This window comes from Anomaloglossus baeobatrachus, chromosome 2, assembly GCF_048569485.1.
Source record: "Anomaloglossus baeobatrachus isolate aAnoBae1 chromosome 2, aAnoBae1.hap1, whole genome shotgun sequence".
NCBI lineage: Eukaryota > Metazoa > Chordata > Amphibia > Anura > Aromobatidae > Anomaloglossus > Anomaloglossus baeobatrachus.
Window position 1 is genome coordinate 264771614 of NC_134354.1, and position 144179 is coordinate 264915792.

General features: G+C 44.4%; 1 protein-coding gene across 1 annotated transcript; it reads left to right on the plus strand.

The window, feature by feature from the left end:
- The first annotated feature begins 21436 nt into the window (after nucleotides 1-21436).
- Nucleotides 21437-73724, plus strand: LOC142291338 (uncharacterized). Its single transcript, XM_075335804.1, has 20 exons — nucleotides 21437-21480; nucleotides 28423-28452; nucleotides 29749-29950; nucleotides 36056-36112; nucleotides 37140-37305; nucleotides 37617-37741; nucleotides 46578-46692; nucleotides 50698-50883; nucleotides 51996-52115; nucleotides 52508-52649; nucleotides 54393-54824; nucleotides 55659-55856; nucleotides 57831-60035; nucleotides 61100-61273; nucleotides 62609-62782; nucleotides 66030-67226; nucleotides 67324-67497; nucleotides 69483-69656; nucleotides 70713-70886; nucleotides 72377-73724. The coding sequence occupies exons 1-20, from the start codon at nucleotides 21456-21458 to the stop codon at nucleotides 72403-72405; spliced, it is 6099 nt and encodes a 2032-aa protein (XP_075191919.1). The 5' UTR covers nucleotides 21437-21455; the 3' UTR covers nucleotides 72406-73724.
- Nucleotides 73725-144179: the final 70455 nt, after the last annotated feature.

A 144179-nucleotide genomic window follows, 5' to 3' on the forward strand; every position in this document is an offset into this window, starting at 1 on the left:
TTTTGTCTAGTCACACTAGTGCAAACATATTTGCAGCACGTCTGCCTGCATTGCACACTCAAACTCTTTTTAACTAAGCCATTATACTAGCAAACAGTCAGTGTACCTAGAGGCATCCTAAACGTGGCTATTGTACTTTTGTGTAGTCACACTAGTGCAAACATATTTGCAGCACGTCTGCCTGCATTGCACACTCAAACTCTTCTTAACTAAGCCATTATACTAGCAAACAGTCAGTGTACCTAGTGGCATCCTAAACGTGGCTATTGGACTTTTGTCTAGTCACACTATTGCAAAGATATTTGCAGCACGTCTGCCTGCATTGCACACTCAAACTCATTGTTACTAAGCCTTTATACTAGCAAACACTCAGTGTACCTAGTGGCATACAAGAAGTAGCTGTTGTACTCCATTAGTGCCCCACTGGTGCAAATCTATGTGCAGCACCTCTGCATGACACCCTCATGCACATTTTGCTATGCTAATGTTATAGCAAACTCAGGGAATTCATTGCTGCATTTGATAATTCGGAGGGATAGAAAGTCAGGCTTCCTTTAGCTTTTCCTTCTGTTCATAGACAGCATCTCCAAGTTCACACCCGAAGAGCAATTTCTCATCCACGTCTAAGTGTGGAGAGGCAGCTAGTGTGCATGCGTGTGCCGATGTACCCCAGCTGCAGCATAATTACAGTGTTTCGCGTAGTGAGTATGCTCAGCCTGACTGTGCCATTCCTGACGCTAAGTCTTCATTTCGGGATACAGCGCATGCTCCCACACTAAGTGTGAAAAGCCTCTTTGCACAGGTACTTGCATTCTGTGCCGGGTCTAAGTCCTGTTTTGTGCCTAGACACCATGCTAAAGCTGATAGTCTTTTTTCAGAGACTGTATTTCATGCTACTGAGCATGCTCAGGCACTTACTGCATCGGAGACTAGGTCCGGTAATGAACTCTTTGGCCCTGCCCCTGATGTGGGGGTCCCATATAGACCACAGGGCATCAGGTGTCCTCCCAAATGGCTTGCAGAGGCCCAACCCTGTGACTTGTCACCGCATTATTGATGGTCAGACGATGACTGGTGAGGTGTTTGGGTCATGGCAGCCATGAGGTCATCATTGAAGTTGCGGTTCCAAATAGGACGCTAGTTATTCCACTCATGACGTGTCACTCTACTTTTGTCTCCAGGAGGTGCATTGTGGTTCACCCTGGTTTGGGGCGGACCCAGGTTATAAAAGGGGCTGGAGCCAACAAGGAGGTGCGCAGTCTTCTATTATGCTCCGAAAGAGCACACCTCCATGTGTTGAACCCATTGCGGCTTTAGGCCAGAGGTAGGCAGGGATAGGGTGTCGATGCAGGCCACCACCACAGTTGGTAACGCAGAACGGTTAAGACCAGCTCCTGTCCTACCAGTCCTGCTTGTGCAGCCCAGTGGCATTAACAGGCCTGCTGCTGCTGATGCGCCTGCTGTCCACAGGTGTGGCCCCTACGCACACGGTCAGCGTACTCAATGGCCCCTGTGTTGTTAACAGGGAGTTCCTGGGCTGGGTGGGCATGTGGACCCTGTGACGCTAACAGGGCTCCCAGTCTCCAGATCCGAATGGCGTCTAACTCGGTTCAGGCTACTATTAGTTTCATAGCCACACAGCTCTGTATCCTCCACCAAACCTTCCAGTTGCCAACCTCTCCTTTTCCAACTGGGAGCACGGTGGACACTGCCTGCTGATGGGGATATATACCTTTCTCTTTCTTTTCTTATTAATTTTCGTTATATATTGGTAACATAGTATATACCACTTTATCCAAATCTGCCAGTCCCACTGTAACAGATGGTGTTTCTTCAGCAAATGTTACTGTTGCTTAACCACCAAATACACGGACCAAAACTTTTTTCCCCTTTCCAACACACCTGTTCCCCTTTCCACCAGCATCTGTCCTTTTTCAACTCATTTTGGTATATGACCAAAAGTGCAACTCTGCAGGGACACCGTACTCAACGCCATCTCAGCACAGCAGCCAGCCCTCGGTCCCTCAGATGTGGACAAGTAAAAGACCATTTCCTCCTATCCATGACAAAGCATTGAGATTCACTCTGTGCAGCACTGGTGTTTAGTGGAAAAGCAGATCTAAGATTGCGTACCACATTCTGCAGATACTCCTGTATACGTGCGTCCATTTCTATGGCAGGAATTATTTCGCCAAATTTTGTCTTGTACCGGGGATCTAACAGTGTGGCAACCCAGTATTCAGGATTACTTTGAATTCGTACAATCCGAGGGTCATGTTGTAGGTAGTGCAGCAAGAAGGCGCTCATGTGTCTTGTGCATCCAGGAGGACCAAGTCCTTGGTGTGTTGGTGGCAGAGAGGTGAGAATCGTGCCTCCTTCCTCTGCCCTCTCCCCACAACCTCGCACAACCGAAATGTGAGCAAGCTCTCACTCATCTGCTGAGTCTTCCATGCCCATCGCCAGTTCGTCCTTCATTTCTTCATGGGCTCCTGCACCTTCCTCAACAATTTTTGCAGATACTATGCGCTCTTGTTAATCCCTCTCCCCCACCGTCCCTTGACTTCCGCCTAGGTGCCGCTCACCGTCTGGACCTTGTAGATCTTATTATCCCTTCTGCATATGACTCCTCCTGTACTTCCTCCCCTTCCTCTTAGACCAACACCTGACTCCGAATAATGCATACAGTGTGCTCCATCTTGTAGATGACCAGAATTGTCACGCTGAGAATGGCATCGCCAGTGCTAAAGATCTTCGTCGATATTTGTAAACTGTGTAGAAGGGTGCATAGGTCCTTGATCTGACACCACTCCAGCAGCGTGATCTGCACCACCTCTGGATCAAGTTAGTCCAGGGTATACGTCATACTGTATTTCAGCAGGGCTCTGCGGTGCTGCCACAGACGCTGAAACATGTGCAGATTCCAATTCCTGCGTGTCGGAACATCGCATTTCAGGCGTTTAACCGCCAGACCCTAAGACTTCCGGAGCGATGAAAGTTGTTGAGCTGCTGGGTGCGAAGGATGAAAGTGAGCACATAGCAGCGTGCCCGCTGCACAAGGCCATGTAGGCTGGGATGGTATTTTAAAAATTGCTGGAGAATCAGATTCAACACGTGAGCCATACAAGGCACGTGTGTCACATTGCCCTGACGAAGGGCCGCAGACAGGTTTGCATCATTGTCGCACCCGGCCTTCCCTGGCTGCTGGTTGAGTGGAGACAACCATTGATGAAACTCGGTCTCCAGAGCTAACCATCCACAACTTCTCAGCGGTGTGACTAACATTTCCCATACATTTCAAAGTAAACCTTTGACCGCCTGATGGCATTGAGCTCTGCTGCCAGCATAGTAAGGAGGTGTGTGGTATTCCTTGTGCGCAGTTACAAGGAAGGGTGGCCTGACCACACAGGGTTTGCGCCAAGGTGGAGGACCCACACGAGGTTGAAGAGGCAGAAGCAGTGTATTAACTTCTACATACAGAAGAAGGATTGAAACAACTCGTGGGGACGGCAAGACTTGTACAGCAGACCCTTCTCCATCTCTCCCCACAGTAACCCATTGCTCAGTCAGCGACATGTAACGCCCCTGTCCATGCTTACTGTACCAATTATCTGTGGTGAAATGCACCCTGTCACACAGAGTTTCTCAAGTAATCAGTGAAGTGTAGTGCTGGTGTAGCGCGTGCACGCCTTTGTTGGAGAAGGAGTGGCGCCTGGGCATCGGCTCTTGGGGCACTGCGATGGGCATAAGGTCACGAAAATCCACGGTTAAAAAGGTTGGAAAGGCAGCATTTTGGTAGCCAACAGTTTCCAGATGCTGAAAGTCAACCTCTAAGCCATGTCATGCCCTTCTAAAAGCATGTAAAACACAGTAAGGGGACTCCAACCACAGTCTCCCTCATTTCCACTAACTTGGCCACACCCCCCCCACTTGACTGGCATCGGTTGACCCCCATTTTCAAGATGAAAAAGATGCTTTGCATGAAGCACTCTCAAAAATACGCGTGCCTTTCCCGTCCCCTGGCTGACCCAGGGGAAGAAAAATCCTCTGAGAGCCATGACTTGTTCATCTTGGTTCTTTTAGAAACACAGCGAGGGGACTCCAACCACAGTCTCCCTCGTTTCCACTAACTGGGCCACACACACCTCACTTGACTGGCATCGGTTGACCCCCATTTTCAAGATGAAAAAGATGCTTTGCATGAAGCACTCTCAAAAATACGCGTGCCTTTCCCGTCCCCTGGCTGACCCAGGGGAAGAAAAGTCCTCTGAGAGCCATGACTTGTTCATCTTGGCTCTTTTAGAAACACAGCGAGGGGACTCCAACCACAGTCTCCCTTGTTGCCACTAATTGGGCCACACACACCCCACTTGACTGGCATCGGTTGACCCCCATTTTCAAGATGAAAAAGATGCTTTGCATGAAGCACTCTCAAAAATACGCGTGCCTTTCCCGTCCCCTGGCTGACCCAGGGGAAGAAAAGTCCTCTGAGAGCCATGACTTGTTCATCTTGGTTCTTTTAGAAACACAGTGAGGGGACTCCAACCACAGTCTCCCTCGTTGCCACTAACTGGGCCACACACACCCCACTTGACTGGCATCGGTTGACCCCCATTTTCAAGATGAAAAAGATGCTTTGCATGAAGCACTCTCAAAAATACGCGTGCCTTTCCCGTCCCCTGGCTGACCCAGGGGAAGAAAAGTCCTCTGAGAGCCATGACTTGTTCATCTTGGTTCTTTTAGAAACACAGCGAGGGGACTCCAACCACAGTCTCCCTCGTTTCCACTAACTGGGCCACACACACCCCACTTGACTGGCATCGGTTGACCCCCATTTTCAAGATGAAAAAGATGCTTTGCATGAAGCACTCTCAAAAATACGCGTGCCTTTCCCGTCTCCTGGCTGACCCAGGGGAAGAAAAGTCCTCTGAGAGCCATGACTTGTTAGTCTTGGTTCTTTTAGAAACACAGCGAGGGGACTCCAACCACAGTCTCCCTCGTTGCCACTAATTGGGCCACACACACCCCACTTGACTGGCATCGGTTGACCCCCATTTTCAAGATGAAAAAGATGCTTTGCATGAAGCACTCTCAAAAATACGCGTGCCTTTCCCGTCCCCTGACTGACCCAGGGGAAGAAAAGTCCTCTGAGAGCCATGTCCACATTGTCAATGGACAGACACGTGTGCTTATCTGCCAGCAGACCCCCAGCAGCACTGAAGACAGGTTCCGAGAGAACGCTGGCTGCAGGACACGACAAGATCCCCAAGGCGTACGTGGTGAGCTCAGGCAATTTATCCAGATTGGAAGCCTAAAATGAGCAGGGCTCAAGTTGCACAATAATGGAATCGATGTTTCCTTGCATATACTCATATATCTGTGTGTCCTCCTCTTTTTCCTTGTCCAGCTCTTTTGTTTTCGCATGAGTATATGTCCTTGTCACTTTCCCATGTGTTTGTGTTGTGTTGTGAGTTGTTTATCACCTTTTGGACACCTTTGAGGGTGTTTTCTAGGTGTTTTTATGTGTTTGTGATTGCCTGCCATTGTTTCCTATGCAGTTCGAGTTCGGTTCGTCGAACGTTCGACGAACCGAACTCGAACAGGACCTCCGTTCGGCGAACCGCCTCGAGCCGAACCGGGACCGGTTCGCTCATCTCTAGTAAACATCCCGCCCACCTCCTTCCTTCTGCATAGCCGGTGGAGGCAGGTAAGAAGATGTTCCTCGCTCCTGCGTCTTAACACACAGCGATGTGTGCTGCCGCAGGAACGAGGAACAACATCGTATCTCCTATTGGTGCGACATTATGAAAATGTCCGACACTACACAGATCACCGATTCCTGATGGCTTGCTTGAGGACAGATCAAGCAAAGCTTAAGAAAATTCCAAGCGCGGCCACACTAGAGGCATAATCTGTAATCACGCCAATGTCTCCTCTCAACAGTTTGAGAGCTGGCAACTTCAACATCAGTTCTGTCTCAAGTAGGTGGACAGATTTGGGGAGAATAATTGAAACAACCAGTTGTTCTTCATGCCTCTCCCAAATTCTGCAATCCAACCAAATGACTTGGATCATGAACTCCCCCCAAAGAACAAACTGCAGCGCCAGAGCGTCCTTAAGTGTATTAGAAAGGCCCTTGTTGAACTTGCACCTAAGAGCTGCATAGTTCCACAGACCTTCAGTGGACTATTAGTACTATGTTAGTTAGCAATATTGTCACCCTGTGTTAGGTTCATGTGTGACGGAGTGTGCAACAGAACAGTAAGGGACACCAGGCCGAGGAACAATCCAATGAGATTTATTGAGGCAGGGGATCATAGAACATCCAATATCAAAATTGTTCTTTAGAGTCCACAATTAGTCCACACATAGGAAATATATCCGGGGGCGCCACCTGGTAATCCAAGGCCAAGGAAAATGCAATAACAGTCCTTAGATGAGTTCCTTAAATCCAGCATCATGGCTGAGAGAATGCAATCCCATGTGGCAGCCAATCTTTAATATCCAATAGTCCATACACGGGCACCAGGACCTGGCCCCAGCAACAGATCCTAACCCTTCACCAGACACAGCATCAACTAACTAACAAAACATGTGGCTGATTCTTACAGCTCTCCTTAGATCCACCTACTGGATGGGCAGAAGTGCTCACACCCACCCCTTTAACATGTGCTACTTGTAGCTCCTAGTTATAAAGAAGTTTCCAGAACGTAGTGTTCAGGAATTGTGTATTAGGTAAGTCCCCTGCAGAAGAGAACAATATAAATGCAACCCCCCACCAGATCAAGGACAATAGCTACTGCTGGAGGCCTGATTGCATTATGGTACAGGCTGGGGGAACACAATGTTACAATCCCTTCCCCCCTCAATTTATGTAAGGACTAGTGACCTTTAGAGGTCGCTTGTCAAGTACATGAGTTATGGTTGACATGACTCAGGGCTCCTCCTGCCTGGACAAGCCATCGGCATTTTGATTTTGGCTCCATCTTCTATATTGTATGGTGAAGGTATAGGGTTGATGGGTCGGGCTCCAGTTTTATCCTCCTTCAGTTAAACTCGGCTTCCTGCACCCACAAATCAACATTGTAGATGTCCCACATCATTTCCTAGGAGAATATCTGCAGGAAGGCCGCTCATCACCCCAACCACACATTGCTTGACCCCAAAACCAAAGTCCAGTTATGCAGTTGCTTTTGGGATATTCCTCCTTTGTCCTCCAGCCAATTCCATTGTAAACCCTGGAACTGGCTCTGGCCGAACCACTCGGGGATCAGCTATTGTGAGAAACGCCCCAGAGTCACAAAAAACAAGAATTCTCTGTCCATCCAGCACAATCTCCTGTAAGTGCTTTCCTTGGTGATAAGAACTCGGGGCTGTGGCCCACACCCCATAAACACCTAGTGGTCGAACATGAGTGTCTGAGTCATTAGGCAAATCAACTTGAAGAGGTGACACCCTCTTCCCTCATTGTACTTGGCTGTAGATAGTTAACAGGTTGATTTGGCGCAGGGTCATTCCTCAATTGACCAGCAAGGCAAGTGTCTTGTAGATGGCCAGGTTGCCTACTTCGATAACATCTGTGCGGTGTCTCACTCATTCCAGTTTGCATTCTGGAGAAGCAGGTAGGAGAACTTGGTGACTAATAAGGATGTACAGGTGCTATAGGTGGTTGTCGATTTGGAGGATGACTCCACTAGATAGATGGGCATGTGGCCTGCAGATGCCCGGGATGCCCACAGCCATAACATCTTCGCTCTTCTATTTTCTTTCCTCATCGCATTTCAGAAAAAGTGGTAGGAGCAACTGGAGGCACATTCACATGGGTATCCACATGAGGTGGTGACCTAGGAGGTCGAGGAACATTGGGTACTGAAGGACAATGGACTCCTGGTGTTGGGGTGCTGGTCATTTTTTCTCCATCCGCTAGCAGATTTTTCTACTGAGGCTTGATAGTGAGCATCTTATCAGCTAGAGCTGCAGCTTATTCCACTATCTCTGGTTTCCTCTCAGGCACCCATTCCTGGATCTCGGAAAGAGATATTTAAACCATAGAAAATAACATATCTCTTTCTTCTAATAATAATCAACATGACTCCTATTTTTCTACATATTTTATTAATTATGTATTTGATGAAATTTTATATATGTCTGTATATATATGTTTTAAATGCACTTTTGTATGCTAACCCACTAGCTGCTAACCTTACAGGTGAGCAATTAGTACTAGGTGGACTCCCTTCTTAAAGAAGGATTTGTTCAGTTTTGGTTCAGACCATGATTAAGACAGTTTGTTGAAACGCGTCGCTCTGCCTGGGCAAAGCCATAATTTTCTGCTGCATGTTCCTGTAATTTGAAATTATATGAATAAAGAAGAAAACCTTTTATCTAATATGGGACTGTGCTGTATTTCTGCCTTTTCATGTCCTTAGGACTAGGGTACAGTCTCTCAGGGACACTGCCCAAAAATCCTTATGGACTAAGTCCATGAAGTTTTGGCGCAAAGTCCATGGGAGGTTAGGGCGTAGACATTGGGGGTGGGTTTGGCTGAGGGGGTATCCTCCTCCAGTCACATCTGCACTTTAGGAACTAGCAGAAAAATAAAGTTCAGCTTATAAGTCTCAGTCCAAGCTCGATCTGCAAAGAGGGCAATAAAACAGACTCTCACATACAACAGTCTCCACACAGGTCTTTTCTGGCTAACAAGACTGTTCACACAGCCCAAAAAAGGCTCTTCCACCTTCAACTTACAGGGCCCTTTGGGGACTTGACTAGTCCTTTCTCAATTTTCAGAAGGGCTCTCCAGAACTAGCCTGCCTACAGAACAGGGCCACACGGCCAACAGGAATGAAGCTGGAGTTTCTCTTCTTCAGCCATCTTGGTTCAGCAGTATTTCCTCTTTCTAATGGTCTTCTTGCTCCACTCTTCATATGAACTAGTGGACAGTGGTCTCTGCCACATCCAGGGCCTGTCCAGATTCTTTTCGTGGTCCGCTTCTTCAGGATCTAGCACCTACTCTTCTTGGGTAGGCCTACCAATAAATACCTGGACTATCGTGTTTAACGACATCTGGATACAGATTCCGACCCCGAGAGCAGGGGAAAGAGCCACCACAGTGCTGGTCACTCTGCCCTTTTGTGTGTCTGAGTGTTTGCCTCGGTAGTTCAGCACAGCTCAGGTTCACTGTACTACTAGACCTCGCTGCCTCACTTCTCTCACATCTCCTGCTCCACTACTCCTTTTCTGCCTCTTCATGTCTAGGACACTGATTGGTAGCCATACAGTCTCTCTCCTTCGGTGTGCTCACAGAAAATGGCACAGGTCAATCACATGACACCAGCTTCCTGCATGTATAGCTCCACCTCTTCGAAGGCTGGCCTACACACACGCAGTCAGTCAGTCACTCTCTTCAACTCTGAAAATGTGGTGCTGAAATCTGATGCAGATATTTCAGCATCAAATTGGCACCTACTGGAAGAAAGCGGCACCGAAATGGAGTCAAAACTGTTTTTGTGCATTTTTTTACCAAGAGATGTAGATTAAGTGCTGAAGTTTTTACACCATATTCCTGCACCAAATTTACACCTCCTGATAAAAAAAATTATATCACTACCGCATCATACCACATGCGGTAGTGATGCGTTGGTTTTTTTTTTGCCAGGAGGTGTAGATTAGGTGCAGGAATATGGTGTAAATATTTCAGCACCAAATCTGCATCTCTTGACAAAAAAACCCTGCAGATTTCTGCAAGGAGATGCAGATCTGTCAACTCAGTAAGAGTTCATTGAGGTTGCCTGAGGTCAGGTTTCCTGCGGTCACAGGTGGAGGGCTGTGGGAACCTCCATCTGTGGCCGCAACTAACGGTGAGTGATGTCGCCCCTGATTGCTGGGGCTCAGTCTCTGCCTGAAGCTCACAACGGGCAGTCATTGTTCTATGTCCACTGTCTGTGCCTTCGAAGGTAGCAGAGCTGGAATCGTCATGGGACCTCATGTGGATTACGTTGGACCTGGGTCTTTTGGGGGTTAATAAATTGGTGAAACAGGGTGTTTTTTGTATTTTATTTCAAACACAGATTTTTTTGGTGTTTGTGTTTATTTACTTTCACTTACAGATTAGTACTTAGGGGTGTCTCATAGACACCTCCCATTACTAATCCAGGGCTTAGTGGCTGCTGTGAGCTGCCATTAACCTCTTAATACTCTGACTGCCACCACTTCAGGGCAATTGGGGAGAGCCGGGCAAAAAGACGGGATTGTGACATCTAATGGATACAACAATTCTGGGTGGCTGCAGGCTGCTATTTTTAGGCTGGGTTGCTGCCAATAACCATGGGTTTACCCAGCCTGTGAATACCAGTCACCAGTTGTCAGGCTTTCTCTTGGCTGGGTATCAAAATTAGGAGCAACCTCACCCTGTTTTTTTAAATTACTTATTTAAATAATTAAAAAAAGAAAAAAGACACATGCAGTTCCCCCTATTTTGATACACAGTCTAGATAAGTGCATGGCTGGGGGCTGCAAGCCTGTTTTATCTGTGCTTGCATCAATAGATGGGAGGGCCCTATGATATTTTATTTATTTATGTATTTATTTTGTACCACAATATAGAGGCGTAGACAGGGTCTGTGATTCCAATCACAGATGTTGTCTGGGGGTGTTGTCTGACTACAGCCAATCAGAGACACTGGTGGGTGGGGAAAGCAGTGAATATGGATTAAGGCTGATCAACGACCCCGGAAGTACAGCCACGGGAGCAGTTATATCCGTGGGGAGACTCGGTAAGTATGTTGTGCTTTAACCCTTTTTCTTTCATTTTTTTACAGTGATGTCCTTGGCCAATCACAGCCATGCCAATAATTGACAGGGCTGTGATGGGCCAGGAGTGGGTTTTCTTCCACTTACACTTACTGAACATTTCTGACTTTGAGCAAAGTGTTCGGGAAGCTGAGCCCAAATGAGCTAGCCAAGGATCGTACTGAATCTGAAATTGAAAAATGTGAACCAAATAGGTTCACTCATCTCTACTCTTGAGATAAGGCACAATGGGTGGGAATTGTGGTCTCACTCCTGAGTCACTTGTGTTTTTGTCAGCAGACCGGTTTTCTCATCACTCGGGCTCATCTATGGTGATCCAGACAAAATTTCTCTAGCTGAGTTTAAATCCATTCACTACATCATGGGAATCGGCCTGTTGAAGATTATTGCACCAAATTTAGTTTTTTTGTTTTTAGTGTGCCAAAAAGTGACACTTTGTTTGTACCTGCTCCTCGGTGCCCAAGGGAAATTAGCAGTTGGAAGACTTTTAGACCCAGGTGGGTTGGGGAATTCCAACCTGGATCAATTTATGTCTTATACCCGCAAGGGTTAAGGTTGGGGGCCCAGATGTCCCTATAATGTTTTTTCTGGATAGTGGTTTGAGGGCAAACATAATTGATGAACAGTTTGCTCGTTCATCTGGGTTAGAGATGGAGTTAATTTAGTCCGGTACAAATTTTTGCCATTGACTTATCACCTCTTTCTCAAGGGGGTTTTGCTGAGTGTGTACAGGGGTTGGAATGCCATATAGGGGTTCTCCGTTCGAACTTATAATGTGTTATGTGTTTAAGGGCCTTCTTGTACAAATCATTTTTGGCTTCCCCTAGTTCGCATTACATAACCCCAATGTTATTTATTATTGGATTAGGTAAGAAATGGTTAAAAGTTACAAAAGGGAAATTGTAGAAAAAAGAGACAGAGAGGGGGGTTACAACACAGTGATAGAACAAAATGACCCCCAGTGGTCACCTAATGCTTGCAAGAAGAGTATAGGTACAATATAAGTACAATCAATACAATAGTAGGCCTCCCAGTGGTCTCCTACTTCTAAGTAAACCTTTGATTGTTATTCAATACATTTACATGTGAGCATCGGTATGCTCTGGGTCTGATATTCCCACCAGTTTATCTGCCCTTTTGTGGCGTCAGGGATATGTTTCTAACCTGGAGTCATAGTCCTTTATTGTAGCATTTTGTACATTGGGCATTTCATCTCTATGTATACCAACTAGGTAATATATACCCTTATCTCTGTTTATTATACTTCTCTCCTGGATGAATATTAATGTTGAACATACCTCTTTTTTGTTATCAATGAACGATGCCGTATTCCCTGGACTGATGGACTTTTAAAAAGAACCTATATACATATCTATACATTGCCCTGGTCAGCAACTATGTTACATGATTACATCTTTTCGGGCTAATGTGGGTCCTCTAGCCAGCCTGATGGAGCACACATGAAGTGTTCATGTATTCTTCTATACTTCTCATATCCACGCTGGTATGATCCAGTATTTATATATTTAAGCACTGTCTTTTTAGGCATTAATCCACTGGTGTGTGATACGCTCCGTCTCTGCTCCATCAGACAGTGGGTGTATACTTTGTTTCTTGTACCATTAAAAAGAATTTTTGATATGACCTTACCTGCCGGTCCAGTCTACACATAGGAGTACAAAGAATTACTTCCTTCGGTCCAGGATTTTGAGCATCTTCATATAATTTTTTACATATATATATATATATATATATATATATATATATATATATATATATATATATGGTCTCATGCAAACTGAATTTGTCCTTTTAAAAAAAAGCCTGTTTTCCCATTATCAGGAGTACCTAATAGATTCTCTAGATATTCACTAATGGCAACTATGCTCTTATATGATTAACTATTTATGCTCCACACATTCTTTATAGATATTTACATTCACGGCTTTATATGAGCTTTAGATTGTATGGACTAGTTCAGTTTTCATTATTCCATGGATATACTTGCCACTATTGTATCGATTGTACTTATATTGTACCTATACTCTTCTTGCAAGCATTAGGTGACCACTGGGGGTCATTTTGTTCTATCACTGTGTTGTAACCCCCCTCTCTCTCTCTTTTTTCTACAATTTCCCTTTTGTAACTTTTAACCATTTCTTACCTAATCCAATAATAAATATTATTGTTCTTACAACATGTGTTTCAGTGGTTTTTCTGTAGGTTCTTATGCTAATGCACACTGGAACAACTAATATGTTTTCCTGTTTATTGAGATAACCCCAATGTTGACAGAAAAACCCAGAACATAATATAATGGCACTCATACTGTAAGGAACACTGTCTAGGAATCTGTATTTTGGTGAAAACTACTAGTCTTCTGGATCGTTTCTCAGATTTCGTGGAATATCTTTGAGAAGTGTTGTCAGTAGTTGCCGGCACATAGACCTTATAACTGCACCATAAGGTTGAGGCCAGTAGCAAAGTTGTCCAAATGTGGACTATATAACCCATGAGGCCCTGAGAGACTAGCTCTTAGAAAGTACAGTCATATGAATAAGTTTGGGCACCCCTATTAATGTTAACCTTTTTTCTTTATAACAGTTTGGGTTTTTGCAACAGCTATTTCTGTTTCATATATCTAATAACTGATGGACTGAGTAATATTTCTGGATTGAAATGAGGTTTATTGTACTAACAGAAAATGTGCAATCCGCATTTAAACAAAATTTGACCGGTGAAAAAGTATGGGCACCCTTATCAATTTCTTGATTTGAACACTCCTAACTACTTTTTACTGACTTACTAAAGCACTAAATTGGTTTTGTAACCTCATTGAGCTTTGAACTTCATAGGCAGGTTTATCCAATCATGAGAAAAGGTATTTAAGGTGGCCACTTGCAAGTTGTTCTCCTATTGGAATCTCCTATGAAGAGTGGCTTCATGGGCTCCACAAAACAACTCTCAAATGATCTGAAAACAAAGATTACTCAACATAGTTGTTCAGGGGAAGGGTACAAAACGTTGTCTCAGAGATTTAAACCGTCAGTTTCCACTGTGAGGAACATAGTAAGGAAATGGAAGAACACAGGTACAGTTCTTACTAAGCCCAGAAGTGGCAGGCCAAGAAAAATATCAGAAAGGCAGAGAAGAAGAATGGTGAGAACAGTCAAGGACAATCCACAGACCACCTCCAAAGACCTGCAGCTTCATCTTGCTGCAGATGGTGTCAATGTGCATCGGTCAACAATACAGTGCACGTTGCACAAGTAGAAGCTGTATGGGAGAGTGATGCGAAAGAAGCCGTTTCTGCAAGCACGCCACAAACAGAGTCGCCTGAGGTATGCAAAAGCACATTTGGACAAGCCAGTTACATTTTGGAAGAAGGTCCTGTGGACTGATGATACAAAGATTGAGTTGTTTGGTCATACAAAAAGGCGTTATGCATGGAGGCAAAAAAACACGGCATTCCAAGAAAAGCACTTGCTACCCACAGTAAAATTTGTTGGAGGTTCCATCATGCTTTGGGGCTGTGTGGCCAACACCGGGAATCTTGTTAAAGTTGAGGGTTGCATGGATTCAACTCAGTATCAGCAGATTCTTGACAATAATGTGCAAGAATCAGTGACAAAGTTGAAGTTACGCAGGGGATGGATATTTCAGCAAGACAATAATCCAAAACACCGCTCCAAATCTACTCAGGCATTCATGCAGAGGAACAATTACAATGTTCTGGAATTGCCATCCCAGTCCCCAGACCTGAACATCATTGAACATCTGTGGGATGATTTGAAGCGGCTGTCCATGCTCGGCGACCATCAAACTTAACTGAACTGGAATTGTTTTGTAAACAGGAATGGTCAAATATACCTTCATCCAGGATCCAGGAACTCAATAAAAGCTACAGGAAGCGACTAGAGGCTGTTATTTTTGCAAAAGGAGGATCTACAAAATATTAATGTCACTTTTATGTTGAGGTGCCCATACTTTTGCACCGGTCAAATTTAGTTTAAATGCGGATTGCACATTTTCTGTTAGTACAATAAACCTCATTTCAATCCAGAAATATTACTCAGTCCATCAGTTATCAGATATAGGAAACTGAAATAGCTGTTGCAAAAACCCAAATTGTTATAAAGAAAAAAGGTTAACATTAATAGGGGTGCCCAAACTTTTTCATATGACTGTATATAACAGAGAGTTTGGCTAATGGACACATTAGGTCATCCTCATCTCATGCGGATTTAGTCTTTAAGAAGAATGATGATGGACTACGACCGTGTCTGGACTTCAGTGCGCTTAACAAGATAACGGTTCATGATTCATATCCCATGCCTCTTGTTCCAGGACTATTTAGTCAAATTGCCAGTGCTAAACAGTTCTCTAAACTTGACCTTAAGAGTCCTACAATCTGATCCAGGTCAGACGGGGATAAGTGGAAGACGGCATTCAATATGACGGAGGGGCACTTCAAAAGTTTGGTGATGGTCTTAGGTCTGAACTATGTGCCTGCGGTTTTTCAGCATTTTGGTAATGATATCTTATCTCACCTGTTTGGGAAATTTGTTATCATTTACCTTGACGATTCTCTCTCTCTCTCCCGCCCTCTCCCTCTCCCTCTGTCTCTCTCGCCATCATAGCACTTAGGAAGGAGACTAGAGATGAATGTGCTTTGGTCAGACATTGCATATCAACCCAAGAACAAAATCACAAGGCCTTGTGGAAATACTGGCGGAAGCTGGTAAGATTGTGTCATTGTCCACAGTGAAATGAGTACTGTATCAACATGGGCTGGAATGCCAATCTGTCAGGAAGATGCCATTACTACTCACAGCAAGTTGGGCTGCAGTGTGTACATCGCCCAGGCCAAAAGCTAATGCTCTACCAGGATACAGCTAAACCCCCACTAATGTGGAAGCATCACAGGTGCAGATGAAGCAGATCACACACACACCTCCATGGAATGGAGGGGAGGCGAATGCTAGATGATAAAACTGCACACTGGTGACTTGCATAGAGCGCTGTTCACATGCAGATGGCACAGTCACAAACCCGCAGCCTATTAGGTGACGCCCTTCTATTAGATCAGGCGGGCTGCCAAGCCGTACCCCACTGTGTATCATGCACGGACAGACACTCTACAATGCAAGGCCCAACAGAAAGGGGCCTGGCTGTATCCTGTACAAACAAAAAAATATGAGGTTTTTGTTGGTATTTATGGCCATAAAACGTAAGCCTACACCCTTGATTTTTGGAGGACATTGTCCTCTTTTTGTTGCTATTTTTATAAGATGCCATTACTCCAAAAGAAACATAAAAAAGCCAGATTAATGTTTGCCAATGCACACAGGAACAAATACCTTAATTTTTGGAGACATGTCCTGTGGTCTGACGAAACTAAAAGTGAACTGTTTGGCCATAATGACCATCATTACATTTGGAGGAAAAAGGGAGAAGATTAGAAGCCTAAGAACACCATCCCAACTGTGAAACACGGGGGTGGCAGCATCATGTTGTGAGGTTGTTTTGTTGCAGGAGGGACTGGTGCAGTTCACAAAATAGATGGCATTATGAAGAAAGAAGACTATGTAGCAATACTGAAGCAACGTCTTAAGACATAAGCCAGAAACTTAGAACTTGGGCTGAAATGGGTCTTCTAAATGGACAATGACCCAAATCATACTGCCAAACTCGTTAAAAAGTGGTTTAAGGATAACAAAGTTTTGGAGTGGCCATCACAAAACCCTGATCTCAATCCTACTGAAACCTTGTGGGCAAAGCTGAAAAGCCAGGTGCGAGGTAGATGATCTAAAAACAGGGCTCAGTTACATCAGTTCTGTCAGGAGGAATGTCAGCCGCCCGAGGCTATGGGGTACTCAGTCCCGGGCCGTATATGTATGGGGATACTGTGTCACAGGTGTGTAATGGCCGATGCCCGGTTCTGTGACCCTGGCAGTTGCTTTAAAAGGGGTTATATACAGGGGAGTTTATAGAGTTTATGTCGTGACACCACTTGCAGGTTGTGGTTATGTTTGTAGAACCACCGCTACACAGTCTATTGCCACTTGGGCTGGTGGTGATACCAGCTTGGATGTTGGGCCCTTCGCAAGTAGGGCCAGGGCCCCAGGGGGTTGATGATGGAGTACGGCATGGAAAGAAGGGAGACCACATGATGGGAATGCAGTGCAACTGGTGTTTACTCACAGCGGTGGTAATGCTGGTTCACTGAGGATGGCTGGTTTCAACCCCTGGTCTCTTTTGTCCCAGTGCCGGTGTGGTAACCTGGTGGCTTCTTTCCTCTCACTGGTTGTAGGAACCCTTTGGCCTGGAGCGTCTGGGGGGTCCCCTCCTGTTTGTCGTTCAGTCTCTGGTCCATACGGTGGGCAGTGTGAACCCTGTAGGGTCGGTCTTCTGTTCCGGTCCCTGGCTCTCTCGTTACTGCTGGTGCCCCCGGATTCTTGGGTCAGTGAGGTCACTGTGCAGGTATTTGTCAAGTAGCCTGAAGCGTTCACCTGACCTAGGGCCCTGTGCTATGGTTCCGGGGGTACCTCATCATACCCTCCCTGGTAACCGCATCTGAAGACACGTCCGTCTCCTTCAACTGTCACTACCGACTCTCTACTGTCTTACTGTTGTTCCCTCCCACCTGGTCATTGTCTAGTGGACTGGATCGGCTCCACCCCTGGGTGGCCATCCATTGGGTCCAAAACTAGTCAGTCACCAATGATTGGGAGAGGGAAACTGGGGATGTTTATGTGTTTTAATGCTACCAGCACTGGTCTTTCAGTTCCCTGGGAGTAGGCTCTGCATCTTTGACAGGATGCAGTACCTTGTAGTACCCTGATGGGTTCAGGGGCGCTACAAAGGGGCCCAAATTTCTACCAGCTATTGTTAGAAGCTTGTGGAAGGATATCCAAAACATTTGACCCAGGTCATACAGTTTAAGGGTAATGGTAGCAAATGCTATTGAAATGTATGAAAACGTTTGATTTTGCAGAAAGTAATAAAAATACCTTAAAACATTCTCTCTCTCATTATTCTGGCATTTGGCAAATATAAATAATTGCTGTAAGTGTGAACAAAGGCTTAAGGCCGCTTTACACGCTGGGATATCGTTACTGATATCGCTAGTGTGCGTTCCCGCCCCCATCGGTTGTGCGACACGGGAAAATCGCTGCCCGTGGCGCACAACATCGCTTGGACCCTTCACACTACTTACCTGCCTAGCAACGTCGCATTGACCGTTGAACTGCCTCCTTTCAAAGGGGTGGTTCGTTCGGCGTCACAGCGACGTCATCAAGCGGCCGCCCAATAGAAGCGGAGGGGCGGAGATGAGCGGGAAGAACATCCCGCCCACCTCCTTCCTTCCTCATTGCCAGCAGCCGCAGGTAAGGTGAGGTTCCTCGTTCCTGTGGTGTCACACATAGCGATGTGTACTGCCGCAGGAACGACAAACAACATCGTACCTGCAGCAGGAACGATAATTGGGAATAGGGGGGCATGTCACTGATTAGCGATTTTGAACGTTTTTGCGACGATTCAAAATCGCTCACACGCAACGACATCACTATTGCGTCCAGATGTGCGTCACAAATTCCGTGACCCCAACGACATCGCTTTAGCGATGTCGTAGCATATAAAGCGGCCTTTAGAGTCCATTCTTAATTCTTATTCTAATTTAGATAGTCAATATTCCTAAACCTCCTTATGTTTCAATAAGTTACCTCTACTAGAGAATGCTTGTTTCCCACAGTAAATTGAAAACTGATAATAAATGATTATAACACATGTTCTATTTTTTTTACAATTAACTTCCTAGCATATGTGGCGCCCCTGACCTGGTCAGGCACCACTGAGAACTGCACCCATGCTGGGTCAGTACAAAACAGGTAATCCCAAAGGCTGGCTAGGGTGTGGACACACAGACACGAAGTAACCAGGACACACACACAGCTTAGAGGGGACCCCTGGGCAGACCCAGGGAGGGGGCGTGGCCCTCGCATCCAAGCAAGTGGTGGGTAGTGGGACTGGAGACAGAGAATCGGGGTAATAAGGAGTTAATGGCAGCCCATAGCTGCCACTAAATCCTAGATTAATCATGTCAGGCGTCTCCCCGAGATACCTTCCATGAGTAATCTGCAAATTACAGTAAATAAATACACACACCTGAAAAAATCCTTTATTTGCAATAAAAACCACTAACAAATACCCTCATTCACCACTTTATTCAGCCCGAAAAAGCCCTCCATGTCCGGCGTAATCCACGGAGTTCCAGCGTCGCTTCCAGCTCTGCTACATGGAGGTGACAGGAGCTGCAGCAGACACCGCCGCTCGTGATAGCTCCATGCAGCAACTGAAGACAGAAACACAGAAAAAGACTTGGGTGTATGGGTGGATGGTAAACTTAACTTTAGTGGACAGTGTCAGGCAACTGCTGCCAGGGCTAATAAAATAATGGGATGTATTAAAAGAGGAATAAGTGTTCATGAAAAAAATATAGTTCTACCTCTGTACAAGTCACTAGTGCGACCGCACTTAGACTACTGTGTACAATTCTGGTCACCGATACATAAGAAGGACATAGCTGAACTGGAGAGGGTGCAGAGAAGAGCGACCAAGATTATTAGAGGAATGGGTGGGCTGCAATACCAAGACAGGTTATTAAACTTGGGGTTATTTAGTTTGGAAAAACGAAGGCTTAGGGGGGATCTAATCACAATGTATAAATAAATGAGGGGACAGTACAGAGACCTTTCCAAAGATCTTTTTACACCTAGGCCTGCGACTGGAACACGGGGGCATCCGCTACGTCTTGAGGAAAGAAGGTTTAATCATAATCACAGACGAGGATTCTTTACTGTACGAGCAGTGAGACTATGGAACTCTCTGCCGTATGATGTTGTAATGAGTGATTCACTACTAACATTTAAGCAGAGCCTGGACACCTTTCTTGAAAAATTTAATATTACCAGTTATGTATATTAGATTTTATGACAGGGTGTTGATCAAGGGAACTAGTCTGATTGCCGTATGTGGAGTCAGGAAGAAATTTTTTTCCCCATTGGAACTTGTTTGCCACATTGGGTTTTTTTTGCCTTCCTCTGGATCAACATGTTAGGCTGCGGGTTGAACTAGATGGACTTATAGTTTTTAAGGTTGAAGGGAGACTCTGATACTATGATACTATGATACTATGACCCATTTCCGGCATTGTATACATTGCCTAGGTATTCTATAGAATGCCTGTTTTTACACATTGCCGGTAACATATATATACATTTATTGAACTTTCATTCTGCATCTTTATTGGAAAATGATTATTGTGCGTTTTTTTCCTCTTCAAAGCTTTCTCTTGATGCCTGTTCTGTTATAGAAGGCCTGTGGATCTTCTCTGTGAAGCATCCAGCAGTAGTCCCCCATCATGTACACGTTCTATCTACCTTAGTATCGTCGTTCCACTTCCTTGATATTCTGATGAAATCTTTATCCTTGCTCTTTCAGTAACAGCACCAAGGTTTTCAGCAAAGTAGTCCAAATGGGAATGTAAAAAATGTAACTTCAAATTCATCCAACATCCCAAGGCTTTGAAACTTTTCGGTATGTTCTTCACAATGGACTTCAATTATGGAGCTTTGTTGTTACCTAGAAATTTCCTAACAACTTCTTTCAAGAATCCAAAGCCCTTTTCTCAACAGCTTTCATCTTAATTTTGAACACTTAATCTTTCATGAATTTCTGAATATATTACATTTTTCCATCAGCCCAGGAACACTGCAATGGATTAGAGCACCATCTTGACAAAATATGGAAGGGATTCCTTTTCTCTGCTAATGTACCATGAATAACAGGTACCAGGAGCTAGCAGGTTCTTTTCCTTTAGTCTAGAGCCTAAATGTTCAGCAGAATGTTTAGGAAGGTCCAAGTCCCTGACTTAATCATTTAATTTGAGCTGTGGCTCGTTGGGCCTATGGAGTCAGTGCTTATAAAAAAATGTACATGATGGAATTTTTTGATCTTTTTACTGAATTCAGTGAGCGAAAGTATATAAAAACCACTTCTTACTTTTCAAACAATTTTATGCTTGTGTAATTATCATAGAAAATAAATTTGCTGATTGATTTAATATATATTCATCTTCTGGACAGTCTTTGCCCATTGCACATAACTGTGTATTTTATCTTTGTGACCTCAATCTTGTCAGATCTCCTTGGCTTATCAGTTGTACCAAATTTACTTAATATTTCCATCGCTGAGTATTGTTTTTGGCTTTACCTTAGTTCATTTCTAAAGTGACTTTATCAGTTATGATTAAATTATTAAATGTCAGTTGTAAAATTATCAGCCCATATTGCATAATACAGACCCCTTTGCCTCTGAAATAATGGAAATAAAGATAAGGTGTTTGTGCTCATTGTATAATCATATGATGTCTGATGTGTAAGCAGATAAACTAGTGGTAGGTACAGCTAAATTCCAGAATGAATACCCAAGAGCCGTGTGTCACTGTATGTATTAGTACCTTGTTTGTTGATGAAATTTCGCAATCACTATTCCGTTTCCTGATAGGTGACCCATAGCCCATATGATACCAATCATAAACTATAAAAACTCACAAGTTGCACACTATCATTGGTGTGGAGGCAGCAATGGCCAAGGTTATCCTCTTCACCGGTAAGTGCATATCAAAAACATTTTAAAAAAAGTTTCTTTTAAAAAGAGTAAAGCTTAAAGTGGTAGTCCCATCTTCAAGATCCTATCCCAATATGTAGTAAGTGTAATAATAATAATAATAATATTAGCAAATACCTCCAATTATAAATGTAGTATAGTTCTCCTGATTAGCTATGTCACTTACTTCATGTGTAGGGCATTGCAGGCATAGGTATCCATGGTTATGACCACGATGAACTAAATAACTGTCACTATATGAGTGGTCATAAGCATGGAAACCTTACCTATATTGCCTTGCATATGATGTAAGCAACATAGCTAATCAGGAGACCTATTTTATATTTTTGATTCGAGGTATTTGCTAATATTAATACACATACTACATATTGGGATTGGATCCCCTTTAAGACCATTTAACCACCTTTATAGGTAATATAATGGTACTATGATGCATATGGTGGAATATTGAGTATACTGTACTTTTTAGAAAATGATAGAGGTCTTCTTTTGTGTTGCTATAGTTATTTTTTGCTAGTTAGTTATTATAAACTTCAAGACAAATCACACATCAGGGGCTCATTCAGTCGTTAGTTTTTCTTGTACAAGTTCTATCTATTGTTTCACTGATAAAACGTATACCCATTATAGTCTAAAGTCTATGGGGCTGTTCACAAGTTCATGTACTTTTGCTAGGTGAGTGGTCTGCACAAAATCACAGGGACATGTTGGATTTTAATCTGAGTCTTGGATCAAACTCGCCTGTCGGTTATAAATGATTTAGTGAAGAAATGTAGAATTGGTGGAGGAAGGTTGAGCTAGATGGACCTAGGACTTTTCTCAACCTTTGTAACTATGTAACTATGTACTGCAAGTCTATAGATCTGGGAAAAATCCGATATTCCATCTGTGTGCTATCCATTTTTCATGGACTATTTGATAGGAGAAGTTTCAGAAACCGCCATCTGTTTTTTATTTAATCTGAGAAAACAGATGAATAGATACAGCCCATTATCCAGTCCATGGAGACTCTTCATTTCTCCCCTTCCCTTCGCATGCATTCTCTTTGATCTTCTTATACTCCAGGCAATGGCTTCATGTTCGACAAGGCCTCTAACTGACGTCTCTGTAGGGTGTGCTGTGATTTGGGCACTGTGTGTAGTAATGTAATGATATCACGATGTTTGCCACGATGGCATGGTATACCGTGACATCTAATACCTTGTCCAGCTGACCTGGAGTGAAGATTCAAAAGAGAATGTGTGCAATAGGAGAAGGGACAATGAAGGGGCTCCAAGGACTGGACAGCAGGTTGTGGGAGCAACAGGGTAAGTGAATAATAATATTATTATTTATTTTTAGCCATTTGCCTGTCCCTCTATGGTTCGGCAAAATGGCGACCTAAATTGGCCATCATTATGCTGAATTCATACGGAGTAAATTTAAAGAAATCCATATTTTGGAATATAAGGATTTTCGTAACAATCAAGAATTTCATTCCAATCAAATAAATTTGCTCACATCTGAGTATGGGTGCTTGTTTTTAGTGGGATGAGTTGTAGATTTAAATGCCACCATTTAAAGTTGAAATCAGAAGTTTACATACTCTATCTAAAAAGACACATATGCATGTCTTCTTCTCTATCTGACATGAAATCAGATTAAACATTTCCCGTATTAAGTCAATTAGGAACCAATATCTATATACATAATTGCCTTATTCTGTCTGTCTGTCTGTCTTGCTCCAAAATTGTGTCACTGTGACAGTATCACCGTGACAGTGTCGTTAGAGTGACAACTGTCGGATTGGCTGCTGGGCTCGGCCTGCCCCCCCCCCCCCACGGATTGGCCGCTCGCCTCGGTCTGGCCCCGCACCCCGCATGGATTAGCCGCTCGCCCCGGCCCTCCTCACGCATCGCCCGCTCCAGCGTACACCGGCTCCCAGTACACATGTGCAGGGAGCCGGCATACGCTGACGCCTCGCCTGCTCAGCCCCGCTCCAGCGTACACCAGCTCCCGGTACACATGTGCAGGGAGCCAGCATACGCTGACGCCTCGCCCGCTCAGCCCCACTCCAGCGTACACCGGCTCCCGGTACACATTTGCAGGGAGCCGGCATATGCTGACGCCTCGCCCGCTCAGCCCCGCTCCAGCGTACACCGGATCCCAGTACACATGTGCAGGGAGCCGGCATACGCTGACACCTCGCCCGCTCGCCCCGCCACACGTTGGCATGCTCGGCCCCGCTGGGATCGTGACCGAGCCGGTGTACGCTGGTAACCATGATACACATCGCCTAACTATAGGAAGCGCTTCCCTTAGTTACCCGATGTGTATCATGGTTACCAGCGTACACCAGCTCCCGGTACACATGTGCAGGGAGCTGGCATACGCTGACGCCTCGCCCACTCAGCCCCGCCCCCGGCACACATTGCCACGCTCAGACCCGCCCCCGGCGGCCCCAGCATGGGGGATAGAGCACGATGTGGGGTGTGCAGCATGGAGGATGGAGCACGATGGGGGGGTGTGCAGCATGGAGGATGGAGCAAGATGGGGAGTGCGCAACATGGGGGATGGAGCACGATGGGGGGTGCGCAGCATGGAGGATGGAGCACAATTGGGGGTGTGCAGTATGGAGGATGGAGCACGATGGGGGGTGCGCAGCATGTCGGATGGAGCACGATGGGGGTGCGCAGCATGTCGGATGGAGCACAATGGGGGGTGCGCAGCATGGGGGATGGAGCACGATGGGGGTGCGCAGCATGGGGGATGAAGCACGATGGGGGGTGCGCAGCATGGGGGATGGAGCACGATGCCGGGTGCGCAGCATGGGGGATGGAACATGATGGGAGGTGCCCAGCATGGGGGATGGAGCACGATGAGGGGTGCGCAGCATGGGGGATGGAGCACGATGAGGGGTGCGCAGCATGGGGGATGAAGCATGATGGGGGGTGTGCAGCATGGAGGATGGAGCACAATAGGGGGTGTGCAGCATGGAGGATGGAGCACGATGGGGGATGTGCAGCATGGGGGATGGAGCACGATGGGGGGTGCGCAGCAGGAGGAATGGGGCACGATGGGGGGTGCGCAGCATGTCGGATGGAGCTCGATGGGGGGTGCGCAGCATGTCGGATGGAGCACGATGGGGGGTGCGTAGCATGTCGGATGGAGCACAATGGGGGGTGTGCAGCATGTCGGATGGAGCACGATGGGTTGGTGCACAGCATGGGGGATGGAGCACGATGGGGGGTGCGCAGCATGGGGGATGGAATACAATAGGGGGTGCGCAGCATGGGGGATGGAGCACGATGGGGGGTGCTCAGCATGGGGGATGAAGCACCATGGGGGGTGCGCAGCATGGGGGATGGAGCACGATGGGGGTGCACAGCATGGGGGATGGAACACGATGGGAGATGCGCAGCATGGGGGATGGAGCATGATGAGGGGTGCGCAGCATGGGGGATGGAGCACGATGAGGGGTGCGCAGCATGGGGGATGGAGCACGATGGGGGGTGCGCAGCATGGAGGATGGAGCACAATGGGGGTGTGCAGCATGGAGGATGGGGCACGATGGGGGGTGTGCAGCATGGGGGATGGAGCACGATGGGGATGCGCAGCATGGGGGAAGGAGCACGATGGGGTTGCGCAGCATGGGGGATGGAGCACGATGGGGGTGCACACTTCCCCCCAAAACACACACACACCGCCACACGCGCACCGCACAACACACCACACACACACTGGGAACCACAAACACCGCCCTACACAGACACCCACACACACACAGACAACGCCGCACACACACAACACCCAACACACAAACACCGCGGCATACATAAATATACGCACATACCGCGCAACACACACACTGCATAAAACATACCTCCCCCCAAAACACACACACGCACTCGACACCCACACAAACCACGCAACACACACAGCACCACACACACAGAACGCTGCAGACACACAGCGCTCCACAAACAACGCAACACACACAACGCAACACACATACAACACTGCTCTCACACACCCCCACACCCAGACAACACCCAGAACATTTACAGCGCCCTACACAAACACTTGGTAACTACACACAACAACACATATATATATATATATATATATATAAATAACAAAAATCATACATTAACTACACAATACGTAAATTCTAGAATACCCGATGCGTTAGAATCGGGCCACCTTCTAGTTATTTATATTTGCCAATTGCCAGAATAATGAGAGAAAGAGAATGTTTTAAGGCATTTTTATTACTTTCTGCAAAGTCAAAAGTTTACATACACTAAAGGCCGCTTTACACGCAACGACATCGCTAACGAGATATCGCTGAGGTCACGGAATTCGTGACGCACATCCGGCCTTGTTAGTGACGTTGTTGCGTGTGACACGTACGAGCGACCGCTAACGATCAGAAATACTCACGAAATTGTTGATCGTTGAAACATTGTTGAGTTCCCAAATATCGTTGCTGTTTCAGGACGCAGGTTGTTCATCGTTCCTGCGACAGCACACAGCGCTATGTGTGACACCCCAGGAATGACAAACAACAGCGTTCCTGCGTCCTCCAGCAACGAGGTGGGAGTGACGTTCATGCGGCTGCTCTCCGCCCCTCCACTTCTATTGGTGGACCGCTGAGTGAGGTTGCTGTGATGCCGAACGAACTGCCCCCTTAAAAAAGAGGGTGTTTGCCACCCACAGCGACGTCGCTAGGAAGGTAAGTACGTATGACGCTTACAAGCGATATTGTGCCCCACGGGCAGCGATTTGCCAGTGATGCACAAACGACGAGGACGGGTGCGATCGCTAGCGATGTCGCTGCATGTAAAGTGGCCTTAAGAGTACTATGCCTTTAAACAACATGGGACAGCTCATATGATGATGTCATGACTTTGGAAGCTTCTGATAGGTTTATTGGCAACATCTGAGTTTATTTGAGACACATATTCATGTAGTTTAATGCAAACATGAAATACACTGCTTCTTTATGTAGCAACATGGGAAAGTCAAAAGAGATTGTGGACTTGCACAAGTCTGGTTAATTTTTGGTGAAATTTCCAGATAAAAAGAATATGTTATCACAGCTCACCTAGACCTATATGTATCCCAAATGTTGGATGGTGCCAGGCACATCAGGCCGGATCCAGATACCTGAAGCTGACTCATTTACCTGTACAAACAATTAAACACACGTGCAGCAAGATGGGAATGGGCAGCCATCATACTGCTTAGGAAGGAGACAGGTTCTATGTACTAGAGATGAACGTGCTTTGGTCAGACATTTGCCTATCAACCCAAGAACAAAATCATTAGACCTTGTGAAGATGCTGGCGGAAGCTGGTGAGATTGTGTCATTATCAACAGTGAAATGAGTACTGTATCAACATAGGCTGGAATGCCACTCTACCAGGAAGAAGCCATTACCCCAAAAGAAACATAAAAAGCCAGATTAATATTTACAAATGCACAAAGGAACAAAGACCTTAATTTTTGGAGACATGTCCTGTGGTCTGACGAAACTAAAATTGAACTGTTTAAACATAACGATGGTCATTATGGCCAGAGGAAAAAGGGAGAAACTTTGAAGTCTAAGAACACCATCCCAACTGTGAAAAATGGGGGTAGCAGCATCATGTTATGGGGTTGTTTTGGCACCATGAGGAAAGAAGATTATGTGGCAATACTGAAGCAACATCTCAAGACATCAGCCAGGAACTTGAAACTTTAGTGGAAATGGGTCTTCCAAATGGACAATGACCCAAAGCATTTTGCCAAACTCGTTACAGAGTGGATTAAGGATAACAAAATCAATGTTTTGGAGTGGCCATCAAAAAACCCTGATCTCAATCCTATTGAAAATTTATGGGCAAAGCTGAAAAGGCTGGTGACCTACACACATAGCTCAGTTACATCAGTTCTGTCAGGAGGAATGGGCCCAGATTCCTGTCAACTATTGTGACAAGCTTGTGGAAGGAGATCCAAAATGTACCACCCAAGTCATACATTTTAAGGGCTAATGGTACCAAATACTAATAAAATGTATGTAAACTTTTGACTTGGCAGAAAGTAATAAAAATGCCTTAAAACAATCTCTCTCTCATTATTCTGGCATTTGGCAAATAAAAATAATTTTGGTTCCTATTTGACCTAAAATAGGAAAGGTTTATACTGATTTCATGTCAGATAGTGAGAAAAACATGCCGATGTGTCATTTTTGATAGTGGATGTAAACGTCTGGTTTCAAATGTAATTTACCATATACGGTCTTCTTAAAAAACAAGAAAAAAAATACTTCTTTGGGTGACATGGGAAAACAATTAAATTCCACAATTATTGCTTTGGTTTTTTTTTTTACATTGTTTGATATGCAAGATAAATAAGATGTTAATTTAAAAAAAAATTAAATTTTTCATTTTTTTATTTATTTATTTATTTATTTATATATTTATTTTTTATAAATTAAATTATGATGTTATGTTGCCATATTTTGGACCCCTAAATATTTGTCATTGATTTTTGGGGGCTGAGCATGTTTTTTTAAGGAACTACAATATTATGAGGTATATCATCACTTTTTTTTACACAAAGCCTTGCAATTCTGACTTTTTTTCCATTGTATTTAACACGTAGAATAAATAATGTGACATGATGAAGGTTAAGAATTTTAATAACACTGCAGTAACAAATATATGTTTACTTTTTAATTTGCATTTCCAAATTGTAAAAAACAAGGTGATATGTTTGTTTTTCAGGCTTTTTTTAAAAATAATCTATGGGTTTTTTTTACATATATTGTGCCACTAGTGGCTCGAGCCTTCTTTTATATTACAGCGTATTGTAATTTTAGCAATTTCCAAAGTAAAGCAATCTCAATAGTAAATATTACATTTTGCAAGAAAATGAGATTTATATTCTTCTTTTTTGCAGTTTTGGCTCTGGCGCTTGGAGCTCAGATTGGTAAGTTCTTGTACCTACATATTTATTCATACAAAGTTTACCTACACTATGACTTGACATTTTTGGAATATAGCAAAAGTACTGTATTTTTCAGATTATGAGACACACTTTTCGTCCCAAAAAAATAAAAAATTTCGGAGGAAAATGGGAGGTGCGTCTCATGAGCCGAAAGTAGCTTGTCGGGGGATGGCGGAGGGGGCACAGGAGGCAGGGGCAATGCCGCGGGCTGTACACTGTTCTGTTGGTGGTGCTGATACTGTGGGTGCTGCAGATGCTTATGTCGGGCTGTGCTCGCTGTGGGAGGGGGGCAGGGGCCATCCTTAAAATGTCCGCAGTATGGACTTCAAATAATGCTGCCCAGAGTCAGCGCATGCGCAGATTGAGCTCTCGACTGCTCTCATCTGCGCTAGTGCCGTTTCCGGTCCTTTGATCTCCTGGCAGTTGACTTAAGGAAAATGGTGCCTGGAAGTAGTGGGTGTGCAGATGAAATCTTGGCTCATCATTGAGTTGACAGCTCGATCTCCGCACACGCTGACTCCAGACTCCATTTCTTTGAAGCCCACACCTCCGACAGTATTTGGATGCTCTTGCCTTACAGCGCCCACAGCGAGCATCTGGGACACCCGCCGAAACATCTGCAGCATCACCCTACTTTAGCACTGCCCATGCCTCCTGTGACCTCACTTCACTACCGCTGCCGTTCCCCCCCGGTAAGACACCACCAAGTTATAAGACAGACCCAATATTTCTTTTTCCCTTTTTTCCTCTAAATTTGGTGTACATCTTATATTCCGGTGCATCTTATAAAACACAAAATATGGTACATGTAAACAGGGTTTGCGCCTGTTCACATTGTAAAGATAGGATGTGCCATCAGTCTTTTTTTTAGATTAAGGTTAAAAGTGGCTCTGTCACTAAGGGGTTAAGTACATTTCAGAACGTGTTCTCAATACTTTTTTACTTGTGTAATTTCTCATTATTACATATTGCTAAATATGTGAATATCTATGATTTGATTTCTTTGTCTCTGTGGATTGGATGGGTTGTTGCCGACATCTGGGGAGAAAGTCAAGTCAATAGCACCTTTCAAAATGTATTTACTTAGAAAATTGGTGACGTGTTCAATACTTATATCAGACTGAAAAAAACAAACATTATACAGAGGGTGAAATAAGGTTTCCTTCATAGCTATACAGAATATTATAATTATTTAAATTAAAACTATATATACTGAATTGTAAATATTGTACTCCATAAGTAAATTGCAAATAATTTTTTATCCCCTACCAAACACAGGATCGGCTTATAAATTGGTTTGCTATTTTTCCAACGAGGCACAGTATCGACCTGGACTAGGGAAATTTACCACGGATAATATTGATCCATGTCTGTGTACACACCTAATCTACGCCAATGCTGGAATGACCAAAAATGAAATCACACCCTTAGAATGGAACGATGTCAACCAATACAATGCATTCAAAGGACTAAAGAGCCAGTATGTACCATACTTTAATTACTTTCGTGCCATGTACAGAACCAAACTACAAATATTTATTCTAACACTGCTTTATGGATAATTACTAGTTTCCGCTGTTTCTTCTTTCTCTTTTTCATCTACCATGTAATGTCAAAAGCAATTCAGCAATAACATATACAGTATATAACAAAAGTGAGTACACCTATTACATTATGTAAATATTTTATTATACCTTTCCATGGAACAACACTGAAGATATGACTTTGATACAATGTAAATTAGTGAGTGTCCGGCTGGTATAACATTGTAAATTTAGTGTGCCCTCTAAATAACTCAGCAGACAGTGTGCCGCCCTCGTGCCAGCAGCCGGGCTGCTCGGATCCGGATCCGCAGTGTGGCTCAAGGGATTCTACCGGACTCTGGGGTCGCGCGGACACTTCAAATAAAAGGGGACGTATTTGTACGGGATTTGCCGTAAACTGTCTGTGACGCCACCCACGGTGTGTGGTGAAATGTGGCACCACCGCTGCTGTTGTGGGGCACCCAGGGGACGATGAGATGGCAGCTGGATGTTAACTCCTCCATGGGTTGGGATGGATGCCCCGGGGCCCAATGTCTCTTATGCTGAAGATGGTGACTGCAGGGGCCGGTGCGCCCAGTCAGATCGGGGGATGTTAGTTTACTCATGATTAAATGAATCACACAAGTCCAATGGTAAACCAAGGTGCTGGTGGCCAGCCGCGGTCGGGTGTATCTGGTCCCACACTCGGGCTGGTGGTCTGTGTCTCTTTCCTCTGCACTCTGTGTTTGGTGTGGTGGACTTCTCGGTGTGAAACACAGGAGTCCGCTCCCGGTCCTTTTGTTGGGAGCCGTCCCCGCTGACACTGGCCCGTGGGATCTACCAGGCCCTGGCGGATGCCCTATCCCCTGTGGTGGACTGTTGTCTGCTTTTGGGACTTTGGTTGGGACAGGACCTATAATCCTGCCCTCAATTGGTTAATTAGCTAGACCGTTGGTTGCGGTCCTGGCTTCAGGGTCCAAGTACCCCCTCTGTGCACGGTTTCCGGGTCGGTTCTCCGGTGTCGGTACCGGCGGGCTCAAACCCTGCCCCGGTCCACCTCGGATCTCCGGCAGCCATTTTCCCGTCTCCTGACAGACACGGACCACCATCTACCACCTAGCCAGTACGCCGGGGCTCCAACCCCGATGCCTTTTCCTTCAGTGTCAGTCTTCACTTTCTCCTCCTCAACTACTCCATTCCACTAGTCTGACTCCTTTCGCTTAGAACTCAGAACGTCAACTCCTGCTTTTTCCCGCCCCAGGTTCTCCAGACCCCTAGGTGAGGGTTGCCCATCCGCCTGGTCCCGTCCACTGGTGTGCCTTTCTTACCCTGGGGGGGTGACTAGGGTTTCAGGTTGGCTGTGTGTAATCCTGTGTGGGAGGGTGTTATGCGGGGGCCTACTCTGTTTGACTACCTGGTTTTGCGAGGGCGTCACAACAGCTATTAATGTTTAAACTACTGGTAACAAAAGTGAGTAAACCCCTAAGTTAAAATGGACAATTTGTGTCCAGTCATTTTTCCTCCTTGCTGTCAAGTGACTCATTAGTGTTTCACGGTCTCAGGTGTGAATAGCAAGCAGGTGTGCTACATTTGGTGTTATCACGCTCTCATACTGGTCAATGGAAGTTCAACATGGCACTTCATGGCAAAGAATTCTCTGATGAATGGAAAAAAAAAAATGTTGCTCTACAGAAAGATGGCCTAAGCTTTTAGAAGATTGCCAACATCTGAAGCAGCACGGTGGCTCAGTGGTTAGCACTGCAGTATTCCAGCGCTGGGGTCCTGGGTTCAATTCCCACCAAGGACACCATCTGCAAAGAATTTGTATGTTCTCCCTGTGTTTGTGTGGGTTTCCTCTGGGTACTCCGGTTTCCTCCCACACTCCAAAAACATAAAGTTAGGGACCTTAGATTGTGAGCCCCAATGGGGACAGTGTTCCCAATGTATGTGAAGTGCTATGGAATTAATAGCACTATATAAATGAATAAATTATTATTATTATTAAACTGAGATGCAGCATTCGCCAAGACCATACAGCGGTTTAACAAGACAAGTTCTACTTGGAAGAGGGCTCTACATAGTTAACCAAACAAGTTGAGTGCGCGTGCTCAACGTCATATCCAAAGGTTGTTTTTTCAAAATAGATGTATGAGTGCTGCCAGCATTGCTGCAGAGTGGGGAAGAGTGGGGAAGAGTTAGCTTGTCAGTCCTCAGACCATACACTACACACGGCATAAAATTGGTCTGCAGAGTTGTCATCCCAGAGTGAAGCCTCTTGTATAGATGAAGCACAAGAAAGCCCATAGTTTACTGAAGACAAGCAAATGGCTTACCGGCACTATGTCTTGTGATCTGATGAGACCAAGAGTAACTTACTTGGTTCAGATAGTTTCAATCAATCATGTGTGGTGGCAACCAGGTGAGGAGTACAAAGATAAGTGTGTCTTGCCTACATATTAAGCATAGTGGTTAGGAGTGTCATGGTTTGGGGTTGCTTGAGTGCTGTAGGGAGTTAAAGTTCATTGAGGGAACTATGAATGCTTACATGTACTATGACATACTGAAGCAGAACATAATTCCATTACTTCAGAAACTAGGCCACAGGGAAGAATTCTAACATGATGATGACCCCCAAACACACCTCCAAGATGACCACTGCCTTGCTAAAGAAACTGAGGGTAAAGGTGCTGGACTGGCCTAAACCTTTTGAACATCTGTTGGGTATCCTCAAATGGAAGGTGAAGCAGCACAAGATCATTAACATCCATCAGCTCAATGATGTCATCAAAGAGGAGAGTAAGAAGATGGTGGCTTCACAGTGGCACCTGGGAAGCTCTAATGAACTCCATGCTGAAGATAATTACGGAAATGTTGGAAAATTATGATCTTCACACAAAATGTATAATTTGGCCATTTTCACTTAGTGGTGTACTCACTTTTGTTGCCAACGGTTTAGGCATTAATGGCTGTGTGTTGAATTATTTAGAGGGCACACCAAATTGATACACAAAATGTACACTGACTACTTTACATTGTATCAAAGTGTCATATCTTCAGTGTTGTCCAATGAAAAGATACAGCATAATAAAATATATACAAAAATGTGAGCAGATACAGTCATATGAAAAGGTTTGGGCACCACTATTAATGTTAACCTTTTTTCTTTATAACAATTTGGGTTTTTGTAACAGCTATTTCAGTTTCATATATCTAATAACTGATGGACTCAGTAATATTTCTGGATTAAAATGAGGTTTATTGTACTAACAGAAAATGTGCAATCCGCATTTAAACAAAATTTGACCGGTGCAAAAGTATGGGCACCTCAACATAAAAGTGACATTAATATTTTGTAGATTCTCCTTTTGCAAAAATAACAGCCTCTAGTCACTTCCTGTAGCTTTTAATGAGTTGCTGGATCCTGGATGAAGGTATATTTGACCATTCCTGTTTACAAAACAATTCCAGTTCAGATATGTTTGATGGTCGCCGAGCATGGACAGCACTCTTCAAATCATCCCACAGATTTTCAATGATATTCAGGTCTGGGGACTGGGATGCCATTTCAGAACATTGTAATTGTTCCTCTGCATGAATGCCTGAGTAGATTTGGAGCGGTGTTTTGGATCATTGTCTTGCTGAAATATCCATCCCCTGCGTAACTTCAAGTTCGTCACTGATTCTTGCACATTATTGTCAAGAATCTGCTGATACTGAGTTGAATCCATGCGACCCTCAACTTTAACAAGATTCCCGGTGCCAGCATTGGCCACACAGCCCCAAAGCATGATGGAACCTCCACCAAATTTTACTGTTGGTAGCAAGTGCTTTTCTTGGAATGCCATGTTTTTTTGCCTCCGTGCATAACGCCTTTTTGTATGACCAAACAACTCAAGCTTTGTTTCATCAGTCCACAGGACCTTCTTCCAAAATGTAACTGGCTTGTCCAAATGTGCTTTTGCATACCTCAGGCGACTCTGTTTGTGGCGTGCTTGCAGAAACGGCTTCTTTCGCATGACTCTCCCAAACAGCTTCTCCTTGTGCAACGTGCGCTGTATTGTTGACCGATGCACATTGACACCATCTGCAGCAAGATGATGCTGCAGGTCTTTGGAGGTGGTCTGTGGATTGTCCTTGACTGTTCTCACCATTCTTCTTCTCTGCCTTTCTGATATTTTTCTTGGCCTGCCACTTCTGGGCTTGACAAGAACTGTACCTGTGTTCTTCCATTTCCTTACTATGTTCCTCACAGTGGAAACTGACAGTTTAAATCTCTGAGACAACTTTTTGTATCCTTCCCCTGAACAACTATGTTGAATAATCTTTGTTTTCAGATCATTTGAGAGTTGTTTTGAGGAGCCCATGATGCCACTCTTCATAGGAGATTCAAATAGGAGAACAACTTGCAAGTGGCTACCTTAAATACCTTAAATATGATTGGATACACCTGCCTATGAAGTTCAAAGCTCAATGAGGTTACAAAACCAATTTAGTGCTTTAGTAAGTCAGTAAAAAGTAGTTAGGAGTGTTCAAATCAAGAAATTGATAAGGGTGCCCATACTTTTGCACAGGTCATATTTAGTTTAAATGCGGATTGCACATTTTCTGTTAGTACAATAAACCTCATTTCAATCCAGAAATATTTCTCAGTCCATCAATTATTAGATATATGAAACTGAAATAGCTGTTGCAAAAACCCAAATTGTTATAAAGAAAAAAGGTTAACATTAATAGGGGTGCCCAAACTTTTTCATATGACTGTATACTGTTTGTGCTGAAATGCTTTACCTATATGTTGGGAAATCATTTGCAGCAGATGTTCCATTTTCACTGTTTATTCAATTGGGAACATCCAAAGTGATTGTTAGATCAGGCTGTACTTAGGACTGTTTTGGTCTACTCCTGTGTGAGATATATTGACTGCCTGATCTGATCTCACTGCAGAGCTATTACATGTTCAGCACAACAAACATAAGTGCGATACTGACACTTTGAGCTCTTGGCTCATGACAGACCATGTGGGGGTAAGGTAGTACAGCAGAGGAAACAGTGCTGGGAGACGAGGAAAGCTGATAGAAGGGTTTGTAATGTGACACAACTAAACTCAGCTGCACTGCCCATCTTCCCACAGTGACTCATTCATAAGGTTAGACAAGGAGGTCACGGCTGTCTGTCATAATTTTCAAACACTGAGAAACCTTCACTGAGCTATGGTGGTGAGTCGTGATCTTCTTTCCTTTAACTGTTGTTGCCTGCTTATGATTGGTCAACATCATACAGGGAGAAGAAGTACACGCCTTCAGTGAAAACTACCGGATAACATACACTTGTATTTACTTAACATTAACTATTTAGAGTTCAGATACTTTGATTCCTAATATCTCTACAACTGAGAGGCAGAATAAAAAAATATATTTTACTCCTCTCTTTAGCCACTATTACATCATGTGTCCAGTTTAACATGAAAAATTTGATTAGAGGTTTTTTACAAGCTTACTTTATAATGAGATGGGTTTAGCTATATGATAACAGACACTAGGAAATATCGCAGACATGGCTCATCCCATAACTACCTTTATACAAGTATGTCTCTGTACATTGCTTGGAGTCCAGCTCGTCACAGGACAGTTAATGGTAATAGATTTGGTACTTCAGAATACAGTGCCATACTCATTTCATGAAGTAACCATTTGCTGCTCGTGATCTACACCATGAATGGGGAGGGCAGGGCAGTCTACTTATAGCCAAAGCAAAATGTATACTAATTTCCAGAAATTTTACTTACTTTTTTATTCTAAAATTAACTGCATAAAAAAGATAGACCACTTGTGTGAACACGGCTTTACTCCTAGAGAGTTAAAAATGTAATTTGCTCTTATATAGTGATGTGATCATGCTACTATTGAGTTATTTAACACACAAATATCACCTATCATGGCACTATGGAATGACGACTTCTGAATGTTATATTATGTTGTTGATTTTTATTTATTGTATTTTTCAAACATTATAGAAAATTTAGCAAATTGCATTTTCTAATATGTGTTATGCTTCCTTTGTAGAAATAGTGACTTGAAAACTTTAATATCTGTTGGAGGATGGAGCTTTGGAACAAGGCCGTAAGTAGAAAACTTAATGAGTATTTTAGTTACTAATATGTATTTTTTAACCACTCAATAGGTGTTAATTTTTAGATTGGAATGGGTCCACTTTTGTCCACTTCTTGTTTTCATGTTGCTTTAAGTCTGCAGCCAAAGGTAGTTAAATGGAGTCAGATAGAGTAAGATGGTGGAGCATTCGTCCTGCTGCCCCATTCATCTTCAATGGCACTGTGAATAATTCGGGATATAAATCCATTTTTCTAGTAATTGGAGGGCTGGGGTTTCAGCAGTGCAACCCACTCCAATCTAATAAATATCACATGTCCTAGGGATATGCAATATTTGTAAAGCCCACAGCTGGTGTAGAGGAAGCGAGTGGGAGTTTTGGACCCTCTTGAACACAGGGGGAACCCGGGCTTTCCCTTTAGTGGGAGGGGCTTAACTAAGCACCCACCCTGAGGCGGACACCAGGTACCACTCCCAGGGCAGTGATTGGGACTGTGGGCAGCTAAACCGCAGGGCAGGTACGGACACTGGTACGGGCACAGGTATAGGCAGGTACAATCAGGATGACGAGGGCAGACAAGCAGGCATGTATGGACAGGTATGGTGGGTACAGCAAGAATAATGGGACAAGAGTATGGGAACTAGACAGCTAACTAGCAGACAGACTAACTAACTAGAGATCTTACGCTGGCACCTCCCCTAATGGGAGGGTGCCTTGAATACTCAGTGCCATAGACTGAGAGCCATTTTCAGGAAATGGCACGCCAACCCTTTAAGGGGAGGGCAGGTTTGCGTGCACGTGCCCTAAGCACACTCCTGGGAGACTTGAGCTGTGTGCACAGACACCGGGAGGGGGAGAAAGCAGGAGCACATGTGGATGGCCGCAGGGCAGCGGGGAGGAAGAAACCCGGCTGGGGCGGTGAGTAAGTCGGCATCCCTGCAGGGACGCTGGCGATACAATATTTTTGGAACCCAGAAGTAAATCATCATTCCTATTTAGTGCAGGTGTAAGAAGATGCACTTTTCTTTCTACCTGCAGTTTCACTACCATGGTGTCGACACCCAAGAACCGTCAAACGTTTATTGCATCAGTAATTGAATTTCTCAGAAAGTATGACTTTGATGGATTGGACATTAACTGGGAATATCCTGGCTCCAGAGGAAGTCCGCCAAGAGACAGGCAACTGTTCACCATTCTAGTTCAGGTAACAAACTTCATTCAACAATGTATAAAATATAACATCTGCTAGCATTTAATGGATGCCATGGCTATCATTAAAGTGTTGGACACAAGGGTTGCATTCATCAAACAAGCTCTTTAATTTAGCTTTATAGACATTATTAGATTTAGTATGACCAATTCAAAAGACATACATTTCCCGATTGGTTCAGTAAGATTGTGAGAATGAGTGTTGAGGTTTTACCTTGAATCTCCCTGGAAGGCTGTACATATAACTTGGATTTGATAAAGTTTATCATTATTATGTTAGATAAAATTGTTTGTACACTATTGTAGGAGATTAAGGAGGCTTTTGAAACCGAAGCTGCAAGATCCAAACAGCCAAGACTCCTGCTGACTGCGGCAGTGGATGCAAGCCTCAGCACTATCCTATCCAGTTATCAAATACCACAAATTGCGGAGTAAGCACATATATATTTTCCCTTCCTTGTACCAAAGTATCTATAATATCATAATACGGTTGTAAACAGTTGATAGCTTTAAACAATTTTGACACTATGGACATATTAGCATATTATCATAGTGTAGATTATGGTATTACAAAGGGTTTCTTTTTACATTTTTGTATACAGTAATAATAGTTTCTATGGGGGTCCTCCCACAAGCACTAAGCATTTCACTTAGTTAAAGGGAATCTGTCATCAGGTTTTTGCTACCTCATTTGAAAGCAGCATAATATAGGCAAAGAGACTCTGAATCCAATGATGTCTCACTTAGATCATTGGCTGCAGCCGTTTTGACCCAATCACAATTTTTAGATTTAGCAGTGCAGCAGAGCTGAGAGAGCTGCCCCCGTCCACAGCAGGCTCACTATACAGATTATAAATATACAATGAGGTGTCAATCACAGCAGACTACCCTGCTTGTGACTTTGTAGTCCTGCAATGATAAGTATCCTGCTGCTTAAACAAACATAGTAGAACTATAGAAGGATCATACAACATGACTAACATATTTTACTTCCTTAAAAATATATACTTTATTAAATCACTTTAAACTTTAAATTACGCTTAACACTTCACATATGACAAAAGAAATTCTAGTGCACAGGTAGAGGGAGGAATAGTGATGCCCCCCTACAATAAGTTCTCCCTCCTATGCACTACCTGACAGTGGAAGTCGGCACCCTAAAATTGCAACTTCGCGCCCCCACTCTCCGTAAACTGTCCCTAAACTCCCCTGACTTACCCTACAAGTTAAAATGAGGACAGAAAGTGCTCATTAGAGTTGAGCGCGGTTCGCGGTTCGAGGTTCTCCAGTTAGCGGCTCGAGTAATTTTGGGGGCTGTTCTAGATCGAACTAGAACTCGAGCTAAGCCATTATACTAGCAAACACTGAGGAAACTTAGTGGCATCCTAAAAGTGGCTGTTGGACTTCCATTAGTATCCCACTGGTGCAAACCTATGTGCAGCACCTCTGCATTGCACACTCAAACTCATTGTTACTAAGCCATTATACTAGCAAACACTGAGTGCACTTAGTGGCATCCTAAAAGTGGCTGTTGGACTTCCATTAGTGTCCCACTGGTGCAAACCTATGTGCAGCACCTCTGCATTGCACACTGACACTCATTGTTACTAAGCCATTATACTAGCAAACTATGCTGCCAGTTTAAGGGCCGTAGTTGCATTGTCAGGGATAGTTATTGTTGTTTATTCTGCTGTTAATAAAGATAGACCACCGCTGCAATCTACACCACCTCTCAATTTTTACTACCACATTTTAAGTGCACAATCTTGTTGCAATCAAAATGAGTGGCAAAATGACAGATGCTAGTGGAAAGGGGAAGAGGCGTGTTGGAAAAGGAAAAAAAGGGTTTGTCCGTGGGGAAGGTGGCAAAGCTCCATTAACATCTGCTGAAGATAGACCATCTTCCAGCAAAATTAAGATGTCTACTACTTAACGTGGACAATCCGATGTGCTCCCTTTTTTACGGACAGGAACAACTGGAACAAAGGTAGATGATGGCCAAAAAAGGAAAATGCTTGAATGGATCTCAAGTGGTCCAACAAGTGCCCTTTCCTCCACCTCATCTACTGCATCCAAAAAACACCAGTCCTCTGAGTTGTCATCCCAATCACACTTGCTTTCTCCCAGCTCTGAAGTCTCCATCCGCCCTGCACAGTATGGTGGAACTGAGATGGCTGAGTCTGCAGAGCTGTTCAGTCACACTGTAGCCTGGGAATCAGAGGTCTGCTCCCAAGCTACAGTGAGTACAGACCAGGAAATAGTCTGCAGTGATGCCCAGAACATTTGTGTCTCAGATTCAGGCCGTGATGACCAAGTTTCTGAGAATAATGTTGACCCTTATTCACAAACTGAAACACCTGTTGTAATAGACAATGAGGAACATACTGATGACGATGAGACGCAGATACCAGATTGGGATGACAACTTAAATATTCGGTCAGGGCAAGAAGAGGCTCAGTCTGAGGGTGAGGGGAGTGCAAACACAACAATTGATGAGGAAGTTCTAGATCCCACCTACTGTCAACCCACAGTCAGGCCCTCGAGGAGGTCAACAGAGACGGTGGAGAGGATGCAACTGACGACGAAGTTACCTTGCGCCTTCCTGGACAGAGTCGGAGTACTGGTAGCACGTCTACAACTGCATCCTCAGCCACCACTGTGCCTCTGAGCACTAGTCGGGGTGGATCAGCAGGTCGCATGCCCTCTAAGCCTTGCCTAGCCTGGTCCTTTTTTGACATAGCAAAAGATCGCCCAAATTATGTGATCTGTAAAATTTGTCGTGATTCTGTTAGTAGAGGGCAAAACCTCAGCAGTTTGACAACTTCTTCCATGAATCGTCACATGAATAAATATCATATGTCCCAGTGGGAAGCTCACCGTGCTGCAATGCGGCCTAGCGGAGTGAACCATCCACCGCCTGCCCCTTCCAGTGCATCCGCACGCTCTTCATCTTCCAGGACTGTGGGGACAGCTGTCACACCTGGTTTTCCACGCACAACTTCCACCACTGTAACTGCAACAGGCAGTTTGCTTGGTAGGTCGTCAGTTGGTTTGGAAGGGGAAACAAGTGAGTGTGTACAGCTCTCTCAGACATCGATAGCACCAACGTTGGATGAAGTCAACCTCATGTCTCCGCCTGCACTTTCCTCACAAACCTGCATTTTTCCAGGGACACCCTACTCAACACCGTCTACACACAGCAGCCAGATCTCTGTCCCTCAGATGTGGACAAATAAAAGGTCATTTCCTGCGACCCATGACAAAGCTAAGAGGTTGACTTTATCCCTCTGTAAGCTCTTGGCTACCGAAATGCTGCCTTTCCGCCTGGTGGACACACAGTATTTTAGAGACCTTATGTCTGTCGCTGTGCCCAGTACCAGATGCCCAGTCGCCACTACTTCTCTAAGAAAGGTGTGCCCGCGCTACACCAGCATGTCGAACACAACATCACCGCTTCCTTGAGAAACTCTGTGTGAACGGGTGCATTTCACCACCGATACTTGGACCAGTAAGCATGGACAGGGACGTTACATGTCGCTGACTGGGCACTGGGTAACTATGGTGATAGATGGTGAAGGGTCTGCTGCACAAGTCTTGCCGTTCCCACGACTTGTGTGTCAATCCTCTGTCTGTCCAAGTTCCGCCACTGCTTCTGCCTCCTCCACCTCATCTGGGTCCTCCACCTCCGCCCCAAGCCTGCCTGGTCAGGCCACCAGCGTTCTCACTGCGCAGAAGGAATCATGCACCCCTCATTACTATGCTGGCAGCAGAGCGCAACGGCATCAGGCGGTCTTTAGCTTGACATGTCTTGGAAATAGGAGTCACACAGCGGATGAGTTGTGGGCAGCTCTGGAGACTGAGTTTATTAAATGGTTGTCTCCACTCAACCTGCAGCCTGGTAAGGCCGTGTGCGACAATGCTGCAAACCTGGGTGCGGCCCTTCGCCTGGGCAAGGTGACACACGTGCCTTGTATGGCTCACGTGTTGAACCTTGTTGTCCAGCAATTTTTAACACACTATCCCGGCCTAGATGGCCTTCTGAACAGGGCACGAAAACTGTCTGCTCATTTCCGCCGTTCAACTACCGCTCCAGAAGTCTTTCGGCCTGCCGGTTCATCGCCTGAAATGCGATGTGGCGACACGCTGGAATTCGACTCTCCACATGTTACAGTGACTGTGGCAGCACCGCCGAGCCCTGGTGCAATACGTCATGATGTATAGCCTGGGCCAACGAGATGCAGAGGTGGGGAAGATCACCCTGATGGAGTGGTCTCAGATCAAGGACCTATGCACCCTTCTGCACAGTTTCGACATGGCGACGAATATGTTTAGCGCTGACAATGCCTTTATCAGCATGACAATTCCAGTCATTTACATGCTGGAGCACACGCTAAACACTATTCGGAGTCAGGGGGTGGGACAACAGGAAGGGGAGGAACTACAGGAGGATTCATATGCGCAAGAGACAACAACATCACCAAGGTCCAGACGTTCATCATCACCAACGCGGCAGGCATGGGACCATGGGGGACAGGGATCAACAAGGGCACATGGTAGCAGGCGAAATGTTGAGGAAGTTGCTGAAGAACATGAAGAAATGGAGGATGAACTGTCTATGGACATGGAAGACTCAGCGGATGAGGGAGACCATGGTCAAATTTCAGTTGAAAGAGGTTGGGGGGAGATGTCAGAGGAAGAAAGAACGGTTAGCACCTCTATGCCACAAACACAGCGTGGACTTGGTCCGCATGGCTGCGCAAGACATATGAGTGCCTTCTTGCTGCACTACCTCCAACATGACCCTCGTCTTGTCAAAATTAGAAGTGATGATGACTACTGGCTTGCCACACTATTAGATCCCCGGTACAAGTCCAAATTTTGTGACATAATTCCAGCCATAGAAAGGGACACACGTATGCAGGAGTATCAGCAGAAGCTGTTACTCGATCTTAGCTCGGCTTTTCCACCAAACAACCGTGCAGGTGCAGGGAGTGAATCTCCCAGTTGCAACTTGACAAACATGGGACGGTCTCGTCATCTTCAACAGTCTACCCGTACCAGTAGCACTGTATCTGGTAACAGCAATTTTATTGAATCTTTTCATAATTTTTTTAGACCCGCCTTTGCAAGGCCACCAGAGACAACAAGTCTGACACATAGTCAACAGCTGGAGAGGATGATACAGGAGTATCTCCAAATGAACATCGATGCCATTACTTTGCAAATGGAGCCTTGCTCATTTTGGGCTTCAAATCTTGAAAAATGGCCAGAGCTCTCCACTTACGCCTTGGAGATCTTGTCGTGTCCAGCTGCCAGCGTTGTCTCTGAACGTGTCTTCAGTGCTGCTGGGTGTGTGCTGACAGATAAGCGCACGCATCTGTCCAGTGACAATGTGGACAGACTAACGTTCATCAAAATGAACAAGTCATGGATCCACAAGGAATTTACTACCCCTGTGTCATCCTGGGGAGAGTAAATGCTTGTGGATTTGGAATGTGTTTGATGCAAATCTAGCTGTGAAGTGTACAACTAGGGCACAAGTGCTGCCACTGATGGGGTGTCTGTGTGGCCCAATTTTTGGAAAAAAGGGAGACTCTTCTTGGAGTAACCCTTGCTGTGTTTTTAAAAATGATCCAAGATGCACAGAGCTGGGATCAGGAAAGACTTTGCTACCTACCCCGGTGTCATCCTGGGGACGGTTAAGTATGGCGTATTTTTGAATGTGCTTTATGCAAATCTAGCTGTGAAGTGTACAACAAGGGGCACAAGTGCTGCCACTGAAGGGGTGGATGTGTGTGGAGCCCAATTTTTGGAAAAAAGGGAGACTCCGCTTGAAGTCACCTTGCAGTGTTTTACATGATTTTAGAAGGGCGTGCCATGCCTATATCTGTGTCTCCTCCTCTTTTTCCTTGTCCAGCTCTTTTGTTTTCGCATGAGTATATGTCCTTGTCACTTTCCCATGTGTTTGTGTTGTGTTGTGAGTTGTTTGTCACCTTTTGGACACCTTTGAGGGTGTTTTCTAGGTGTTTTTATGTGTTTGTGATTGCCTGCCATTGTTTCCTATGCGGTTCAAGTGGTTCGTCGAACGTTCGCCGAACCGAACTCGAACAAGACCTCTGTTCGGCGAACCGAACTCGAGCCGAACCGCGACCGGTTCGCTCATCTCTAGTGCCCATGCCTAATAAAGTGCATCTACAAGTGCTTAATAATTAGGGCAGATAATTCAGGGAAGTGTAAAAGAAAAAATACACTTATCGTTCTGATGTTTGATACATGAACCCATGTTTTAAAGTGAAGTGTCAATCACAGCAGGGGCATGTTGGACTTTGTTGTCCTGCAATGATAAGTGTTCTGGTGTTTAAACAAACATAGCAAATAAACACCAGATGGGACTGTGACAAGAGAGGCATCACTGAATCTTATGTTTTAACCCTTACAGCATGCTGTCTTAAGATTACATAGCAAAAACCTGCTGACAGATTTCCTTTAAAAGAGGTGAATGCATGTAGAAAGAAAAAGATTTGTTTATATACAAAAAATAAATCCCTTGGATACCTCTATATAAAATCAGAGGTGAAAGGAATTGGAATCTGGATGTCAAGCTAGCTCATTCTTACACCAGAGAAATGGTAATAGTTAAATCCTTAGTGACAGGGACACATTTTTCAAATCTGACAGGTCACTTTATATGGCAAAAACTCTGCAATGTTTCAACATATCGCAATGATTTCCAGATAGTTTTTTTTTTCGTGGCACATTGTACTTTATGATAATGGTACATTTAGGTTGCCATGTTTTGCATTTATTTACACAAATATCACAAATCTTACTAAAATTTCTAAATATTAGTCCATTTTTAAAATTTGAATGATTATCCCTTATATCCAAATAGTCACACCACACAAAATAGGTATCACAATATAAGAACGTCTTACCGATGGTGCGGATGTAAATCAGACATGAGGGACATGTTATTTATTAAGATGTTAGCCTCTTTTAAATTGTAGTAATTTTTCATTTCCAGGAAGTTTATAAAACATATTTTCTTAGGGACTTATTCACTTTTGAAGTGACTTTGGGGGACCAATATATTGGAAACCCCCCCAAAGTGACTCCATTTTAAAAACCGCCCCTCTCAAGATATTTAAAACTGCTTCCAGGTATATTATTAACCCTTCAGGTTCTTTTCAGGAATTAATGCAAAGTGGCATGACAAGAAAGTCAAATGCTATTTTTACCACCTAGATGTAGCTAACTTCTGTGCAGCTTACTACAGCTGGCAGCCCCTAAGGGTATGTGCCCACGATCAGGACTCTCTGTGTTCAGAACGCAGCAAGTCCTGACCGGGAGGGCCGTATGTCTCCTCCGCAGGAGACCGCAGCTGCTTGTACCCATGGTCAGGGTTCCATGCGCTGCGGTCTCTCACTTGTGTCCTCCCTACGGGGGATGCATGCGATTCCACAGTAAACAATTGACATGTTTCTGTCTGGAAAGACACATCGCAGGTCAATGTTTGCTGCGGAAAAAAGAAGCACAGTGGGCACGGGATTTCTAGAAATCCCGTCCACTGTGCTTGTACTATACACTGCAGCGGTTTGGACGCAGCTGAGGTAAGCTGCGTCCAAACCACTGCAAATACTGATCATGGGCACACACCCTAAGGCCGTTGTTTGGCAGTAAAATGGCCACAGCAATTATCAGGACCACACAATCATGATCTTAGGATGCCTATGGGGGTTAATGAGGGAGCCCCCATGCTCAAATTACCATTTAGATACTGTAGTCATTATGGACAACAGCATCTTAGGGGTTAAATGGCCATGATCGATGCCAACACTGATGATGATGACTGATGACGCTATAGAGTACAGATGACATACTGCATTTTCACCCATCGGGGATGCTATTCACTTATATTCCAGGTCAGTTTTAAATCACATTGGTGGTTGTGGCGCCCCTGACCCGGTCAGGCACCACTGAGTACTGCACCCATGCTGGGACAGTACTTCCAGGTAATCCTAATGGCCAGAATGAGGTGAGTACGCACAGACACATAGCAACCAGGTCTCCATCACCATTAGATGGGACCCTTGGGCAGTCCCTAGAGGGGTCTGGCCTTTAATTCTTGTCAAGGGGTGTAGTGGAGGGCCTGGGAGCTAAAGTGCAGAGGCTGAAAGGAAAGGAGTGGAGCGAGCTAGTCTGGTAGTGGTGAGCAGCGGTTGCTAGGAGACGCAGAGGCGCGCTCACACTAGTCAGACCCTGCTTGTGAAGTAGCCGTTAGCGGGGGAGAACGGTTCCCAGTCAGTCAGTCAGAAAGACAGAGAGAGAGTCAGTCAAGTATGGGGACTGCCGGTGACTAGGCACGTGCGGGGAACAGGTCCCTAGAGTAGACTCAAGTTTAACTATCTGCTAAATCTTCCGGTGAGGGGAACTACAAGTCCCTCACCAACCATACAGAGTCCGAGCCTCAGCAAAAACGCAGGGACCCATAAGGAGACAGAGCCAGAAGCCATCTCACCTGGTCCACGCTGCTGGCAAACGGTCCAAAAAGGGAGAAAAGGCAGTAGCGACTCCCTGGATAGACCCCATGGTACTTCAAGTCAGGGGTTATCCGAAACAAGAAGTGCTAGGAAGGCGAGTTAATGGTTACCCTCAGACTGGCTTAAAGGATACCTGGTTTCACCTGGTTTATTGCAGCATCGCCCGGGTCAGCTCACCAGGAATATCAAGAAGTGAGTAAAAACAAGTTGAAAGACTTTCTGGACTCTGCCTGAGTTATTCTGGGACCTGTTGTTCTACACACTCGAGCCCCTGGGGCCAGCCTCACTCACGGGAGGCCACACCGTCCGACTGCAGACTCCATCAGGCCAAGACGCTCATTAAATCTGCAGTGGCGATCATCCAAATCCCTGACCGCAAACCGTGAGTGGCATCACGACAATACACATAAATAAAAACTGACAGTACCTGTTTACCATATTGGAGAAACCCTGTGGCGTCCCTGAAGAGGAACGGCATCCCTGGGGCGACACATGGTCACTGAGGGTAAATATGCTGTTACAAAAATGAATAAACGGGAGCTTTTACATTAACCAATATTTCAATAATAACCTCAGTAGGATTTGTTTGCCCAGAAGTAACTCAATTGTAACATTACAACCTGTGTGCAGCCTAAATGTTGCTTATGTATAAGACGCTACTAGTTTAGTTTTACTTAATGTAAATATAAGTTAATGTTTATTTTGGCAAAATTTCCATCTCCTACAGAGCCTTGGATTTTATCAACGTCATGACTTACAACCTGCATGGATTTTGGGAAGGGTATACTGGAGAAAATAGCCCACTCTTCGGCACTTCCTGGGAATCAAAATACTTAAATATTGTAAATATGACATCTATAAATTTAGATTTCTGCTGCTTATTTTACACACACACACACACACACACGCACACACACACGCACATTTATATATATATATATATATATATATATATTAGACATACTTGTAGTTTCTCCTGCAATTTCTCTCCTTTTGTCTTGAAGTCTGCTCTTGCTGCCTCTGGGATATAATGAAAGTAGGCCAAATGTTCAGCGATAATCCAAAAATGCAGTGCCAACTGGAAATCTTTTGTGGGAATCAAAAAGTAGATGACTTAAATGGAACCTGTCACCAGGTTTTCCACTTATAAGCTGCAGCCACCACCACTGAGCCTTTTTCTACAGCATTTATGAATGCTGTATATAGGAGCCCAGGCCGCTCTCTATAACGTATAAAAGACCTTTATTATACTCACCTAGGGAATGGTCCGGTCCACATCGCTGGTCTCGGGTCCAATGCCTCCTCCATCTTGTGCGATCCCCGTCCTCCTGCCCAGCCCCATGTGGGTAACACATTCTATGTCATCCACACATAGGCCTCCATTGCATTTCTGCACGTGCACATTTTGATCTGCCCTACTGAGGACAGCGCAAAGTACTGTAACGCACAGTTGTGAGGAAAGGTCAAAGATCACCCATGAATGCGCACTACAATACATTGATCTGCCCTTAGCCGAGCAGAGAGAAGTGCGCATGTGCAGGATCTATTGTTGAGCGAGTAGTTAACTATTCGTACTCGCTTTGCTGTTAGCGAGTACTGTTCGCTACTCATATATTCGTTACGAGTAGCGGGCACAATGGGAAATACTCGCTAAGCCATACTTTTTGTGTGAGTAGCGAATAGTACGGCTTTCGGGTAACTTGCTACTTAGCGAATATTTCCCATTGACTAAAGGCCATGTTACACACAGAGATAAATCTGTCGCAGATCTGTGGTTGCAGTGAAATTGTGGACAATCAGTGCCAGATTTAGGCGGGGTTTGCACACTACGACATCGCAGGCCGATGCTGCGATGCCGAGTGCGATAGTCCCCGCCCCCGTCGCAGCAGCGATATGTGGTGATAGCTGGCGTAGCGAAAATTATCGCTACGCCAGCTTCACACACACACTCACCTGCCGTGCGACGTCCCTGTGGCCGGCGACCCGCCTCCTTGTTAAGGGGGCGGGTCGTGCGGTGTCATTGTGACGTCACACGGCAGGCGGCCAATCGGAGCGGAGGGGCGGAGATGAGCAGGATGTAAACATCCTGCCCACCTCCTTCCTTCCGCATATCCTACGGAAGCCGCAGTGACGCCGGTAGGAGATGTTCCTCGCTCCTGCGGCTTCACACACAGCGATGTGTGCTGCCGCAGAAACGAGGAACAACATCGGACCATTGCGTCTGCGTAATTATGGATTACGCCGACGCTGTACCGATGATACGATTACGACGCTTTTGCGCTCGTTAATCGTATCATCCAGGCTTTACACACTGCGATGTCGCATGCGATGCCGGAAGTGCGTCATTTTCAATTTGACCCCACCGACATCGCACCTGCGATGTCGCAGTGTGCAAAGTGCCCCTTAGACTAATGGAACAATATGTCCATGATTTCACTGCAACCACAGATCTGCCAAAGATTTATCTCTGTGTGTAAAGTGGCCTTTACATTGCCCCTGCTAGTCATAACAAATATGCGAGTAGCAGACAGTACTCGCTAAGAGCATAGCGAGTACGAATAGTTAACTACTCGCTCAACACTAGCAGGATTGCAATGAAGGCTTCTGTGTGCATGATATAGGATGTGAGGGCAGCAACACCAATCAGACCAAACTGCCCCCTAATTGTGTAACATAAAAAACACCTTTATAATACTCAAAGTGGCCTGGCCTCTTATATACAGCATTCTACAGCACTGGATTAGTGGAAGGAAAGTACCGTTCACTTTCCTGGGTGAGTGAACTGGACTGGCCACCAAGTCTTCGCTAACTGCCACCAAAGGTGGCAGCAGGTGCACACACTGGCAAACAGTTGGCAGAGAGCAGCCCCTGGGGATCTGAAGTACCCTGGCAGCTGGCAAAACGGACACAATACAGTCTCTGGTACAGTCTCTGGTAGAATAAACAGCAACAGCAGGAGAAGTTGTGGATCCTTCCCGGATGGATGGGTGGATAGATACTTGCAGTGGCGGGTATTGTGGTAGCTGGCGGGCGTGGATGGTAGCGATAGGAGTAGATCAGCAAGCTCTCACAGGACTGAAATTTAAACAGATGTTATCAGCAGCACTCAGCCCAATGAGAGCAGCAGCCCAAAGTGACCTGAGAACTATCAACATTGGGAACTCGCTACCCAGGCACCTCCCTTAAGGGGAAGGTGCCTTAAATACCTGAAACCTTTCAGCTGACCTGAGAGGCACTTCCGGGTCAGGGAGCACTGGCCCTTTAAGAAAGGGGGCGTGGCTGTGCGCACACTATTCGTGTATAATCAGGAAGGTTTTGAGATGTTTTCCAGTGCTGGGACACAGCAGCATGGACAGGGGATGGGGCAGCCACTACAAGATAGCTGGACAGGTGAAATAACTGACATCCCTGCTGGGGGAGGGCAGGACAGTGCTGTGATGTCATACACAGCAGTAATGCCCATACTAAGGGCTCACTGGTGGAGGCCACAGCTCATAAAGGAAAACCTGATGACAGGTTCCCTTTAATGCATATGATGTAAAGCTTTTCAAACAACCTCTGTTTTTTCCTGAAGTATGATGGATTTTTCACACTATGACTAATTTCTTCTGCATACGATAAGCAAAGTCTTATGCAGTTCCACCACTTGCAAGCAGTGATTCTCATCACCGCTTTGATTCTCACAATAAAATTATTTTTCTTGGCTGTTAGAGCCATTCCATCAGGTTGCTTCAAGAAGACTACAAACTGCATTCACTATTCTTATCTAGCTTAATGATTTCATGCTAAAATCGCGATATGTCCCATTCCCTTCCCCACATTATAAAACAGCTGCTCACTTTTCCCAAAGTACAACTTTGTTTGTGGGACAACCCCTTTAAAGTACATTTTTATCAATAGAAACTGGAATAATAATAATTTTCACAACTGAATGTGTTATAAAAATGTTCCTGTGCTGAGATAATCTTATAAATGTGTCCCTGCTGTGTACTGTGTAATGGCCGTGTCTGACCATATAGAGACATGGTCTGATTAGACCACAGCTTCTGGGCCGGGGAGGAAGTAAAAGAATATAAAGACACGGGATTGCAGCTAATTCTTTCTGTGAGGTAAAACATGTTTAAAAACAAGAAGCAAATACTTTACCTCACAGACAAAAATTAGCTGCTATTATGTGTGTAATTTTTGTATACTGGGTTGTAATCTTTGAATTATTTCAATGCATCCTCCCGTGCTGAGGAGATGGGATATGATCAGACCATGTTCCTCATGGCCATTACATAGTACATAGCAGGGGAACATATATAAGATTATCTCAGCACAGGAACATTTTATAACACATTCAATTGTGGAAATTATTATTGTTGCAAGATCTATTGATTAAAATGAGCTTTGTTCATGGGAAAACCTCTTTAAGACATGAAGGTCAATATATAAGTAATCTCAAGAACTCTGTATTTAAAGGAAAACAATGAGCAGTTGAAAATTATTAGATAGACATTATTAGTATCTTGTCACGTGGGTAATGAAGGAACAAATGTGAGCTATTCTTATATCACAGAATTTGAAATATTTGCAAACTTTCTGTTTGACACCTTTGTTGTCAATATTTTTTTCTAAGTTGCATGTATTTTTAGTTAAAAATTGATGTTTGCAATAGGACTTTATTAAATGCTTTGTAACTTATGGCTTCCACATCCCAAGCAGCAGAATATGTAACTCCTATTTCTGTTCCCCTGAACTCTTCTAATGTGATGTATGACCACATCAAAGTTCATCTGAACTTTAGTGTGGTTTACTGTAATTCCTATGTTGTAAGAGTAAAATTGAAACACATTGTTTTCTAGGAATTTGTAATGAACTACTGGAAGACTCATGGCGCACCAGCTTCAAAGCTTATTGTCGGCTTTCCTGCTTTTGGCCGCACCTTCTTATTAAAGGACCCCTCTGATACCGCTATGAGTGCTCGAACAGTAGGCGGTGGACCTCCAGGTCCTTATACCAAGCAATATGGAATATGGGCTTACTATGAGGTATTGTACTTTTGCTTGTTTTGTTTTCCTAGGGTTCATCAATTTTGGGGCTCATGGACACTGAATCAAAGGAGTTCTACAGTTTTTGTAACACTCAGATGAAGGAGCTTCACTTACCTTTTTACATATAGAGCCCAAATTATTTTCTGTTACATTTGTATTGAAAAACCCTCAGTTTGTTTTCTATATAAAATCAATGGCATACTAGCATACAGTAAGAGGCCCATATAAATAAGCCTTTAAAGGGAACCTGTCACCAGATTTGGCAACTATAAGCTGCAGCCACCACCACTGAGCTCTTATATACAGCATTCCAGAATACTGTATATAAGAGCCTAGGCCATGCTGTATATTGTAAAAAAACCTTTTCTGGGGTGAGGGGGGTCCGGTCCAATGGGTGTCACCGGTCTTTTGTCTGGTGCCTCCTCTCTCCAGTCCAGCACCTCCTCTCTGCTTTGATCTCTGTCCTCCTTCTAACCAGCCCAGTACGGATGACGCATCTACGTTATCCACACAGGCTGACACTGTGGTCCTGCGCAGGCGCACTTTGTTCTGCCCTGCTGAGGGCAGATTAAGGTACTCTAATGCACAGGCGCGAGGAAAGGTTAAAGACCACCGCACATGCACACTACAATACTTTGATCTGCCCTGAGCAGGGTAGATCAAAGTGTGCCTGTGCAGGTCCTCAATGCCGGCTAGTGTGTATGATATAGGACACATCATGCACACGGGCCTCAGAAGAAGGAAGACAACGATCGCAGCAGAGAGGAGGCGCTGGACAGGAGAGCAGCAACATCTATTAGACTGAACCACCCCCTAGGTGAGTATTATAAAAGTGCTTTTTACGTTATACAGCGCGGCTTGGGGTCTTATATACAGTATTCTGGAATGCTGTATATAAGAGCCCACTGGTGGTGGCCGCAGCTTATAGTTCGCCAAATCTGGTGACAGGTTCCCTCTAATAAGCCTGTAAGAGGAAAGCTTGAAAACCTTATTAAAGATAGAAACGTATATAATTACAATACACTACTTTGGAGCAAATAGGAGTCTATTATGAGTTGATGGAATAATTAAATACACAAATTTGCTTTAATTTTAATTTCTTTTTACAGATTTGCGAATTTCTGAAAAAGGGAGCCATTAGTGAATGGTCATTTGGAGAATATGTTCCTTTTGCTTACAAGGGCAAAGACTGGGTGGGGTATGATAATGTCAAGAGCTTTCAACTTAAGGTATGTTAAAGGGACATTTCTATTCTTAATGAGCATGCTTGTTCTTGACTGTATTCGGTGATGCCTTTTAAAATCGAGCTGCAAAAAAGATAATTACCCAATGTATATTATATTACACATTACAATTTACTGCTTTAATTATGCAAGGTATTCTTTTAGCCGCCATCAATTCTATAGCAGTAACAGTACCACTGGGAATACATACTGTATATGTTTTTTGTTATTCCTGTATTTTCTCTGTTTTACATGGTTTATAAATCTTAGTATCGATTTGTAGCCACCAATTCAATTAAGTCTCACCAGAAAAATGACTTCCTTTGAAACAACCTTTAATGTTCCATGTTCTGTTTTACAAATACTTTATGTCTGTTTGTACTTTTTCTTAAATTTAGGCAGAATGGCTAATTCAGAATCGCTTTGGAGGTGCAATGGTTTGGTCAATTGATATGGATGACTTCACTGGTACCTTCTGTAACCAGGGTAAATTTCCTTTGCTTTCTACATTGAAGAGCACCCTTGGCGTTCACTCAACGGGTGAGTTATTTTACATTCTTAGAAAATCAATGATTGTAAAGGCCCCGTCACACTAAGCAACATCGCTAGCAACATCGCTGGTAACGAACAACTTTTGTGACGTTGCTAGCGATGTTGCTGTGTGTGACATCCAGCAACAACCTGGCCCCTGCTGTGAGGTCGTTGGTTGTTGCTGAATGTCCTGGGCCATTTTTTAGTTGTTGCTGTCCCGCTGTGAAGCACAGATCGCTGTGTGTGACAGCGAGACAGCAACAACTAAATGTGCAGTGAGCAGGGAGCCAGCTTCTGCTGAGGCTGGTAACCAATGTAAACATCGGGTAACCAAGAAGCCCTGTCCTTGGTTACCCGATATTTACCTTTGATACCAGCCTCCTCCGCTCTCACTGTCAGTGCCGGCTCCTGCTCTGTGCACATGTAGCTGCAGGACACATCGGGTAATTAACCCGATGTGTGCTGTAACTAGGAGAGCAAGGAGCCAGCACTAAGCAGTGTGCGCTGCTCCCTGCTCTGTGCACATTTAGCTGCAGCACACATCAGGTAATTAACCCGATGTGTGCTGTAACTAGGAGAGCAAGGAGCCAGCACTAAGCAGTGTGCGCTGCTCCCTGCTCTGTGCACATTTAGCTGCAGCACACATCAGGCAATTAACCCGATGTGTGCTGTAACTAGGAGAGCAGGGAGCCAGCGCTAAGCATTGTGCGCTGCTCCCTGCTCTGTGCACATTTAGCTGCAGCACACATCGGGTTAATTAACCTGATGTGTGCTGTAACTAGGAGACTGGGGGCTGGTCACTGGTTGCTGGTGAGCTCACCAGCAACTCGTGTAGCCACGCTCCAGCGATCCCTGCCAGGTCAGGTTGCTGGTGGGATCGCTGGAGCGTCGCAGTGTGACAGCTCACCAGCAACCTCCTAGCAACTTACCAGCGATCCCTATCGTTGTTGGGATCGCTGGTAAGTTGCTTAGTGTGACTGGACCTTAAGTAAGCCAATATTTTAGTGTAAGGCCAAGGGAACTGTATCCTCATAAAATTCTAATGCACATGTAGTAAAAGGGCCAGTCCTCCAGACTTTAATCTGAAAGGAGGATACTTTTATCAGTTATCAACATATGATTAACCTAGATTATTATTATTATGCTTATGACATAGTTAAGATTCCCATACACAATACTCGAAATTTGTTGAAAATGGGTGAACATTCATGAAGTTGAACTTAGCAATGAACGGCCATTTTAGCCAACTGGTAACAAACCGTCATTGCATGAAATGAAGATTGTCATGTTTACATTTTTTGGTACCACCTCACCATTGTAAAAGATCTAGCTTTGCTCTATGAAGATTATCACTTGATGAAATCCAAAACAATCCCAACCCCCATAATTCACATAATTCATAGACTGACTATTCATGATGGTACAGGAATTCTGGGCATCCATAGAATGACAGAAGCCTGACAGTTCCATGTCTTCTCTTATAGCTTGCTTCTTTACTATGGGGTAGTCAGACATTGGTGAGGCAATTTTAGGCTTAAATCATACATGCAGGTTTTGTTGCAGTTTATTTATTCAGGTTTTATGACAAACATACAACTCTATAGGTGTTTTCAGTTTTGTTGAATGTAAAGCTCAAACATTTTGGGTACCTAGCCTTGTAGGAATCAACAGAACAGTGACCCTACAATGTGCTCACACAGCAGTTAAATCTTTATACCATAAATTTACTTACATGAACGTTTTATTTTTCAGATTGCAATTCTTCACCAAAAAAGCCTACAGCAAACCACGAGAAGAGTAGCGATTCCTGTCAACCAAAGAGCAGTACTGGCGATCATAGCAGCAGTAAAAAGCATTCAAAATCTGACAATTCTGGAAGTAATACCAAAAGTGGTCATGTTGACAATCACAAGGGCAATACAAGTCCAAATATCAATACTCATGGGCATCAAAAAAGCAGTGATTCTACAGACCACACAAAGAACCATGAGTCTAAGGACCATTCACATGGTAGTGAAAGCCATTCTGGTAAAAGCTCTGGAGTCAATGCATTTTGTGTAGGAAAAGCCAGCGGCTTGTACCCTGTAGTAGGAAAAAGAAATGCTTTCTGGAACTGCTGGAAAGGTCTCACCTATCAGCAGGATTGTCCTGTTGGCTTGGTATTCAGCGATCAATGCCAATGCTGTAAGTAAATATTAAAAAAAAATCCTATAATGACATTTTTATTAAAAAAAAAGACAATTCTATATATATTTCCTTGCACCAATGTTTCACAAACAGTTATCCAGCATTTAGAATGGCATATGATTTATAATTGTCCTCACAAAACAAGCTATGTTGATGAGAAAAGAAAATAAGTCCAGGAAGATAGGACAAAACAATAGGAGATAAGAGGAAATATTACTTTGAAGGAACGCAGTTATGATTGCCGTACCAGGTCACGTCCTCTTATACCGCACAGCTTCTAGATACAGGGACAGATTTAATAATACATACTGTGTAAATTTAGGCAGTGTATATGTAGGCTAGAAAGTATTAAAATGTGCCATATTTAAGACAATAGTTCTTGCCAAAAAACAAATGTTTATGCATCTATAGGGAAGGCCGTATAACTCAGACTGGGATCGCAGCGCATGCTCGGACTGGCCATTGGCTCCCCTCACATGAGCGTGACAGCATTAATTTCTATGCAGACATGTAAACATTCTAGGGAACACTCGCTGAACAAGCAAAATCTTGCTTGTTGGGTGATTAGATCGTTAATCCGGGCAAACAAAATCGCTATTATTAGCAGCCCATCACGCCATGTAAAAACTGATAATAACGTAGTATGGTGATCGTATTGATGATCATACTGTTCCCATCAGTATTCGTCAGCCTCTGTAAATGAACATTAATTGACTTGCATAAGAATAATGAATAATGTTTTAATTAAAAAGGGTTTTCCACACTTCCACAATTACACAAATTATGAAAAACTGGTGGCGCTTGAGTTTAAATTGCTTTGTGTCTTCACAGGTACTTATTCTGCTCCCCCATCTGCTCCCCCATCTAAGGGCAGCAGCAGTTCAGATGGCAAAAGCTTTTGTGTGGGCAAAGCGAGTGGCCTTTACCCAGTGGCTGGGAATAAAAATGCTTTTTGGAACTGCTGGAAAGGTCTCACCTATCAACAAGATTGTCCCACCGGCTTAATTTTTGATCAGAGATGTCAGTGTTGTAAGTGATTTTTACACAATATACTACGTATATTATTCCCTTAGGTCTGATGTAGTCTTTATATTATTTTAGTTAAATTGCATAAAATACTTCTGGTTGTCAGCTTTGCAGTGTCTTTCAGTTTCCAAATCCAATGCCATGGGCCCCAATTCATCCAAATGTTTTTGACAAATTTCTGCCATAAAACAAATAGAATACAACTGATAAGCCAGGCTCAACCACTAGAGGTAGGTGCTGTTGGGGTAAATAAGTAAGTACGATTAAAACCCCAGCACTCAAAGACTAGACAGAATTGGCAATTTTGAGAATTGTCATTAAACGTTTTTGATAATCTACAAAAAGTGCACCAAAATGACAAGCAAAATGACGTTTCGGCTACTGGAGCCTTTTTGAAGGTTTTGCGTGAGCGTAGAGGGAAAGTAACATGAGTCAATGGCAGACTGCCATCAAGGACAAGCTGTGAGGTGCCACACTTTTGCAGTAAATCAAATTCGACCAGAGGTCAGAAGATGGAGAAATGGTGGGATAGTAGTACGTCTGCAGGCAGAGACTTGGGGAAAAGGAGGAGTCTTGGTGGAACAGTGGTGTCAGTGGTGCCTCTAGTCGAAGGAAAAACGCAAAAAGAATTGACATGCTGCATCTTTAAAAACATAGCCAAGATGCAGCCAACAAAAATGCACTGTGTAGACAGCAAAATCTCATAGACTTTGCTGGGAGAAGGAAATGTATGTATTTTGTTGCATCTTTGTGACCTATTTTTTCATGCAATCAAAAAATCCAGAATCTGAATGTAAAATAATAATGTGTTGATCCTATACTCAGATCTTCAGAATGATGTGTATCGCTGGGGTTCAGTGCAGTGAGTGAACCATGTAAGAAGGGCTGTCAGGAATAGAACAACATCGCAGATTGTGTGGTGCTGTATGTAAAGTGAAATAATGATTTCCTAAGAACTGGCTTATTAAGTTCACCAAGATGGTGGCAACAGAGATAGCTATAGCTAAATGGTTCAGAATGTCTGCACTGCACATACACTTTAATTTGTTGCAGACATATCTGCATCAAAAGCGTATGTCTTGGCATGAGAAAAACATGTGGAAAAAAATCTGCAAAAACACGTACATAGTACACATAGCCAAAGGAGTTGTCCACTACTCAGACCCCTTTTCAAATATTAAATTCCCCAATTAAAAAATAAAAACACCTTATAGCTTAGGGTTTTAAAAACACCTTAGCTCTTCTACTGGTGCCATTACTGTGGTACCGGATACCCCATGACATTGTTATGCCATGCAAGCCATCCAGATAATCAGCTGTCACTTCTTTGCTTTCAATTCCTTCTTCTTTCGAACATTTGAAGTTCATCCAAAGGAAATGAGAGCACAGTAGCCCAATATCATTCGCTCATTGGCTACATAGTTCTTGTGGCATACCAATGCAAAAACGAGCCTTTGGAGTAGTAGACAACACCTTAAACAGCAGTGATTGTAGTTTGTTCCAATTACTGCTATTACAGGCAGATGACAGCTGTTCAGCACAGCTGGCACTTGCCCAGTATTGTCAAGGGGAAGGGGATAAGTATATCATAACAGTATCATAACAGCAGCCATATTGTTGTCTCATGGGATATCATCATCATCAGGTATTCAGCGTCTAAATGCTTCAATTCAGTGACAACAAGTCTAGATTTTCAAACAGTGAAATTGAAACATATTACTGTACTGATAGGTCATAAATAAAACATTTATACCTTTTTACCCTGTGGCGCTGTAGATTACTTTTCCTAGTAGGAATAGTCTGTTTATCAGATACGTAATTGTATTGCACAGTTTTGTACAAAAGTATATTAATCGGTTCACAATCATCATAAAATTTGACAGGCAACTGTAATATTTAATATCTTAAAACATTGTTTAGCATATGTGCAGATACTGATAATTTATCTGGCTATTTTTTTTTCTTAATATTCCATAGGTTCACTTTACAGCCACCATGAGATCAATCCCTCACAAAGCAAACCCAAAAGCAGCCCTTCTGGTAGTAGTTCCAAAACTAATCATCATGAGAGCATTCACCCCCATAATATTCCAAGCAGCAACACTAAGAACACTCCCTCTCATACCAGCTCTAAGTCTAGTCCTTCTGGCAACATACCCAAGACTACTCATCATGAAAGAACTCCCTCTCATAACAGCCCTAGCAGCAATCCTAAGACTGCCCATCAAAAAACCATTCCCTCTCATAACAGTCCTAAATCTGCTCCCTCTGGTAATATACCCAAGACTATTCATGAGAATATTCCATCTCATAACAGTCACCCCAAAAATTCTCACCGTGAAAACATTCCCTCTCATGGTAGTCCATCTAGCAACATCCCCAAGACCACTCATCATGACAGTATTCCATCTCATACCATCCCAAATAATAATCCAAAGACCAGTCACCATGAAAATATTCCCTCTCATGGTAGCCCAGACAACAAACCAAAGACCGCTCATCAGGAGAGCATTCCCTCTCATACCATCCCAAGTAACAGTCCCAAGACTGGTCATCATGAGAATATTCCTTCTCCTAACAGCCCAGACGAAAAACCCAAGACCACTCACCATGAAAACATTCCCTCCCATAAAAGTCCAAAAGCCAGTCCATCTAGCAACATCCCCAAAACCACTCATCATGAAAGCATTCCTTCTCATACCAGTCCAAGCAGTAACCCAAAGAAAGTGCATCATGAAGATATTCCCTCTCATAGCAGGCCTAAGACCAGTCCGTCTGACAAAATCCCACAAACCTCTCATCATGAGAACATTCCCTCTCATACTAGCCCAAACAACCATCCAAAGACCAGTCACCAACAAAACATTCCCTCTCATAATATCCCAGACAACAAACCCAAGATCACTCATCATGACAGCATTCCTTCTCATAATAGCCCAAACAGTAATCCCAAGAAAACTCACCATGAAAACAGTCCCTCTCAAAGCAGCCATAAGACTAATCCATCTAGCAACATCCCCAAGACCACTCATCATGAGAGCATTCCATCTCACAACAGCCCAAGCAATAACCCCAAGAATACTCACCCTGAAAACATTCCCACTCATAGCAGCCATAAGACTAATCCTTCTGGCACCATCCCTAAAATTACTCATCATGAGAACATTCCCTCTCATACAAACCCAAGCAGCATCCCCAAGAATACTCACCATGAAAATATTCCTTCCCATAGCAGTCCTAAGACCAGTCCATCTGGCAACATCCCCAAGACCACTCACCATGATAACATTCCTTCTCATACCAGTCCAAGCAGTATCCCACAGAAAATGCATCATGAAGATATTCCCTCTCATAGCAGCCCTAAGTCCAGTCCATCTGGCAAAATCCCACAAACCCCTCATCATGAGAAGATTCCCCCTCATAATAATCCTAAGACTGACACCTCTGGAAACATCCCCAAGACTACTCATCATGAGAATATTCCCTCTCATACCAGCCCAAACAGCCATCCAAAGACCAGCCAGCAACAGAACATTCCATCTCACAACAGCCCAAGCAAAATTACTCATCATGAGAACATTCCCTCCCATACAAACCCAAGCAGCATCCCCAAGAATACTCACCATGAAAACATTCCTTCCCATAGCAGTCCTAAGACCAGTCCATCTGGCAACATCCCCAAGACCACTCACCATGATAACATTCCTTCTCATACCCGTCCAAGCAGTATCCCAAAGAAAATGCATCATGAAGATATTCCATCTCATAGCAGCCCTAAGACCAGTCCATCTGGCAAAATCCCCAAGGACATGCATGACAAAATTCCCTCTCATAACAGTCCTAAGACTGGTCCCTCTGCCAAAGTCCCCAAGACAATCCCAATGAACAAGCCTGGGACCACTCATCATGAGAACATTCCCACTCATAACATTCCCAAGACAAGTCCTTCTGGAGGAGTCCCGAAAACTCATCCCTCACATAACAATGGTAAACACAGTACTTCAGGAACCAGTCACTCACACACAATTCCTAAAAGTGATTCCTCTGGTTTTTGCATTGGTAAAGCCAGTGGCCTATACCCAGTATCGGGGGACAAAAATGCATTCTGGCAGTGCGTTAACGGAATTACCTACAAGCAATATTGCCCATCTGGCCTTGTCTTTGATCTAAGTTGTGAATGCTGTAAGTATTAATTTTAGCAGTTATAAATATAGACTATTAAAAGAAAAAACTCTACTGATTTTGATAAGCTGCTTGATTTTACTCACTTTTTTTTGTATAGACAAAAAGGGATTTATATAACACGTGTTCTTTATCAATATCTATTTTTAAGCCTAACCACTTTTCTAATTTGCTATAAAATTCCCTATTATTCTACCTATACAGCTAATTCATATTACTGTTTGCTTGTCTTTTTACTTTACTTCTTGCGATGTTTTATTTGTGTGATGTATCAAACAGGACTCATCAGTACCATGGCCCAACAGTAACTTCCTTAAGCTTTGATCACCTCTCCCTCCCCCAAACCAAGACATCATCAGGGGGTAGAGCTGTGGTCACTTACCCACAGCTTTCTTCACCACTAGCCCATAAAGATGCACAGAATCAATCATGATGATGGTGAAGGAGGCAGTAAGAAATGACTGCAGCATTTTTCACTACTACCACATACTTTTCTCACCATAGCTTCTCTGCCTCCACCTTTCTCCCTAAAATAAGAGGTCATGATCAAAGCAGTGTGAAAGAAGCAGTACCACCCCACAGTTGTCATCACCGGCCAGTAAATGAACCATCATCAGGGGGTGACACCACTGTCACTCACCCTGCTTCTATCACCATCCCCTGATGACATCATGTTTCAGTGAAAGAGGTGGCAGAACCAGAAGCTACTGAATGATGATCACAGAAGAAGTGTGGCAGTGGGGACTGAAGATTCGGTCACTATTAGCTGTATAAGAATAATAGAGAATTTTAAAATAAAGCGAGATACAGAAGTGGTCGGAGTTTAACTGTAGATAGCCTTAAAGGGCATTTTAGGTATTGGACAACCCCTTTAAAGCTGAATCTGACATCCTAAATATTATTCCATTTGGCTATTAGTACATATCAAATGATATAAAAACATCTGAAGTTTATGTCACAGTTATTCTTTCTAATGTTTTATTAAACGATACTTCAATACTTTATAACATTTATTTTTAGATTGTCCTTTCATAACTTTATTGTATAATTACCTTGACTTTTAGGTAACAATCCAAATGTTATTCCAACTAATACTCATGAAGGATTCTGTGTGGGGAGAGCCAGTGGTCTGTACCCTGTGGCTGGCGATAAAAATGCTTTCTGGCATTGTTCGAATGGAATGACCTACAAACAATATTGTCCTTTTGGTCTCGTCTTTGATGTGAGCTGTGACTGCTGTAAGTATTATTTTCCTATATATTTAAAATACATATTTTTTTCTTTATTAGAATTACAACATTACTATCTGCCTACAGTAGAAAATGGAGATATGCTTTTTTGCCAATAAAACCACACATATTTCTTATTAAAGTTATCTAATTCAACTTTAAAATGGATCCATCAACTTAATATGCTGCCCTATATGAGGATAGCATGTAACTACAATGGTCTGTGCTTTAGCAGCCAAAACAACAACAAATATCTTGTTTGATTTGTTTGTTTTTTTTGGCTACCATGAGTACTTTCAATTCTTCTCCGAGTATATATATATATACTGTGTGTATATACTGTGTGTATATATATATATATATATATATATATATATATATATATATATATATATATATATATATATATATACATATATATATATATTTTTTTTCTTTTTAAATCCACAATGCGATTGACAAGCTAGGTATGGGGAAGTATGAAGTGAATGGCGAAAGGAAAGGGAAACCTAGGGAAGGGGAAGATGGTGACCTCTGACCAAGCCTACCGCTGGGCCCTGGCTTCCCTCACCACTCTAGATAGGTTCCACACCTATGCACTGAGCCAGATACGTGACCTTAGACTGACCCTGATCTGGGCTCTAGGTAAGGAGTGGATGGGATGAGCTCTTCGTCAACCCCACAAGATGCTAAGGACACACAGGGATAATAAACAAGGGAAAATAATAAACAACTTATCTCAATGTAGATACAGGGAGAGGGATTGCAAACTGCAATTAAGTTACTGCAGATGATTGCAAGCCAACTGCTTGCACTCAGGATGTGTAGGAAGTTAAAGCAACACCAGCGCTGAGTATTAGGAAGGGAAGGTATAAAGATCCTGATGAAAATCAGCTGAATGGCTGAGGAACTCTGCAGGGTCCAAAAGGAAATGGGATGAAAACCAAGTGGAAATAATAAAAAGTCAGGGAGCATTTAGAACAGCCAAACACTGTAACCTTCTATAGCCAGACACCACAGGACTGTCTATCACCCATGACACCTGTGACAGCAATTCCAAGCATATGATCTTTTTATTTAGTACTAATTTTTATGGTCTTTTTCAAGGTGACAGTGCGTCCAGATAATACTGTAGAGCAGTCTAAAGACATGCTACACAGAATCTGTGAACCACGCCCCCTTGGAAAGACTAGAAAAAACAACCAAACAAAAAAACATCAAATACTCAGGGGAGCAGTGGGAATAAAATAAGGAGAAACTGGTCACTTTTGATGGGTCCTTGTTAAATAGTGTAGCACATTAAGCTGATAGATCCAAATTATTATATTTTTCATTGTTTTACAGGTAATTATCTTCCTCCACCACCAGACAAAAATAAAAAGGACTTCTGTGTAGGGCGAGCCAATGGTCTCTATCCAGTAGCTGGCGATAAAAATGCTTTCTGGCTTTGTTCAAATGGAATATCCTACAAAGAAAACTGTCCAACAAACTTTGTTTTTGATGAAAGTTGCAATTGCTGTAAGTAACAGATAACATTTCTATGTTCCAGTGTCAGAATAATAGTAGCAAATACTGAAGTCAACTGCAGTATGATCGACAGTGAATAAGAGGTTGTCCATGTTTTTTTCCCTTGGCCATAGTGCTTTTTTTAGTAGATGTTAAATAGTTAATCAACATTACTCCACTTGTCATCCGCAGTATGAATTCTTATTACAAATATTGAAATATTATACTTTGTTATTATTTTAATGAAGAAAGTAATCCAATATCATCATCTGTGAATGGGAAAAATATATGAACCTTTAGGATTGAAAATATCAGACTAATTTCACCTTCAAATTATCTGCCAATCAATGGGATGACAATCAGTCGTGTATCGGCGACCTATTTTATTTTAAAAGAGATATCTATCAAAGTCTTATCTTCACAACATGTGTTGTGGAGGTTTATCATGGCATGCCCAAAGTAGATTAATGAAGACCTCAGAAGAAGAGTTGCTGATGCTTATGAGACTGGAAAAGGTTATAAAACCATCTCAAAAAAGTATGGACTCCACCAATCCACAGTCAGACAGATTCTGTACAAATGGAGGAGATTCAAGACCATTATTTACCCTCCCCTGGAATGGTCGAACACCAAACATTAAATAATTGCCAGATTCCCACTTTCATCAAAATCACACCAACATTTATAGACAATATCTGAAACTGACAGACAGTGGCAGAAAGAATAAAAGTACATCAGACACTAAGGCTGGGATGTTGGGACCGGGGAGAAGGTTATAGAAGGGTCTCGTGAACTGGAGGACACTGGCAAATGAGATGAAGAGAGGGATTTTACACCAATGTGGGAATATAGGTGACCACCACATTTTGCAACACAACTTTTCTTTTCTCTTCTATAATTATGGGGTAAAAATAGGGTACTGTTAATTTATAGAGCCAAAGTTACTGTGTGCGGCACAATGGTGAGCACAAATACTTTATAAAGGCAATATATGAGATGAGTGGTACTATTAATTTATGGAGACATTAATACTATGTCTGGTTTCATGGGTGAAATAATACTATGTGTGGTTTCATGGGGAAATATTATTGTGTGGGTCACAAATAGGGTATTTAAGGGGACAAATTGGGAATTATTACTGCGAGGGACCATTATGGGAGCATCAGGGGCACAAGTCAGGTATCACTACAGTCTGAGGAGCACTAAGGAGAAATCATCACTTTGTTGAGACACCATGACAGTGTGCCACACAAAACGAGCTCTATCAAAGTGAGGCATTTGTTGTACTTCACAATGTAGAACGTGGTACTGTAAGGTGGTACTATATGTGGCCACCTTTATAACAATGGCTGGGATCAGATTAAGGTCACATTCACAAGCTCAGTACTTGATCAGTTTTTTACCTCAGTATTTGTAAGCCAAAACCAAGGGCCAATAAAAAGTACAGAAGTGGTGCCCATGTTTCCATTATACTTTTCCTCTTGATTGTTCCACTCCTGGTTTTGGCTTGCAAGTACTGAGGTAAAATACTGATGAAATACTGAACGTGTGAACGTGGTCTACTGCTGACTATTTAACCTAGGCCTTAATAGGCTAATCCAGTCAGGACAAGTCACAACAACACAAAAATATTTCAGTTATTTTTTTCCCACTAATTACATAAAAAATCTAAACTTTATAAAAATTAAATAATTATCAATGCCCTGTCTATACCACTGAAAAGGTAAAATATCATGTAATTAATCCAGCACGGTAAAAAAAAAATGCCAGAATTGCTGTATTTTAGTCGTCTTACCTTGAAATAATCGGAAAAAAAAGAAAACAAAAAGTAGAGTACCAAATTGTTACCTTCAAAACTACACCTCACCCTATAACGTTACCCCATCTCACCCTATAAAGGCACTCCATCTCACCCTATAAAGGCACTCCATCTCACCCTATAAAGGCACTCCATCTCACCCTATAAAGTCACTCCATCTAAGTAAAAAGTAGGGGTTTTTTTATTTTGTAACAGTAGTAAAGAATAATAAAAACAATATAATATATATGTGGTGTTGCTGTAAATGAGTTCCTGCTAGAATAAAGTTAACATGTTATGTTATTTTTACTACTCAATGTTGATGTAAAGGCTAAACCCACTTACCTTTTCACCCCACAATTTATTTTTATTCATTATATGGTACCATAAATGTTGCCATTAGAATACAGCCAGTCTAGCAAAAAAACCAAACACTTGTACAGCTATGTTGATGGACCAAGTGGCTGCGGCATCAAGGTGTTACTAGGGAAGTAAAAAGAATTCTTATATAACTGATTAGCAGTTAGTAAGAGCACAATTTGAAGAATATTCTACTTTTATGGAATTTAGTAAGTGTGTCAATTCCTTAATTTCATATAGACCTGGTATATATATATAGGTTTAAAGGATGGGGGGGGGCATTAAACATTTTGCTTTGGGATTTAGCCTTTATTGGTTACACGCTTGTAAACAATTGAAATGTTAAAGAGAACCTGTCACCAGATTTGGCGACTATTCATTTAGTGAAAATTACAAAACATTGTGACACCTATCAGACCGCACCACCTCCCTAGGTGAGTATTATAAAAGGGTTTTTTACATTATACAGACCAGCCTGGGCTCTAAGATACAGTATTCTGGAATTCTGTATAGAAGGGCTCAGTGGTGGTGGCCGCAGCTTATAGAGGCCAAATCTGGTGACAGGTTCCCTTTAAGTATATTAGACGGTTGTATAACTGTTTATAGGGATTAAGTATTCATTCCATAAGACCAATTTACCACCTCACTTCAGGTCTCTATAAAAAGGTGAAGTGTGGATAATCTAATACATGTTTACTAGAAAGGGATAGCAACTACAGTGGAGACAAAACTGTAAAAGGGATTAACACACATTGTGTTGCTGAATTTTTTATTTTTTACATTTTCATGGTTTTCACTGCATTTTTTTGGGGGTAAGAAATTCTAAGGAAAGATTTCATTTTTAACTTTATAGCAAAAATATTCCATACTAATCATTTTGGTTAGTTGTGTTTTTTTCTGTCAATAGTGTCTTTAACATATTACAAGTTTTAAAAGTATATACAAATGTTGAAAAAAATCTGAAAGAGGCCAAGTACTGATTTTAAGGAACATGCTGTTTTATAATTTTTACTAAATTAATAAAATGAATTATAAATAATAGATCATGACTGTAATTGGTGGCAATGAATAAACATATTTTCTTTGAAATTTTTTTTAAAGGTTCTACTCCTACCACACAAAAGATACCCATTAAAGCTCACAGTGGTTCTGACAACACTAACCATAAAGAGAGTCCCACTGATAACACTCCCAAGAGCAATCCCTCTCATAGCAGCCCGAAAGCTATTCCCTCTGGTAACATCCCTAAGACAACCCATCATGACAGCACTCCCTCTCATAATCCTAAGATTGGACCCAGTGTCAACAACCCCAAGACCACTCATCATCAAAGTACTCCCAGTCATGTTAATCATAAGAGTAGTCCATCTAGCAACATCCCCAAGACCCCTAATCATCAGATAATTCCCACTCAAAACAGCCCAAGCAGCAAGCCAGGGACCAGTCATCATGAGAGTATTCCTATTCATAATATTCCCAAGACCAGTTCCTCTGGAGGAAGCCACAAAACTAGTCACTCTGAGGCAATTCCGTCTCACAACAATCCTAAGACAACAGACCATGAAAAAATTCCTTCTCATAGCAGCCCTAGGACAAGTCCCTCAAGTGGTGTTCCCAAATCCATTCATCATGAAAGCATTCCCTCTCACAGCAGTCCTAGCAGCAAACCAAAGACCAATCATCCTGTAAGCACTCCATCTCATAGTACACATAAATCCACTGACAATATCCCTAAGACAAGTCACCATGAAAGCATTCCTTCACACAGTTCTCCTAAAATCAGCCCATCTGGCAACATCCCCAAGACCAGTCACCATCAGAGCATTTCTTCTCATGGCAGTCCTAAAACCAGTCCTTCTGGCAGCGTCCCCAAGACCGGTCAACATGGGAATACTCCCTCTCATTCCAGTCCTAAATCAAGCCAACCTAAAAGCCATCCATCTCATAGCAGCTCTAAGACAAGTCCTAGTAATATTCCCAAATCCATTCATCATGACAAGAGTATCTCTCACAGCAGTACAAACAATCCCAAAACCAATCACCCTGGATCTCGTATAATTCCTTCATCCAGTCCTTCTGGTAGTGTCCCCAAAACCAGTCACCATGAGAGCATACCTTCTCATAGTATCCCAAAATCAAGTCCATCTAGTCCTTCAGGCACCAGCCCTAAGACCAATCACCAGGACACAATTCCCTCTCATACCAGCACTAAAACTAGTCACTCTGGAAGCAATCCCATTCACAGCAAGCCTGAAAGCAAACCATCAGGGAATGACCATTCGCATCACCCTCAAAAAGGTAGGTGTTATGGCCACGTGAAAGTGGCTCAAATGTATCTGTATGATGAACTATCTATCCTTTTTTGACTGACTGACTGTTTTATTTTGTTCTGAAGGCAACACACCAAGTGAACCTCCTGCTAAATCCAACAAAGATTTCTGTGCTGGAAGAGCCAGTGGCCTGTATCCTGTTGCTGGTGACAAAAACGCCTTCTGGCATTGCGCAAATGGAATCACCTATAAACAATTTTGCAGTGCTGGCCTCGTCTTTGATGTGACTTGTGACTGCTGTAAGTGTTGTGGTGTCATTTGACACTTTTTCAATGTTAACATTAACTGTAGCATCTATGTTATTTATTTTGACTTTTTTGTGTTTTTGACTAGTTTTTAGTTTGCTTTTCCATAAAATCTGGCCTGTTATTAATGACAAATTTTATTCTCGCTTAACTCCTGAACCTGTAGATAAGTAATTTACTATACAAATATCTAAACTAAATATATTTATTATAAAGTGGTTCTATGGGAATTGAATATCATTAGGATAGGTCATTAATATGAATTGGGACAGGTCTGACGCTTGATATCCCCAGTAATCAACTGGTCAAAGGCTTTGAGTTGCTCTGGCAAAGACTGTAAACTCCTCACTGTTACAGAATATTACAACTAGGCACCGATTTCTCTACAGAGTCCCCAAAATGTGTATAGTTCTCTTCCACCAGTATACTTTTTCTTAAGTGCACTTATCTGTCTTTTTCAGTTTAGAGACAGACATTTTAGCACTGGACATATATCTAGGTGGAGTCCTATGACCAACTTTTATTAATTGTACTTGCTTATATAGCACCATTCATTTTCACAGCACCTTATAGACTTCATCATCACTGTTCCCATTGGGGCTCACAATGTAGATTTCCAATCAGTATGTACCTGGGAGAAAACCCACAAAACACGGGGAGCACATACAAACTCCTTGTAGATGTTGTCCTTGGTAGGATTTTAATACAATCCAAGCTGCTTGAGGTCTAGTGGGAAGTTTCCACAATCAGTGATGGTTTGGGGAGCCATGTCATCTGCTGGTGTAGGTCCACTGTGTTTTATCAAGACCAAAGTCAGCACAGCCGTCTATGAGGAAATTTTAGAGGACTTCATGCTTCCCTCTGTTTCTCTCTGGCGCAAGCTTTTTGGAGATGGAAATTTCATTTTTCAGCAGAACTTGGCACCTGTCCACACTGCGAAAAGTACCTGGTTTAATAGCCATAGTATCACTGTGCTTGATTGGCCAGTAATCTCACCTGACCTAAACCCCATAGAGTTATGGGTTATTGTCAAGAGGAAGATGAGACACCAGACCAAACAATGCAGAGCAGCTGAAGGCTACTATCAAAGCAACCTGGGCTTTCATAACACCTCGGCAGTGCCACAAGCTGATCGCCTCCTTGCGCCGCATTGATGCAGTAATTCATGCAAAAGGAGCCCCGACCAAGTATTGAGTGCATTTACTGTACACACTTTTCAGTAGGCGCCAACATTTCTAAGTTTAAAATCATTTTTACAATTGGTTTTATATTTTATATAATATTCTAATTTTCTGAGATGATGACTTTTGGGGTTTCATTGGCTGTAAGCCATAATCATCAACATTAACAGAAATAAACACTTGAAATAGATCACTCTGTTTATAATGACTCTATATAATAGATGTGCTTCACTTTTTGTATTGAATTACTGAATTTTGCTTTTTGATGATATTCTAATTTATTGAGATGCACTTGTAAGTAATGCAACTAAACTTTCCAGGGATTAGATGGATGGCGAAGCTAACCAGTACTGGCATGTAAACTCCAAATGTTTCAAAATGTTTACATACAAAACATTGTAAGTTATAAAGGTGTTTTTTGCTTGAAAACTTTTGAAAAAAATGAATAGAACAGGGCCACTGAGTCTTTCATCGCAGCTATACAACAGGAAATCCTTCCAATGTACTGTACCTTGAACAGAAGGCTCGAAAGCAGTCTAAATAGGCAGCCAAATGTAATCCAGGTGGAAATGAAGCCAATGTAATGTTACTCATTCGCCTTCACAGTATATTTTTAATTAAACCTTAGAAAAATCAAAATAATTGTTGGATTGGAATCTTAAGGGATTCATTTATTCTTTATTTGATTTATGTATCAAAATAAGAAATTGTATTTTTATTGTTCTTATTGCTTTGCTTATTTATGTTTCATTATAATCTTATAGTTCACTAAACAATATGTCTGTTTTGCTATTGCAGGCAATTATCCCCCTGAAGCACCAGCTAAAAAACAAAAAGAATTCTGTACTGGCCGAGCAAGCGGTCTATACCCAGTGACTGGGGACAAAAATGCATTCTGGAACTGCGATAATGGAATAACGTACAAGCAATATTGTCCATCCGACCTTGTGTTTGACGAGAGTTGCGAATGCTGTAAGTAGCCAGAATCCTTCTCCTATAACTGAGGTCGCACCATGGTGGTGACTGCTTTGCAGTAATTAAGAAATTTCCATCGTCTGGTCATGGAAACTGGCACACTGTACAGTATTGAAATATGGCACAGAAGGTGAAGGTATTTTATATAGATGCTTATTTAAAGAGTAGCCAACATTTTTAATTTTTATTTGATAAATCAATAGTACACAAGTAAATGAGCAATGTTATAATACATCTGCAGTAATAAGTTAACTCTGATTCTTTCTCCTCCTCTGTATTCAGTGAAGACAGATCGGTATATATGACTGAGCGAGGAGATGGCAGATGGTGCAGATAAGATTCTATGTAGAAGAAGATGAGGAGCTCTTCATCCAGCTCCTCCCTCTGCCTCTAGATTCTCCCTCCTCCTTCTTTCTCCATAGAATCTCATCTGCACCAACTGCCATCTCCTATCTCAGTCATATATGATCAGACTTCATTGAATATAGATTTTACCTGTGAATTGAGAATTTTGTTAATGAAGGATCAGTCCTGGAGGAGAAAGAAGAGATATATTACAAAGTTGCTTATTTTCATACACACTATTCATTTATAAATAAAAAATAATCTTTTACAATTTCTCTTTAAGGCGGGACTCCAAATCTAAATACAGCCTGAAATAAAAGTCTTATTTTATCAAGTTTTAGGACATCATTAAATACAGCCATTTTTCTAAAGCTGTAAAACTTTTTTGTTTTTCAACTGTGCCGCAATATTGTAATCTCCTAAAATACTATTCCCAACAGGGAAACAAATAGAGCTGCACTTTTATTGAGAACACTTGCATACATGTAAAGATTTAGTTGTACAAATTCAGCAGTAAATTCCCTGACAGATGTAGCCACGAATTAAGAAGTAAGAAAGCATGTAACTCTTATCGTCCCCCATCCTGCGGTATTTACCACTTTTGGCTACACAGTGCCTGTTCCCCTACCATTGTAACCCACCTACTCCTGTTCTGACATGATTGACCACTCACACTGCTAATTACTGGTCATCTGTTTTATGTTGAAGGTAACTATCCTCCTGCTCCTCCAGCCAAAACCCAAAAAGAGTTCTGTTCCGGGAGAGCCAGCGGCCTGTATCCTGTGGCCGGTGACAAGAACGCTTTCTGGAACTGTGCCAATGGCGTTACTTACAAACAGTATTGTTCTGCTGGTCTCGTCTTTGATACAAGCTGTGAATGCTGTGAGTATTGGATGAGTAATCATACTTCACTGGACTAGTAGTGGGAACTGAAGCAGCAAATGTTTCTCTCACTGAGTAGGAGACATATGGATGGTTTACAATGTGTAACTAAATACTCCTTTTGTTCTTCATAACTTTGAAGAATTCAGGATTACAAAGTCACTGCTGTATTGAGTTTTACATTTAGTTCCATAACTCCCATAGACTTCAATGAAAAGACCCACTCACATGCACAGTCACATCTTCATTATGTTTTATATAGCCTTGCCAATCTGAATGAGACTCCAGAGGATTTCCATCTTCTAAAAGACAGCTGTAATATATGCAGTGGATATTTCATATATATTCCACATAATGAAATGTATACTAAGCCAGAAGTAGATCCTACAGGGAGTCGAAGCCGAAAGGAAATAATTCTTTTTATGCATACAATATGAACAATTACATCTGTGATCCCAGCCTGGCACATAATCTGCTTCCTTACCCTGATTCATTAATGTAACTTATTATTATTATTTATTATTATAGCGCCATTTATTCCATGGCGCTTTACAAGTGAAAGAGGGTATACGTACAACAATCATTAACAGTACAAAACAGACTGGTATAGGAGGAGAGAGGACCCTGCCCGCGAGGGCTCACAGTCTACAGGGAATGGGTGATGGTACAATAGGTGAGGACAGAGCTGGTTGCGCAGTGGTCTACTGGACTGAGGGCTAATGTAGGTGTTAATTACTAAACGTTACATAGGTATATACAGTAGGTTGAGAAAAGACATAGCTCGATCAAGGTCAACCTTTCTCCACTAGTTATACATTCTCTATAGATTATCTTTAAAGCACCCCTCCATACTTTGTTTTTTTTCAGCACTGGAGTAGCGCATTAAAACCAAGTCCCCTGACCCCGGAAATATACTTACCCTCTGGCGTTTTCATACTTTTTCGGCACTGCTAAGGTCCCGCCCCTACATCTTGTGAATGTAACTTCTGAATGACTGGAAGTCAGAAGTTAAGTCACAAGCTCTCAATGCAAGTCCATGAGAGCCAGAACAATGCCAGAACGAGACTCACATAGACTTGTATTGAGTTGTGACCTCCGGCACGCTCCATGAAGCACAGAGCTGACGGCAAGCCACAAATCCCCAGTGGCAGTGATAGAAGATAAAGCCGCAAGAACGTGAATATGAGACAGGAGGCAGGGGACTTAGATTTAAGCACCACTCTAGCAGAGCAATAAAAAAAACGCTGGAGTGATGCGTTAATCGATAATAGCAAAAATGTCCGACTGCTGGAAAACTGACCAATGTAGAGAAAAGTGGCATCACACAAGGAAACTGCCTGCTTGTCTGTTGTCAGCAGCATGTTTCTAAAAAAACTATGTTTTGACATTTAGTGGGGGCACATTGTTGACACCCCAGCCAAATACCAACAAGCCCTGTTAGGAATGTCTTTTTGCCTTTTGTTTTTAAAATATTTTTTTGTTTATTACAGGCAATTACCCTGCAGGATATCTCTGGTAGCTGTGATGGTGGTTTTATATTTTGATACCTGTATCGGGTTGCCATGACCAGGAGTGCTTAATGGAATTGTCAATGAATTCTCTAATAAAATTGTAATATTTACTCAAGATAACATTGTAGGTGTATTGATCGTCATCACCAAGTCACCTCATTACTATTGGTCATTAAAATAAATAAATGTTGGATTATACATATGTATATATCTATACAATCTCTCCCTCTCCCTCTCTCTCTCTGTCTCTCTCTGTGTCCCTCTCTCTCTCTGTCTCTCTCTCTCTCTGTCTCTCTCTGTCTCTCTCTCTCTCTGTCTCTCTCTCTCTGTCTCTCTCTCTCTCTCTGTCTCTCTCTGTCTCTCTCTCTCTGTCTCTCTCTCTGTCTCTCTCTCTCTGTCTCTCTCTCTCTCTCTCTCTCTTTATATATATATATATATATATATATATATATATATAAAGAATGTATATATATACCACACACCATATATATATATATATATATATATATATATATATATATGTATGTATAATAAATAGATATACATGTAGCTAGTAGGAAAGCCTTAAAAAGACAGCAGGTACACTTGTATGCAGTTTTTAAGGAATTGGATAGGCAGGTTGTTCCAAACATCTTAGAGAAACACAAATCCTCTGTGGATGTAGGCTTCTTTCTCATCATGTTCTCCCAAATAGACTCGACGATGTTGAGATCAGGGCACTGTGGGGACAATGTCAACCATTCCAGGACTCCTTCTTCTTAATACTGATGATAGTTGTAAATGACTCTTTGGGGTTGTTACCCTGCCACAGAACAAATTTGGCACCAATAAGATGTCTACCTGTATTGCGTGGTAGATAAGTCTGCATGTATTTCTCAACATTAACCCCTTACCAAAATATGATGTAATGGCACATCATATGTGGGCTGTATGTCTTTGATGCGGGCACACAAACTGAGCCATCACCTTTGCCGGAAGTGGATGGCTGCACTATTCAGCCATCATCTGCCTCTGATAGCCATGAGTGACGTTTCTGTCTGTTTAATGCTGCTGTCAATCTGCTGTTCTAATTGCCTTTTAGTACCTCCGCAATGCGATTGTAAAGTGCTGATTAATTGCCATAATGGTCAGGGGTCTGTTGGAAATACCTGTGCCTCTACTGGTGGTATTCCGATAAAAGCCAGTACTCTCACACTGTATATTGTAAAAGTAGTCCTCCCATCACAATAAAACATTTTCCATCGTTCTGATTAGATATCTTTTTGTGCCATTTCTTTCTTGTATTGTAAAAGTTTCAATAAAATAATGAATTCTATTTTTTACAATATGTTTGTGCCCTTTTTGTCATTGTGCCTTAGCTCTGCAATCTTGAACCTTCTAAACTGATGATCAAATCAAGATTGAGTTCAACTTCTAGATTACCAAATGTTACAATAATGACTACCTGCATGACTAGGGTATTGTAAAGTGTCCCACGCACGATAACCCCAAAACGCTGAGTGACGATGGATATACAGTACAGACTAAAAGTTTGCACACACCTTCTCATTCAAAGAGTTTTCTTTATTTTCAGGACTCTGAAAATTGTAGATTCACATTGAAGGCATCAAAACTATGAATTAAAACATGTGGAATGAAATACTTAAAAAAGTGAGAAACAACTGAAAATATGTTTTATATTCTAGGTTCTTCAAAATAGCCACCTTTTTTTTCATTACTACTTTGCACTCTCTTGGCATTCTCTTGATGAGCTTCAAGAGGTAGTCACTGGAAATGCTTTTCCAACAGTCTTCAAGATGTTCCCAGAGATGCTGAGCACTTGTTGGCCCTTTTGCCTTCACTCTGCGGTCCAGCTCACCCCAAACCATCTCAATTGGGTTCAGGTCTGGTGACTGTGGAGGCCAGGTCATCTGGCGTAGCACCCCATCACTCTCCTTCTTAGTAAAATAGCCCTTACACAGCCTGGAGGTGTGTTTGGGGCCATTGTCCTGTTGAAAAATAAATGATGGTCCAACTAAACGCAAACCGGATGGAACAGCATGCCGCTGCAAGATGCTGTGGTAGGCATGCTGGTTCAGTATGCCTTCAATTGTGAATAAATCCCTAACAGTGTCACCAGCAAAGCACCCCCACACCATCACATCTCCTCCTCCATGCTTCGCGGTGGGAACCAGCCATGTAGAGTCCATCCGTTCACCTTTTCTACAAAGACATGGTGGTTGGATCCAAAGATCTCAAATTTGGACTCATCAGACCAAAGCACAGATTCCCACTGGTCTAATGTCCATTCCTTGTTTTCTTCAGCCCAAACAAGTCTTCTCTGCTTGTTGCTTGTCCTTAGCAGTGGTTTCCTAGCAGCTATTTTACCATGAAGGCCTGCTGCACAAAGTCTCCTCTTAACAGTTGTTCTACAGATGAGAAGGTGTGTCCAAACTTTTGGTCAGTACTGTATATATAGCCACAGCAGCCTTTAATTGATTACAATTAAAAACATACTCACACTGATAACCATAAAACCATAACCTTTACTCTAAGGAGATCCTGGATGGCCTGAACCACTGAACAGCACCAGAAACCATCCCCAGTCACACCGCTTTGACTCAGGGCTGACAAATGTCACAATGCTGTCCCCTCCAAATTTTATCCTGTTCCCCGGAAACCGTCCCAGCTGGAACTTAACCATAACCAAGTATGCAGGTTCAGCATACCTCCGATAACTCCATTAACCAAGTCCATCCTTGACCTCCTCACTAGAGATGAGCCACCCCCCTGGCATTCGAGTTCGGATCGGTTCGTCGAACAGAGGCCCCGCTCGACGAACGTTCGACGAACCGTTCAACGAACCACTCGAACCCCATTGAAAACAATGGGAGGCAAACACATAAAAACACATTATACATGTACACATACAGTTAATAAACATTGCCATAACACTTACAGGTCCCCGCGATGCGTCCTGCACTCTGTCTCTCGCTGCTTTTCTTTCTGATAATTGCTGCATCCTCCCGATAACCAGCACTGATGATAGGACTTATCGTGACGTCAAAATAGCATGTGACCAGTCACATGTCTATTATCTCATAGGACCTAGCATGACGTCTAGCCATGTGACCAGTCTGTAGCCAGTCAGTGCATCTCTCCGGTACGCGGTGATCGTTGCAGCATCTCCTTCCCCGTCCATGCATGTGGGCGCTCTTTACAGAGTCAGCCCACATGCAAGGACTAGATGCCACAGCTGGTAAATTGTGGCACCGGGAATCACGTGATCGGAGCACCGTTGCTATGGTAAACCGCCTGTCAGCGGGGACGTCACCGCTTACAGCACGCAGATTCTGCTCACTCACTGGGTGAATAGACTGCACGGGAGCAGCAGCGTTCTTCCTCCCATGCAGTGCTGTCTGATGTAGCAGAGCTGCATGGGTTGAAGGAGAAAGAAGACAGAAGAGCAGGATCGTGGAGGGCTGACAGGGCGTAATAAACATAGAGTCTCTAAGTGTGTCTGTGTATTTATTTCTATTAAAGTATTTTTTCTCTCTGTGGTCTTTTTATTAACCCTTTATTGGAGATTCTTAATGGCCGGGTCAAACTTGCCTGACATTAATCTCTGGCTTAATACTACCTAGTAAATCAAAGCTAGTATTAACTCATTATTACCCAGCAAGCCACCCGGCTTCAGGGCTGCTGAAAGAGTTGGATACAGCGCCAGATGATGGCGCTTCTATGAAAGCCCCATATTCTGGGGCAGCTGCGGACTGCAATTCGCAGCAGAGGTGCCCAGAAAGCTTGGGCCAACCTGTGCTGCGGATTCCAATCCCCAGCTGCCTTGTTGTACCTGGCTGGACACAAAAATGGGGCAAAGCCCATGTCGATTTTTTTTAATTATTTCATGAAATTCATGAAATAATTAAAAAAAAAGGGCTTCCCTATTTTTTTAGTTCCCAGCTGGGTACAAATAGGCTGCTGAGGGTTGGGGCAGCTGTACCTGCCTACTGTAACTGGCTAGCATACAAAAATATGGCAAAACCCACGTCATTTTTTTGGGGGGCAAAAAACTCCTGCATACAGTCCTGGATGGAGTATGCTGAGCCTTGATGTTCTGCAGCTGCTGTCTGCTCTCCTGCATACACTAGTGAATGGAGCATGCTGAGCCTTGTCGTTCTGCAGCTGCTGTCTGCTCTCCTGCATACACTAGTGAATGGAGCATGCTGAGCCTTGTAGTTCTGCAGCTGCTGTCTGCTCTCCTCCATACAGACAGACAGCAGACAGCAACTGCAGAACTACAAGGCTCAGCATACTCCATCCAGGACTGTATGCAGGAGTTGTTTGCCCGCCAAAAAAATTACATGGGCTTCGCCATGTTTTTCTATGCTAGCCAGGAACAGCAGGCAGCTACGGGCTTCCCCCAACCCCCAGCTGCCTATTTGTACCCGGCTGGGAACCAAAAATATAGGGAAGCCCTTTTTTTTTTTAATTATTTCATGAATTTCATGAAATAATTTAAAAAAAAAATGACGTGGGCTTCGCCATATTTTTGTGTCCAGCCAGATACAACTAGGCATATGGGGATTGGAATCCGCAGCTCAGGGTGCCCAAGCTTTCTGGGCACCCCTGCTGCGAATTGCATTCCGCAGCCGCCCCAGAAAATGGCACTTTCATAGAATATCCAACTGTATCCAACTCTTCCAGCTGCCCTGGTGACTGGTGGCTCGCTGGGTAATAACGGGGTTAGGGCTAGCTGTATATTATCAAGTGTCCCTAAGCCCGAAATTCATGATGTCATGCCAATATTAGACATGGCTACCATGAGTTTCTAGTACAGACAAAAAAAAAAACACAACACACAGAAAAATATTTTTATTAGAAATAAAACACAACACAATTAGTGACTCCATCTTTATTGAAATAAAGAACTCCCCTCCGCAGTAATCCTGGGTCAAGGGTCCCGCGCCGTCCAATCCGGATCCAATATCATCTGATCGGTTTGCTGGAAGGCAAAGCGATCAGATGATGTGTCAGGTTCAAGGGCCTAAATCATATGACACAGCAGCTGATTGTATAAAAGCCGTTTATACAATCAGCTGATGCATCTGTGCAAAAAAAACTACACACTTCTGTTCAGACTCCTGTCCGACAGCATCAGCTGATAGTTTAGCCAGCTGGGTGGTAAAAAGTCTGCCTCACCGCTCGAATTATAGTGTCAGTTGATGCCGTCAGGTGACCGCATCAGCTGATCATCACCAGGTCTGAGAGAGAGAAAGAAAGAGAGAGAAAAAGAGAGAGAAGAAAGAGATAGAGAGAGAGAGAAAGAGAAAAAGAGAGACTGAGAAAAAGAGAGAGAGAGAAAAAGAGAAAGAGAGAGGAGAGAGAAAGAGAAAAAGAAAGAGAGGAGAGAGAGAGAGAAAAAGAGAGAGAGAGAGAGGAGAGAGAGGAGAGAGAGGAGAGAGAAGAGAGAGGAGAGAGAGAGGAGAGAGAGGAGAGAGAGGAGAGATAGGAGAGAGAGGAGAGAGAGAGACAAGAGAGAGAGTCCCATGCTTCGTGATGGTCACCCCCCCCTGTCTATCCCAGGCCATCCCCCGATAGGAAAGCACCTAACTGTTTGTGGTTTGTGGATGTGAGAAACACCAGCAATAACCTCTCCTTACCCGGGATGAGTACTACATCTCAAGGGAGAGGCAGTACCCTGTGGCAACTGAAGCCTCAGGGGCGCCACAGTTTCACCCCGCTCCAGCCCTTCTCTTGACTAGAGTATTGTAAAGTGTCCCACGCACAATAACCACAAAACGCTAAGTGACGATAGAACCATATGGCCACAGCAGCCTTTATTAATTATAATTAATAACATACTCAAACTGATAACCATATAACCATAACCTTTACTCTGAAGAGATCCTGGATGGCCTGAACCACTGAACAGCACCAGAATACCATCCCCAGTCGCACCACTCCGACTCGGGGCTGACAAATATCACAGTGCTGTCCCCTACAAATTATAACTTGTTGCTCGGGAATCGTCCCAGCTGGAACTTAATCATAGTTTATGGAGTAAGGGGTCCCATCAGACCCTGCATATTTGGCTAAGGCCATTCCTGACCACCTCACCTCCACAGTGATCGGACGCAAAACCTTGCCCCCATGAGTCCTGCAACACCTTTATCGCCTTATTTATTCCTTCCTTCAAATCCAAGTTCCACAAATCCAAGAACATATCATTTAGGTGAACCCCATCCTCATGTAGGAAATCCGGGTCAGCTACCTCCAATTCACTATACTGCACAACCACTGCCCCGTGTTTGCTCACAAATTTCATTAATTCTGTCCACCGAACAAGCATTCCGCCAATTAATGTGCGCCACGATTTCCCACCATATTATGACCACCTTAGGAAATAGTTCTTGAAGCCTCAATAAATCCAATTTTATGTCACTGACTCAGTCCCTAGATGATTGGACACTGAGGTCATTACACCCAATGTGCAACACTAAAACATTCGGCAGTCGATCCAGTTTAGCATAATAATGGAGCTGGAGTAGGACTCCATTCTATAGCATGCCACTTATTCCAATCCAGCGCACACTTGCCTCCTCTCTCTTGAGGCCTAGAAATCTACCTTCAGGCCTTCGGTCCGCTCATAGTGTGACTCAGTACACGAACGAGTGCCCTATAATCCATACTAAGCTTGCGTTCATATCTGTAGGAAAATAAAATTAGACACCCCACAAGAAAACAGGACAACAAAACCAACATTTGCTAAACAAAACTACAAACGTACATATGACTTGTACCTAATAGATTTCCAACAACCAATCTGCTTCACCACACTCTAAGTTAGCCTCCACCAAGCTGCCTCTGTTGCTGCCCCGATTCTGCAAAAATGGGACGCAAATTCCTTATGATTCAAACCTTACCATCTTAAAACCTTTGATAAACCGTGAAAAAACCCTTAAAAAACCTTTATTTAATTTAGATTAAAATTGAATATCCCACATATAAACAATTCACACACAAAAATACATGAAAATACACAAAGGAAAAAGTGCTGCAGTGCAGAGCGGGATTGGTCAAATGCCCTCAGATCTATCCCTACCTTGCCACGGAGGTTGGCACCCTAAGGCTATGTGTCCACAGTAAAAGGTCCCTGCGGATTTTTTTGCCTGAAAATCCGCAACTTTCGCGGCAAATCCGCACCCGCGGATATGCCGCGGATTTACCGCGGATTTACCGCGGATTTGCCGCGGATTTTGATGCGGATTTTATTTTTTTTTTTTTCCCCATTCAAAACAGAAAATCCGCACCAAATCCGCACCAAACAATTGACATGCTGCAGTTTGTTCCGCATCAAAATCCGCGGCAAAATCCGCAGCGGAAAAATCCGCAGCATGGGCACAGCATTTCCAAAATGCCATTGAAATGGCTGGGGAGTAGCTGTGCTGCAGATTTTCGGCAAATCCGCGCTAAATCCGCGTCAAAATCCGCGTCAAATCCGCGATAAATCCTGTAGCGTGGGCACATAGCCTAAAAGGACGTAGTGGCGCCCCCGCTCAATGTCGGCTCACCCTCCTCTACCCTGCACTAGATTCAAGTGCGGCTAGTCTGGGAGTATAGGAGTACACAAACAAACACTGCATTGCAGTCGTAATAAAAAGAATGTGTCAAAAAATGTCAGGATTATGACCTATTGACAATTTTGACAATAAATAAATAGTGGTGTGACCCTACATGGAAAAGGCTTATGTGGTATCCACTCTTTATGATAGAAAGAATGCCTTTAAGTACTAGTTAATTCACCAGAAAAAATCATGGGTCATAAAGTGCAATTGTGCTGTATAATCACAGGAAGCCTTAAAGTGCTATGCATACTAATTTGTAAACTTATCACTCAATTCATATAATAGCAGCAGATTAAATATTTATATAAATTAAGTGCTGTGCATGCAGTATCAATTATTTGCTCAAAAAACTCTGTCGTGCCAAAAAACAACACCACTTAATCTGAGTCAAATCTTTTGCTGTGATATGAATACAGCTTTGATTAGGCTCCTATACAGCATGTATACACATATACAACTACCCAGCATTCATAGAGATATGGAGTAAACAAATGCACCCCACTGTAAGCCAATTCACAGCAGGAAAGGTAACTATAATATAATCAATATAGTATTTCCACTGGCTAAAGGGATACTTAGCTTTAGTGCAGATTTTGAAAAGATCACCAATCAATCACACTTCAGCCAAATTGCTGGTGGCCAAGAGGAAGACTTGGCTCAGGAACCGCTTGCCCGATGCGTTTCCCCCCCGGTTCAGAATCCCACCGGGGTTCTTCAGGGGCTCTCTCAATGGGGTACAGGAGACTGGCCACAATCTGCCGTTCTGCTCCGGTTCTATAGTTACCTTTCCTGCTGTGAATTGGCTTACAGTGGGGTGCATTTGTTTATTAGGTTCATTGTGACGACATGGGTTAAAGTTTCTTAAAATCCAGCCAGACAGCATGATAGATTGTCTATAGACGGGGGAGAAGTCCCTCATTGTTTTTACAAGACTCTTGTTGACTCAATGTACTTGTGTTGGCCACTGAAAGCCAAACGTATTGTAGTTGTGTATTGATAATGTAATTACCTTAGTAGCCATTGTCTAGACGGTGACTCCCAGTTTACATGTACACCCTCAGGCTTTCTACCCATATCATTTAAATGAACATTGTCCATGCAGCTTGAAATTCCTCCAATGGGAGAAGCAATCTTGTCCAACCAATCGATGAGGACACAGTGTACCCAAGTGGAAGGTTGTGGCTATAAAAAGGACTTTTTTAAGCCACCAGGGGTTGTTGATGGTTGTTGGATTCAGTCTAAGCTCTTTGGAGCTGACTGGAGGATCAGGACATCTTATGGCTTCAATCTAGGGACTCCGGATCCGGTTGGAGACCATATCCACAGCCTAGGGATTTCGACTCCGGCTGCCAGGATTGTAACAGCAAACCAGGACTACCTAAGGAGGACACTCAGGTTGGGACAGTTCAGTCACCTGTTACAGACTTTGCAGACCTCAGACAGCTTGGAACCTGTGAGGCATGGACATTCTAAATCCCTGGTGAGCCAGCGGAAGGGTGAGACTCTGTTGCCTGTTACATTTGTGTGTTTTGCTGGTTATACGTTATGTGCCGTTAATTGTTTGGGGATCCAATAAAGTCTAATTATTGTGGTTCCCTCACCCTGTGTTGTGTGAGTAGTGTTACGCCCACGGTTAAGGAGGCCGGCGTTCAGTTGGGATGAGCCCTGAGCCACGCTGTCTTTCTAAAGGCGGCGGGTTTTAGTGGACGAGAGCGCCCACTGAGCCCCGTGTCTCCACAATTGGTGGCAGCAGTGGGATACTACTCAGCCTGGTTTACCCAGGGGAGCTGCAGTGGACTGGTGTTTTCGGACACCGTCCAGGGCTCAACAACCAGGGAGGCACATAAGCATACCCAGCAGGCCATAGGGGAGGCATTCAGGTTTCGGACGCTGCCATGTCCAACCCCACCAGCTCAGCCATGGGACAAGGACCAGAGAGGAGTTACGACCGCTGCAGTAAATGGATGCTACAGGATCTGTGCCAGATGCGAAAGATTGACTACAGGAACACTGACACTCGGTCAGACTTGATCCGGAAATTAGTCTGTTGGGATGCCCAGAATGATGCAGAGGATGATGAGGACACTGCCGTTGTGGTATCAGAGGAGGTACACCCTGTATCTCATCCTAGATCCAGTGACCGTCTGGAAACAAACCAAAACCAAGCAGACCGAGTCAAGGAATTGTTTACTGCATTGGGGCCTGAAGCTTCAAGGGAAGAGAGGGCTGGTGTTCTGCAATTTGTGTTTGGATTTCCAATTTCCTCACCATCAGCACCTACCTCCAGGATAGACCACCACCAAGGAAGTCATCTTCGCTACAGGGATGTGCCAGTGTTTAATGATTCTAGCACTGAGATAGATGAACACTTGCAAAACTTTGAGATGCTAATGCGTATGCACCAGGTGCCCACAGATGAGTGGTCCAAATACCTGTGGACAAGCTTGCCGGTCCGGGCCCAGGAGGCTGTCCGATCACTTGGGCCTCAGGACTGCTTGGACTACGGAATTATTAAGGACACTTTGTTGGCCCTTTTTACCATAACACCCGAGAGACATCGCACTAAGTTCCGGACTATGTCTCGCCAGGGTGTCTCGTACGTCGAATTTGGCAGTCAACTCCGACGACACTGTAATCGCTGGCTCGATGGACGGGCTGCCCACTCCGCTGCTGCCCTCCGTGATGTGATAGTGCTTGAACAGCTGCTGGTGCAGATGGACCTGGAAATCCGAGAATGGGTAGCTGACAGGAAGCCCGACACCCCAGAGCAAGCAGCGCGATTGGCTGACGAATTTACAGCCAACCGACCCAGCTGGAGGCCCAATAGGTCCCTCAACCATGGATCCAAGCGACCCCCAGACTCACGTGCTGGACTAACTTGTTACCCCACAGAAGCCCCAACAAGACAAAGGTTTACCAACAGGGTGGGTGACTTGTCTAACCCACGGCGCTGTTATACGTGTGGGCGCCTTGGACACATGGCCAAAGAGTGTCTACAAAACCGGGGCCCCATGCCTGGAGCCCGTCTACCAGTCAACATATGCTGAGATGAACCAACGAGACCTGAGGAATGCTACTCCCGAGAAACACCAATAGCTGAGGAAGTGGTTTATCCAGTCCACACCCTACGGCAGGCCGGACACCGTACACCAGCTAACCTCCATCCCCACATCCAGACGGTCAAGGTCGGTGATATACAGGCTCAGGGACTTCGAGACTCGGGATCTTCCATCACCCTGGTCAGCCCAGATATTGTTCCCACAGAACATCATTTACCTGGCCGTCAAGTGACCATCATCCTTGCTGGGGGCCAGCGCTCGAACATCCCTCTGGCACGAGTGCAGTTGGACTGGGGAACTGACCAAGGAGAGGTTGAAGTGGGGCTCATGGACGGCCTCCCCACCCCTGTAATTTTGGGAAATGACCTAGGACAAGGACTATCCAGCCAGTTTGTCACCGCCATCACCCGCAGCCAAGCCAAACACCATCCTGGTGCAGGTCTTTCTTCCAGCCCATCAGAGGAGAACCCAACTCCTCAATCTTCAGCCTCCTCATCAGAGCCAACAAATGTGAGTACATCAGACCCAACTGTGGCCATTGATTGGGGGGAGATAGATCGTAAAGAGTTCAGGGAAGCTCAACTGTCAGACCCCACCTTAGAGCTTATCCGTAGTGCGGCCACCCAACCTGGGGGAGGAAATCAGGGGGAGGTATATAGATGGGAAAAAGGCCTCTTATATCGGGAGAAGCCCGCATCCTGCCCAGAAAAACCCTGAACCCGTGTACATCAGCTTGTGGTACCCCAGCCATACCGACCCCAACTGTTGCGTTTAGCTCATGATGTTCCTGCGGCTGGGCACATGGGGACCAAAAAGACTCGGGCCCGCCTGCTGCGTAGTTTTTTCTGGCCAAGGGTCACTCAAGAAGTGCAAAAATACAGAGCCTCTTGCCCAGTGTGTCAGCGTATGGGGGGAGCCCCATGCCGTGCCCCACTTCAACCCATGCCCTTGATAGGAGAACCGTTCCAGAGAGTTGCCATTGATATAGTAGGCCCCTTAGCCATCCCCAGCCGCAGTGGAAAAAGATTCATCCTCACCCTGGTAAACTTTGCCACCCGTTACCCAGAAGCCGTTGCCTTAACCTCCATAGATGCAGAGCACGTGGCTCAAGCTCTACTGGACATCTTTAGCCGGGTAGGGTTTCCACAGGAAGTATTGACTGACCAGGGGGCACAGTTCCAAAGTGAACTGATTCACACCCTGTGGGAAAAACATTGAGTCCGCCCCATGCGCACAACCCCCTACCATCCTGAAACAAATGGATTGTGTGAGCGCTTCAACAAAACGCTCAAACAGCTCATTAGCCGATATGTGGAGTCCGAGGGGGGGGACTGGGAGAAAAACTTGCAGCAGCTCCTTTTTGCTTACCGGGAGGTGCCGCAGGACTCCACTGGGTTCTCTCCCTTTGAATTGCTGTACGGCCGAAAAGTACGAGGGCCCCTAGAGCTGGTACGAGAGAGTTGGGAGGGCACCTTCCCCACAGAAGAGGTTCCCATACTGGACTATGTTCAAAAGTTTAGGGAAAGGATGAGGCACCTCATGGCGTTAGCCCATGGGAATTTAGAAGTGGCTCAGGAAAGGCAAAAACGATGTTACGACCGCACTGCCCGGCCCCGAGAATTTGCCTGTGGACAGAAGGTCCTAGTACTAGTACCGGTGCGGAAAAACAAGCTGCAAGCCATGTGGGCGGGTCCATTCACCATTACCAAGAAATGTGGCAATACTGACTACACCGTGGCCCTGGATCGAGCAGGTGTTCGTGAGCGTACCTACCACATCAACAGGCTAAAAGCTTATGAGGAACGAGAAGTCACCAATTTAGCAGTTTGCTGTCCAGAGTTAGATGATCCAGAGTTGGACCAGATCCCAGACCTATTAGTGGACTCCAAAAGGGAAATGGGGGTAAAAGATGTATCACTAGGGGAGCAGCTTTGTCCATCACAGAAGCGACAGATATCAGACATACTCGGAACATATGAAACCCTGTTCACAAGTCAGCCTGGTAGAACCCCCCTGGTCCAGCATCATGTCAATACAGGGGCAGCCACCCCACTAAGACAACCCGCCTACCGGGTGACCCCTCCTGTGTTGGCAATGATGAAGGCCGAGGTGGATGACATGTTAAATATGGGAGTCATAGTCCCCTCCCATAAACCATGGGCTGCCAGTGTGGTATTGGTGCCAAAAAAGGACAAAAGTACTCGTTTCTGTGTGGACTATAGACGGCTCAATGAGGTCACGATTACAGATGCTTACCCCATGCCCCGGGTGGATGAACTACTAGATAGGTTAGGGGGGTCTCGGTTTATATCTACCCTCGATTTGAGCAAGGGATACTGGCAGATCCCACTCACAAAAGACGCTCAAGAGAAATCGGCCTTCATAATCCCTTTTGGCCTCTTTGAGTTTACCAGCATGCCTTTTGGGATGAAAAACGCCCCAGCCACCTTCCAGAGGATGGTAGACCATTTACTAGAGGGATGTCAGGGGTATGCCCAGGCCTATTTGGATGACATCGCTATCTTCAGCGACACTTGGGAAGAGCATCTTCAGCATGTGTCCCAGGTGCTGCAGAGGGTAGCCAAAGCCCAGCTCACCATCCGACCTGACAAATGCCAAATGGGGATGGCCGAAGTGCTATACCTGGGACATTGGGTGGGAAGTGGGTGCATTCGTCCCGAACCTGCAAAAGTAGAAGCCATTATCCAGTGGCCACGCCCGGTCAATCAAAAACAGGTCCGTGCATTTCTAGGAACCGCAAACTACTATCGAAAGTTTATCCCCAATTACAGTACCATAGCAAAACCGCTCACTGACCTCACAACCAAAAGATATGCCCGTAACCTTATCTGGACCCCAGAATGTGAAACTGCGTTCCTCCAATTGAAAGACCGGCTAGCCCAAAGCCCAGTCTTGACTGCTCCTGACTTCCGTCGCAGATTCATTGTCCAAACAGACGCATCGGACACAGGACTAGGAGCTGTACTTAGCCAAGTGGGGGACAACGGTGAGGAACATCCGATAGCTTTCCTCTCCCGGAAACTGTTGGACCGAGAGAGGGCTTATGCCACCATAGAAAAAGAATGCCTGGCCATAGTCTGGGCCCTAAAAAAATTGCAGCCCTACCTCTATGGCAATGAGTTCACAGTCCTCACTGACCACAATCCATTGAGTTGGCTAAATCGCACTGCCGGGGACAACGGACGCTTGCTCAGGTGGAGTCTGGCATTACAATCTTACAATTTTTCCATCTCCCATAAACAAGGCAAGAACCATGGAAATGCGGATGGGCTTTCCCGACAAGAGGAGAAGGATGATCGGAAGCCTATCATGTCTGGCTAATATTAAGAAGGGGGAGGAATGTGACGACATGGGTTAAAGTTTCTTAAAATCCAGCCAGACAGCATGATAGATTGTCTATAGACGGGGGAGAAGTCCCTCATTGTTTTTACAAGACTCTTGTTGACTCAATGTACTTGTGTTGGCCACTGAAAGCCAAACGTATTGTAGTTGTGTATTGATAATGTAATTACCTTAGTAGCCATTGTCTAGACGGTGACTCCCAGTTTACATGTACACCCTCAGGCTTTCTACCCATATCATTTAAATGAACATTGTCCATGCAGCTTGAAATTCCTCCAATGGGAGAAGCAATCTTGTCCAACCAATCGATGAGGACACAGTGTACCCAAGTGGAAGGTTGTGGCTAGAAATGAGCGAACCGGTCGCGGTTCGGCTCGAGGTTGGTTCGCCGAACGGACCTCCCGTTCGAGTTCGGTTCGTCGAACGTTCGACGAACCGAACTCGAACTGCATAGGAAACAATGGCAGGCAATCACAAACACAGAAAAACACCTAGAAAACACCCTCAAAGGTGTCCTAAAGGTGACAAACAACTCAAACACATTGGAAAGTGACAAGGACATATACTCATGCGAAAACAAAACAGCTGGACAAGGAAAAAGAGGAGGACACACAGATATAGGCATGGCACGCCCTTCTAAAATCATGTAAAACACCGCAAGGTGACTCCAAGCGGAGTCTCCCTTTTTTCCAAAAATTGGGCCACACACACACCCACCCCTTCAGTGGTAGCAGTTGTGCCCTAGTTGTACACTTCACAGCTACATTTGCATCAAGCACATTCAAAAATACGCCATTCTTATCCGTCCCCAGGATGACACCGGGGTAGGTAGCAAAGTCTTTCCTGATCCCAGCTCTGTTCATCTTGGCTTCTTTTAAAAACAATGTAAGCAAGGGTTACTCCAAGCGGAGTCTCCCTTTTTTCCAAAAATTGGGGCCCCACACACACCCACCCCTTCAGTGGCAGCAGTTGTGCCCTAGTTGTACACTTCACAGCTAGATTTGCATCAAGCACATTCAAAAATACGTCATTCTTATCCGTCCCCAGGATGACACCGGGGTAGGTAGCAAAGTCTTTCCTGATCCCAGCTCTGTTCATCTTGGCTTCTTTTAAAAACACATCAAGCAAGGGTTACTCCAAGCGGAGTCTCCCTTTTTTTCCAAAAATTGGGCCCCACACACCCACCCATTCAGTGGCAGCAGTTGTGCCCCAGTTGTACACTTCACAGCTAGATTTGCATCAAGCACATTCAAAAATACGTCATTCTTATCCGTCCCCAGGATGACACCGGGGTAGGTAGCAAAGTCTTTCCTGATCCCAGCTCTGTTCATCTTGGCTTCTTTTAAAAACACAGCAAGCAAGGGTTACTCCAAGCGGAGTCTCCCTTTTTTTCCAAAAATTGGGCCCCACACACCCACCCATTCAGTGGCAGCAGTTGTGCCCCAGTTGTACACTTCACAGCTAGATTTGCATCAAGCACATTCAAAAATACGCCATAATTAACCGTCCCCAGGATGACACCAGGGTAGGTAGCAAAGTCTTTCCTGATCCCAGCTCTGTTCATCTTGGCTTCTTTTAAAAACAATGTAAGCAAGGGTTACTCCAAGCGGAGTCTCCCTTTTTTTCCAAAAATTGGGCCCCACACACCCACCCATTCAGTGGCAGCACTTGTGCCCTAGTTGCAAACAGGATGTTTTGATTTGCATCAAGCACATTCCAAATCAACAAGCATTTACTCTCCCCAGGATAACACAGGGGTAGTAAATTCCTTCTGGATCCATGACTTGTTCATTTTGATGAACGTCAGTCTGTCCACATTGTCACTGGACAGACGCGTGCGCTTATCTGTCAGCACACACCCAGCAGCACTGAATACACGTTCAGAGACAACGCTGGCAGCTGGACACGACAAAATCTCCAAGGCGTAAGTTGCGAGCTCTGGCCATTTTTCTAGGTTTGAAGCCCAAAAGGAGCAAGGCTCCAGTTGCACAGTCATGGCATCGATGTTCATTTGGAGATACTCCTGTATCATCCTCTCCAGCCGTTGACTATGTGTCAGACTTGTTGTCTCTGGTGGCCTTGCAAAAGAGGGTCTAAAAAAATTATGAAAAGATTCCATAAAATTGCTGTTACCGGCACCAGATACGGTCCTACTGGTACGGGTAGACTGTTGAAGATGACGAGACCGTCCCATGTTTGTCAAGTTACAACTGGGAGATTCACTCCCTGCACCTGCACGGTTGTTTGGTGGAAAAGCCGAGCTAAGATCTAGTAACAGCTTCTGCTGATACTCCTGCATACGTGCGTCCCTTTCTATGGCTGGAATTATGTCACAAAATTTGGACTTGTACCGGGGATCTAATAGTGTGGCAATCCAGTAGTCATCATCACTTCTAATTTTGACAATACGACTGTCATGTTGGAGGTAGTGCAACAAAAAGGCACTCATGTGTCTTGCGCAGCCATGCGGACCAAGTCCACGCTGTGTTTGTGGCATAGAGGTGCTACCCGTTCTTTCTTCCTCTGACATCTGACCCCAACCTCTTTCAACTGAAATTTGACCAAGGTCTCCCTCATCCGCTGAGTCTTCCATGTCCATGGACAGTTCGTCCTCCATTTCTTCATGTTCTCCTGCACCTTGCTCAACATTTCGCCTGCTACTATGCGCCCTTGTCGATCCCTGTCCCCCTTGGTCCCATGCCTGCTGCGTTGGTGATGATGAACGTCTGGACCTTGGTGATGTTGTTGTCCCTTGCGCATATGAATCCTCCTGTAGTTCCTCCCCTTCATGTTGTCCCACCCCCTGACTCCGAATAGTGTTTAGCGTGTGCTCCAGCATGTAAATGACTGGAATCGTCATGCTGATAATGGCATTGTCAGCGCTAAACATATTCGTCGCCATGTCGAAACTGTGCAGAAGGGTGCATAGGTCCTTGATCTGAGACCACTCCATCAGGGTGATCTGCCCCACCTCTGCATCTCGTTGGCCCAGGCTATACGTCATGACGTATTGCACCAGGGCTCTGCGGTGCTGCCACAGTCGCTGTAACATGTGGAGAGTTGAATTCCAGCGTGTCGCCACATCGCATTTCAGGCGATGAACCGGCAGGCCGAAAGACTTCTGGAGCGATGCAAGTCGCTCAGCTGCGGCGCTTGAACGGCGGAAGTGAGCAGACAGTTTTCTTGCCCTGTTCAGAAGGCCATCTAGGCCGGGATAGTGTGTTAAAAATTGCTGCACGACAAGGTTCAACACGTGAGCCATACAAGGTACGTGTGTCACCTTGCCCAGGCGAAGGGCCGCACCCAGGTTTGCAGCATTGTCGCACACGGCCTTACCAGGCTGCAAGTTGAGTGGAGACAACCATTTATTAAACTCGGACCGCAGAGCTGACCACAACTCCTCAGCTGTGTGACTCTTATTACCAAGACATGTCAAGCTAAAGACCGCCTGATGCCGTTGCGCTCTGCTGCCAGCATAGTAATGAGGGGTGCGTGATTCCTTCTGCGCAGTGAGAACGCTGGTGGCCTGACCAGGCAGGCTTGGGGCGGAGGTGGAGGACCCAGATGAGGTGGAGGATGCAGAAGCAGTGGCGGAACTTGGACAGACAGAGGATTGACACACAAGTCGTGGGGACGGCAAGACTTGTGCAGCAGACCCTTCACCATCTATCACCATAGTTACCCAGTGCCCAGTCAGCGACATGTAACGTCCCTGTCCATGCTTACTGGTCCAAGTATCGGTGGTGAAATGCACCCGTTCACACACAGAGTTTCTCAAGGAAGCGGTGATGTTGTGTGCGACATGCTGGTGTAGCGCGGGCACACCTTTCTTAGAGAAGTAGTGGCGACTAGGCATCTGGTACTGGGGCACAGCGACAGACATAAGGTCTCTAAAATCCTGTGTGTCCACTAGGCGGAAAGGCAGCATTTCGGTAGCCAACAGCTTACAGAGGGATAGAGTCAACCTCTTAGCTTTGTCATGGGTCGGAGGAAGTGGCCTTTTATTTGACCACATCTGAGGGACAGAGATCTGGCTGCTGTGTGTAGACGGTGTTGAGTAGGGTGTCCCTGGAAAAATGCAGGTTTGTGAGGAAAGTGCAGGCGGAGACATGATGTTGCCTTCATCCAACGTTGGTGCTATCGATGTCTGAGAGAGCTGTACACACTCACTTGTTTCCCCTTCCAAACCAACTGACGACCTTACAAGCAAACTGCCTGTTGCGGTTACAGTGGTGGAAGTTTTGCGTGGAAAAACAGGTGTGACAGCTGTCCCCACAGTCCTAGAAGATGAAGAGCGCGCGGATGCACTGGAAGGGGCGGGCGGTGGATGGTTCGCTCCGCTAGGCCGCATTGCAGCACGGTGAGCTTCCCACCGGGACTTATGATATTTAGTAATGTGACGATTCATGGAAGAAGTTGTCAAACTGCTGAGGTTTTGACCTCTACTAACAGAATCATGACAAATGTTACATATCACATGAGTTGGGCGATCTTTTTCGATGTGAAAAAAGGACCAGGCTAGGCAAGGCTTAGAGGCCATGCGACCTGTTGATCCACCCCGAATAATGCTCATAGGCAGAGTGGTGGCTGAGGATGCAGTTGTAGACGTGCTACCAGTGCTCCGACTCTGTCCAGGAAGGCGCAAGGTAACTTCGTCGTCGGTTGCATCCTCCTCCACCGCCTCTGTTGACCTCCTCGAGTGCCTGACTGGGGGTTGACAGTAGGTGGGATCTAGAACGTCATCATCAATTGTTGTGTTTGCACTCCCCTCCCCCTCAGACCGAGCCTCTTCTTGCCCTGACCGAATATTTAAGTTGTCATCCCAATCGGGTATCTGCGTCTCATCTTCATCAGTATGTTCCTCATTGTCTATAACCACAGGTGTTACAGTTTGTGACAAAGGGTCAACATTATGCTCAGAAACTTGGTCCTCACGGCCTGAATCAGAGTCACAAAGGTTCTGGGCATCACTGCAGACCATTTCCTGTTCTGTACTCACTGTAGCTTGGGAGCAGACCTCTGATTCCCAGGCTATAGTGTGACTGAACAGCTCTGCAGACTCAGCCATCTCAGTTCCACCATACTGTGCAGGGCTGATGGAGACTTCAGAGCTGGGAGAAATCAAGTGTGATTGGGATGACAACTCAGAGGACTGGTGTTTTTTGGATGTGGTACTTGAAGTGGCTGAGAGGGCACTTGTTGGACCACTTGAGATCCATTCAAGCATTTTCCTTTTTTGCCCATAATCTACCTTTGTTCCTCTTGTTCGTGTCCGTAAAAAAGGGAGCACATCGGATTGTCCACAATAAGTAGTAGACATCTTACTTTTGCTAGTAGATGGTCTATCTGCAGCAGATGATAATGGAGCTTTGCCACCTTCCCCACTGACAAAACCTTTTTTGCCTTTTCCACCATGCCTCTTCCCCTTTCCACCAGCATCTGTCATTTTGCCACTCATGTTGATTGCGACAAGATTGTGGACTGAAAATGTGGTAGTAAAAATTGAGAGGTGGTGAAGATTGCAGTGGTGGTCTAGCTTTATTAACAGCAGAATAATAAAGAATAAATATCCCTGACAATGTAACTTAGTTATAATTAGTTGGAGTGTGCAACGCAGGCAGACGTGCTGCAAATGTCTTGGCACTAGTGGGACTAAAGCAAAGTCCAATAGCCACGTATAGGATGCCACTAGGTACACTAAGTGTTTGCTAGTATAATGGCTTAGTTATAATTAGTTGGAGTGTGCAACGCAGGCAGATGCGCTCTGCAAATGTCTTGGCACTAGTGGGACTATAGCAAAGTCCAATAGCCACGTATAGGATGCCACTAGGTACACTGAGTGTGTGCTAGTATAATGGCTTAGTTATAATTAGTTGGAGTGTGCAACGCAGGCAGATGCGTTCTGCAAATGTCTTGGCACTAGTGGGACAAAAGCAAAGTCCAATAGCCACGTATAGGATGCCACTAGGTACACTAAGTGTTTGCTAGTATAATGGCTTAGTTATAATTAGTTGGAGTGTGCAACACAGGCAGATGCGCTCTGCAAATGTCTTGGCACTAGTGGGACTATAACAAAGTCCAATAGCCACGTATAGGATGCCACTAGGTACACTGAGTGTTTGCTAGTATAATGGCTTAGTTATAATTAGTTGGAGTGTGCAACGCAGGCAGATGCGCTCTGCAAATGTCTTGGCACTAGTGGGACTATAGCAAAGTCCAGTAGCCACGTATAGGATGCCACTAGGTACACTAAGTGTTTGCTAGTATAATGGCTTAGTTATAATTAGTTGGAGTGTGCAACGCAGGCAGATGCGCTCTGCAAATGTCTTGGCACTAGTGGGACTATAGCAAAGTCCAATAGCCACGTATAGGATGCCACTAGGTACACTGAGTGTGTGCTAGTATAATGGCTTAGTTATAATTAGTTGGAGTGTGCAACGCAGGCAGATGCGCTCTGCAAATGTCTTGGCACTAGTGGGACTATAGCAAAGTCCAATAGCCACGTATAGGATGCCACTAGGTACACTAAATGTTTGCTAGTATAATGGCTTAGTTATAATTAGTTGGAGTGTGCAACGCAGGCAGATGCGCTCTGCAAATGTCTTGGCACTAGTGGGACTATAGCAAAGTCCAATAGCCACGTATAGGATGCCACTAGGTACACTAAATGTTTGCTAGTATAATGGCTTAGTTATAATTAGTTGGAGTGTGCAACGCAGGCAGATGCGCTCTGCAAATGTCTTGACACTAGTGGGACTATAGCAAAGTCCAATAGCCACGTATAGGATGCCACTAGGTACACTGAGTGTTTGCTAGTATAATGGCTTAGTTATAATTAGTTGGAGTGTGCAACGCAGGCAGATGCGCTCTGCAAATGTCTTGGCACTAGTGGGACTATAGCAAAGTCCAATAGCCACGTATAGGATGCCACTAGGTACACTAAGTGTTTGCTAGTATAATGGCTTAGTTATAATTAGTTGGAGTGTGCAACGCAGGCAGATGCGCTCTGCAAATGTCTTGGCACTAGTGGGACTATAGCAAAGTCCAATAGCCACGTATAGGATGCCACTAGGTACACTGAGTGTGTGCTAGTATAATGGCTTAGTTATAATTAGTTGGAGTGTGCAACGCAGGCAGATGCGCTCTGCAAATGTCTTGGCACTAGTGGGACTATAGCAAAGTCCAATAGCCACGTATAGGATGCCACTAGGTACACTAAGTGTTTGCTAGTATAATGGCTTAGTTATAATTAGTTGGAGTGTGCAACACAGGCAGATGCGCTCTGCAAATGTCTTGGCACTAGTGGGACTATAGCAAAGTCCAATAGCCACGTATAGGATGCCACTAGGTACACTGAGTGTGTGCTAGTATAATGGCTTAGTTATAATTAGTTGGAGTGTGCAACGCAGGCAGATGCGCTCTGCAAATGTCTTGGCACTAGTGGGACTATAGCAAAGTCCAATAGCCACGTATAGGATGCCACTAGGTACACTGAGTGTGTGCTAGTATAATGGCTTAGTTATAATTAGTTGGAGTGTGCAACACAGGCAGATGCGCTCTGCAAATGTCTTGGCACTAGTGGGACTATAGCAAAGTCCAATAGCCACGTATAGGATGCCACTAGGTACACTGAGTGTGTGCTAGTATAATGGCTTAGTTATAATTAGTTGGAGTGTGCAACGCAGGCAGATGCGTTCTGCAAATGTCTTGGCACTAGTGGGACTAAAGCAAAGTCCAATAGCCACGTATAGGATGCCACTAGGTACACTAAGTGTTTGCTAGTATAATGGCTTAGTTATAATTAGTTGGAGTGTGCAACGCAGGCAGATGCGCTCTGCAAATGTCTTGGCACTAGTGGGACTATAGCAAAGTCCAATAGCCACGTATAGGATGCCACTAGGTACACTGAGTGTGTGCTAGTATAATGGCTTAGTTATAATTAGTTGGAGTGTGCAACGCAGGCAGATGCGTTCTGCAAATGTCTTGGCACTAGTGGGACTAAAGCAAAGTCCAATAGCCACGTATAGGATGCCACTAGGTACACTAAGTGTTTGCTAGTATAATGGCTTAGTTATAATTAGTTGGAGTGTGCAACGCAGGCAGATGCGCTCTGCAAATGTCTTGGCACTAGTGGGACTATAGCAAAGTCCAATAGCCACGTATAGGATGCCACTAGGTACACTGAGTGTTTGCTAGTATAATGGCTTAGTTATAATTAGTTGGAGTGTGCAACGCAGGCAGATGCGCTCTGCAAATGTCTTGGCACTAGTGGGACTATAGCAAAGTCCAATAGCCACGTATAGGATGCCACTAGGTACACTAAGTGTTTGCTAGTATAATGGCTTAGTTATAATTAGTTGGAGTGTGCAACGCAGGCAGATGCGCTCTGCAAATGTCTTGGCACTAGTGGGACTATAGCAAAGTCCAATAGCCACGTATAGGATGCCACTAGGTACACTGAGTGTTTGCTAGTATAATGGCTTAGTTATAATTAGTTGGAGTGTGCAACGCAGGCAGATGCGCTCTGCAAATGTCTTGGCACTAGTGGGGCTATAGCAAAGTCCAATAGCCACGTATAGGATGCCACTAGGTACACTGAGTGTTTGCTAGTATAATGGCTTAGTTATAATTAGTTGGAGTGTGCAACGCAGGCAGATGCGCTCTGCAAATGTCTTGGCACTAGTGGGACTATAGCAAAGTCCAATAGCCACGTATAGGATGCCACTAGGTACACTGAGTGTTTGCTAGTATAATGGCTTAGTTATAATTAGTTGTAGTGTGCAATGCAGGCAGACGTGCTCTGCAAATGTCTTTGCACTAGTGGGACTATAGCAAAGTCCAATAGCCACAGATAGGATGCCACTAGGTACACTGAGTGTTTGCTAGTATAATGGCTTAGTTATGAGTTGGAGTGTGCAGAGGACAAGAGGGTACAGTTGCAGGATTGTGGTGCTCTGGGTAGAGGAATGGAAGCCTGCCTTTCTATTCCCTCCTAATGGTGAAATGCAGGGAGGAAATCCCTGACCTTGGCTGCACAGACGCTGGCGCTGTTTTCAGGACCTGTCACCTTAACTCTGACCCTGCCGGTTTGAGCCCTTAAAAGGACTGCTATAAAGTGCTCTCCCTATGCTGTCTAACGCTGTGTATGCAGCGCATACAGCTGTATCAGCGATAGGACTCAAGACGGAGCTGCGACAGTGATGTCTGACACCAAAGACGCAGAAGGCAGATAATGGCGTCCGTGAAGAAAATGTCCGGTTTTATAATGCAGGGACATGTGACATGCAGATCCTATCACACATGCCGTTGCTTCTCTGGCTCAAAGTCCACTTAGCTGTGTGTGTGTCTGTGATTGGCTGACATGCTGGCCCGCCCCACAAGACGCGCGCGCTTAGGGAAGGAAGACAAGAAAAAAAAAAAAAAAATGGCGATCGCCATTATAGAAACAGCAGTGATCTGAAGGCGCTGTTCACGCACACTATACACTGAAATGTGATAATAGTTTGATTCACAGAGTGACTTACACTATTACAGCAGAAACCAAGCTATGATTTAGCTGTTTTTTGGCTGCTAGAACCGTTCTCGAACGTTTCTAGAACTATCGAGCTTTTGCAAAAAGCTCGAGTTCTAGTTCGATCTAGAACATGCCCCAAAATCACTCGAGCCTAGAACTGGAGAACCACGAACCACGAACCGCGCTCAACTCTAGTTGTGGCTATAAAAAGGACTTTTTTAAGCCACCAGGGGTTGTTGATGGTTGTTGGATTCAGTCTAAGCTCTTTGGAGCTGACTGGAGGATCAGGACATCTTATGGCTTCAATCTAGGGACTCCGGATCCGGTTGGAGACCATATCCACAGCCTAGGGATTTCGACTCCGGCTGCCAGGATTGTAACAGCAAACCAGGACTACCTAAGGAGGACACTCAGGTTGGGACAGTTCAGTCACCTGTTACAGACTTTGCAGACCTCAGACAGCTTGGAACCTGTGAGGCATGGACATTCTAAATCCCTGGTGAGCCAGCGGAAGGGTGAGACTCTGTTGCCTGTTACATTTGTGTGTTTTGCTGGTTATACGTTATGTGCCGTTAATTGTTTGGGGATCCAATAAAGTCTAATTATTGTGGTTCCCTCACCCTGTGTTGTCTGAGTAGTGTTACGCCCACGGTTAAGGAGGCCGGCGTTCAGTTGGGATGAGCCCTGAGCCACGCTGTCTTTCTAAAGGCGGCGGGTTTTAGTGGACGAGAGCGCCCACTGAGCCCCGTGTCTCCACATTCATTTTTTAGTACCACTTCTAAAGGAGAGACCCACAGGTGGGGCCATGGGGGCTCTTTTAGTGACCCGGCCATGTGCCACAGTGTCACCTCCTTAAGAAGTTTGTCCGACACTACCGATAGATTTAGTTCTGCAAACTTCAAGTTATCCGAACGCAACAACCTAGCGCCCGGCAAATAGGTGATTTTAAAACCGAAACAAAAACCCTTTTCCAGTAATTCTGCCACAACCCTACCTGGATACTCCCTTAAGTAAAGTATCATCGCTTTGATTCTCACCGATGTTGCAACACTTCTGGTTAATATCTCCGGTACACCTTTTAATTTTTGGAAACACTTAAATTGCATGTGATTTCCACCGCAGAAGGCACACTTATGTTTAAAGCGACAGTTTGAGCCATACCAACGTTGACTGTCATTAAACTGCCAACAACAACCGAGTCATCGACGTCCTTGGCCTATCAAACTAGATGTTGACCCTCCCCGACCCCGACCGAAACAGCTGCAGATTAGAACGTGGAGGCCCCATAAGGCGCATCCAGAATATGATGTCCTTATGGGCCCACCAAAGACCAGGTCTAAAAGCCTTTACTGCTCGTCATAACAAAGCCAAGCAGTGCTGCCATAGACCCTATAAGCCTCACCTTATAATCCATTTAACAAAATAACAGGGAAGAAGTTTGCGGCGCCTTTTCCCAATCACACTTGCTAAAATAGCAAATGCCTGCAGCCAGTTTGAAAAGGTACGTGGTATCAAACGGTACCACCGTTTCTCTTCCTCCTCCCTTCTTGTTACGGATGGACCTACTGATATCGGTTTACTCTCATCTTTTACCATATCAGTGGTCAGGATTAGAGTTGAGCGCGGTTCGTGGTTCGTGGTTCTCCAGTTCGTGGCTCGAGTGATTTTGGGGGCTGTTCTAGATCGAACTAGAACTCGAGCTTTTTTGCAAAAGCTCGATAGTTCTAGATACGTTCGAGAACGGTTCTAGCAGCAAAAAACCCAGCTAATTCCTAGCTGGCTTTCCGCTGTAATAGTGTGAGTCACTCTGTGACTCACACTATTATGACATTTCAGTGTATAGTGTGCGGGAACAGCGCATTCAGATCACTGCTGTTTGGATAATGGCGATCGCCATTTTTTTTTTTTCCTTGTCTTCCTTCCCTAAGCGCGCGCGTGTAGTGGGGAGGGCCAGCATGTCAGCCAATCCCAGACACACACACAGCTATGTGGACTTTTAGCCAGAGAAGCAACGGCATGTGTGATAGGATGTCCATGTCACATGTCCCCGCATTATTAAAACGAGTATCTGCCCGTCCGGACACCATTATCTCTTCTGCGTCGTTGGTGTCAGACATCACTGGCGCAGCTCCTATCGCCGATACAGCTGTATACGCTCCATACACAGCGCTGGACAGCTTAGGGATAGCACTTTCTATCAGTCCTTTTAAGGGATCATACCGGCAGGGTCAGAGCCATAGGTGACAGGTCCTGAAAACAGAGTTTAACAGCTACACAAGATGACAGCGTCTGTATAGCTAAGGTCAGGGATTTCCTCGCTGCATTTCCCCATTAGGAGGGATAGAAAGGCAGGCTTCCTTTCCTCAACCCAGAGACCCACAACCCTGCCACTGTACCCTCCTGCCCTTTGCTAGTATAATGGCTTAGTAACAATGAGTTGGAGTGTGCAAACACTGAGTGAACTTAGTGGCATCCTAAACGTGGCTATTGGACTTCTGTATAGTCCCAGTAGTGCACAGATATTTGCAGCACCTCTGCCTGCATTGCACACTCAAACTCATTATAACTAAGCCATTATACTAGCAAACACTGAGTGAACTTAGTGGCATCGTAAACGTGGCTATTGGACTTCTGTATAGTCCCAGTAGTGCACAGATATTTGCAGCACGTCTGCCTGCATTGCACACTCAAACTCATTATAACTAAACCATTATACTAGCAAACACTGAGTGAACTTAGTGGCATCCTAAACGTGGCTATTGGACTTCTGTATAGTCCCAGTAGTGCACAGATATTTGCAGCACGTCTGCCTGCATTGCACACTCAAACTCATTATAACTAAACCATTATACTAGCAAACACTGAGTGAACTTAGTGGCATCCTAAACGTGGCTATTGGACTTCTGTATAGTCCCAGTAGTGCACAGATATTTGCAGCACGTCTGGCTGCATTGCACACTCAAACTCATTATAACTAAGCCATTATACTAGCAATTTATGCTGCCAGTTTAAGGGCCGTAGTTGCATTGTCAGGGATATTTATTCTTTATTATTCTGCTGTTAATAAAGCTAGACCACCGCTGCAATCTACACCACCTCTCAATTTTTACTACCACATTTTCAGTGCACAATCTTGTCGCAATCAACATGAGTGGCAAAATGACAGATGCTGGTGGAAAGGGGAAGAGGCGTGGTGGAAAAGGAAAAAAAGGGTTTGTCCGTGGGGAAGGTGGCAAAGCTCCATTATCATCTGCTGAAGATAGACCATCTACCAGCAAAAGTAAGATGTCTACTACTTACCGTGGACAATCCGATGTGCTCCCGTTTTTACGGACACGAACAACAGGAACAAAGGTAGATGATGGCCAAAAAAGGAAAATGCTTGAATGGATCTCAAGTGGTCCAACAAGTGCCCTCTCAGCCACTTCAAGTACCGCATCCAAAAAACACCAGTCCTCTGAGTTGTCATCCCAATCAAACTTGCTTTCTCCCAGCTCTGAAGTCTCCATCAGCCCTGCACAGTATGGTGGAACTGAGATGGCTGAGTCTGCAGAGCTGTTCAGTCACACTATAGCCTGGGAATCAGAGGTCTGCTCCCAAGCTACAGTGAGTACAGACCAGGAAATGGTCTGCAGTGATGCCCAGAACCTTTGTGACTCTGATTCAGGCCGTGAGGACCAAGTTTCTGAGCATAATGTTGACCCTTTGTCTATAACCACAGGTGTTACAGTTTGTGACAATGAGGAACATACTGATGACGATGAGACGCAGATACCAGATTGGGATGACAACTTAAATATTCGGTCAGGGCAAGAAGAGGCTGGGTCTGAGGGGGAAGGGAGTACAAACACAACAATTGATGATGAAGTTCTAGATCCCACCTACTGTCAACCCCCAGTCAGGCACTCGAGGAGGTCAACAGAGGCGGTGGAGGAGGATGCAACCGACGACGAAGTTACCTTGCGCCTTCCTGGACAGAGTCGGAGCACTGGCAGCACGTCTACAACTGCATCATCAGCCACCACTCTGCCTCTGAGCACTAGTCGGGGGGCTCAGCAGGTCGCATGCCCTCTAAGCCTTGCCTAGCCTGGTCCTTTTTTGACATAGAAAAAGATCGCCCAAATTATGTGATGTGTAAAATGTGATTCTGTTAGTAGAGGTCAAAACCTCAGCAGTTTGACAACTTCTTCCATGAATCGTCACATGAATAAATATCATAGGTCCCAGTGGGAAGTTCACCTTGCTGCAATGCAGCCTAGCGGAGTGAACCATCCACGGCCTGCCCCTTCCAGTGCATCCGCGCGCTCTTCATCTTCTAGGACTGTGGGGACAGCTGTCACACCTGGTTTTCCACGCACAACTTTCACCACTGTAACCGCAACAGGCAGTTTGCTTGGTATGTCGTCAGTTGGTTTGGAAGGGGAAACAAGTGAGTGTGTACAGCTCTCTCAGACATCGATAGCACCAACGTTGGATGAAGGCAACAACATGTCTCCGCCAGCACTTTCCTCACAAACCTGCATTTTTCCAGGGACACCCTACTCAACACCGTCTACACACAGCAGCCAGATCTCTGTCCCTCAGATGTGGTCAAATAAAAGGCCATTTCCTGCGACCCATGACAAAGCTAAGAGGTTGACTCTATCCCTCTGTAAGCTCTTGGCTACCGAAATGCTGCCTTTCTGCCTAGTGGACACACAGGATTTTAGAGACCTTATATCTGTCGCTGTGCCCCAGTACCAGATGCCTAGTCGCCACTACTTCTCTAAGAAAGGTGTGCCCGCGCTACACCAGCATGTCGCATACAACATTACCGCTTCCTTGAGAAACTCTGTGTGTGAACGGGTGCATTTCACCACCGATACTTGTAACATCCCTGTCCATGCTTACTGGTCCATGTCGCTGACTGGGCACTGGGTAACTATGGTGATAGATGGTGAAGGGTCTGCTGCACAAGTCTTACCGTCCCCATGACTTGTGTGTCAATCCTCTGTCTGTCCAAGTTCCGCCACTGCTTCTGCCTCCTCCACCTCATCTGTGTCCTCCACCTCCGCCCCAAGCCTGCCTGGTCAGGCCACCAGCGTTCTCACTGCGCAGAAGGAATCACGCACCCCTCATTACTATGCTGGCAGCAGAGCGCAACGGCATAAGGCGGTCTTTAGCTTGACATGTCTTGGTAATAGGAGTCACACAGCTGAGGAGTTGTGGTCAGCTCTGCGGTCCGAGTTTAATAAATGGTTGTCTCCACTCAACCTGCAGCCTGGTAAGGCCGTGTGCGACAATGCTGCAAACCTGGGTGCGGCCCTTCGCCTGGGCAAGGTGACACACGTGCCTTGTATGGCTCACGTGTTGAACCTTGTTGTCCAGCAATTTTTAGCACACTATCCCCGCCTAGATGGCCTTCTGACCAGGGCACGAAAACTGTCTGCTCACTTCTGCCGTTCAAGCGCCGCAGCTGAGCGACTTGCATCGCTCCAGAAGTCTTTCGGCCTGCCGGTTCATCGCCTGAAATGCGATGTGCCGACACGCTGGAATTCGGCTCTCCATATGTTACAGCGACTGTGGCAGCACTGCCGAGCCCTGGTGCAATACGTCATGACGTATAGCCTGGGCCAACGAGATGCAGAGGTGGGACAGATCACCCTGATGGAGTGGTCTCAGATAAAGGACCTATGCACCCTTCTGCACAGTTTCGACATGGCGACGAATATGTTTAGCGCTGACAATGCCATTATCAGCATGACAATTCCAGTCATTTACATGCTGGAGCACACGCTAAACACTATTCGGAGTCAGGGGGTGAGACAACAGGAAGGGGAGGAACTACAGGAGGATTCATATGCGCAAGACACAACAACATCACCAAGGTCCAGACGTTCATCATCACCAACGCGGCAGGCTTGGTTCCATGGGGGACAGGAATCAACAAGGGCACATTGTAGCAGGCGAAATGTTGAGGAAGGTGCAGGAGAACATGAAGAAATGGAGGATGAACTGTCCATGGACATGGAAGGCTCAGCGGATGAGGGAGACCTTGGTCAAATTTCAGTTGAAAGAGGTTGGGGGGAGATGTCAGAGGAAGAAAGAACGGGTAGCACCTCTATGCCACAAACACAGCGTGGACTTGGTCCGCATGGCTGCGCAAGACACATGAGTGCCTTCTTGTTGCACTACCTCCAACATGACCCTCGTATTGTCAAAATTAGAAGTGATGATGAATACTGGCTTGCCACTCTATTAGATCCCCGGTACAAGTCCAAATTTTGTGACATAATTCCAGCTATAGAAAGGGACGCACGTATGCAGATGCAGGAGTATCAGCAGAAGCTGTTACTCGATCTTAGCTCGGCTTTTCCACCAAACAACCGTGCAGGTGCAGGGAGTGAATCTCCCAGTTGTAACTTGACAAACATGGGACGGTCTCGTCATCTTCAACAGTCTACACGTACCAGTAGGACTGTATCTGGTGTTGGTAACATCAATTTTATGGAATATTTTCATAATTTTTTTAGACCCTCCTTTGCAAGGCCACCAGAGACAACAAGTCTGATACATAGTCAACGGCTGGAGAGGATGATACAGGAGTATCTCCAAATGATCATCGATGCCATGACTTTGCAAATGGAGCCTTGCTCATTTTGGGCTTCAAATCTAGAAAAATGGCCAGAGCTCTCCAGTTACGCCTTGGAGATTTTGTCGTGTCCAGCTGCCAGCGTTGTCTCTGAACGTGTCTTCAGTGCTGCTGGGTGTGTGCTGACAGATAAGCGCACGCGTCTGTCCAGTGACAATGTGGACAGACTAACGTTCATCAAAATGAACAAGTCATGGATCCACCAGGAATTTGCTACCCCTGTGTCATCCTGGGGAGAGTAAATGCTTGTGGATTTGGAATGTGCTTGATGCAAATCTAGCTGTGAAGTGTACAACTAGGGCACAACTGCTGCCACTGAATGGGTGGGTGTGTGTGGGGCACAATTTTTTGAAAAAAAGGGAGACTCCGCTTGGAGTAACCCTTGCTTGCTGTGTTTTTTAAAAATGATCCAAGATGAACAGAGCTGGGATAAGGAAAGACTTTGCTACCTACCCCGGTGTCATCCTGGGGACAGTTAAGTATGGCGTATTTTTGAATGTGCTTGATGCAAATCTAGCTGTGAAGTGTACAACTGGGGCACAAGTGCTGCCACTGAAGGGGTGTCTGTGTGGCCCAATTTTTGGAAAAAAGGGAGACTCCGCTTTGAGTCACCTTGCGGTGTTTTACATGATTTTAGAAGGGCATGCCATGCCTATATCTGTGTCTCGTCCTCTTTTTCCTCGTAACGCTGTTTTGTTTTCACATGAGAATTTGTCCTTGTCACTTTCCCATGTGTTTGTGTTGTGTTATGAGTTCTAGGCCACACAGAGCTGTAGCATAATATAGCGGGACCCTGTTAACTCACAGAACCCGAAGCGGGTCATAATATATAAAGGACAGGACCCTGTTAACTCACAGGACCAGATATGGCGCAATGCTCTCCTGTGACTTCACAGAAGTTAATATATGTTGCATACACAGTATGGATAGGGATAGGCCTGCAGAACACTACCCGTATTCTGCTAGTACATGCTCTGGGTATATGCAGGAGTGAGCGTGTAGGGTATTGCTCCTATATCGGGATGTATTAGGGTGTAGCCGGTTAACCACCGGTCCCTTAGCGGCACAACCCCGATATCTATGGAACCCTGCCTAGCCGGCTTCTGACCCTAACTCGGTCTAGATATGACCGCGATGCCTCACCCTAACCTGCCTCCTGACCCTCAATCAGTCAGGTTGGACCTCGCTGCCTATCCCTACCTAAGATAGCTGTGTGCTGCTGAATGCACAAAGACGAGTGTGCACCTCCATGTGGGTGTCAGCGCTATTTATCACCTCTGTACCGCACACAAGATGGAGGAACCACATGTAGCCAGCCCCTTTGGCCAATGAGAGCCCTACACATCACTGATGATGTCACGGTGGCCAATAAGAACGTGCCACATCACTGATAACGTCACTGGCCAATGGGAATGTGTCACATCACTGATGATGTCACTGTGGCCAATAGGAATGTGCCACATCGCTGACATCCTGAGATAGTGTCAAAAGACCCATAGGAATCCCGCACATGCTCAGTAGGCTCTTTTTGACACTTGTTGTCAGAATTCCAAAAAGTCCCAGTCACCATTCATGGCTCAGGAGATTGGGCCGAGTGACCTCGGGTACGGGGAGGAACAGCTCCAGAAGACAAACGAGGAGACCCCGTAACCTGATTCGTGACACGTTTATTCTCATCTGGCTTCACCTTATCCAGATTGAATTTTGCCAAGGGGCAAAAAGAAAAAATGTCAACATACTCATCCAAATTTTTTCACGCGTGTCCTGCTTTAGGTGGGCCCTGAGGGGCCCAACAAAACAGACATACACACCCAGCGCCGCATCGTCCAACCTAATACCAGGGTCTGCTGACGCTGCCGGAGAACCTGTCCCCAAAACCGCAACTTGAGAAATTGCTGCATTACCACCAAGGTCTGCTGACCCTCCCGAGGAACCTGTTCCTGACACCGCCACTTGAGGCACTACAGCAGAAACCACTGAATTGCTATCTTTATTACCCATCCATGCACTAACTGGTGACAACTAACCAACCCCTTGAGGGGTTAAATGAGCTATAACACCACACATACCAGCTAAACATTGACCTACAAATTCACTGAAACATTGTACCTGTCCTGCACTTCCAGCACTAACCAAAGCCTGTCTACACTCATTCACACCGGACACAATAAATGACACAGGAGAAACACAAGATGAGGACAAACATAAAGGGGTTCTCACCAAGCTGACTCTGGGTGAACGCCGGAACAGCCATTATGCCGAATTGGCCCCGAGTACCGTTACTCCCTCGCCGTCCTCCTGTACGTTGGACTCCTCTCTTGAACTCACCAACTGCTCTATATGCAGGGGGGCTGCTGGAGCGCAAGCCCCCATCCAGTACTTGACCCGGCCTGCTGATCCCACAGCTTCTGGCCAGCTAATGTGCCTTGCCCTGATGACATAGTGCCGTCCCAGGACAAGCACCGCTGCTCCCTGGCAATCCATCATCCAAAGGGGGCGGAACTAGTCGTCTTGCCCCGTGACGTCAGCAGGCCGCGCCTGCTACTCCCAGGCTGCACCTCTGGCCTACAGTTATCAATCTCCCTGTGCCATCTTTCCTGGTGTGTAGCACCACGCTCCAGCACAAATGCTGAAGGACCCTCTGGCACTGCTTTAGACACCTCAGGGGACCTCACTGCCAGCATCTGGAGCTCTATGGTCTCTACTGACACGGGCGGAGGCTCCACACCCGCCTGCGCTCCCTCACGGGCCTGGTCCAGCTCCTGGCAGTCCTCACAGCTAGAGATGAGCGAACCGGTCGCGGTTCGACTCGAGTTCGGTTCGCCGAACGGATGTCTCGTTTGAGTTCGGTTCGGCGAACGTTCGACGAACCGAACTCGAACCGCATAGGAAACAATAGCAGGCAATCACAAACACATAAAAACACCTAGAAAACACCCTCAAAGGTGTCCAAAAGGTGACAAACAACTCACAACACAACACAAACATATGGAAAAGTGACAAGGACATATACTCATGCGAAAACAAAAGAGCAGGACAAGGAAAAAGAGAAGGAGACACAGATATAGGCATGGCACGCCCTTCTAAAATCATGTAAAACACCGCAAGGTGACTCCAAGCGGAGTCTCCCTTTTTTCCAAAAATTGGGCCACACACACCCACCCCTTCAGTGGCAGCACTTGTGCCCCAGTTGTACACTTCACAGCTAGATTTGCATCAAGCACATTCAAAAATACGCCATACTTAACCGTCCCCAGGATGACACCGGGGTAGGTAGCAAAGTCTTTCCTGATCCCAGCTCTGTGCATCTTGGATCATTTTTAAAAACACAGCAAGGGTTACTCCAAGAAGAGTCTCCCTTTTTTCCAAAAATTGGGCCACACAGACACCCCATCAGTGGCAGCACTTGAGCCCTAGTTGTATACTACACAGCTAGATTTGCATCAAGCACATTCAAAATACACAAGCATTTACTCTCCCCAGGATGACACCGGGGTAGTAAATTCCTCGTGGATCCATGACTTGTTCATTTTGATGAACGTTAGTCTGTCCACATTGTCACTGGACAGACGCGTGCGCTTATCTGTCAGCACACACCCAGCAGCACTGAAGACACGTTCAGAGACAACGCTGGCAGCTGGACACGACAAAATCTCAAAGGCATAAGTGGAGAGCTCTGGCCATTTTTCAAGATTTGAAGCCCAAAATGAGCAAGGCTCCATTTGCAAAGTCATGGCATCGATGTTCATTTGGAGATACTCCTGTATCATCCTCTCCAGCCGTTGACTATGTGTCACACTTGTTGTCTATGGTGGCCTTGCAAAAAAGATTGAAAAGATTCAATAAAATTGCTGTTACCAGCACCAGATACGGTGCTACTGGTACGGGTAGACTGTTAAAGATGACGAGACCGTCCCATGTTTGTCAAGTTACAACTGGGAGATTCAATCCCTTCCACCAAACAACCGTGCAGGTGCAAAGCCGAGCTAAGATCGAGTAACAGCTTCTGCTGATACTCCTGCATACGTGTGTCCCTTTCTATGGCTGGAATTATGTCACAAAATTTGGACTTGTACCGGGGATCTAATAGTGCGGCAAGCCAGTATTCATCATCACTTCAAATTTTGACAATACGAGGGTCATGTTGGAGGTAGTGCAGCAAGAAGGCACTCATGTGTCTTGCGCAGCCATGCGGACCAAGTCCACGCTGTGTTTGTGGCATAGAGGTGCTAACCGTTCTTTCTTCCTCTGACATCTCCCCCCAACCTCTTTCAACTGAAATTTGACCAAGGTCTCCCTCATCCGCTGAGTCTTCCATGTCCATGGACAGTTCGTCCTCCATTTCTTCATGTTCTCCTGCACCTTCCTCAACATTTCACCTGCTACCATGCGCCCATGTTGATCCCTGTCCCCCATGGTCCCATGCCTGCCGCGTTGGTCATGATGAACGTCTGGACCTTGGTGATGTTGTTGTGTCTTGCGCATATGAATCCTCCTGTAGTTCCTCCCCTTCCTGTTGTCCCACCCCCTGACTCCGAATAGTGTTTAGCGTGTGCTCCAGCATGTAAATGACTGGAATTGTCATGCTGATAATGGCATTGTCAGCGCTAAACATATTCGTCGCCATGTCGAAACTGTGCAGAAGGGTACATAGGTCCTTGATCTGAGACCACTCCATCAGGGTGATCTACCCCACCTCTGCATCTCGTTGGCCCAGGCTATACGTCATGACGTATTGCACCAGGGCTCGGCGGTGCTGCCACAGTCGCTGTAACATGTGGAGAGTCGAATTCCAGCGTGTCGCCACATCGCATTTCAGGCGATGAACCGGCAGGCCGAAAGACTTCTGGAGCGATGCAAGTCGCTCAGCAGCGGTGGTTGAACGGCGGAAGTGAGAAGACAGTTTTCGTGCCCTGTTCAGAAGGCCATCTAGGCGGGGATAGTGTGTTAAAAATTGCTGGACAACAAGGTTCAACACGTGAGCCATACAAGGCACGTGTGTCACCTTGCCCAGGCGAAGGGCCGCACCCAGGTTTGCAGCATTGTCGCACACGGCCTTACCAGGCTGCAGGTTGAGTGGAGACAACCATTTATTAAACTCAGTCTCCAGAGCTGCCCACAACTCATCCGCTGTGTGACTCCTATTTCCAAGACATGTCAAGCTAAAGACCGCCTCATGCCGTTGCGCTCTACTGCCAGCATAGTAATGAGGGGTGCGTGATTCCTTCTGCGCAGTGAGAAGGCTGGTGGCCTGACCAGGCAGGCTTGGGGTGGAGGTGGAGGACCCAGATGAGGTGGAGGAGGCAGAAGCAGTGGCGGAACATGGACAGACAGAGGATTGACACACAAGTCGTGGGGACAGCAAGACTTGTGCAGCAGACCCTTCACCATCTATCACCATAGTTACCCAGTGCCCAGTCAGCGACATGTAAAGTCCCTGTCCATGCTTACTGGTCCAAGTATCGGTGGTGAAATGCACCCGTTCACAAACAGAGTTTCTCAAGGAAGCGGTGATGTTGTGTGCGACATGCTGGTGTAGCGCGGGCACACCTTTCTTAGAGAAGTAGTGGCGACTGGGCATCTGGTACTGGGGCACAGCGACAGACATAAGGTCTCTAAAATCCTGTGTGTCCACCAGGTGGAAAGGCAGCATTTTGGTAGCCAAGAGCTTACAGAGGGATAAAGTCAACCTCTTAGCTTTGTCATGGGTCGCAGGAAATGGCCTTTTATTTGTCCAAATCTGAGGGACAGAGATCTGGCTGCTGTGTATAGACGGTGTTGAGTAGAGTGTCCCTGGAAAAATGCAGGTTTGTGAGGAAAGTGCAGGCGGAGACATGATGTTGCCTTCATCCAACGTTGGTGCTATCGATGTCTGAGAGAGCTGTACACACGCACTTGTTTCCCCTTCCAAACCAACTGACGACCTACCAAGCAAACTGCCTGTTGCGGTTACAGTGGTGGAAGTTGTGCGTGGAAAACCAGGTGTGACAGCTGTCCCCACAGTCCTAGAAGATGAAGAGCGCGCGGATGCACTAGAAGGGGCAGGCGGTGGATGGTTCGCTCCGCTAGGCCGCATTGCAGCACGGTGAGCTTCCCACTGGGACATATGATATTTATTCATGTGACGATTCATGGAAGAAGTTGTCAAACTGCTGAGGTTTTGCCCTCTGCAAACAGAATCACGACAAATTTTACAGATCACATAATTTGGGCGATCTTTTGCTATGTCAAAAAAGGACCAGGCTAGGCAAGGCTTAGAGGGCATGCGACCTGCTGATCCATCCCGACTAGTGCTCAGAGGCACAGTGGTGGCTGAGGATGCAGTTGTAGACGTGCTACCAGTACTCCAACTCTGTCCAGGAAGGCGCAAGGTAACTTCGTCGTCAGTTGCATCCTCCTCCACCGTCTCTGTTGACCTCCTCGAGGGCCTGACTGTGGGTTGACAGTAGGTTGGATCTAGAACTTCCTCATCAATTGTTGTGTTTGCACTCCCCTCACCCTCAGACCGAGCCTCTTCTTGCCCTGACCGAATATTTAAGTTGTCATCCCAATCTGGTATCTGCGTCTCATCGTCATCAGTAGGTTCCTCATTGTCTATTACAACAGGTGTTTCAGTTTGTGAATAAGGGTCAACATTGTGACTCAGATTCAGGCCGTGATGACCAAGTTTCTGAGCATAAAGGTTCTGGGCATCACTGCAGACCATTTCCTGGTCTGTACTCACAGTAGCTTGGGAGCAGACCTCTGATTCCTAGGCTATAGTGTGACTGAACAGCTCTGCAGACTCAGCCATCTCAATTCCACCATACTGTGCAGGTCGGATGGAGACTTCAGAGCTGGGAGAAAGCAAGTGTGATTGGGATGACAACTCAGAGGACTGGTGTTTTTAGGATGTGATAGTTGAGGTGGAGGAGAGGGCACTTACTCTTACATCTTACTTTTGCTGGAAGATGGTCTATCTTCAGCAGATGTTAATGGAGCTTTGCCACCTTCCCCACGGACAAACCCTTTTTTTCCTTTTCCAACACGCGTCTTCCCCTTTCCACCAGCATCTGTCATTTTGACACTCATTTTGATTGCGACAAGATTGTGCACTTAAAATGTGGTAGTAAAAATTGAGAGGTGGTGTAGATTGCAGCGGTGGTCTATCTTTATTAACAGCAGAATAAACAACAACTATCCCTGACAATGCAACTACGGCCCTTAAACTGGCAGCATAGTTTGCTAGTATAATGGCTTAGTAACAATGAGTTTGAGTGTGCAATGCAGTGGTGCTGCAAATAGCTTTGCACCAGTGGGACACTAATGGAAGTCCAACAGCCACTTTTAGGATGCCACTAAGTTTACTCAGTGTTTGCTAGTATAATGGCTTAGTAACAATGAGTTTGAGTGCGCAATGCAGAGGTGCTGCACATAGGTTTGCACCAGTGGGACACTAATGGAAGTCCAACAGCCACTTTTAGGATGCCATGAAGTTTACTCAGTGTTTGCTAGTATAATGGTTTAGTAACAATGAGTTTGAGTGCGCAATGCAGAGGTGCTGCACATAGGTTTGCACCAGTGGGAGACTAATGGAAGTCCAACAGCCACTTTTAGGATGCCACGGAGTTTACTCAGTGTTTGCTAGTATAATGGTTTAGTAACAATGAGTTTGAGTGCGCAATGCAGAGGTGCTGCACATATGTTTGCACCAGTGGGAGACTAATGGAAGTCCAACAGCCACTTTTAGGATGCCACTAAGTTTACCCAGTGTTTGCTAGTATAATGGCTTTGTAACAATAAGTTTGAGTGTGCAAAGGGCAGGAGGGTAGAGTGGCAGGGTTGTGGGTCTGGGTAGAGGAAAGGAAGCCTCCCTTTCTATCCCTCCTAATGGGGAAATGCAGCGAGGAAATTCCTCACCTTAGCTACACAGACGCTGTCATCTTGTGTAGCTGTTAAAATCTGTTTTCTCGGACCTGACTGTCACCTATAGCTCTGACCCTGCCGGTATTAGCCCTTACAAGGACTAATAGAAACTTCTATCCCTATTCTGTATAGCGTTGTGTATAGAGCGTACACAGCAGTATCGGAGACAGGAGGTACGCCAGCGGTGACTGACACCCAGACGCAGAAGGCAGATAATGGCGTGCTGGAGGAAAATGTCCGTTTTTATAACGCATGGACATGTGACATGGACATCCTATCACACATGCCGTTGCTTCTCTGGCTAAAAGTCCACTTAGCTGTGTGTGTGTCTGGGATTGGCTGACATGCTGGCCCGCCCCACTACACACGCGCGCTTAGGGAAGGAAGACAAGGAAAAAAAGAAAAATGGCGATCGCCAATATCCAAACAGCAGTGATCTGAATGCGCTGTTCCCACACACTATACGCTGAAATTTCATAATAGTGTGAGTCACAAAGTGACTTACACTATTACAGCGGAAAGCCAGCTAGTAATTAGCTTGTCTTTTTGCTGCTAGAACCATTCTCGAACGTATCTAGAACTATCGAGCTTTAGCAAAAAGCTCGAGTTCTAGTTCGATCTAGAACAGCCGCCAAAATCACTCGAGCCACGAACTGGAGAACCTCAAACCTCGAACCGCGCTCAACTCTACTCACAGCAGCATGACACCGCTTGCTACCTTACCGCTGGAGGAGACACTGGCTAGTTCCTCATCCTCCTCTGCTGCCGGGGGACCTTGGGGCTCAAGCACTCTGGTGGGCACCGACGTCTGGTGGGCGGACAGGCTGGTTTATCCTTCTACCCCAGCAAAGAGTTCAGCTGCTCCTGCAGCCACTCGCAGCTATGCTCCTCCATCATCCTCAATGCCGATGCCACCACGGGGTCTATTTAATTTACCATTCCTGGATTCACAAGACAGGATGTCCCAATAGCTCCTACTCTTCTTATAAAGGTAATCATTCTTCCTTTCCACACCCCTTCCTACAAACTTCTCACCAATCCCATAGCAGTCCCTAACCATGCGACCACTCAAATCCTTATAACTCCCCCCATATCCTGCCAAGCGAACGCGCCAGATTACTGTTAACTCTTTTCCTACTTGAACCCCCTATTAACCTCATATGTGCCTGTTCTTACAAACTCCTGTCATGTCTGTTCTTCCGCTATGGCTGCGCCCCGCTTCAGCCTTTGTCTAGATGCTTATAGGACACTGATCACAATAGGCTTGGAAAATTCATTAGTTAAATGTAATGCAGGTACATAAATGTTTTTAGGCTTTTGTTTGTTAGGTAATGCACATACTGCAATTGTCTCATGTGCACTTGGTAGCTATTGGTATATACAGTCATATGAAAAAGTTTGGGCACCCCTATTAATGTTAAGCTTTTTTCTTTATAACAATTTGGGTTTTTGCAACAGCTATTTCAGTTTCATATATCTAGTAACTGATGGACTGAGTAATATTTCTGGATTGAAATGAGGTTTATTGTACTAACAGAAAATGTGCAATCCGTATTTAAACAAAATTTGACCGATGCAAAAGTATGGGCACCTCAACATAAAAGTGACATTAATATTTTGTAGATCCTCCTTTTGCAAAAATCACAGCCTCTAGTCACTTCCTGTAGCGTTTAATGAGTTCCTGGATCCTGGATGAAGGTATATTTGACCATTCCTGTTTACAAAACAATTCCAGTTCTGTTAAGTTTGATGGTCGCCGAGCATGGACAGCACGCTTCAAATCATCCCACAGATTTTCAATGATATTCAGGTCTGGGGACTGGGATGGCCATTCCAGAACATTGTAATTGTTCCTCTGCATGAATGCCTGAGTAGATTTGGAGCGGTGTTTTGGATCATTGTCTTGCTGAAATATCCATCCCCTGCGTAACTTCAACTTCGTCACTGATTCTTGCACATTATTGTCAAGAATCTGCTGATACTGAGTTAAATCCATACGACCCTCAACCTTAACAAGATTCCCGATGCCGGCATTGGCCACACAGCCCCAAAGCATGATGGAACCTCCACCAAATTTTACTGTGGGTAGCAAGTGCTTTTCTTGGAATGCCATATTTTTTTGCCTCCATGCATAACGCTTTTTTGTATAACCAAACAACTCAATCTTTGTTTCATCAGTCCACAAGACCTTCTTCCAAAATGTAACTGGCTTGTCCAAATGTGCTTTTGCATACCTCAGGCGACTCTGTTTGTGGCGTGCTTGCAGAAACGGCTTCTTTCGCATTACTCTCCCATACAGCTTCTCCTTGTGCAACGTGCGCTGTATTGTTGACCGATGCACATTGACACCATCTGCAGCAAGATGATGCTGCAGGTCTTTGGAGGTGGTCTGTGGATTGTCCTTGACTGTTCTCACCATTCTTCTTTTTTGCCTTTCTGATATTTTTCTTGGCCTGCCACTTCTGGGCTTAACAAGAACTGTACCTGTGTTCTTCCATTTCCTTACTATGTTCCTCACAGTGGAAACTGACAGTTTAAATCTCTGAGACAACTTTTTGTATCCTTCCCCTGAACAACTATTTTGAATAATCTTTGTTTTCAGATCATTTGAGAGTTGTTTGAGGAGCCCATGATGCCACTCTTCATAGGAGATTCAAATAGGAGAACAACTTGCAAGTGGCCACCTTAAATACCCTTTCTCATGATTGGATACACCTGTCTATGAAGTTCAAAGCTCAATGAGGTTACAAAACCAATTTAGTGCTTTAGTAAGTCAGTAAAAAGTAGTTAAGAGTGTTCAAATCAAGAAATTGATAAGGGTGCCCATACTTTTGCACCGGTCAAATTTTGTTTAAATGCGGATTGCACATATTCTGTTAGTACAATAAACCTCATTTCAATCCAGAAATATTACTCAGTCCATCAGTTATTAGATATATGAAAATGAAATAGCTGTTGCAAAAACCGAAATTGTTATAAAGAAAAAAGGTTAACATTAATAGGGGTGCCCAAACTTTTTCATATGACTGTATTCTGCAAGTGCCATTTTGAGACCAGTCCGGCCGGCATAGGTTTGTGTACATTTATTTAAATGTTTAGAAAAGTGTAGTCTCTAATGCTTTTCAAATACACCATACCCCAAAAAATATTGTATAGGTATATATATTTTTATAGCAATCACTGGAGAAGGACATCATGAGCAATAGAAGCAACAATGAGAAGTGGAAGACCAGGAACTTGATGCCTTGATACTGGCAAAATAATGGTAGTGAAGACACTCGTGGACCTATCTACACTTGCACAAGATCAATCTTCCTACAGAGCAGGGTCAGACTGGCCCACTGGGCTGCAGGGGGATCACCCAGTAGGCCCTGGGCCTTAGTGAGCCCCCTGTGCTTCACATAGGGTCTCAGGCCTTAGAGGGCCCCCCATGCTTCACATAGGCCTCGGGTTAGGCTAACACATGGGGCCTGAGGCAGCTCCACCAGCGGCAGTGCCAATGCCGCGGGCTGCCTGTTTCTATGTCGGTCGAGGCTGCACTGCACCTGCAATTGTTTGTGTGCCGCCCTGGCAGTGCCACAGTTAACAGACGTGGTTGGCGTCTGCTAACTGTGAGGTCACACATCGCGTCCTGCACTGCTACTTCCTACCAAAGAGGATCTTCATTGGAGCCTGCGGGCTGGTCGGGAAATAAGCCGGAGGAAGGTAAGAACTCCTATAATATGTATGTATGTTTGTGTATATATCTGTTTATATGACTTTCCTTGTATAAATGAGTATAATGTTTGTACATGTGTGTAGGTCTGCATGTTAGTGCATGTGTCTGTCTGCATTCTTGTGCCTGTATACATGTGCCTATATACATGTGCCTGTCTGTATTCTTGTGCCTGCATGCATGTGCCTATCTGCATTCTTGTGCCTACATGCATGTACCTATCTGCATTCTTCTGCCTGCATGCATGTGCATATCTACATTGTTGTACCTGTCTGCATTCTTGTGCCTGCATGCATGTTGCTGTCTGCATTCTTGTGCATGTCTATGCATGCATGTGCATGTCTGTGTGTGTGCCTCACTGCGTTCTGTGTGCATGTATGTGCCTACGTGTGTGCATGCTTGTTCCTGTCTGTGTGTCTATGTACAGTGCCTACAAGTAGTCTTCAACCCCCTGCAGATTTAGCAGGTTTGATAAGATGCAAATAAGTTAGAGCCTGCAAACTTCAAACAAGAGCAGGATTTATTAACAGATGCATAAATCTTACAAACCAACAAGTTATGTTGCTCAGTTAAATTTTAATAAATTTTCAACATAAAAGTGTGGGTCAATTATTATTCAACCCCTAGGTTTAATATTTTGTGGAATAACCCTTGTTTGCAATTACAGCTAATAATCATCTTTTATAAGACCTGATCAGGCCGGCACAGGTCTCTGAAGTTATCTTGGCCCACTCCTCCATGCAGATCTTCTCCAAGTTATCTAGGTTCTTTGGGTGTCTCATGTGGACTTTAATCTTGAGCTCCTTGCACAAGTTTTCAATTGGGTTATCAGGAGACTGTCTAGGCCACTGCAACACCTTGATTTTTTCCCTCTTGAACCAGGCCTTGGTTTTCTTGGCTGTGTGCTTTGGGTCGTTGTCTTGTTGGAAGATGAAATGACGACCCATCTTAAGATCCTTGATGGAGGAGCGGAGGTTCTTGGCCAAAATCTCCAGGTAGGCCGTGCTATCCTTCTTCCTATGGATGCGGACCAGATGGCCAGGCCCCTTGGCTGAGAAACAGCCCCACAGCATGATGCTGCCACCACCATGCTTGACTGTAGGGATGGTATTCTTGAGGTCGTATGCAGTGCCATCCAGTCTCCAAACGTCACGTGTGTAGTTGGCACCAAAGATCTCGATCTTGGTCTCATCAGACCAGAGAACCTTAAACCAGTCTGTCTCAGAGTCCTCCAAGTGATCATGAGCAAACTGTAGACGAGCCTTGACATGACGCTTTGAAAGTAAAGGTACTTTACGGGCTCGTCTGGAACGGAGACCATTGTGGTGAAGTATGTTAATTATGGTATTGACTGAAACCAATGTCCCCACTGCCATGAGATCTTCCCGGAGCTCCTTCCTTGTTGTCCTTGGGTTAGCCTTGACTCTTCGGACAAGCCTGGCCTCGGCACGGGTGGAAACTTTCAAAGGCTGTCCAGGCCGTGGAAGGCTAACAGTAGTTCCATAAGCCTTCCACTTCCGGATGATGCTCCCAACAGTGGAGACAGGTAGGCCCAACTCCTTGGAAAGGGTTTTGTACCCCTTGCCAGCCTTGTGACTCTCCACGATCTTGTCTCTGATGGCCTTGGAATGCTCCTTTGTCTTTCCCATGTTGAACAAGTATGAGTGCTGTTCACAAGTTTGGGGAGGGTCTTAATTAGTCAGAAAAGGCTGGAAAAAGAGATAATTAATCCAAACATGTGAAGCTCATTGTTCTTTGTGCCTGAAATACTTCTTAATACTTTAGGGGAACCAAACAGAATTCTTGTGGTTTGAGGGGTTGAATAATAAATGACCCTCTGAATAAACTTTTCACAATTTAAAAAAAAAAATAAAAAAAGAAATAACATTATTTTTTGCTGCAGTGCATTTCACACTTCCAGGCTGATCTACAGTCCAAATGTCCCAATGCCAAGTTAATTCCGAATGTGTAAACCTGCTAAATCTGCAGGGGGTTGAATACTACTTCTAGGCACTGTATGTGTGCATAACAATCAAACAGACTGCTGGAAAACCATTGCAAATGTGAACAGGGTGCTAGCTAAAAAATACATAATCTATATAAAGTGAAAGCTGCACATCAAATTCAGAGAAACATGAATAAGCATAACTGCTCTATAATACATAAATCTTGCATTGTTGATTTTCTGGTCCTGAGGAAGAGGTTTCATACCTCGAAACGCGTAGACCTATGCAATAAAAGAGTTATTATTTAATCAACAAATCTACATCTTTTTCTGGTGGATTGCACAGCGTTAACCCTTTCTCCCCTCCTGCTTTGAAGACTCATCCACGTGAGGCCATGGCTGCCGCCATTAGCTCATGCTATCTGTGGTGGTTGTGACCCTTCACAACCACATTTGGTGACTGTATATTATTATACATTACTCGTCTTTTTATCTGGTAAGACCCTATCAGCGCTTCTGCTTTCTAGCTTTATCACTATAATACATAAAGAAATGAAAAGCACAATTAGCCATATGAAAAGTTGGAAAAATTGAAAAATGTGACATTGCATGACTGCTAAGGATTAATTGCAAAAAAGAGATATTTTGCTAATGTATTGATTATTACTGCCCAATAATCACTTCACGGTAATCTCTTATTTATTGGGTCCCTAACCAAATGTTACCTCTATATCCGGTTAAAACCTGCTTGTATATGGGAAGCCAGGGACCTGGCTATATAGGAAATTGAATAAACATGGCTGAAGGGCGGGACTGCGTTCTCAGACAGAGAAAAACTGCATAACAATCAAAAAAAGACTGCTGGAACACCTTTGCAAATGTGAACAGGGTGCTAGCTAAACAATACAAAATCTATATAAAGTGAAAGCTGCACACCAAATTCAGAGAAATATGAATAAGCATAACTGCTCTATAATACATAAAGAAATGAAAAACACAATTAGCCACATGACAAATTGGAAAAATTGAAAAATGTGACATTGCATGACTGCTAAAGATTAATTGAAAAAAAATTATATTTTTCTAATGTATTGATCAATTCATTACTGCCCGATCACCACTTCACGGTAATCTCTTATTTATCAGGTCCTTAACCAAATATTACCTCTATGTGCGAATAAAACCTTCTGTCAGGGACTGTATAGCCAGGTCCCTGGCTTCCCATTGACAAGAAGTTCTATCGCTTATCCATGTTATGTAAATAAAGCTTATAACCTGACTTTAAATTCATCCACTGGTTTCATAAATTACTCTTTTGAAAGCTGAAACTGTCCCAAATTTGGTTTAGGTTCTGAAAATAAAGTTGCTGCAAAGCTGAAATATTGATCATTTAATGAACACAGAAAGGTCAGATTTTGGCAAGACAAAAGTTTTGTCACCCACAGAAAGTAATGTGAAATTCAAACAAATAATTAAATTTTAATACAAAGATATGTTGCATAACATTGGTGAATGAAGTTGTGGTGCTATTAGAGTCATATTTAATATTTTGTGTGAGTTCATCTAGATTCTTTGGTTTTGTCTTCCAAGCTTCCTCTTTCATCCTACCCTAAACATGCTCAATGATGTACATGTCTGGTGACTGGTCTGGCCAGTCCTTGAGCACCTTGATCTTCTTTGCCAGGAGGAGCTTTGTTGTAGAGATGGATGTATGAGATGGAGCACCATCCTACTGCAGAATTTGACTTCTTTTATGATTGAGAATGTAAGAGGTAGCTAATACTTCTTGATATTTTAGGCTATTGATATTGCCTTCCACCTTGCAAATGTTTTGCACACCCGAATACTGAATGTAACCTCAAACCATGATCTTTCTACCACCAAACTTAACTGTGTTCTTGATCCATACAGGCTCCAGTAGGTCTCCTGTAGTATTTGCGGTGGCTGTGGTGTAATTCAACTGAAGATTCATCAGCGAAATCCACCTTCTGCCACTTAAAACAAAGCTAGAATTAACTCATTATTACGAAGCGAGCCACCGGCATCAGGGCAGCTGGAAGAGTTGGATACAGCGCCAGAAGATGGCGCTTCTATGAGAGCGCCATTTTCTGGGATGGCTGCGGACTGCAATTCGCAGCAGAGGGGCCCAGAAAGCTCGGGCCAACCTGTGCTGTGGATTCAATCCCCAGCTGCCTAGTTGTACCCAGCTGGACACAAAAGTGGGGCGAAGCCCACGTCGGTTTTTTTTTAAAATTATTTCGAGAAATACATGAAATAATTACAAATATAGGGAAGCCCTTTTTTTAGTTTCCAGCCTGGTACAAATAGGCAGCTGGGGTGGTGGGGGCAGCCCGTACCTGGCTGCTGTACCTGGCTAGCATACAAAAATATGGTGAAGCTCATGTAATTTTTTTTGTAGTTTTTTGGCAAAAAAAATAAAAAATGCTTCCCTGGATTTTCCATTGCCAGTGAAGGTAACAACAAGCAGTGGTGGGGGTTAGCAGCCAGTAGCTGCTTGGATTACTCTTAGCTAGCAATACAAAAAATGCAGCGGGAGCCCATATATATTTTTTTAAATATTTATTTAAATAACTGAAAACAAAAAGGGCTTTTCTGTATTTTGATTGCTGGACATCACAGTGCTGTAAAAATAAATCTTTAAAAAAATGACGTAGGTCTCCGCGGTATTTTTGATTCTCAGCGCAGATAAAGCAGACAGCTATGGGTTGCCACCCCCATCTGCCTAGCGTTCGCTTGGCTGGCAATCAGAATACAGGAAAGCCCATTAATTTTTTTTGTATGTATTTGAAAAAACACTCCCCAAAACATTCCCTCTTTCACCAATTTATTGTAAGGAAAAAAATAAGGGGATCCCACGATGACTCTGGACCGTCTAGAATATGGGGGGACACGCTCAGGGAACGTATCCCCCATTTTCTAGGAGTGCAGACCCTCCATGTGAGGACTGTAGGTGCAATGAATCTGAACCCACTCTCCCCGGGTCCACAGCAGCAGAGTCCATGTCGTAACTGTTGCTACCAAAGCTGCAATGCCCTGCTCATGAGGTAAGGGCATGCCTAATCAGGAGAACTATTCTACATTTCCAAATATTAGTATTTGCTGATATTATTGCTATTCCACCTACTATATATTGGGGATAGGATCTTGGAGATGGAATACCCTTTTAAGTCCAGTTATCCAGCTGAAAGAATACAAAACAACAGAGCTCGCTATTTAGACATGTTTTCTTGTGGCGTATAACAGACTCATGTTTAATAGTCGTTCAGAAGGGAAACTATAAAATCAAATACCTCCATTTGGAAATGTAGTATAGCTCTCCTGATTAACTATGTTCCTTACCTCATGAGCAGGGCATTGCAGTAGCTTACAGATGCATGGTTACCACCACTCACTGTGTCTGAACACAGGAAGCTGAGCTGACAGCCGCTCTGTGGATGCGGCAGCGTCTATTGTGAAGGAGGGGGCCGTGGGGGATCAACGCTGCAAAGGTACCATGGGACACCGGGGAACACCTGGCGGGAGCAGGGCCTGGGGAGGAGTTTTCTGTCGCATGTGTCATGGCACATGCGACAGAAATCAAAGGAGTAGGGTGAATGCGGCCGGCGCGCTGCTGTGCGCATGACCATCTTGAATTTCCGAGAGGGGGTCGGGAGGGATAACTTTGGTGACACCGGGGGACCGGGGAAGAAATTTATCTCCCATCTGACATGTTTGTTCATGCCAGATGGGAGATAAATAATTTTTTACCGGCGCTGTCATTTACTGTAACGTGATCATCGGTATACGGTGTATACCTGTGATCACGTGAGCAGGGACCGGAAAAACCGGCCTGAATCATGATCTCCAGGGTCTCAGCTACCCCTGAAACCCCGGAGATTTTCTGACGCTGGGGGGTGCTATTCACTTATTTCTGCCTGCTGTTTATAAACGGCAGATCAGAATAAGGCTGCATTCACACGACCGATCCGTTTTTGCGGGCCTCAAAAAACGGTACGTTTTTTTCACGGATTCATCCGTGTGGCATCCGTTTCCATTCCGTATACGGTCCGTATGTCATCTGTTTGTCATCCGTGTGCCTTCCGTTTTTTTTTTGCGTACTGCAAAAAAACTGAAGGAGGGAAAATACATAAATTTACTCAGGATCCATAGCTTCAACCTACATGAAGCGGTCACATGTTCACTCCAGTGCCATTTTCTACTGCTTTTCACAGCGCAGAGCACTCTGGTGATCTTCTTGTGCTTGTACACTTCATATCAGTCTTTTCTGTCATTATAATGGCAGAAAGACACATAATGTCCCACTCTCCTGCATTTTGTAATTTTGCACCCTTTGGTGCCTTTCATGTGGCACTAACGGGTGCTTAGCCTTGTATTTACCCAAAAAAATAAATAAATTTAAAAAAAAAATGACGTAGGGTTCCCCCTATATTTGATAGCCAGCTAGGGTAAAGCAGACGGCTGCAGCCTGCAGACCACAGCTGGCAGCTTCACCTTGGCTGGTAATCCAAAAGTGAGGGCACCCCACGCTGTTATTTTAAATTAAATAAATAATTAAAAAAAAAAAAAAAAAAACACGTGGGGGTCCCCCCAAAATTGGATCACCAGCCAAGGTAAAGCGGACAGCTGGGGTCTGATATTCTCAGACTAGGGAGGGTCATGATTATTGGACTCTCACCAGCCTAAAAATAGCAGGCCGCAGCCGCTCCAGAAGTGGCGCATCCGTTAGATGCGCCAATCCTGGTGCTTCACCCCAGCTCATTCCGTGCCCTGGTGCGGTGGCAAACGGGGTAATATATGGAGATGTGACAAGCGGCGGCCATGGAGGACAGTGACAGCGCTGAGGTCGGGAGGGCGGGACCTCATCACCACAGATAAGCCGAGCAGGGTAATGTGTGCGGTGCGAGGTGCGTGGAGCCAAGCGGGGTAATGTGTGCGGAGTGCGAGGTGGGTGGAGCCAAGCAGGGTAATATGTGCGGAGTGCGAGGTGGGTGGAGCCTAGCGGGGTAATGTGTGCGGAGTACGAGGTGGGTGGAGCCAAGTGGGGTAATGTGTGCGGAGGGCGAGGTGGGTGGAGCCTAGCGGGGTAATGTGTGCAGAGTGCGAGGTGGGTGAAGCCAAGCAGGGTAATGTGTGCAGAGGACGAGGTGGGTGGAGCCGAGCGGGGCCATGTGTGCGGAGTGCGAGGTGGGTGGAGCCTAGCGGGGTAATATGTGCGGAGTGCGAGGTGGGTGGAGCCTAGCGGGGTAATGTGTGCAGAGTGCGAGGTGGTTGGAGCCGAGCGGGGCCATGTGTGCGGAGTGCGAGGTGGGTGGAGCCTAGCGGGGTAATGTGTGCGGAGTGAGAGGTGGGTGGAGCCAAGCGGGGTAATGTGTGCGGAGTGCGAGGTGGGTGGAGCCAACCAGGGTAATGTGTGCGGGCAGCAGAGTGCGAGGTGGGTGGAGCCAAGCGGGGTTATGTGTGCCGAGGGCGAGGTGGGTGGAGCCGAGCGGGGCCATGTGTGCGGAGTGCGAGGTGGGTGGAGCCTAGCGGGGTAATATGTGTGGAGTGCGAGGTGGGTGGAGCCAAGCGGGGCCATGTGTGAAGAGTGCGAGGTGGGTGGAGCCAAGCGGGGTAATGTGTGCGGAGTGCGAGGTGGGTGGAACCGAGCGGGACCATGTGTGTGGAGTGCGAGGTGGGTGGAGCCTAGTGGGGCCATGTGTGCAGGCGGCGGAATGCAAGGTGAGTGGAGCCTAGTGGGGCCATGTGGCGCTGAGGACGTCAGTGCCGGGGACTGCATGGCTGGGTACAGGTGAGTGTGAGTGTGTGTGTGTGTGTACATGCCGAGTGCATGAGGGGCGGAGCCGAGCGGGGAAGTGTCAGCTCCCTGCACACGTAACCAGGCTAAATATCGGGTTACCAAGCAAAGCGCTTTGCTTGGATACCCGATATTTACATTGGTTACCAGTTTACCGCTGGCTGCCAGCGATGGCTCCCTGCACACTGTAGCTGTAAAAAGCCCTGCTTTTGGTGATCGAACCGTTCTCGAACGTAACTCGAACTGTCGAGCTTTTAGCAAAAAGCTCGAGTTCGATCTCGAGCACCCCCCAAAATCACTCGAACATGAAATTGGTGAACCTCGATCCTCGAACATCGCTCATCTCTAGTGGTAAGATGTTGTCTGGTCACATTATGGCGGTATTTCTCTCTTGTATGTGGTATTATTAGTCTTTTTATAATGGATTGTGTTGTGTATGGAGGTCTCATATTCTCTCTAATATCAATATGGGGAAGATTCTTTATTTCCAGTAGAGATTAAATACTTGAACATTTAACCCCTCTCTGTCCTGCGACTATTAGACTGTAGAAAATATGAACTTACTGAGGTTCTCCGCTTAAAAAAAGTAATCACCTTTTCTAAGGCCTCGTGCACACGTTGATTATTTGGTCAGTATTTTACATCAGTATTTGTAGCCAAAACCAGGATTGGTAAAATATGAGGAAAAGTAGAATAGAAACACGGACACTTCTGCATTTCTCACCCACTCCTGGTTTTGGCTACAAATACTGATGTAAGTTACTGACCAAATACTGAATGTGTGAACGAGGCCTAAGGATAACTGATAACTTATGAGTGGGGGTCCGATTGCTGGGACCTGCACTGATTGGCAAAATGTGCAACTATTATCCCCATTACACTGGAGCTCATGTCTGACCGGACCACTGATCAATTCATTCCCTCACTGGTTGCGAGTGCTGTTGTTGGCCTTTTCTGGAAGCCCCAAAAAAGAATGAATGGAGCTGCGGTCACACAACCGACCTCCCACTGCATTTTATAATGGGGATAAAAGTGCCCTGTCAGGGATAAAAGTTACACATTCTTCTGATCGGTGTTGTTTCCACTGGTCTGGTACCACCAGAAAATAAGTTATCACCTACCGAACCTGTGGATCGGTGATGTGTTTTCACCAAAGAACCCCTTAACTGCAAACTACTATAATTCTAATTTTAAGTCTGTCTACCCGCCCCTGGAGGTGTTCTGTTTATGGTTGGCTGCATGTGGGCGGCGACCCGAACTGCGCAATGAGTGACTTCCATTGAGATTCAGGTCAAGTCCAGGTCCAAAACTGCACTGAACCTGCCGAACCGAACTTCCACAGGTTTGTTCATCTCTAGTGGTAATATTTGATTTGGTCATAGTGTGGTGGTATTTCTCTCTTGTATGTGGCATTATTCAAAACTATATAATCACTATGTGGTGGTAATTTGTGGTCTGTTCACGCTGTGGCAGTATTTGTCCCCTGTATGTGACATTATTCAGTCACTATGTGGTGGTAATATGTGGTCTGGTCACAGTGTAGTGGTATTTCTTCCTTGAATGTGATATAATTGGAGTTGGTAAAGTGGATTGCGTTGTATAAGGAGGTCATTTGTTCTTTCTGATATTAATTAGAAAATCTTTATTTCCACTAGAGATTAAATACTTGGACGTTTAACCCCTCCATGTCCACTTCCAGCAGCAGAGATGCACTTACAGAGGTTCTCAGGTGAAAATGAGTACTCACCTCTCCACATGATGTGATAGCTTATGGATTGGTTGGGTACGACTGCTGTGACCTGCACCGATTGGCAGCATGAGGAACTTTTATCCCCATTAGAATAGAGTTTGTGTTCGACACAACCACTGATCCATTTCTGGACGTATGCAGTGGCACAGTATGCCATGGGTAAATACTCTTAAACTTTTTTTTGGTCTTTATCTTTATTTGCCTTCTGTTTTTTAACAGTTTCTCCTTTTTGGTAGTATACCTCATATTTTTACACATTGTTATACAGCATAAGCCTAGATATATTTTGTATTCTAGGGCCATCTAGTGGTCCCTTTGGGACATTACCTCGCAATTGATTTGACTAACCTATTTCTTTAATCAAATAACCTTGTACAATGATGTATACCCAGACACTGGTCTTTCTTATTTCTGCATATGTCCCTAGCCATCGTCTTATTTTATGTGTCCTCATCACATAGCTATTATGAATATGTACTGTATGCTACTCTTTTTAATATTTATCTCTTGTTACGTTTATAAGGATTTTTTTATGTTTTACTTCAGTTTATTTACTATTATTAGCAATCTTTCTTTCCTATATCCTCTTAATTGGTATATGTTATTGGGTTATTCCCAATATAGGGACTATGGCGCCACACATTGTTCATTTTTTTGGTTTCTTTTAAAAGTGTTTCGGATTAATCGCTAGTACACATAGATTCCTTAAATAGCCACATGCATAAATTGTCTTCATTATTTTATGGAATCATTGTGTTTCCACAACAAATTTAGTTTGTTAAAGAGACTAAAAAGAAAGAAACTTATAAACATTTATTTTATAATAAATTATACAAAAAATGTGCATATAAAGGTGCATCTCAATAAATTAAAATATCATTAAAAAGTTAATTTATTTCAGTAATTCAATACAAAAAGGGAAGCACATATATTATATAGAGTCATTACAGAGGGATCCATTTCAAGTGTTTATTTCTGTTAATGTTGATGATTATGGCTTACAACCAGTGAAAACCCAAAAGTCATTATCTCAGAAAATTAGAATATTATATAAGAACAACTAAAAATGATTTTAAACTCAGAAATGTTGGCACCTACTGAAAAGTATGTACAGTAAATGCACTCAATACTTGGTCGGGGCTCCTTTTGCATAAATTGCTGCATCAATGCGGCATGGTATGGAGGCAATCAGCCTGTGACACTGCTGAACTGTTATTGAAGCCTAGGTTGCTTTGATAGCAGCCTTCAGCTCGTTTGCTTTGTTGGGTCTGGTGTCTCTCATCTTCCTCTTGACAATACCCAATAGATTCTCTATGGGGTTTAGGTCAGGCGAGTTTGCTGACCAATCAAGCATAGTGCTACTGTGGTTATTAAACCAGGTATTGGTACCTTTGCCAAACCATCACTGACTGGAGGAAAAGTGGAGAGGCACAAGCTGTTTGAGGTCTAGTGTGAAGACTAGAAGTGTCCACAGACTCTAGGACCTTGAGTTCCAAATGAAATGCAAAATTTACTTTCATCTGAAAACAACACCTTGGACCACTGAGCAACAGTCCAGTTCTTTTTGTCGTTGGCCCAGGTAAGACGCTTCTGGCCCTGTCTATTGGATATGAGTGGCTTGACACAAGGAATGTGATAGTTGTAGCCCATGTCCTGGATATGTCTATATGTGGTGGTTTTTGAAGCACTGATTCCAGCAGCAGTCCACTCCTTCTGAATCTCCACCAAATTTTTGAATGGCCTTTTCTTAACAATTCTTTCAAGGCTGCAGTTATCCCGGTTGTTTGTGCACCTTTTTCTACCACACTTTTTCCTTCCACTCAACCTTACATTAATATGCTTGGATACAGTACTCTGTGAACAGCCAGCTTCTTTGTCAATGACCTTTTGTGGCTTACCCTCCTTGTGGCGTAAGTCAATAACTGCCTTCTGGACATCTGTCAAGTCAGCAGTCTTCCCGATGATTGTGTAGCCTACAGAACAAGACTAAGGGACCATTTTAGACTCTTAGAAAATTAGAATTATTACCACAAAACACTTGCAAAGGCTTACTGAGATAATGACTTTTGGGTTTTCATTGGCTGTAAGCCATAATTATTAATATTAACAGAAATAAACACTTGAAATAGATCACTCTGAGTGTAATGACTCTATATAATATATGCAATTTCCTTTTTGTATTGAATAACTTAAATAAATTCACTCCTTGATGATATTCTAATTTATTGAGATGCACCTGTACATGTTAAAATATATTTTTATTTTATATATATAAAAAAAATATCATAAAATAAAAATATTTATATGAAGTGCACAAGAAAAAAAGCCTCCTGTAAGAATTTTGTGTTGCTGGTATTATAAATAAGAAAATAATTCTATTTTGTTACTTAAATTGTAAAATATCAGTGAGTTCATGTTTAAAATCTATCTAATTTCAACTTTGGATATACATTTTATAAAGTCACCTCCCCTCTACCTTGGTTTTAATGATTTGTATGCCACAGAAAATGGTACATTTAACTTGTTCACCACCCGGCAAACGGGGGGTGATTTGAACTTTTTTTTCATAGTTTTAAAAACGTTATTTTTTAAACTGTTTAATGTTTTTACTAGTCCTATTAGGGGACTTGAAGTTGTTACAGTCTTATTGCTTCTGCTGTACAGAGCACGGCATCAGCACTGCTCTGTACAGCAGAAATGCCGATCTCCTGTGAACACCAGAGCTCAGCCGGCCTTCACAGGAATTTCATCATGATAGTGCCAGGGGTCATCAGCTGTCACCCAGCTGTCATGAAAAGCCATTGCCACCCCACGATCACATTACAGGGCAGCCGATGTTGGCGAGGAATGATTCGCTTGTTAAATCCTTCTGTCAGAGATTGACTGGCAGCAGGATTTAACTAGTTAAACAGGCTCAGGTGGATCTCTGATCCACTCACACCTGTTAGCTGCACATGTTGAGTAATCAGATTAGTCGACGTGCAGGGAAATATGTAAGCTCGGCATTTAAGGGACAGGCACGACCTATGACGTACCGATATCTCATAGGTTGTGAAGGGGTTAATACCATTTCCTAAAACCTGGCTCCTAAATTCATTAGTGCATTCCAGATAATTCAGGAAATTAATGTGGTCATTTTCCCATCTGAAATTACTTTCCATGTAAAAATTACTATTGCTTTTAATTTCTCCTAACTACATCCTGAAGTCATCGCTAGTTTTTGGCACTGCTTGGTAATCTATCAAGCATTGAGGTGACCTGGACACTCAATACTTGATCGAATATCTTGGTACTCAGGCACCATGCTCGAGTCCCCACCCCACATTTTTTCCGGCTTTGTTTCAGACACTAAACATGCTGGGATTGCCTGCCAATCATGGTAATGCTAAAGCCATGTTGGCTACTGGTATTACTGTACTTGACCAGCCACATTGCATCATCAGGTCTTTATAAAACCGGGTGATGCCATGCTTGGCGCACTGGTAAGGGAATGAATTATGCCCATATGCTTCTGCCCTGAAGACACTGACAGCGTTGTATTATATAGAGTTAACTGTGTCTATGCATATATTGCGTTAATGCATAGCGTATAAGTGTGGCCATTTAGTGGCCGGTTCTAGGTAGTGGTCATAGATTTAAATAATATTATCTGCCTGGCTACAGGAGGACTGTCGGAAGGAAACAGATAAACTCAAGGAAGAGCTTACAAGGAGAGGAGCCAATTCCAGGGAACAGGGCGGCTATCGCAGATAGTTAGTTAGGGACGGATTAGTCATTAGATCGGATGTGCAGGTTGCTCAATAACTTGGACTGCAGAAGAGAAGGACCAGAAAAAAAAAACATGAACAGTAAATCCTTTTTGGGGTGGGAAAGGGTGCATGGGAATACAACAGGGAAAAAAGGAATATTTGGTTTGAATTATATTTCACTGCTGTCATCAGCTGGGGTTGAGAAGTCGTTCTAATGTAGGCCTTTGAGTGAAAAATGTGGAGGAATGTGAGTTTGGCACTATCTCACGGAAATTGGAATAACTCACCGCTCCTCTTTGTGATCTCGTGGCCCTTATATGAAGTGTGGTGGCACTCTGTTGGACAGTCCCAGGACAAAAGGAATCTACAAATCCAAGTGTAAAGAATCAGCGGCACTCACCTCAGAGGTAAAAACAATCACTGTATTCAAATCTTTATTCAAACGATCGCCATTTCTTGCTTCTGTGTGCTTCTACAGAACTAAATAGGAAGTGACGTCTTACGTTTTCATATTACATCTGTCCTAAAATAGGTGTGTATATATGTATGCATATAACAGTGAAAATGTATCCAACATAACCACTACAATACAACATGAATTCCTTAAAAACATTTTAAAACTAAACACACAAGATTGCGATAGCAAATAATTATTAGTACAGAATCGAGTTGGAAATGACAACCAGAGAAAAACTTGGTTACAAAATGTCATCCCCAAGGGGAATTTTAAGTGTAACCATTGTTCATTTTGTAATCAGCACCTAAGAAATGATCCCATTCAAGTTGGCCACAAAAGACATCTTGTGAGACAGAAACAAATTTGTGGTCTGCACAATTTTTTTTATATAGGAAAAACAGTTAGGCATTTATTTGTTAGATTTAGGTAAAAATCATGTTCAATAACCACAGGTAAAGATACCCATAAATTAATCATATTAGGGAAGTTCACTCAGCGGATGTCAGTGTGTTATGATTTATTGGATTAGAAGAGCTAAAATCATTAGAAAAAGGAGGCAGTAGACATAAACAGTTACTACAAAGGGAAGCTACTTGGATAATTAATATAGATACTCAAGGCCCCTTTGGTTTACATGATAAAAATCTGTTTTCCACTAACTATTTGCTATTGCATTCTTGTATGTTTAATTTCTTAAAAACATTTAAAAAATAATGTTGTATTGTAGTGGTTATGTTGTATGGATACCTTTTCATTGTTATATACATTGAAAATTATTATTATTATTATTATTATAGCGCCATTTATTTCATGGCGCTTTACAAGTGAAAAGGGTATACATAAAAAACAAGTACAACAATTGTGAACATTTCAAAAATAAACTGGTACAGAAGGAGAGAGGACCCTGCCCGTGAGGACTCACAGTCTCAGATGTCTGAAGAAGGTCCTTGTTGTGGCACATGTACTCTGGGTAGTGGCCTCCAGGACTCCTTGTTGTTGTCCCACTCCTAAATGTAAATGATATCTGAGGCCCTACTATATGTGTCTTCCAGGGTGTATTGGCGTTCCTCCTTATAATTTTTGGCAGCCCATGCACATATTGCATGCAATTTACCAGTCTAGGAGTCCCTCTAATTCTAAGTGGGTGTATATTCCAGAGTGTATTGCAATCCCTCCTTTCAACTTTTGATAGATCTTGCTCTTAGAGCATAGGCTTCACCTGTCTATGAGTTCCACTCCTTATAAATGGGAAAAAAATTTGAGAAATATCATGCACACTATTTCTTTTTTTTTCTTAACTGAAATGGAAACTGCTGCATTTTTGACAGAAGGAGCATGTCAATTCTTTCAGAATTTTTGCAGCATTTATTTACCAATGAAAGCAATGAGAGTGTAAAGGGCACAGCAAATGGCCATAGAATGTGATCGCCCGCTGTGAGCTTCAGGCAGAGATTTAGGCCTGCGATGAGCGGTGACGTCACTCAAGTTAGTTGTGGTTACAGCTGGAGGTTCCCACAATCCTCCACTTGTGATCGCGGGGAACCTCACATCAGGCCACTGAGTTTCCTGAAGTCACCTGAGGTCAGGTTACCTGTAGTTACAGGTGAAGAACTGTAGAAACCTCTAGCTGTGACTGTAATTAACCTGAGTAATGTCACCCCTCATTTCTGAGGCTCAGTCTCTGCCTGAAGTTACAGCGGACGGTAATGTTCTATGGGTGCTCCCTGTCACTTAAGATGTAGCAGAGGTGGAATTGTCATGGGACTTCTTCTGGATTATGGCGGACCTGGGTTTTTTGGGGGTTATTAAAGTAGTGATAGAGGGCTTTTTTGTCTTTTATTTCAAATAAAGGATTTTTGGGTGTTTGTGTTTATTTATTTTCACTTACAGATTAGTAATGGGAGGGGGGTCTTATATACGCTACCCATTACTAATCTAGGGCTTAGTGGCAGCTGTGAGCTAACATTAACCCCTTATTACCGCTACCACACTAGGGTAATCCGGAAAAAACGGGTAAAGTTCCGGGATTGTTGCATCAAATGGATGTGGCAATCCTGGGCGGCTACAGGCTGCTCATTTTAGGCTGGGGGTCCAAGCTTCTGATGATGCACATTCAGCTGAAATATATTGAGGTGCAGAAAATGCACTGTAATCACTATACAGGCCATCAGCCAATCAAAGGCCAGCAGCTGATGTTGGCGGAAACATAGCATGCAGTCTATGATTTCACATACATGCGCCACCATGTCTTCTGTGTCAGCTATAGAGAAGGAAGTGGACTCTGCACTAGAAGCAAAGACAGCTAACAAGAAAGAAGAATGTTATTACAGCAAGAGCTCAGGATGGGGACATTATTACAGCGTGGGCCCAGGATAGGGGATATTATTACAGCAAGGAACCATGGATGGGAAGGATTATTTATTACGGAAAGGACAAATGAGGTGAAATTATTCCTGGAAATGGCACAGGGTGGGGACATTATGATTATAAAGGGCCCAGGATGAGAACATTATTACTGAAAAGGGACCAGGATGGGGACATTATTACCAGAAAGGACCAAGGACAGGTGATATTATTACACTAAAGGCTCAGGATCGGTGACAATAATACAGCAGGGCCCAGGATGGAGAGATTATTACAGCAAGGGCCCAGTATTAGGACATTATTACTGGAAAGGAATTAGGATAGGGACATTATTACAGGGAGGGACCCAAGATCGGGATATTGCTACAGGAAGGGGTCCAGGATGGAAGACATTACTAAAGGAAGAGACCCAGGACGGGGACAATATTATAACAAGGGCCCAGGATGGGGGACAGTATTAAAGCAAGGTCTTCGGATGGTGGACAATATTACAGGAACGAGCCTAGGACAGGGAATATTATTAAAGTAAGGGGACGAGGATTGGGATATTATTACAGCACAGAAAACATTATTACAGTGGACTGTACATCAGACCAACATGCTGGTGGGGGCCTTATCCAAGTTTTGCACTGGAGCTACCGGAGTACTTATACCACTGCAGAAGAGCATCATTTATCAACACCAATTATGATGACAAGGTTTGAAAGTAATTGGCATAACGTCCCATAAGATTAGAAAAATTAGGCCATTGTTTTTTCCAGAGTATAGAGTCAGCATCTGAGAGGACTTAACCTGGTTCATTAAACACTTTATGGAAGACAGTCAATAAAAAGTAGAGAATGAAACATTTGGGTAATTTAGTTCCTGTAGAAGTGTAGGCCATGTAAGGGCTTATCTGAACTAAAATATAAACTATTTTTGACCTATCATAAAATAAATTGTTAAAAGGAATCTGTCACCACATTTGACCTAGCTAAACTACTAATATGGGCACATAGGTTATAGAATACTGAAAAAAGTCATACATGTATGTCTCATATCAGATGTGTTGTTGTGAATAAATCATCTTTGTCACGTCCGAATGACATGCGTTTTTAACATGGAGTTTAATATACTGTCAAAAGTTAGATAATTTGTGGATAGATAGATAGATAGATGTGCAACACATTTATAATGGCCCACCGCCCTGATATTGTAATCTTGCACACTATAGAACAGAGGTCTCAAACACGCAGTCCGCGGGCTGCTGTCTGCGTTATACCAATGGCTGCTGGCCGCCAATCAGATACAAGGAAGTGATGTCGCTGTATGATCTCACCTCCTTGCATCTGATTGGCCGGCAGTAGCCATTGGTATGCGCCAGCCCCTGGGCATAGAGCTGCGATCATCATGGGCCGCAACAAGCAGGTACGTGCTCACGATCAGGGCATGATGCGTCCTGGACGTGGCGGGTCCTGACCTACATGGCTGCAAGTCATCTCCTTAGGAGACCGCACCTGCCCGTGCCCGAGATCAGGGTTCGGGGTGCTGCGGTCTCCTCGCTGTGTTCTCTCTAGGGAGGGCATGCAAATTTTCAGCATAAATTCACATGCTGCGGCCTCTGCAAGCCGCACCGCGGGTCAGTTTTCACCGCAGGATGGGCACAATACTACTGGGCAGAATACTACAAGGATGGGCACAATACTACTGGGCACAAAACTACAAGGATGGGCACAATACTACTGGGCACAATATCACAAGGATGGGCACAAAACTACTGGCCACAATACTACAAGGATGGGCACATTACCACTCGAATGGGCACAATACTACTGGGAACAATACTACAAGGATGGGCACAATACCATTGGGCATAATACCACAAGGATGAGCACAATACTACAGTACACAAGGATGGGCACAATACCACAAGGATGGGCACAATACTACAAGGATGGCACAATACTACAAGAATGGGCACAATACTAAAAGGATGGGCACAATACTACTGGGCACAATACCACAACGATGGGGGACATTACTACAGGGCACGCAGATGGGGACATTACTACAATATGTTGGCTAAGATTACTATATGATGCTGCTAATTTTAAAACAATATTACAAGAATGTGATAAAATTCAAAATAAAGCATGAAATATTTTTTTTGCACCATTAAAAATGCTTTTTTTTATATATAAACTAAACTAAACTAAACAAAAGAGTGCGTGTTTGTTCTAATAAACAATCAAAAAATGTTCAAAAAAGTGATCCAAAGATGTATAGAAAAAAAACATGGATTCATTAAAAATGTTACTTTGTCCTGCAAAGAATGTGGCCCCTCTCAATTTTGTTTCTATATGAGTCCCATACATTCACCTGAGTTTGATACGCCTGCTTTAGAGCCTTTCATGTGGCACTAAAAGGTGTTTATTGAATTTGTGCTTAAAAGCAAGGCTAATTAAAAACAAATTGCCAGCTAAGGTACAGCAAACAGCTTCAGGTAGAAGACTGCAGCTGGCAGCTTTACCTTGGCTGGTAATCCAAAAAAAGATGTCACCCCATGCTGTTTCTTTAAATTATTTATTTAAAATTAAAAAAATAATTTAAAACATAAAAATGTAGGGTTCCCCTCAAATTGGATCACCCACCAAGGTATCAGCTGTGGTCTGGTATTCTCAGGCTGAGGAGGCCCATACTTATTGGGCCCTCCCCAGCCCACAGCCATCTCAGAAGTGGCCCATCCATTAGATGTGCAATCCTGGCGCTTTGCCTCGGCTCCTCACTTTGCCCTGGTGCAGTGGCAAACAATGGAACTGCAGATAAAAGAAGTTTGTGGTTATAAAAGATACAATTTTATTTAAACAACAAGATAAAAACAATTTTCATCACATACCATAACAATATGGCAATATACAAAAACACAGACAAATAATTACAGACAGGAAGATGGTTATGAGTATTAGGCTTTATCTGCACATTAAACAAATGTCAGCATGGGTATATCTACCACATCATAATTCTGTCATACAATTGCAAAATCAAACAAGCAAATGTAATAATCCACACACTATATAAAAACAGACAGGGCAGGGAGAAACTTCATGAACACATACCAAATAAAGTGCCTTGTGCCAGAAAAGGCCAATTCTGGACCTCAAAACAAGACCCTTGACGTACATTTCGGGTATTAATTAAGTTGCTTATTCATCGAGATTAAAACCCTCTCCCTTCTAGGACCATAAATCTCCATAGAGATGGATCGTGCTGCTCCATTATGATTGGTCACAGCGGCACATGTGCCCTCAAGGCAGACACTCATGCACAACCTGGATTATTCTCCATTAGCTTACAGCAATGGTGTTGATGCCATTACACCTTTAGTTTCCATCGCCTGAGTCCTTTGTTAGGGGTTCATCGTTGTATATTCAAGAGATGAGTAGGCTGGTAGGTATCTTGATGTAGTAGAGTTCAGTGTGCAGACAGCATCTTGAAATAGCAGAAATGAGTAGGCTGGCAGATACCTTGAATCAGCAGAGCTAAATATGTGGACAGTATCCAGGAAAGGAAATCTGAGTTTACAGTCATTCACCTGATTGTAGCAGAGCTGGATGTGCATTATCGCACTCAAGTACCAGAGTTAGTGGTCAGACTTGGTGACTTGAACCTATAATAAGAATGGTTGAATTAGGGAGCAATTCCAGAAGATGTTAAGTAAAGTAACTGTGGCAGCTCCACATCTCCAACCTGTCATTGGAATACAGTAGTAAGGTGTAAGCTATAGAATAGTGATGGGGTATGGTGCCAATGTATAAGTGGTGTGCATTGGTTCTTCCGATAAATTGCCCATGATGAGTTTTGGGTCTCTCAAGAGGAGTTTTCACACTTCATCAGATAGAGTATCTCTGAGAAACTCCTACGATTTATGCATATGTGCCTTAGTGGAATTGACTAAGTTGCATACATGTTGAAATGTCATGAGAGCAGAGACTTGTGGCTATAATCTTTAAAGGTAACTTGTCAGTCAAAATCATAGACAGCATGAATCAAAGCCTGACTGTATGATTGCAGCCAAGTTTGTTTTTCTCTCAAATGTTCCAGAAGATTGCACATCCTTCCGACTTCTCCCCACATCACTCCAAGGGATTGACAGGTCTTTCCAATGGGTGAACATAGGAGAGACCAATCAATTCCCTGGATTGATAGGTAGAGACAGGACTATTAACCACCCCCAGTTGGTTTCTTCCCCTATGGTCCTCAGAAGCATATTCCACCTGACTTGATTATGTAATGAGATGGACATACTGATCATGTTCTCCCTTGAAGACACAAGCAAAAGGATAACAATATTTTGAACTTTTGACTTTTAGGCTCCATATCTCACCATTCACTACAGCTTTGAGCATGAGGATACCTTCATTTTATAAAAATAGATAAACTGCCCAGCACTACCTAACCTGAAGGCAGAGGCATATCTAGGGGGGCTGGCAGGGCACGCGTGATGCAGTGCTCTTGAGTCTCCCTATCGCCTATGTTTTACCACCCCTGTAGTGGGAGCAGGCCATTCTCTGAGTTCAGCTGTCAAGCTGACAGCCAAACTCAGAGGAAGTGCAGCACGCGGATCCCTATGATCAATTGTACTTGTGTTTGTCAGACGCGAGTACAATTGAACCTGTGACCACTGGCACTTCCAGTTCAGCTGATCACACTGTAATGTGTCAGCACCTCAGAAGCGGCAAACAGCGCTAGTGTGAGTGCTCCATTGTGAGTTGAAAACACCAAAGAGGAACATCAGAGGGTGAGGGGGGAAGCATCTATGGACACAATATGGGGGGAGGGGGAAGAATGTATATGTTGCCACAGTATAAGGGGAGGGGAGGAATGTGTATGCTACCACAGTATAGGGGGAAGGGAGGAATGTGTTTGCTGCCACAGTATAGGGGGAGGGGAGGAATGTATATGCTGCCACAGTATGGGGGAGGGTGAGGAATGTATATGCTGCCACAGTATAGGGGAGGGAAAGAATGTATATGCTGTCACAGTATGGGGGGATGATGAGGAATGTGTATGCTGTCACAGTATAGGGAGAGTGGAGAAATGTGTATACTGCCACAGTATAGGGGAGGGGAGGACTGTATATGCGGCCACAGTATAGGGGGAGGGGAGGAATGTACATGCTGCACAGTAAAGGGGGAGTGGAGAAATGTGTATGCTGCCACAGTATAGGGGAGGGGAGGACTGTATATACAGCCACAGTATAGGGGGAGGGGAGGAATGTATATGCTGCCATAGTATAGGGGAGGGAAGGATTGTATATGCAGCCACAGTATAAGGGGAGGGCGAAGGAATCTATATGCTGCCACAGTATAGGGGGAAGGAAGGAATGTATATGCTGTCACAATATAGGGGGAGGGAAGGAATGTATAGGCTTCCACAGTGTGGGGGGAAAGTATACACTCCTACAGTATGGGGTAGAGCAGGAATATAGATGCAGCCACAGTATAGGGGGAGGGATAGAATTTATATGCTGCCACAGTATAGGAGGAGAGAATTAATATATATGCTGCTACAGTATAGGGGAAGGAAGGAATGTATATGCTGCCACACTATAGGGGGAGGAGAGGAATATATATATATGCTGCCACAGTATAGGGGGAGGAATGTATATGCTATCACAGTAGAGGGGGAGGGGAGGAATGTATATGCGACCACAGTATGGGCAGAGAGGGTGAAGAGGGAGATATAAATGGCCACAACATTGGGAGGGGGGAATGTATATATGCCCACATAGTGTCAGGAGGGGGAATGTATACATAACCCCACACAGTTTGGGGAGAGAGGGTGGGGAGGGGAAAGTATATATGTCCATACAGTATGGGCAGAAAAGGTCAGGAAGAGGAATGCATATATACGGAGACAGCATGGGGAGAGCGGGTGAAGGGGGAATGTATACAGACATAGTTTTGGGAGCGAGTGGCGAGAGTGCATACGAGTATGGGGAGAAAATAGGGAAAGAAATTTTGAGGCCACAGTATGGTGAATTTAAGGACTATATGTGAGCAACGGGGGAATTTTAAGTACACAGTATGGGGAGCAAGTGGGCGGAATGGGGAGCAAGGAAGAAATGTATGCGGACACAGTATGGAGAGTGAGGGGGAATGAGTGTGGAGGTAGTGAGGAGACAGTATGGGATGAAAAAAATGTGAGGGGGCACAAAATAGAGACTCGGTAGTGGGAGGTATGGAGAGGAGGCAACATGGGGGGAAGTGTGAGGCCATAGCAAATATGGGTGTGTGATGAGGGGGCACAGTATAAAGACTGGGCAGTAGATTGGGAACACAACGTAGAGGACAGTGTGAAGATGGGGCTTAGTATGGAAAGAAGAGGGCACTGTGGTGGATGGCATATACCATTAGCAGGACAGGGTGTAGGTCATATTTTGTGCAGAGAACAGAGTGAGAAGCAATTATTTATGCTGGACCACAGCATAGGGCAGATATTTTTATATAGGAGTACTATAATCCTTCTGCTATTTTTATGGGTATTGTGCCAGAATGTGCTGCAGAAGAGCGGGGAAGATGGAAGTCTGCAGAGACGAGCTGTGATGTGAAAAGTCATCATTGTGTCTGGACAAGATGAAGAAAAGAAAGAGATAACTTGGATCAGAAACAACATCATCTATAAGGTACTTGAATTTAAATTTAAATTAAATTTTAATTATTTGTGATACTGACTAATTCTCATCAGTACTTAGGTTCCTGTATAACCACAGACTGATGATGACTGATAACATCTCCTAGTATCTCTTTACCATTGTTAAGGATGTTCTGAAAGTTGTAGGTTCATGCAACTGTATATGGGACTGACCTGACATTACAATTGATGTACCATATAATGATGGTCGTTTTGTTGATGTATGAAGGTTTTAATGCTGTGTTTCCGTACTGATGGGCTAATATATGGATGTATTTCTGTACTGCTGGTGGTTCTGGTGATGAATTTCTGTTCTGCTCGTTGTTCTGGTGAGGAATTTCTGTACTGCTGGTGGTAGTGATGCTTTGTTTCTGTTCTGGTAGGGGTTCTGATTATGTTTTTCTGTACCTCTGATGCTTCTAGTAATTGTATACCTATGCTGTTATTAGTTATGATCCTGTACACAAGCAACAATTCATAACTTATAAGATTATGTTATACATGGCTATATGAAAGAGGTTGTCCCCTACTTTAACATTGATGACCTATCCTTAGAATAGGTCATCAATGTTAGATTGGACGGGATGCAGCAGACGGCTGGATTGCTCAATTCCAGATTTGCTCCATCTTCCAATAGTGGCCATCGTTGGGTGCTGCACATCCGCTCCTATTCAAATCAATGAGGTGGATGTGCAGTATCCAGCATACTTGTGATCACATGACCGTCCACTCTCGCCACTGGCATAGGAGAATCCTAAAAGTGTGCAGAGCATGTGTTGTGAGAATTCAGAAGTCTGCAGTCACCTAGAGTGAGTGCAGACTTTCATCATAAACCTGGACAATCCCTTTAATTATAAAATTAAGCAATGTCACTCAATCCTAACACCATTTAATATACTACCTATCAGGATTCAGCTCTGCTCGCTAGTTCCAGCAGTCATCACATGGCGGCTCCACTCATATGCAATTTTCATATTTAGTCATGTGATAATTAGCTTGTCTTTCTACTTCACTGTTTTTCATTGAACATTGAGAGAATTAGGAAGAGCAGCCTGTCTGCACTTGACTAAATGTGCATATCATATATGGTCACATAACCACTACCCAAACCGCAGGTGGGGAGGTGGCGCCATACAGAATTCTTGCCCCGGGTGCCAGAAAGGGTAGATACAAAGGGCTGCTGATAAGTCTTTGGCTTTGTGATTTTTTTTTGTTTCTATGGTAACGAATGTTACATCACATGAAAGCCATATGTGTCTAATATATGTTTTCAAAATTTTGTGTTTACTGCTTATGGCAACAGTGTTTTACACATGCGGGAAAACAAAATGCCAGAGTCTAATGCGAAATGTACAGCAACTGAGAGAAGAGGAGTGATAAAATTCTTGCTTCTGCAAGGAAACTCCGCAAAGAATATTCATGGTGATATGTCGCAGACATTGGGAGATCAATGCCCTGCATATTCCACAGTTAAGAACTGGGTTGCCAAATTTAAAACGGGCCCCTTCAGCACGAATGATGAGGAACGTCCTGGACGACTGAGAGCGGTTGTTCTTCCGGAGATCGTTGATGATGTGCAAAACCTCAGACTGGAAAATCGATGAATTTCAGCTAAAGCAATAGCAGACATCATAGGGATTTCCCGTGAACATGTTTGTGTCATGATCCATGAATATTTGGAGATGAGGAAGCTATCTGCAAAGTGGGTCCCCAAATGTTTGACAACAGATCAGTGAAGCATGTGAGTGAAAACTTCCCAGTCCATTTGTCAGCGTTTCCAGACTGATAAGAGCTTCCTGGATTGACTGGTCACTATGGATGAGACTTGGATTTATTTGTATGACCTAGAAAATAAGGAGCAGTCAAAAGAGTGGAGGCACAGTGATTCTCCTCAACCAAAGAAGTTCAGGGTGAAAAAATCAGCCACTAAGTTGATGGCATCTGTGTTCTGGGATAAGGAGGGCATGCTGCTAGTGGACTACCTTCAAACTGGTTCCACCATCAATGCAAGGTATTACATTGAACTTTTACACCAATTGAAGGCAGCTCTGAAGGCAAAAAAGGCACTGCAAGCTGTCCAAAGGAATATTGTTTCTGCAAGACAACGCCTCTGCTCACACTACACAAGCGACCACGGCAAAACTGGCAGAGCTGAGCTTCCAACTGGTTGATCACCCACCTTATTCACCAAATCTAACTCCCTCTGACTATCATCTGTTTCCAAACCTGAAGAAACACCTCAAGTGTACCAAATTTCATACCATTTCTGATGCCATGGCTGCTACAGATGCCTGGTTTGAGGCACAACTGAAATCCTTCTTTTTGCTAGGCTTACAGAACTTGGAATACTGATGTAAGAAGTGTGTTGTCATTAGTGGCGAGTTTGTGGAATAAATGGAAAGCTTCATCATCCTATCTCGTTTCTTTCTGGGTAAAGCCAAATACTTATCAGCAGCCCCTCGTACACCTGTGCTGGAAGTCTGAACTGATGCATACTGAACTTAACAAATACTATCACAAATAACAGTTGCACTCAAGCAAGTGGGAAAAACAACTGAAGGAAACAAAAAGAGGACACATAAATGTGAGCATGAATTACTGCTTGGAAAAAAAACATGAAAAAAATGCAATACTTAGCAGATAAAAATGGCCAATTTTATTTGAGCTCAGTTACTTCGTCACGGTGTACCTCTCAACTGGGTCCTAACCTAGTGAATGTCTTTCTTTGTGTCAAACCTGACCTCTTATATATGGGCTGGAAAAGGACCTGCTAACAGAGAATTAAAACCACCTAGAGTAACTGGGAGGAGAGCACAGACAGAAGGCATGACCCCAAAATACAAAAATAGATAAACTGCTGGCACTTGTTAACCTGAAGGGCTGAACTGGTGCACACTGAACATAACAGGTTTGACACAAAGAGAGATATTCACTAGGACAGGACTCAGTTGAGAGGTACACTGTGACGTAGTAACTGGGTTAAAAAAAAATTGGCCATTTTTATCTGCTAAGTGTCTCATTTTTTTTTTAAAAAAAAAAAATGTTTTTTCACGTTTTTTCCAAGTAGTAATGCATGTTCATATTCTTAAGTCCACTGTTTGTATACACTAGTGCAGCTGTTATTGTTCTTAATCCTTCTGGGCATGCTTTCATCTAGATTCAAGCATGCCTTGACCGAAATCTCTGCCAAGGTCTCTTCTACAAGGTCCTTATATTGGTGCATACTAGTCCACTCACTTGGGCACGTATACAGTGTTTTCTTCAAATCTACCTACAAGTGTTCAATTGGATTGAGGTCTTAGGACTATGGGGGTCATTTCAGCACCTCTATTTCATTGTCACTGAAAAATTTCTTCACCAATCTCGACGTATAGCGCGGGTTGTTGTCCTGCTAGAACACAGTCGTCCTTTTCATACCAAAAATACTTGAGTGTACGCAGTAACTTCTCTTGTAAGACACTTACATATAGCTCAGCATTGAGAGCACCATCAATTCTGGCCAATTATGCAACATATTTGAAACAATCTCATATCATTGCAACACTTGCCGTCATAGATTGTGCTGTGGCAATCACAAGTGGACCCACTGGACCACAGGGAGACCCAGGACCTACCCTTTAGTGGGGCATAGCCCAGGACTGTGGCAGCTGACCTCCAGGGCAGGGGTGGACACAGGTGCTATCAAGGCTGAGTCTCAAGTGTATACAGAGACCACCAGGGTAGCTTGGGTAGATGGCATGGCCAGAACAGACAGGCAGAGTCACTTACAGGACTGATACCACCGGGATGGCTGAGGCAAGTGGCATGACCAGGACAGACAGGCAGAGTCTCTAGCAAGGCTGGAACCACTGGGATGGCTGAGGCAGGTGGCAAGGCCAGGACAGACAGGCAGAGTCTCTAGCAAGGCTGGAACCACTGGGATGGCTGAGGCAGGTGGCAAGGCCAGGACAGACAGGCAGAGTCTCTAGCAAGGCTGGAACCACTGCGATGGCTGAGGCGGATCGCACAGCCAGGACAGATAGGCAGAGTTTCTAGCGAGGCTGGAACCACCGGAGTTGCAGAGGACATGGGCAGGACGGGCACAGTCAGTAGAATCAATAAGGCAGGACGGACAGGACAGACAAGGGGATTAAGAACGTGAATAGCATTTGAAACGTATCCAACTTTCCACCTGTTTTTTCTGCTTTTGCCCTCTATTCATGTCACCCCAAATGGGGGATCTGTGCAATGCATAATCTATTTTAAAAAATTGTTAATAAATCAATTAATTTTATCTACTTGGATGCTGGATCATACTCCTTGCTGTTTGTGTGCCGCCCCCGTGCCAGCTCGGTGCTGCTCGGATCCGGATCTACAGTACGGCTTGAGGGGTCCTCCGGACCCGGGGGTCGCACGGACACTCCGAATAAAAGGGGGACGTATTTTTTACGGGATTGGTTGTAAAATGTCTGTGACGCCATCCACGGTGTTTGGTGAGATGTAGCACCACCGCTGCCATTGCGGGGCTCCCGGGGACGTTGGGCTGGCAGCTGGATGTTAACCCCTCTGTGGGTAGGGATGGATGTCCCGGGGCCCAGTGTCTCTATGCTGAGGATGGTGATTGCAGGGGCCGGCGCACCCAGCCAGGCTGGGGATGTTACTCACAGTCGAATAAAGCACACAAGTCCTGTGGTAAACCAAAGTGATGGTGGTCGGCTGCCGCAGACGGGTGTATCTGATCCCACACCCGGGTTGGTAGTCAAAGTCTCTCTCCTCTGCACTTAGTGTGTTGTAGGTAGGACTTCCCGGTTTGAAACACGGGAGTCCACTCCCGGTCCTTTGGTTGGGAGCCGTGCCCGTCTGATGCTGACCTTTGGGATCTACGGGCCCTGGCGATTGCCCTATCCCTCTCGGTGGGTGGTTGTCTACTTTTCGGGACTTAGGTTGGGACAGGACCTAAAATCCTGCCCTCAATTGGTTAATTAGCTAGGCCATCGGTGCCGGTCCTGGCTTCAGGGTCCAAGTACCCCCTCTGTGCACACGGTCTCCGGGTCGGTTCTACGGTGTCGGTGCCGACGGGCTTCAACCCTGCTCCGGTCCACCTCAGATCTTCTCAGCCATCTTCCCGTTTCCTCCAGACCGTCTGCCACCTAGCCAGCATGTCAGGGCTCCAACCCTGACGTCTGTCAGTCTAGCTCCACACTCCACTTGACTCAACACTTAACTCAACTCAACTCCACTCTAAACTGACTGTTTTCCCGCCCCGTGCTCTCTTGACCCCTAGGTGGGCGTTTCCTAACCACCTGGTCTCGCCCACTGGTGTGTCTGTCCTTCCCTGAGGTCCTTCCCTGACTAGGGTTTCAGGTCGGCTGATTTAACCCCGTGTGGGATGGGTGTTATGCGGGGGCCTATGTGTACATCTACCTGGTTTTCCAGGGCGTTACATTTGTGCCTTACGTACCCAGTGCCTCTCAGCAATAGGCTGAGAGGCACTTCCTATGAGTTCCACGCTGGCCCTTTAAGAGGAAGGATGCAGTGTGCGCACGCACACCCTAGGAGCACTCCCAGAGGACCTGTGATGCGCACACAGGCCCCGGTATGGGGAGGCAGGGAGAAGCTACGTGCGGGACCGCAGGGATGCAGGGATGCAGCGCTACAATCATCAGGCTTCCTCGACTGAACTTGACAGTTCCTTCAATTTCTTAATCTGTTAGCACCTTTTCCATTGTTTCTTCCAGAACTATTTGCATCCATCAGAGCCTAGTCTATTGACTTTTGTCTCATCGCCCCAAATCACCCGTTTCCAATCTTCTACTGTCCACATTTTGTACTTGTTTGCAAATAGAAGCTCACGCTTCTTATGACAATATTGAAGTTGAGGATCCTTCACATTTTTTTGGGCCACCCTTCCTGACTTGTTTAACATGCATCACACAGTGATTGCATAGACATCTCTGATTTCATTATTACGCAGCATACGAGCCACCATCACTGCCTTGTTTGGCTCATTAAAAGGTCTATCAGTCCTGGTGCGACAACTTGTTGACTCCAATATTTCATCTGGATGTCCACCTCTTGGCTTTTAAATTGATAGATGGATTTAATTTTCTATTTTTCCAACTGTCATAACACTCACATGATGGAATTTGGCAATTTTCTTGGAGAAGAAACCACTATTGATGAACTGGATGATGCTTTTTCTTTTTTCTTGGAAACCTGACATTTTGCTTTGAAATCAACCCAATAAAACATTGAGCTATTAGGGAATGTGAGAAAAGATTGTAATTTATAGATTACAGAAAGAAAAATGTTTTCAAACACCAGGAGCAAAACAGTAACAATAAAGTAACATAAAAAGAATCTGCATAATTAATCATATGCTAAATAGTTGGAAGTCAAATTAATGTACGAGATAACCAAGATGATTGTGCATAAAATGAAGGTAATCTTACACTCAAAGATGTAATTGATGATGATATATGGAGCCTCAAAGTCAAAAGCTCAAATTATTGTTTCCCTTTTGCTTGGTGTAATGTGTATTGTGAGATGCGATTATAGTGATACGATTGTGGTTTGCCCTACAATAGGGAGAGATTAGAGTTCATGGTTGTAACTGTGACAGCGTGGAAGGGGCTAAATTGGAGGGACAGAGTCAGTTTCCTGTCAGGAGAATAGATGGGGCCCAGAGGGCAGTGAAAGCGGACCTATGGTCTGACTAGTGACCAGGGACCTGGGTGTCCCTGACTTGAGTGGAGACCGAGACAGTAGATAGCATGATCCTGAGTAAAAAGGAAGGAAAATGGATGAAGAACAGAGTGGTCAACCAGAGACAGGATGCCTAGCAGTGTGGCCCCAAATTTATAACTCATAGAGGTAAAGGGCCAGGATGGAACAGAAAACGTGAAATGAAGAGAGTGCCCTGGGTGGGAGTTACAAGGCGTCAGGAGAAGAGAAGTACCTGTCATATTGGCAAAATAATTACTTTAAGAATTAAGAGAAGAAATGGAACCGAGGGTTAAGAATAGGACTCTCACTAACTGGACTGTAGTACTGAGCTGGGCTGTGGTGAAGGCAGGCAAAACAGTGGAAACAAAGTACAAGTGAGTTAAGAGAAAGAATTGAGACTGTGCAGAAATGCTTTGTATTGTGACGGAAACCTTCTTTATGCTGTGTACCCACTCTACACTGTGTCATCAAGTTATCATTTAGTAAAAGTTTTATTTTTGAGTGGAGGACTCTCTTATTGAACTTTGGAGC

What these genes read in the sequence shown, in the direction of transcription:
- LOC142291338 (XM_075335804.1), top strand. Translation starts at nt 21,456, where the DNA reads ATGGCCAAGGTTATCCTCTTCACCG. An exon ending in TTCAAAGGACTAAAGAGCCA is followed by an intron (nt 29,951 to 36,055) that starts GTATGTACCATA and finishes CTTCCTTTGTAG; the next exon opens with AAATAGTGACTTGAAAACTT. An exon ending in CAGCGATCAATGCCAATGCT is followed by an intron (nt 54,825 to 55,658) that starts GTAAGTAAATAT and finishes GTGTCTTCACAG; the next exon opens with GTACTTATTCTGCTCCCCCA.